General features: G+C 50.1%; 27 protein-coding genes across 27 annotated transcripts; 14 read left to right on the forward strand and 13 right to left on the reverse strand.

The window, feature by feature from the left end:
* Positions 1–6,476: 6,476 nt before the first annotated feature.
* Positions 6,477–9,008, forward strand: NEUTE1DRAFT_71397 (uncharacterized protein; the record flags this gene model as incomplete). The annotated part of the gene is made up of 3 exons (XM_009857466.1): positions 6,477–6,684; positions 6,750–8,491; positions 8,572–9,008. 3 exons carry the CDS (start codon positions 6,477–6,479, stop codon positions 8,743–8,745), a joined length of 2,124 nt encoding a protein of 707 aa, XP_009855768.1.
* Positions 9,009–9,055: 47 nt separating this feature from the next.
* Positions 9,056–12,008, reverse strand: NEUTE1DRAFT_71398 (uncharacterized protein; the record flags this gene model as incomplete). The annotated part of the gene is made up of 2 exons (XM_009857467.1): positions 9,056–11,848; positions 11,908–12,008. The coding sequence occupies 2 exons, from the start codon at positions 12,006–12,008 to the stop codon at positions 9,313–9,315; spliced, it is 2,637 nt and encodes an 878-aa protein (XP_009855769.1).
* Positions 12,009–19,418: 7,410 nt separating this feature from the next.
* On the forward strand, positions 19,419–21,224 carry NEUTE1DRAFT_132866 (uncharacterized protein; the record flags this gene model as incomplete). The annotated part of the gene is made up of 2 exons (XM_009857468.1): positions 19,419–19,686; positions 19,742–21,224. The coding sequence occupies 2 exons, from the start codon at positions 19,542–19,544 to the stop codon at positions 20,995–20,997; spliced, it is 1,401 nt and encodes a 466-aa protein (XP_009855770.1).
* Positions 21,225–22,883: 1,659 nt separating this feature from the next.
* On the reverse strand, positions 22,884–24,134 carry NEUTE1DRAFT_132867 (uncharacterized protein; the record flags this gene model as incomplete). The annotated part of the gene is made up of 3 exons (XM_009857469.1): positions 22,884–23,424; positions 23,488–23,956; positions 24,013–24,134. 3 exons carry the CDS (start codon positions 24,132–24,134, stop codon positions 22,933–22,935), a joined length of 1,083 nt encoding a protein of 360 aa, XP_009855771.1.
* A 3,007-nt stretch (positions 24,135–27,141) lies between these two features.
* NEUTE1DRAFT_149727 (uncharacterized protein) lies at positions 27,142–29,261 on the forward strand (the record flags this gene model as incomplete). The annotated part of the gene is made up of 2 exons (XM_009857470.1): positions 27,142–27,186; positions 27,415–29,261. 2 exons carry the CDS (start codon positions 27,142–27,144, stop codon positions 29,116–29,118), a joined length of 1,749 nt encoding a protein of 582 aa, XP_009855772.1.
* Positions 29,262–36,299: 7,038 nt separating this feature from the next.
* NEUTE1DRAFT_71412 (zinc finger protein white collar 2) lies at positions 36,300–38,201 on the forward strand (the record flags this gene model as incomplete). The annotated part of the gene is made up of 3 exons (XM_009857471.1): positions 36,300–36,419; positions 36,585–37,854; positions 37,941–38,201. The coding sequence occupies 3 exons, from the start codon at positions 36,300–36,302 to the stop codon at positions 38,117–38,119; spliced, it is 1,569 nt and encodes a 522-aa protein (XP_009855773.1).
* Positions 38,202–41,197: 2,996 nt separating this feature from the next.
* Positions 41,198–43,988, reverse strand: NEUTE1DRAFT_125674 (uncharacterized protein; the record flags this gene model as incomplete). The annotated part of the gene is made up of 3 exons (XM_009857472.1): positions 41,198–42,113; positions 42,218–43,668; positions 43,745–43,988. 3 exons carry the CDS (start codon positions 43,986–43,988, stop codon positions 42,021–42,023), a joined length of 1,788 nt encoding a protein of 595 aa, XP_009855774.1.
* Positions 43,989–44,940: 952 nt separating this feature from the next.
* On the reverse strand, positions 44,941–47,144 carry NEUTE1DRAFT_71418 (uncharacterized protein; the record flags this gene model as incomplete). The annotated part of the gene is made up of 5 exons (XM_009857473.1): positions 44,941–45,920; positions 45,998–46,135; positions 46,219–46,741; positions 46,824–46,926; positions 47,014–47,144. 5 exons carry the CDS (start codon positions 47,142–47,144, stop codon positions 44,974–44,976), a joined length of 1,842 nt encoding a protein of 613 aa, XP_009855775.1.
* Positions 47,145–48,918: 1,774 nt separating this feature from the next.
* On the reverse strand, positions 48,919–50,454 carry NEUTE1DRAFT_142047 (uncharacterized protein; the record flags this gene model as incomplete). Its single annotated transcript, XM_009857474.1, has 1 exon — positions 48,919–50,454. The coding sequence occupies one exon, from the start codon at positions 50,452–50,454 to the stop codon at positions 48,919–48,921; it is 1,536 nt and encodes a 511-aa protein (XP_009855776.1).
* A 2,400-nt stretch (positions 50,455–52,854) lies between these two features.
* NEUTE1DRAFT_142048 (uncharacterized protein) lies at positions 52,855–53,252 on the forward strand (the record flags this gene model as incomplete). Its single annotated transcript, XM_009857475.1, has 2 exons — positions 52,855–53,151; positions 53,205–53,252. 2 exons carry the CDS (start codon positions 52,855–52,857, stop codon positions 53,250–53,252), a joined length of 345 nt encoding a protein of 114 aa, XP_009855777.1.
* A 16,864-nt stretch (positions 53,253–70,116) lies between these two features.
* NEUTE1DRAFT_142050 (uncharacterized protein) lies at positions 70,117–70,422 on the reverse strand (the record flags this gene model as incomplete). The annotated part of the gene is made up of 1 exon (XM_009857476.1): positions 70,117–70,422. One exon carries the CDS (start codon positions 70,420–70,422, stop codon positions 70,117–70,119), a length of 306 nt encoding a protein of 101 aa, XP_009855778.1.
* A 1,946-nt stretch (positions 70,423–72,368) lies between these two features.
* On the forward strand, positions 72,369–75,612 carry NEUTE1DRAFT_118645 (uncharacterized protein; the record flags this gene model as incomplete). Its single annotated transcript, XM_009857477.1, has 4 exons — positions 72,369–73,054; positions 73,126–74,001; positions 74,194–74,488; positions 74,554–75,612. 4 exons carry the CDS (start codon positions 72,969–72,971, stop codon positions 74,827–74,829), a joined length of 1,533 nt encoding a protein of 510 aa, XP_009855779.1.
* A 13,150-nt stretch (positions 75,613–88,762) lies between these two features.
* On the reverse strand, positions 88,763–90,054 carry NEUTE1DRAFT_90117 (uncharacterized protein; the record flags this gene model as incomplete). The annotated part of the gene is made up of 2 exons (XM_009857478.1): positions 88,763–89,074; positions 89,127–90,054. The coding sequence occupies 2 exons, from the start codon at positions 90,052–90,054 to the stop codon at positions 88,875–88,877; spliced, it is 1,128 nt and encodes a 375-aa protein (XP_009855780.1).
* A 1,158-nt stretch (positions 90,055–91,212) lies between these two features.
* NEUTE1DRAFT_125678 (uncharacterized protein) lies at positions 91,213–93,093 on the forward strand (the record flags this gene model as incomplete). Its single annotated transcript, XM_009857479.1, has 2 exons — positions 91,213–91,326; positions 91,432–93,093. The coding sequence occupies 2 exons, from the start codon at positions 91,213–91,215 to the stop codon at positions 92,830–92,832; spliced, it is 1,515 nt and encodes a 504-aa protein (XP_009855781.1).
* A 4,936-nt stretch (positions 93,094–98,029) lies between these two features.
* On the forward strand, positions 98,030–101,652 carry NEUTE1DRAFT_19404 (uncharacterized protein; the record flags this gene model as incomplete). The annotated part of the gene is made up of 3 exons (XM_009856615.2): positions 98,030–99,025; positions 99,091–99,684; positions 99,736–101,652. The coding sequence occupies 3 exons, from the start codon at positions 98,030–98,032 to the stop codon at positions 101,650–101,652; spliced, it is 3,507 nt and encodes a 1,168-aa protein (XP_009854917.1).
* A 1,516-nt stretch (positions 101,653–103,168) lies between these two features.
* NEUTE1DRAFT_90126 (uncharacterized protein) lies at positions 103,169–105,422 on the forward strand (the record flags this gene model as incomplete). Its single annotated transcript, XM_009857480.1, has 4 exons — positions 103,169–103,668; positions 103,754–104,468; positions 104,533–104,732; positions 104,810–105,422. 4 exons carry the CDS (start codon positions 103,277–103,279, stop codon positions 105,285–105,287), a joined length of 1,785 nt encoding a protein of 594 aa, XP_009855782.1.
* A 1,731-nt stretch (positions 105,423–107,153) lies between these two features.
* Positions 107,154–110,377, forward strand: NEUTE1DRAFT_71433 (uncharacterized protein; the record flags this gene model as incomplete). The annotated part of the gene is made up of 6 exons (XM_009857481.1): positions 107,154–107,878; positions 108,052–108,070; positions 108,131–108,238; positions 108,307–108,357; positions 108,434–108,511; positions 108,603–110,377. The coding sequence occupies 6 exons, from the start codon at positions 107,220–107,222 to the stop codon at positions 110,013–110,015; spliced, it is 2,328 nt and encodes a 775-aa protein (XP_009855783.1).
* A 637-nt stretch (positions 110,378–111,014) lies between these two features.
* Positions 111,015–113,882, forward strand: NEUTE1DRAFT_90130 (uncharacterized protein; the record flags this gene model as incomplete). The annotated part of the gene is made up of 2 exons (XM_009857482.1): positions 111,015–111,130; positions 111,312–113,882. 2 exons carry the CDS (start codon positions 111,015–111,017, stop codon positions 113,692–113,694), a joined length of 2,499 nt encoding a protein of 832 aa, XP_009855784.1.
* A 581-nt stretch (positions 113,883–114,463) lies between these two features.
* On the forward strand, positions 114,464–116,211 carry NEUTE1DRAFT_71437 (uncharacterized protein; the record flags this gene model as incomplete). The annotated part of the gene is made up of 2 exons (XM_009857483.1): positions 114,464–114,567; positions 114,673–116,211. The coding sequence occupies 2 exons, from the start codon at positions 114,464–114,466 to the stop codon at positions 116,105–116,107; spliced, it is 1,539 nt and encodes a 512-aa protein (XP_009855785.1).
* Positions 116,212–116,309: 98 nt separating this feature from the next.
* On the reverse strand, positions 116,310–118,793 carry NEUTE1DRAFT_71440 (uncharacterized protein; the record flags this gene model as incomplete). The annotated part of the gene is made up of 3 exons (XM_009857484.1): positions 116,310–117,116; positions 117,297–117,653; positions 117,735–118,793. 3 exons carry the CDS (start codon positions 118,791–118,793, stop codon positions 116,439–116,441), a joined length of 2,094 nt encoding a protein of 697 aa, XP_009855786.1.
* A 284-nt stretch (positions 118,794–119,077) lies between these two features.
* NEUTE1DRAFT_125685 (uncharacterized protein) lies at positions 119,078–122,297 on the reverse strand (the record flags this gene model as incomplete). The annotated part of the gene is made up of 3 exons (XM_009857485.1): positions 119,078–121,912; positions 121,986–122,188; positions 122,248–122,297. 3 exons carry the CDS (start codon positions 122,295–122,297, stop codon positions 119,277–119,279), a joined length of 2,889 nt encoding a protein of 962 aa, XP_009855787.1.
* Positions 122,298–122,557: 260 nt separating this feature from the next.
* NEUTE1DRAFT_132883 (uncharacterized protein) lies at positions 122,558–123,707 on the forward strand (the record flags this gene model as incomplete). Its single annotated transcript, XM_009857486.1, has 2 exons — positions 122,558–122,884; positions 122,986–123,707. 2 exons carry the CDS (start codon positions 122,647–122,649, stop codon positions 123,705–123,707), a joined length of 960 nt encoding a protein of 319 aa, XP_009855788.1.
* A 1,122-nt stretch (positions 123,708–124,829) lies between these two features.
* Positions 124,830–125,092, reverse strand: NEUTE1DRAFT_118650 (uncharacterized protein; the record flags this gene model as incomplete). Its single annotated transcript, XM_009857487.1, has 1 exon — positions 124,830–125,092. One exon carries the CDS (start codon positions 125,020–125,022, stop codon positions 124,855–124,857), a length of 168 nt encoding a protein of 55 aa, XP_009855789.1.
* A 6,576-nt stretch (positions 125,093–131,668) lies between these two features.
* On the reverse strand, positions 131,669–132,057 carry NEUTE1DRAFT_142063 (uncharacterized protein; the record flags this gene model as incomplete). The annotated part of the gene is made up of 2 exons (XM_009857488.1): positions 131,669–131,762; positions 131,930–132,057. 2 exons carry the CDS (start codon positions 132,055–132,057, stop codon positions 131,669–131,671), a joined length of 222 nt encoding a protein of 73 aa, XP_009855790.1.
* Positions 132,058–135,588: 3,531 nt separating this feature from the next.
* Positions 135,589–136,675, reverse strand: NEUTE1DRAFT_105147 (uncharacterized protein; the record flags this gene model as incomplete). Its single annotated transcript, XM_009857489.1, has 4 exons — positions 135,589–135,827; positions 135,986–135,990; positions 136,063–136,144; positions 136,651–136,675. The coding sequence occupies 4 exons, from the start codon at positions 136,673–136,675 to the stop codon at positions 135,589–135,591; spliced, it is 351 nt and encodes a 116-aa protein (XP_009855791.1).
* Positions 136,676–136,902: 227 nt separating this feature from the next.
* NEUTE1DRAFT_125688 (uncharacterized protein) lies at positions 136,903–137,925 on the reverse strand (the record flags this gene model as incomplete). Its single annotated transcript, XM_009857490.1, has 4 exons — positions 136,903–137,067; positions 137,111–137,299; positions 137,361–137,536; positions 137,571–137,925. 4 exons carry the CDS (start codon positions 137,654–137,656, stop codon positions 137,048–137,050), a joined length of 471 nt encoding a protein of 156 aa, XP_009855792.1.
* On the forward strand, positions 137,917–138,108 carry NEUTE1DRAFT_96569 (uncharacterized protein; the record flags this gene model as incomplete). Its single annotated transcript, XM_009857491.1, has 1 exon — positions 137,917–138,108. A coding segment is annotated over one exon (192 nt), but the record flags the coding sequence as incomplete, so codon positions are not given.
* Positions 138,109–139,437: the final 1,329 nt, after the last annotated feature.

The following is a 139,437-nucleotide window of genomic DNA, read 5'->3' on the forward strand; positions in this document are numbered from 1 at the left end:
TACAATAAAGGATATTGTAATATTAGGTTTAATATAATTAGTATTAATATTATACGAAGGATGTTGTAATATTAGGTTTAATATAATTAGTATTAATATTATACGAAGAACGTTATAATATTAAGTTTAATATAATTAATATTAATAAATTTATTGTTAATTAATTAGATTTAATTGTCGAGTATAATAAAATTGAGAAGAAAGTAGTAGGGAGAAATATAAAAATATTATAGTATATAACCTATTATTTAAATTTTATAGGGGGAAAGCTATAGGAAGCCTATTTAAATATTTAAATAAATTTAATATATTTATAAATACTATTAACCGTATAATTAATACGAATATAGTAAATAATAATAGCCTTACTTTCTATATACTTTAAATAAAAATGGGAAATTATATTATAAAAATAGAAATATTTCTTTTAACCTTCAATTTACAAGAATAGTTATTAAATAAGGCTATTCCGGGCGTTTTATTATTTAGCCCGATCTCCCTACGTTTAAATAATTTATTATGACTTATTATTTAGAATTAATTATAATAGACTATTCCCCTTATAAATTCCTTAAAACTTTGGACGGAAATAGTAAATTATATTAAAAAGACGCTTATAATTCCTATCGATTTTGTTATTGGAGTTGGGAAGTCCGGATAATATTAAGAATTTTATTATAAGTCCGATAGGGCTAAAAAGCTGACGAATATAAATTATAATATTAATAACCCTATTAATACTAGCCTAATCCAATTCCCTATCCCCCCCTTAAAAGGAGGCTCTAGCGTTATAGTATCCGTCCTAGCCTACCTTTACTCTTTTACCCCCCTATAGGTTCTATAATTTTTAGTAGAGGCTTCCGTTCTAAGTAACTTTCTACGCTTTAAAACTCCTTCTATTTAATTTAGAATCTAAATCCGACTTAAATAATAGCTTTTTTATTAGTTAGTATAGTTACTAACAATAATATTAATAACCCTACTAATACTAGCTTAGTCTAACCCCCTTTAGAAGAAGGTTTTAGCGTTATAATATCTGTCCTAGCCCGCCTCTATTCTCTTACCCCCCTATAGGTTCTATAACTTCTAATAGAGGCTTCCGTCTTAAATAACTTTCTATACTTTAAAACTCCTTCTATTTAATTTAAAATTTAAATTTAATTTAAATAATAGCCTTTTTATTAATTAGTATAGCTATTAACAATAATACTAATAACCCTACTAATACTAGTTTAATTTAACCCTCCTTAAAAGAAAGCTTTAATATTATAATATTTATCCTAATTTACTTCTATTCTCTTACCCCTCTATAGGTTCTATAATTTCTAGTAGAGGTTTCTGCCCTAAGTAATTTTCTACGCTTTAAAACTCCTTTTATTTAATTTAGAATCCGAATCCGATTTAGATAATAGCCTCTTTATTAATTAATATAGTTACTAACAATAATACTAAACTACTAATATTAGCCTAGTCTAACCTCCTTTAGAAGGAGGCTTTAGCGTTATAATATTTGTCTTAGCCTACTTCTATTCTTTTACTCCCTTATAGGTTCTACAACTTTTAGTAAAGGTTTTTGTCCTAAATAATTTTTTATGTTTTAAAACTCCTTCTATTTAATTTAGAATTTAAATCTAACTTAGATAATAGCCTCTTTATTAATTAGCATAACTATTAATAATAATACTAATAACTTTACTAATACTAGCCTAATTTAATCTCCCTTAGAAGGAAGCCCTAACGTTATAGTATTTGTTCTAACCTATTTTTATTTTTTTACCCCTCTATAGATTCTATAATTTTTAATAGAAGTTTCCGTCCTAAATAATTTTCTATACTTTAAAATTCCTTTTATCTAATTTAAAATTTAAATCCGATTTAAATAATAATTTTTTTATTAATTAGTATAATTACTAATAATAATACTAAATAACCCTACTAATATTAGCTGAGTTTAACCTACCCTCCCTTTAGAAGGAGGCCTTAGCGTTATAATATCCGTTCTAACCCGCCTCTATTCTTTTACCCCCCTATAGGTTCTATAACTTTTAGTAGAGGTTTCTCCGTCCTAAATAACTTTCTACGCTTCGAAATTCCGTTTTTAAAATTTATTTCTAGGAATAATTCGATATTTAAAGGATTCTAAAATTTAGCTTTCTTATTTAATATTTAACTAGCGTCGTTAGTAGCGAGATATTTACCTCCTAATAATATATCTACTTTAGAATCTGCGAGTACTATAGCTTCATTAAAAAGGGGGTTTATATTTTTATTTATATTAAAGTTGCTTTTAAGGTTTAGGTCGTTAGTAATTGAGAGAGGACAATAATTATAGTAATAGTAGTTATAGTAATAGTAGTAATAGTAATTTATTTAAAAGTAGAAGTAGGGAGTTAATAACGATTAATAAGGATAATAATAAGAATAGGGATTAAAATATAAAGGTTCAGGATAGTAGGTATAAAGGGGCGGATAATAGTAATATTAAAATAATAAATTTAGTTTAGGCCTAACTCTATTCTAATAAAGTATTAGAAAATAGAATTCTAATAAGGGAGATAGGTATATTAGTATTTACGTAAATCCGATAGGGGGAGAATTAATTAACCCCCCCCTATTAGATTTAAATATATTAAATTAGTACGAATAGAATTCCAATAAGGGATATAAGTATATTATTTATATAAATCTAATAGGGGGAGAGTTAATTAACTCCCCCTATTAAGTTTAAATATATTAAATTAATATATTCTACTAACTATAAATATATTAATACTCCTATATAAAACCCTATATAAATTTTACTATATTATATAATTTTAGAATCGGTTCTATAAAAACGCGAAAATTATATAGGACTAATAGGTAGATAGAGTGCCCTAAACTAATTCGGCTCTAATTTATATAAATATTTAATATTTTATTAAAAATATACTACGCTATTTTATTATTAGATTTAACCTTATTACTAAGGTATACCCATTCGCCTTTGTTACTACTAATAATTATTTCTCCTATATCCCTCTCTATTTACTTAATACTCCTTTTAAAGTTCCGGATTATAATTTATTTATTTACCTATAATAGTCGGACCTCTTTTATATTAAATATATTAAATTTTAATTCTAGTAATATAGTAAAACTAAATTATAAGATATTAGGGGTATTAAATCCCGAGTAATTAGGTAGTCGAAAAGTCGTATATCCCTAATATACTTACCTATTCTAATAAATTGTATAAATATAATTAATAACGTTTATATTAATAGATAATTTTATATATTTATTTACCTAATATATTTATATATTATTTTTAATAATTTTACGAATAATTGTAGTATAAAGGCTAATAGTAGAAAGGCGGACGAATAAAATCCTCGTATTGTAAGTCGAATTCTTATTCCATTTAATATCGAAGATAAAAAAAGTATTAATATATTCAAAAATTATATTAATTACCTTCTACTAAATACTAGGTATAGAATATTATATTATATTAGAATATAGGATAATATTAACGAGCGGTTCGTTTATAATTTCGGAATGAAATAATTATATTAAATATAGTATTTTAAGCCTATAATTATTTAATTTACTATTGTAAAATAGGATGGGAAGAAGATTTATTATTTGTTAGAGGATATTATAATTTCCTAAGGAGATAATTTTATTAAATATAAGAAAAATACAAACAATCTAAAAATAACAATAAATACTATAATAGTCTATATTTATTATACCTAAAGATATTTTATACTTAAATTAAGTAAATAGAGAAAAGACTTCGTTATAAATAGAAAAAAGTTCCCGATTAATAAATTTTTCTCTAATATTCAATATAGTTCGGCGTATAAATATTTTAGTAAGGTTGGATTCTAAAATAGAATTATAATTTACGAACTTAGTAATAAGAAAGGTTAGAATTCTAGAGGCGAATATATTTTTTAATAAAGACTAACCGTTATAGAATATAGTATTATACTATTTTACCCTTTTGCTTCTTCTAAGGCCCTAAATATTTTATATTACGAAAGGCTAGAAAACCCGAAATATTATATTAATGTAATTTATAAGGATATAAAAGAATATAAGTATAGTAAAGATCTATTATTTATAATTATATACGTAGTTTACTTCGAATTAATTGAGAATAATATAGTAAATAAAAGATATTATTTCTTAATCATTGTAAATAAGGATCAATTAATTCTTAAAATTATTTATATTAAGTTCAAAAATATTAAAGAAGAGTTTATTATAAAATTAATAAATACCGGAGATTTTACCCTTATTTTTTATAATAGTAGGAGTTTATAGGATATAGCTTTTAGCGGTTTTTAATCGTTTAATAACTAGAAAGTAAAGAATAGACTATTATAATTTTTATCCAACTATAGAGGCTAATCGACTTTTAGTAAAATAGTAGGCCGTATTATTGAAGGATAGTAGTATAATATTTAGGTAAGTAAAAAGCTATTCTAATTAGAATTTAATATAGAGGCGCTACTAGAATAGTTTAAACGGCCTATTAATATTAGGATTATTAATAAGGAGATAAGTAGTAAGGTTCTATATAATATCCTTCTAATTAATTTTAAAATTTTATATACGGTTAATAAAATTAAAATTATTATAAATAATAATTATATTTGGGTTATAGTTAATTAGTTTAAAATTTGCTTATAATTATATAAATATATAAAATAATAACAAAAGTATAAATATTTAAATCTTATAAGGGGATAGGGAGTTTCCCCTTATAGGATTTAAATATTAGGTTATATATTATAAAAATATTAATAAGGCGGTTAATAATTTATAAAGTAATTTTATAAGAAGAAATTATATTGAATTAAGCTAGAATATTATATACGTGCAATTGTATAGAGCTATTTTTAAGGTAGATATTAAGTAGCTTTAGGATAAATATATTATTTTGAAGTATATATAGATTTATAATAATAAACGCTATTATAATTACGTAATTACGGATCTTTCTTTTTTTCCGGTTATTATCTTTCAATTTGTATAAATTTTAATAAGTATATTATTATATATATAGTATAGTAAGTAATTCTATTAATTTTAGTATAATTTTAAATATAGTATTATAGGTAGAACAGAGGTAAGAATAGATTTATAAAATATTAAATATATCCTTAATAATAGTAGGATAGGTTGTATTATTAATTCTAACGAATTTATTAGTAGGAAAGGTATTAAATACTAATTTATTTAAGAGAGATTTGAATTTTGTACGGAGGGTTTTATTAAAGTATATTTAAAGTATATATTTAATTAGGGGTTCGGTTAGGTATTTGTCTAATTTAGGTTCGGTTTTTTCCCCTTCTAATTAATATTTTGTTTTATCTTTTTTAAAGTATATATAAACGTTGGTACTTATAAGGACTTTACGTACTTTAAAGTATTGAAGTATATTAATAAACGTTTTTAAATATTTATTATATTATTAGGAAATATTTGTCCTCCGGTAAATATATAAATAAATAAGGTAATATAATAAATTCGTCTGATAATTAATTTTAATATATTAGTAAATATTATTAAGTAGATGCTAAATATTTTTAATTTCCGTATTAATATTAATATTTACTATAAATATATTTATAATAAATATATCTTTAGAATAAAATTTATTTATAAGTTAATTAAAGAATTTTAATAAATACTAAGAAGGAGTTTTATTAAATAATTTATTATATAGTTCCTCCGGATAATAGGAACTTTATAATTAGAATAAAGGTAGAGGAGACGAAAGAATAGATATTAGCTAGGTTATTAAATATAGTTAGTAGGATATAAGTATATTATTAAAATTAGGGAATATAGGAGAAGATAGTATTAATAAGTGTATTAGTGTTGGATATAATTTAGCGTACGTATTATTCATTTTGGTAGTATAATATTTAGGGAAATTTGGGGAAATTTGGGGGTTTGCATATAATGAACTATTTCGTTTATATTAGGCTTAGACCGGAGTATAGCCGCGTCGTTTTAGACCTATAGGGCCAAATGGTGTAATGTCCGGATTGGTGGGTAGGTGAGGGTGGTGGGGCCCGGATATTACAACTATTTGGCCTTGTAGGTTCGAAGAGACGTATAGGCCATCGGAGGTGGCTGAGCGACTGAGACTATTGGGGTCTATGTGGATGTCCAGGTCAAATTCCATCTACACGTCAACGCATCCGGGGAAGGCGCAGTGAGATTACCGCCCGCTAACAGACCCGCTACAAGGACCGGCAACAGGAGGCAAAACTTCCAGAGTTCAGGGCCCTGTAGGTCCATGTCCAGATCGGGACACTGTATCGAAACAACATAATTTCGGTCCATTTCATGACGAGGCCATCCCCAAGTCTGTTGCTGTCCCTTTTCATCCGACCCTCAAGAACGTCGTCCAAGTGCTTCCCGTCGAGTCAGCTTCTACGTTATCTGCAGACAACACACATTGCCTCATCATCATGACGCTCCCCTTCCGGGACATCAACGTCCAGGCCGCCTCGGACTCTTACATCTTCACCTCGCCCTCCAGTCCCAATGCGCCGGCCTTGACAATCGACCGCCCCACTGGCGATATCCGTCTGAGCGATGCCTCCCTACTCGCCGGCAAGCGCGTTGCCCGCGTATCCAGCATCGCCGGTATCCTGGGTGTTGTCAGGTTGCGCCTAGGTGAGGACGACAATAAACCCCTGCATCGTCATGTAACTCCTTTCCGTAAAACTTACACTTCGCAGATAAGTACATCATCGTCATCACCAAAGCGCAACCAGTCGGCCGCCTCAGGGGCCATATGGTGTACAAGGTTGTCGCGACCGAGTTCCTCCCCCTCCGCGAACGACAGATTCACGACCACGATGAGGACAAGTTCTTGAACTTGCTCAAGGGCTTCATCAAGTCCGGGCCCATGTACTTTTCCTACTCGCTTGACGTCACAAACACCAGCCAGAGACAAGCCCAACATGACCTCTCCACGCCTTTGTGGCAGCGTGCCGACGACCGCTTCTTCTGGAACCGATTCCTCCAGTCCGACCTCATCAACTTCCGAACCAAGGGAGGGAGGGGCTCTCCTGCTCCTCAGCCCGGCATCGACCCCTACATTCTTCCCGTCATCTTCGGCATGTTCGAGATTCACCCGACCACCTTTAAGGGTACCCCCATAACCATTGCCTTGATCACCCGCCGATCACGACACCGCGCTGGTACCCGTTACTTCTCTCGAGGCATCGATGCCGAGGGCCATGCCTCCAATTACAATGAGACGGAGCAGATCGTGGTCTTGAACGACCGTGGTAGCGGCTTGGGAGGTTTCACTGGTAGCGGCGACATGCAGAGTGGGAAGCTTGGTGGAAGTGACGGCAAGGAGATGCAGGTCCTGTCCTATGTGCAAACACGTGGAAGTGTCCCAGTCTACTGGGCCGAAGTGAACAACCTCAAGTATACCCCTACGATTCAGCTCAAGAGCACCGAGGCCGCCTTCCCCGCAGCGAAGGCGCATTTTGACGAGCAGATCCGTCTCTATGGCGACAACTATCTGGTGAACCTGGTCAACCAGAAGGGCCGCGAGACCCGCGTCAAGCTAGCTTACGAGCAGATGGTCGACCGCCTCGTATCGTCGCCCAAGGAACGTGTCCAGTCCGACGCATTAACCGATGAAAAGTTCCACACCATCGAAACCAGCACTAAACCCCAGACCTCCTTCGACCGCCTTCACTACATTTACTTCGACTTCCACGCCGAGACCAAGGGACTTCAGATGCACCGTGCCCAGCTCCTCATCGACAGGATGCACGAGGCCCTGATTGCCCAGCAATACTTCCGCGCCGTCGACTCTCCCGCCAGCCAGGTCAACGGTGGCCGTCTTGAAGTTCGCAACCTCCAGACGAGCGTAGTGCGCACCAACTGCATGGACTGCCTCGATCGCACCAACGTTGTGCAGTCCATGCTCGCGCGCTGGACGCTTGACAGGATGTTCATCGACCTCGGCCTCATGGCGCGCGGCTCCCAGTTCAAGGACGAGGACCCGGCCTTCGAGTTCATGTTCCGCAACATGTGGGCCGACAACGCCGACATTGTGTCCAACAGCTACGCCGGCACCGGCGCCATGAAGACGGACCTGACCCGGACGGGCAAGCGTACCAAGGCCGGCGCGCTCGCCGACGCCAACATTGCTGTGACGAGGTACTGCAAGAACAACTTCTTCGACGGTCCAAGGCAGGACGCCTTTGACCTATTCCTGGGCGTCTACCAGCCCGGCGCAGCGAACATCGGTTCTCAGCTGGTCTTTGTCGACCGCAGGCCGGTGTTGATCCAGGCGATCCCCTACCTGGCCGCCTTTAGTCTGTTCTTTGTCTTTGTGGGCATGTGGACGCCCAGGCTACCCGATAGTGCCGTGTGGCCGATGAGGCTGTTCATCATCTTCTGGACGGCTGTCGCGGCGTGGTCGCTGACATTTATCATTTCGAACGGCATGCTCTATGTGAGTTCATTCTTTCGCTTTAATTTTCTCTTTTTTTCCCCCTTTCTTTCTTAGGAGTTTTACTAACATGACAAAAACAGGTAAACTGGCCAAAGCTGGTTCCTCGCCCCTGGGCCGTGGAAGGTTATCATGAGACCATCACCAAGGTTGTGCGCAAGGACAAGATCCTTGGGCCATTGGTGGCCAAGCATGAGCGCGGCCTTAGCACGGCGCGGTACATCAACGCCGAGGAAGGTAAGAAGAGGATTGAGTAAAGTCTTGTTGACGCGTGGAAAAGTCTGGTTCGGTGGAACGATCACAATGGTGGCATATAGAATAGACACATATTTTACAGGTTTAGGGTGACTGGCGACCGGTTGGGAACGAAGACCATGGGCTTCTCAGCTCTATTCTTTTCTCTTTTTCTTTTGTTGTATCAGTTTGACTAGTGTTTAGTTTTCTTTCCATACTTTGGAACCTTTTAGAGGTCTTCTTTGTTTAAACCTGGTAATTGGTAATACCATTGGATTGCACCAGCACTTTATTGTTCAAGATGGAGAGTAGTGTGATGGGAACTAATGTGATAAAAATAATTATTTGTATTAACTCTGCCTAATGGCAATCTGTCTATAGTCACCCTATATGCTCGAAGTGTGTCCCAACGCCGCACGATGCAGATTGCCTAATGCCAAAACAAGAGAAGGAAATAACCACAGAACAAACTCCTAATATCACTCAACGTACTCCCACTAGCACTGTGGATTAAGCGCCCTCTCAGCTTCGGTCCCCCAAGAGCACCATCATGCCTTCCCCGAACGAAGTATATCAGGCCCTTCACCTCCTCACTCCCTCTTGTCACCCTCCTCCCCCATCTTCATCGAAGTGACTCCCTGCGTAATATTCGGTCCTGTGCCAATGCCCGTCAACGTCCTCATGAACCAATGAAACCACGTCTCCGTCTCCAGTACGTTCTTCAACTCCTCCGCCCGTCTCTCCACGTCTGCCACCTGCGCCTCAAATCTCTCTACCCCATCCTCCACATCCTGTACCTTGTCCACGAGCGCGCCAATCTCGTACTCCAGCTTGGCTACCAAAACCTCCACGTCTTTCACGGCCTCGTTCAGCCTATGGCGCTCTTCGCCCACAATCTCCTCCCCGGAATGTCGGATGCGCTGGTACGCGTCGCTGACGTGCAGGTAGAGCGACTGTAATTCGTGCTGCTGCCGAGTAAATGTCTCGTCTAGGCTTTCGACTGACGACAGCTTGGAGGAGACCCAGGGCGAGAGGTCGGATTGGAGGGCAGAGAGGTGCGCATACAGGGAGCGGGCGAGCTCGGCTTGGGTTTTGAAGAGGGTACCGTCGGAGAGGTGCTGCTGCTGGATGGCGGCTGATGTTGTAGCGGGCCCTTCAAGGGATGAGATAAGGTTGCTGATGTCGTAGACTTCGTCCCACCCTAGCACAGCATCCTCGGCTGCGCTGAAGGAGAGGCGGCGAGGATATTTGGCTTCCTTGGAAGGCTGGTTAAGGATGAGCCTGGGACTAAAGCCGTGGATGCTGTGGCGGCGATGGAGTAAGGATATGGGGAGATCTATGGTTCGCTCGAGGGTTTGGATGGGTCCTAGAAGGTCGTTGGGATCTGGGACTGAGTTGATGATGGGAGCATCGAGACTTTTGGCCTTCTCTGCGACCCCGGGCTCTGATCTTGTGATACCAGCTTCTCTGCGATGTGAGCCTGATGACTGTCTGATAGTCGAAGGAGCTCCGGCTGTGGTGCTGGCAATCGATAGTGCTGGTGTAGATTCGTTGGGGTCCCTTTCCTTGATCTCTCTCAAGTACTCCTCTGGTCTCGAACGCCATGTGAATACCTGTCCAACCGCCACTGGACTTGTCAGAGCAGTAGATGTCTGCGCCAAGCTTGCTATACTTGGGGCTAGACTCATTGCTGCCACCGCATTGGGAGTATCGTCTCTGGATGGGCGGTTGACGTGGCTTCGTAAACCCGTACCGACAGCATCTCTGATACGGCCCAGTCCTGAGCGGGCATCGCTCACCTTTCCAGCCACACTCTTGAAGACCGTTTTGCGTAAAGCGTCTTTATCGGCAGGAATATCCGTGGTACTAGCTGCTGAGGCTGTCGGTGCTGAGTATGAACCCATCAACTCCTCTGTCGCTTTTTTGACTTCCTGTTCCTCGTCTATGAGCATCGACTGGGTCCTTCGACTTCCTGCTTGTGATAACACATCATCTTTAACATCTTTCCCGCCAAATGGAGGTAGCATATGTTCGTAATCGTTGAGCGTCCTCCTCGGTTTGCCATGCCATAGCCACTTCGGTCGCTCGCCTGTTGTCAAGTTGATAAACTTGTCCAGATCCAGGGTTTCGATATCTCCAATGTTCCCTTTGTCTTTTCCTCCCACCATACCTATCACCAGCTCACCTCTCTTGCCTCCTATTTCTGCAACAGTGGACTTTACGGCCTTTTGTACACCCCAACCCTCTCCTGCGGCGGCCTTGGCGGTTAACTGATGAAGCTTGAGAAGGGTTTGCCGGTCGAGACGTCGTGTCCTTTCAAGTTTCTGCGATTTTTGGAACGCTCCGATACCCCTTTTTGTGCAGTCAACATCAAAGACATCCTTGGAAACTGGAGCATTGCAATAGCTGAGTCGGTTCCTGGCGCCTATCAGGGTTCCCAACAGAGCAGCAACCGTAGTTGGCCCCAAGATTCCATCTGTCGGTTCAACGTTAAAGTACTCGGATCCGATATCTGTCCACCAATTGTTGATGGCTGCTTCCGTGACGTCACAAAGGAGCCCGTCAATGTACACTTGGTCGAGCAGCCCAAAGATGAATAATGCCACCTGGCATAGCTTGACCAATTCGACCACGGCGTCCTGAAAGGAGATTTTCTCGGAGATCTTGTACAGCTGAGTGAACTTGGCCTGGGTGGCGGGCGTGGGGTCTGATAAGGTGAGACCTGAGCGTCCCGAGCATCCCAAGCGCTTCAGGTTCTCGTTGACAATGAAGACGCGCAGATTGTGGCGCAAGTCACCGTCGGGAACGGGTATAACAGTTAAGGCGGACGGGAAACTGCTGAGATTAGTGACCATGAGCTCACCCAACTCTGTCTCCTTTGGCCTAGCATGGTGCTGCTGTATTGCCTTAAAGTAGGCTTCCAGTCGTTGGGACCAGCCCTTGTCTTCCTTTGTTACTTCCAGGACGCCGACGACTATCGAGTGTTTCGGATCACCTGTATAGGTAACGATAGCCAAAGCGGGTGATAGCCGGGAGCAGGCCCATTGTTCGACCAGGTATAACTCGTAGCCATAGAGGACACAGCTAGTCGCGACAACTGTGACGGCAGGATCCTCTCCAAGATATCTGAGCCTTGTTAGAAGCGCGTTGATGGTTCAGGGGCATGTATGTATTGGGGTACGTACTTGAGCGCAACGGGATCCGGGAGCACTACCCGACGGCGTTCCGGAGGCGAAGACGCAGACGGCGACGGATCTTTGGTAACGGGGGCAGCAGTCGGGGCCATGGAGGAAGACACAATCGTGTCGAACACAGCTGGTTGGGACGGTAAGATGGCATTTCGATGAGAGTTTGTCCTGGCCAAGCCAAGTTCTTCTTGTCGAGCATCAAGGGCAGCTTCGGGAAAAGGCATCGGTAGTGACATGGCCGCGTAGGCGATCGCTGGGGTCTCGATCCGGGTCGTGGGATTCCCCCTGGGTTACAGCCTAGCTCCCGGCCTGGGTCCAACTCTGGGTCCTTGGGGGATGTCCAACTCTGCGTGTCAACACGGGCGGTGGACCATGTGTACAGTACGGTGGCCCAAGTGTGACTTGGGTCGTTTATCCAAAAGTTCAGAAAATAAAAGTCAGTACCAGCTGCAGGCATTAGGCTCGCACTGGGGGGTAACCTTCTTAACCTAACTTAATGCTTACCTTAAGCTCCGGGCTATCTCCCACGAAGTCAACTCCCACCAACTCCTATTAATTCCCATTAACTCCTATCAATTCTCATCAATTTCCATCGACTCCTATCGACTCTCATTAATTCTCATTGACTCTTATTAACTCTCATTGACTCTCATTGACTCTCATTGACTCTCATTGACTCCCATTAACTCCCATTGCTTCATTGCTTCATTACCTTCGTACGAGACTAAACTTTGCTAAGACGTCAGGTAGCAGTGCAAATAGGCCCTGGCTTGCCTGTCCTCGCTAATGAACCCGCCCTGCACTTGGTTCTTCTCCAAATTTTTGAGTTGGGGTAAGGTAGCAATGCAACTGGATCCCGCTCTTTCTCTCCTCCCCCCCCCGGCCGGGGCCAAAAAGAAGGAAGAAAAAAAAAAGAAGAAAAAGAAGAGAAGAAAAAGAAGAAAAAGAAGAGAAGAAAAAGAAGAAAAAGAAGAGAGAGAAAAGAAGAAGACTAGCGAAAAAGGGAAAGAGAAAAAAAAGGAAGTGAAAAAAGGAAGAAGAGAAAGAAGAAAGAAGAGAAAGAAGGAAGAGAAGCAAGAAAGAAGAGAGGAAAGAAGCTAGAAAGGTTGAAGTCAAAGTTCAAGGCCTGGGCGTGAGTGTTGAATTTTGTAAGTGTAGTAAAGGCGTTGATATAAAATAGCCGACACTTGGCTGCAGCTGGGAGCTTGCTTTTCAACGGCACAGCTGATGATGGTAGCCACTCGTGGATGGTGATTCAGATACAACTTTGTTGGAGGTACGTAGGTGTGTTTTAACAAGCAGTTGGTGCACACACTACAAGTAAAGGTGGTATGTGATGGGATCACGGCATTGGTAAATCCAAACAGGAGACATGGTTGTGAGTAAAGGGATCCATGCCATCCAGACGTGCCTGCCTGACAGTGCAAAGGGCGAAGAAGCTTCCATCAGATGTTCCCTGAATTCCAGGGCTCTTCTTCCCCTTCAGAGCTGTAAGTCCCGAGCGTCACCAACCTTACCTACTGCTCTGCAATCCCTAGTAACTCACCTCCAACCTAAAGACACCCTGCCAAGAGCCGGGCTTCCATCCGTCTTTAAGTTTCCATCTTTCCTTTGTTAGGTAGGAGTTGCATGCTTTCGTGTTGCAAGTTCCTCAACACTCGACTTCAGATGTCGAGGTACTATCGCAGATAGGTAGGTAGGTACCTCTAGCCATATACACATAACCTAGAGGTAGTGTAGTTCTAGAGCTACCTAGCCACTGTCCTTGCCCACTACAGCGGGACCTCTTCCCTTCCCTTATACTATGTAGGTACCTAGTGTAGAGGTACCTATCGGGCTACCTCTAGTATGGTGGGGTAATGCTACCTCTACAGGTAGGCACCTACCTAACCAACCTACGCCCGGTTAACGAAACGTCACTGGCTGTGGGGCACGGCACTTGCACTATTGTAAGTGACACTGTATATACCTACCTACCTGCTGATGACCAAAACTCAGTGAGTGAGGCGCGTGCCTTACAATCCAAGTACGGCTATCGACGACAATCTTCCAATCCTCTACACCTTCTCCCGAATTATTTTTTCTAAGATTGGCTTCGGCCAATTAGAGGACGTTATTCGAGAGTAAACCAATTAGGACTAGGTACCCTAAACCGTCGCTAAAATACTAAGACAATTATTACAACTTTTCCTACCCTCTAAGACGGGCTTAACGCCTATCTCTCCCTTACAATAATTATAATAGCGCCCTTTTAAAACGATATTATAACTACCTTACGCAAAGCGAACGAAGAATTTATTAAGAGCCTTTAGGCGCGCTTCTAAATCGCCGAAAAATTTATCGAAATTATTATTAAAATATATAATTCCCTCAATTCTCCCGCCTAGAAAAGGGCGGCTACCCCCCTTCGTATTTAATTTTACAACTTCCTACGCTCTTTCTTTTATATAGAAAACCTTATAATAATTTACTACCTTCTTCCTTCGATATTTCCTCCCTTTTCTCTTTAAACTATTTCCCCCCCTATATTTCCCTTAATAAAAATTACTAATAAGGCTAGGCTTATCTAATTATAAATAGCCCTACCCCCGGCCCTATTTAATTAAATAGTAATTTAAACGCCCGTTAAGGACGCGAATATAATATAGTAAAAGATTATTAATAAAAAAAATAGGACTAAAATAATTAGCCTATTTACTTCTATTAATAATATTAATTATAAGCCCCCCCTTCCCTTTAATACTATTATTATTTATAAAGAGAATTATAAAGCTTTCCTCAAATTCGCCCCAAATATAGAACTTCGGAAAATAATACCCAAAGGAGTTATTTCCTATATTACTAAAGAAATTAAATTCCCTTACTAATATATTAAGAAAGTTTATTTAATATAATCCGGTTTTTATATTGAAATTATTACCTCTAACTAATAGTTAACCCTTATCGAACTTAATAAGAAAATCCTATACTATTAAATCGACTTTAAAATTAAATTAATATTATATTACTTTATAAACGTCCCTTTTAAATTCTTCGCCTATAATAACGCTTATAATACAGAATTATATATTAAATAGGAAGTCTTTACTACTATTAAACAATAAATTAAAATTATTAAGGCTAAGACCCTCGGTAATTATATTATTATCCTTTTAAAGAAAATATAATTATTCTAAATCTTTAATTCTAAATCGGCTTATATAATAGAATAGAACCTATAAATTAATATTTACGAATACTATTTTAATCCGTACTATACCGCTAAATATATTTCTATTTTAATTTATAAGGAATATAATACCCCTTTTACTATTTATAAAAATATATATAAATTAATCCCCTAGTACCCTAATTATTTAGGCCCCTTCTAATTTAATTATTTTAATTACTTAATTTTCCCTAAGGTTAAGGACGGCTATATTATTAAATTTATACTAAATTAGTATTCTAACGTTCGTAAAATAAGTAAAGCGGCTTATAAAGTAGCTACTTACGAATTTAAAAAAGCGAAGGAAGTAGACGCGGACGCTATAATTTAGGAGGTTATTATAATTAATAAAAATAGCGATACCTCCCTTAAAAATTTACCCTTTACCGATATTTCTAAACCTAGCCTAACCTTACTTATAATTACTATACTATCCTAATTAGAACTAATCTAACCGGCCCCCCGCCTTAATACCCCTCCCCTATTTATAATTATATTTATATAAGCCCCGTCCCTCAATCCGAAGATAATATACTTTAAAATAATAATATAAAAAGAGACTAATAAATAATATTTTAATTTATTAGGTATAAAGGGCTATAGCGCTTCCTTTTCCTTTAATTAACCCTCTTCTACTCCTTATATTAAAATACTATTTATAAATAAAGGTTCTTCTAATAATAGTAAAACCCCGGCCGAAATTTAAAGCAACTTCCTTAAAAACTGTTTCTTAATAGTTACTAACCGCTCTTAAACCTCCTCTCAATTACCCTAGCCCTATATAGATAATAAAAATATTAAAGAATAATTTACGTTCCCCCCTATTTCTACCCTATAATAGAGGAATTTAAAATTATATTTATTAACATTTAAAAATCCCTAACGAATATTAATAGTATACTTAAATAGGCAATTAATAATTAAATCCCAGTAATTTATATTTAAAAGCCTCTAATTATCTAAAGCCGACTTTATAAATACCCTAGCTTTTATATTATTAGACTTAATAATTATAATATACGTATAGTAATATATATTATAAAAATATATAAATTTATTATTACTATTACCTTCTAAATATATACTACTACTACCTTAGTTTTAAATATTAATATTACTAATATATATTAGTATTTATAAAATAAGTAAATAGAATTTACTAAAATATATTTACCGGAAGTTTTAATATTCTATTTACTTATTATTAGAGATTTTAATACGTACTACTATATATAGGACCCCCGTTTTTACAATTCTCACTATAGTACCAAAATTAATAACCTTATAATTACTTTCGGCCTCTACCTCCTTAATACCCTAGGCGTACTTATTTATAAGTATATTTAAAGTAAATTTATTATAAATTTAGCGTTCGGCGTAGGTAAATTATATATAAGGGTCGGAGTATAGGTATTAAATTATAAGAAATTTATTATTACTATTCCTATTATTAAAATTACCCTACCCCCCCGGAAATACCTTTTACCCCCGGAATAAATAAATAATACTATTTTAGTACTTATTAAATAGCTCTTATAATAACCTTTAATCCCTTCTATAGTAGTAAAACTCAATAAATTAGTATAAATACTTATAAATACCTTTAAAAGTATAATTAGGGAATATTCTATCCCAATTGGGGGACAGCCTAAGAATATACTATAATAGAACCCTTCCTTAACCGAAATAAGAGAGACCGATTTAATAGTATACTATAAAATTTATAAGGAAACTTATAAATCCTTTTATAATAAGAGGATTAATAATACTAAATCCCTTAAGGACTTAAATAGTATTTTAAGATAGAGGAATAATTTATTAAACGATTAGCCTATATTAATTAATATACTAAAATAAAAATTCACTTACTTAAAAGAAATTATAATATATTTAATATATATAACCTTCCGCCCTTTAAGTAAAAATACCCTTTCCCTATATAATTATAAGGGTAATACCCTCCCCCTAAATATTATTACTTAGGCCCTAGAACCGCTATCGGATAAGGAATTCCGGAAAGCCTTCTTAGACTATAGGTCTAATATTCTAAACCTAAATAGAATTACCTTTAATACTCTAAAAGTTATATAGGACGCAATCCTCCCTTACCTTAAAGTAATTATATAAATTTCCTTCTATTTAAATAAATTCCTAGCCCTATTTAAAAAAGCAAAGGTTATTACCCTCTTTAAACCTGGTTAGAACTTATATAATTATAAAGGTTAATAACCTATAACCCTCCTCTCTACTATTAATAAAAGTATTAAGAAATTTATAGTCCGTAGGATAATAGTAATAGCCTTTAATATAGATTTTATTCCGAGGGATTCTATAGGGGCCTTTTTAATATAATTAGCTATAGACCTAATTACTACGCTCGTTTATAATATAGAAGAGGTTAACTGCCTTAATTAATATAATATAATCCTTACTTTCAATATCGATTCTACTTTCCTATTTACTAGGGTAAATAAATTAATTAAAGTCCTTATAGGCTAAAAATAGCCCCTAACCTTTACTAACCTTATCCAGAATTTCTATATAAATAGAAACTTCACTTTTTAATAAATAAATAGTAGGTTCTATATTAATAATAGCTTCCTATAAGGATTACTATAATTACCTATCCTTTTTCTCCTCTTTACTACGTCCCTCCCTAAGAGAATATAAGGATTTACTTTCTTTTATACGAATAATATTACCTACCTTACAATCGGTAGAGATATAATATAAATCTTTTATATAACGACCCGCCGGGCTACTGACCTATACGAATATATAATAGCCTTAAGTTTTAAAATTAATTATAAAAAAACGGAAGTACTCTACTTTCTACCTAAAAGTAAAAACGTAAAAAAAATTTAGTATAACTCCGCTTATATAATTATTAATACTCTAGTAAAATAAGTCCGCCTATAAAAAGAAATAAAATAATTTAATATCTATTTAAATATAAAATTATCTTTAATTATTTAAATCCGCAATAGAGTCCCTAAAGCAATAATAATTACCGGCCTCGCGGTCCGAATTAATTAAATCTCTTATATTTTTATTATATACCTCCTTCCTACTCTTATATATAATATAATTATACTCTTCCTAAACTTCTATAAATTGGGAATTAAGGGGATACTAATATTTACTAATATTTTATTTATATTCTACGAATTAAAAATAGTAATTTCTAAAGCCCTCTATAGAATAATATTTATTTAATATACTATTTTTAAATAAATCCCCTTCTAACTATCCGGTATTATACTAATAAGAATCCTAAAACGAAAGGTAATTAAAGTTACAACCCGCCTATATACCCTATTAAATAATTATCCTTTTATATAATAATTAAAGTATAACCCCCTCCGAGGATAATTATACTTATATTCTTTCGTAAATTTATAAATACCCCCCAAAGAACCCCCTAACGAATTCTACCTCCCCTACCTCCCCGCCCTATAATAATAATTCGTATTAAAAATAACCTTTCTACTTAAAATAAAAGGGAAATAAATTCTACTATTAAAAACTAACTTAGAATTTTATTAAATTACTAATAAATTAAAATACTTTATAGACCCCCCCTAATATAAATATAACCCCTATTTTATATTCTCCCGGCTATACTTCACCTAATAAATTAAAGAAAGAATAGAATATTAGGACTTTTACTTATATTATAAACAGTTCTATTACCCTTAAAAGGCGTTTAAATACTATATTTATAATACTTTATAAAAAAAGGCTACTTTTTTACTTACTTAATCGTTACTTACCGTAACCTTAATATAACGGCGGATACCCTATAGGTATTTAGTATAAATTACGCTATATTTATTGTAAGAATGAAAGCCCTAAAAAATTAAGGATATATAAGGATTTAAATAATAGGAGGAGAATAAGGCTATAGAAGAATAAGGGTAATTAGAATTGAAATACCCGACCCGGACGACGTACTTATTCCTTTCGAAGAAGTATATATACTACTAGGGTTAGGGGGTTTAGAATAAATAGTCCAATTAGGATAGGATACATAAGGGTTTTTCTAGCGTACAAATAGGATAGGGTTCGACCGTCCTCCCTATAAGGCTTTTTCCCCGCTTTTTATACCTTTACTACACCATCGTCGTAAATACGACTTATTATCTCTCGGTAATAGAACGTAGTCGAAAAATACATTCATTCATTCATTCATTCCAATCCTCCACTTTACCTTTGAATCAAACACCAGACTACCTTCTATACTATACATTCATTATTCCCATCTTACCCACATCCTCTACCCATGCCACACAGTTCCGAACTTTGATCTCGCCACCTTCCGCGTAGATGATGCACATTTCCCCCTCACTTGGCCTAGATAACTCCGGTCTGACCAGCTTTCCTTTTCCATACCATCACAGCAACGCACACGAGTTTAGATAACATGACGGCACAAACAACAGCCATGGAGGCTCTTCAGAAGGAACTGGACCGGCTCAACCGGGCACCAGGTCTGTCCGCGACAGAAGACAGGGTCGACAAGATCATTGAAATGCTCACCTCGGTGAGGGACCAAATTGTTCAAAGTGGTACGTATGCTCAGCACTAGTCACTCATGGGAGAGTGACACTAACAGAGGCACAGGCATGGACACACACGTAGCCAGCATGTCCATCACGAAGATTCAGAACCCCATCAAATCAACGTTTGAAAAAATAAACGACGATCTCAAAGGCGTGACAGCAACTCAGAGGAAGCTGGGCAAGACGCTGGACAAGCACTTTCCTCTCAAGGACCTACCCTCAACACATGACGCCATGGCTGACCAGGAATCCTTGATAAATCGTGCCATTTCTATGCATTTGCTGCGTGAGGGACAGTTCTCGGTAGCCTCAACTTTCATAGAAGAAACGGGGGACGCGGCAACTCTTGAAAACGTCAACGCGGTAGCCGATGGTCAAGATCAGGTGAGCGCGAGCGATAACTATGATGACGAGCCAATGGATGAAGACAGGGATGATGATGATGATGACGAAGACGACGACGATGACGATGACGAAGACGAGTACATGAGCCCCCTCGAAGGCGCTGCAACAGGTTTGGGCTTCAGACAGCTCCAGAACCTCTCCTCCCTCCAATCCCACGAACTCGAAGCGAAATTCTCCCAGATGTACACCATCCTACAAGACATCAAGTCCCGGAACCTACTCTCCGCAATAGAATGGGCCCGGAGCAACTCGGGCGAGCTCGAAGCCCGCGGCAGCAACCTCGAGTTCGAACTGAGCAGGCTGCAATACGTCTGGCTCTTCAAGGGTCCCCGTGTCAACGGCCTGCCCGACAACGAGCTCAACGGTACAGCAGGAGCACTCTTGTACGCCCAACAAAACTTTTGGCGGTTCGGCAACCGCTACATCGGCGAGATCCAACAGCTCGCCAACGCGCAGATCTACGCTCGCAACCTTTCCGAGTCGCCCTACAGGCACATCTTCTCCACGGAAACCGCCTTTGCGGACGTGGCCTCGTCCTTTACGCGCGAGTTCTGCAGCCTCTTGGGCTTGTCAGCCGAATCCCCCTTATACGTGGCCGTAACAGCCGGCGCGCTGGCTCTTCCACTCCTGATTAAGTACCAACAAGCCACCCGAGCCAAGGGAACCGAGTGGACAACCACCAACGAGCTAGCCTTCGAGACCCCGCTCCCCGAACGCATGCTCTACCATTCCATCTTTGTCTGTCCGGTCTCCAAGGAGCAGACCACGGAACAAAACCCGCCCATGATGATACCTTGCGGACACGTGCTGGCCAAGGAGACGTTGCAGAGGCTGCTGAAGGGAACGCGCTTCAAGTGTCCGTATTGTCCGGCCGAGGGGTTGGAGAAGGATGCCAGACGCATCATGATTTAGGGAGGCCATTATGTCGATTTGTCTCAAACTCGGGAGCAGTGGACGGGGAGTAGTAGTACTAGTAGAAATAGTATTTTTGGGCTCGCCACGCCCACACTGGGTGGCATGAATTTGGATTTCCTCCAGAGAGCTCCACAACGACGACGACGACCCTTGTCTGACGGCCTCACGTTTGTTGGCAGGCAGGTCCGGTTGGGTGAGAATGGGAGGCCAAGGCTGGCCCAAAGTGCCTCCTCGCAAGCTCGTCATCGGCGGTTTCAACCTGTGCGTCCATCCCGATCCCATACAAGCTGAGGAGAGCTTCCCCAACACTTTGCATCCCGCTATTGCCATCATCGTGGTACGATGGTTGTAGTAAAGAGCTTTCTTTTCTTTCTTTTTCTTTTTTAGGAACTTGCTCAGGTTTTCTTCACATCTTGAACTTGAGAGTGTTTTTTCCTTTTCTTTTTGTTTTGTTTTTCACATGCAGCCCGGAACAGCGGAGGGGGGGTATGACAGTTTATTGCTATTGACGAGATGGATGGTTCTACTTAGACATAATCTCAACACGCACACGCACACGCACACGCACATACGCATTACTATCGTCACAGATTTGTTTACGTCGTGAAGGATGGCGGCGGTGCTGGATTTCCAGGATGCAATCAAGGCTGCGCTGGTATGGGATCAGTAGGGTACAGGTACTCTCTTATCGATACGTCCCGGATTTGGTGGCTTAGGAAAGCGAACTACGTATTATATATACCAAACAACTGAAACGAGCAAGCACATGATCCAATGAATCCAAGCAGACAGCTCTTTATGGTAGGTCGTAAGTAGTCTCCACTCGACCCTTATGCCACTCCTGTCGACCAAGTGTCGTGGGCTGGGCAGTGTTTTGCGTGAGGGTTGTGATGGTACAAACTTTAGCACCTGTCAGCTCCTTATGTTATCATATGGGAGGGGGAGGGGTTAGTTTTCATCCCATTTGTCATTAAACATATGAACATTTTCCCACCCACGTGCATTCTAGCTTCCTCTTTCTTCCCCATAATTACTGTCTCATTAGTTTCTCCCGAACCTTTTGACGCATCAGGTTCTGATTCTACGTGCTGTGCCAGCGGTTATGTCTCAAGGGTATGTCTCAAAATTGGGGTTGACATAGGAACAACATCTGAAACAACATATGGACAAAGCGGTATGCAACGAAGCATGGGAGCAAATGTAGCCCATATCAATGGATGGTAATAGGTATCTTATGCATATACACTAACTAGAAGCGATGCCATCGTCTTTCGATGACGTGGGAATCACCCTTGGCAAGGACCAAAATAGGATACCTCGTGACTTTTTGTGCAATCTGTAACCCAGAAATCATTTGCAAAGGGCGTAAACCGCCCTTTCCGCCCCCCCATTGGCCATTTACCCTCAATATGATGGAAGGTTTGCAACTGTAAAACGCCTCTGCTTCATTTTCCCTCGAAGCATTTGCAAACAGATCACGCACACCATTCTAGGCTCGTGTGAATAAGACATCGAAGAAAAGAACAGGTAACGAAAAGAAGGGGGGGAGGGGGGAAACATATAAAATATGAAAAAAAAAAGTTAGGATGTGCGTTATCCATCCCAGGTATCCGCCAAAACAATAATAAATCCTCTTGATATCAAAAACTCTCCAGAGACGCGCGCAAATGACCTTTGTTTCCCTCCCTCTCCAACTATGCGCATTCATATCATGCCATATGGTGTTCCTTCACACCTTCCCCTCCTTTGATTTGGTCGTAAATGTCATCAATTGGCAATGGTCATGTCAGATAATCCTGCTCTGACGGAAACTCTTTCGCCGCTCAAGAATCGCATCCAAAAGATGTTCAAAAAGTCCACAACCAACTTTTATGCTTCCTTTGTCGCATCTTGCTCGTCTCGTTCTTTATTCTCTATTTCCGCCTCCCCCACTCAGTCGATGGTCATCCGGGTCGTCAGTTTGGGTTTCTGATCCGTCATCTGGAATGAGTTTATGTCATCCTTTTCCGGGTCCCTACCCTGGGGCTTGACCAAGTGCGTCTTGAGTCCATTGCCAAAGTTGCTCGTGCAGATGAACGCGTTGGCGATGGTGATGAGAATCAGGAGGATGGTCATAACGGCGAACGCGGTAAGGGAGCGCTTAACGGGCGTGTAATGCCAGCCATGACTTTTCGAGTAGATGCGGACAAGCTTGAACAAAAAATAGGCAAGACCACCAAAGAAGAGCAGAATAACTGCGTACATTCCAACGCGGTTTTCGCGCTGCGTGAAGAAGGCGGCGCAAAGCAGGATGATAATGGTGACGGGAATCGCGGCAGCGGTAAGACCGAGTTCGATGCTTGTCTTGCCGGTTACAACAACCAGGAACTGGATAGTGAAGCCCAGGAAGAAGAAGAAATCAAACTTGAGCAATGCGATAAAAATCTGGCAATGGCTTGTTAACAACTGATGGACTCTTTTTCACGGCAGGGAAGATCTGGCACAAACCTGATAGTGAAGAAATCGCTTCTTCATGCGATAATCGGCACCAATCTGCTTCAAGATATCCCACGCAAACTCCTGATAAAGTTGCCAGGCGCACGCGCTCATAGCAACAGTGGCGACGCCAATGACAGGGGGAATGGTATAAAGAAAGGGCGCGCAGGCGTGCCATACCGCTTCATGGACTTCAAGAGGCCGAAAAATACCGGCCAATTGGAGCTTACTAATCGATCTATCAATCTGATCGATCTGAAGAATCGTATAGACAAACAGCGCGAGGTTGGCGATGCATAGCCCAATGATCTGAATGGTGTTCTTCCAGCGCAAGGCATCCCACGTGAGAAACAGGACGTAGAGGAAACCGAAGATGAACAAGGCCAAGAACGTCGGTATCGTCATGTACTGCGCATCGCGTTCCTCATTTTCGCCAGTCGTGTAGTCCTCAAGGCTGTCCTGAAATCTGCCGAAGATATATCTGTTGGCGGTTAGTTTCTAGTCAAGAGACGACCGAAGGAACCAAATGCCACTCACGATTCGAACGTTACACCAATAATAGCCTGTAGAGCGACAATGGCGAAGAAAAACTTTGCCCATCTAGACTCGAGAAAGTCAAAGACGCCCTTCTTGGGGCGTGAAGCGATGTTCTGAGCCATGAGGGTATCGCGGTATTGAGCTGCGTTATCCGAAGCGTCGAAACTAAGGATTGGGTGCGAACCGGCCAAATAGGACCGGCGGATCTCTAGGCGGCTAGCCAGGACGGGCGGTTCTGACGACTCCCCGTACAGGAGCCGGACGGCGTGGACCAGAAATCCGTGGAGGGGGGGTAAATTTGAAAGGTCGAGCAGATGCTGTTGTGCGTTGTTCACCAGAAAGTCGGCTTATGTCGAAAAGGGATAAAGTGTATCGTCGGGAACGGTTCAGCGGGGAAGACCAAACCTAAGTGGCTTCTTTGTCGTCGGTCGACGCGGGACAGGAAATGTTGCGGAGGCTCGGCGACGATGCGACAGGCGGGTGCGCCTCAACCGGTGTTGCTCAGGGCGAGACGATTTGACAAACGAATGAAAAGACGCAGATGTCGACAACGGAATGGGTTGCCGTCACTTTGTCAGGGGAATCGTGCTTCGCAGGTTGGAGGCCGTGGCCGTTCTGAAACACGAGGAGGAGTTGAGTTGTGTTCGAGGGTGACAGGGAGTTCGTTTCCAAGTTGCGCCTGAGATTCCTTCTAAAGGGCGGATTGTCCCGTAGGGGTGGTTTAAGGCCGAGCTATACCCAACCAGGCGACGTGCGAGGCCAACGTGGTAGGGGGTCTTGGGGAGGCAAGGGGGGGCATCAGCCGGGCCGGCGGATTGTTGAGTCGAGGCGTTGAGCTGGCGCGTCGGGTGAAAATCAGAATCTCCCGTCGAGCGCAAAGCGATGTTTGGGGACAGGCAGGACTGGAGTGCGCGGTCGAGTGGACAGTCTGTGGACGGGGAGGGGATCGCGTGACAAGGAAAGAAATGAAGAAACGAAGGACTATCGATCAAAGAGGAGAAACGAGTGACTAGGTGTAGGTGGGATGACGGATATTATTGTACACTACACACTGCGTGTAAGACTGCTTGCTGTTGGAGGTGGGTACACGTGTATAGCTAAGGAATCGCTCCATCACGGACTAGAAATCCGGGGTCTCGTTCTTTTTCGCCCGGCAGTGCATGCAGGAGCCAGCCCACAGGGTTTGTGGACACCTGCCAGGGCCACCAAGGATGTGCTCATATTGAGTAGCTCTGGGCTAGAAGTAGTGTCGGATATGGGAACAGTGTGTGGCAGACGGCGGCGGGATTGAGTGCCAGTGTCAGACAGGAAGGAACTAAGCTTGACCTCAAAGCCAGGAGAACCTCTCGTAGCGATGAAAGAGAGCCACCACTCAGCCAGGGGCTTCTTTTCTTCTCTTTGTCGTGCAATATGCAATGTGCACCGATCAGCCCTTCCTCGCACTAGCGGCCGCGGCGCATCCACATGTTGTACATACAAGTCCGAAGTCTGAATGCACATCAGCCTCTCGGGCTGTCACAACCATGCCCGCAAGAGGTACATTACAGAACAGGAGCACAATTCTCAAGAATGCCTCAGCTGCGCTCGGGGCAGTGCCTTGCCAAGCCGGGGTTAATCTCGTTAAGGGCTCGCTGAAAAGCTTGCTGAACGCGCTAACACGAGACATTGGGTTGGCACGGCAGGCTCGTCCCGTCTTGCCAAAAGGGTCAGATTGTGCTATATGTACAGGCAGATAGTTTCACGATTCTCAGTGGCCGACCTCAGCTCCAAGCCATGAAGCATACTGTTGTACATCTCCTTTTGAATGTTGTGGAGTGACGCGGTAGAGGTACGAAGCAGTCCGCTTAGCGAGCAAATCTGTCCAAGATCACGACTTCTCAAGATGCTTAGAACTAGGTAAGCTGGAGTCTCCAACGACACTTGGCCTGGGAATCATACACATACAAGGAAACCGACGAATGCAAGGAGGTGAACATTGATTGATAGGTACACAAGCTACCGAACATTCTATCCCGCCTAGGCTCTCTCTGTCTCGCAGAGCAACACCAAAATCCGAGCCCCCTAACAAAGGTCACCAAGGGCCCCACCGCATTCCTTCCCCTTTTTTGACTCGTGAGGAGGGCTGCTGAGCCACATTGTCCCACACCTTCATGCAGCCCGATGACGATGGAGTGCAGTAATTGAGCCGAGCCAGCCTTCTCCCGGCCCTAGTGTACAAGTTATACTGTCCGTCATTGCGTTGGCGGCTCCATCACGATGCTATTTTGGATGTTAATGTTGCTCTGGTCGACGATGGTGGTCATTGAATCCGGTAAATGATGGACGATCTATCAGGACGTTGGACGCACACATCCAACTCGTGTCTGATGAATTGAACGTATGCCCGATTCTGGACTGCAACCACCCCCGCCCTTCCATATGCAGTAAAGTAACAGACTTGAGTTTGAATTGGCAGCGAGAAGTGCCATCGACAGGTCCCCAGCCGCACTTGTGTCACTTCGGCGCCCATAATGTACCTATAACGTACCCAAGAGATGCCATAGCGGAGACGCCGAACCATGAGCCTCGGAGGCGTAGCAGCCATGCCGCCAAGGCTATGTCTTCATTACTACATAGGGCATTTTTGGGACGCATAAAGAGATCTGGAATCTAAAGATGTTCACATTCTGATTTTGACGAGACTCAGTGACCTTGTCATTCAACAGCGACTTGCAATGTCATTCGAACTGGCAAACAGCCAATGAAGCAGCTTGCACAGTGCCAACTTGAGACTGTATGGGCAAACTGAAGTTGAGACTAAGAACATGGGCACTCCCCGCTCGTTCTCTCTCAACTCAATGCTCATGGAACGTATTCATATGCTTGCTTAACAGCCGGTAACAAATCATTGTGCAGAATAAAACAGTCCAACCCAATACGTACCAGGAAGTTTTGTAAGGTGGTAGAGGGCCCGAGGAACTAAAGTCATGACAGTGGCACGATTGGTACAACCGCTGCATTGGTACCGGTTCCACTTACACGGTGCGGCCAAGCTCCACTGTAGTTCGCGTCGCCTGGCAACCGCAATTCCCTTGTCACCTTGACATTTCATCCACGACGGACCAAAACACGCCTCCGAAGAACGACATCATGTCCGAGATGGATGCTGAAGTCGCCGACGACATCCTGGCCAGGGTCGCCCAGGATGGCTCTATGGACTAGTATGTTACTATGCTGACTGAATCTCATGTGCATCCTTGTACTGACTGACGGCTTTGTTCAATCATCTCAGTTCGTGCTGGCCCAAGTTGTTGCCCATCGTAGTCTCGCGCATTGAGAAGGCAAGCAAAAGCCACAGCTTTCATTGTCCCCCCCGCGTCGTCGATGGCAGCCAGCTAACCTAGCCCGTTCCCCCATCTCTAGATCGCCCACACTGAATTCCCCATCCCCGACATTCCTTCGTCCCAACCGCCCGCCCGACCTTCGTCCTCGCGCTTCCTCACCCCGCTCCCCTCCTCGTCCGACCCGATCGATACGCCGCTCAGTTCGCAAGAGACCAACAACAAGGAGAACGATGCCCCAACTTCAGCGCCACGCCCACCTGCTGGCGACCATGTTGCTTCCTCGCCGCCCAAAGCGCCCTCGCCAAACCCCAATGCGACGACCGAGGTGTCCCAGGCACAACAGCCAGTCCTTCCTGTCCCCGTGGCCGAAATGTTGAACGGCGTTACATCCCACCTGACTGCCAACTTCCCCGACTACCCGCCGCATACCATTCAGCGCCTCGCCGAGCTGGTCCTCAAGCCGCGCCCTCAGTACAGGAGCGTAGTAGGCTACCTGAATGCGCTCGACCGCGTTGTCCACGTCACCAGTGGAGCAAACCTATACCCATTACCGCCCGCGATCCCAGACCTGAGCGGTATGATGTCCAACGGAGGTCCTGCTTTGGACAAGGGCGCTCCCAGCCTTTCCGCGGCGAACAATATCGGATCTGACGAGGCCCTGGGCGGCGCGCTGCTTACCCCCATCCCGTGGTTGACTCGAAGGGCAAACGGCGACGGCGGTGACGACGACGGAAGCATAAGTGACGCAGGCAGCTCGTCACCCTTATCAGCCAGCGGGGCGTCCGACCCCAACACGCAGCACGAACAGCAGCAGCGAGCTCTCGCGCAGCAGTACAGCCACATCACCTTCGCCCAGAGCTCCGTCAGTCCGCAGGTTCGTAAGGAGAGCACCGAGATGATTGAGGGCCCCAACGGCATGGGAAGCATAGAGACGGTATCCATCTCGGTCAACGGGATTCCCTCTATCGGAGCTGGCGGTGGCCTGCTGGGCCTCTCGCAGCAGCCACAGCGAGGCGTCACACAAGGAGAGTTGCTCAGGCAGGAACAGCGCGCGGGCGTTGTGCCCGTTAGTCAGGTTGCTGGCGGGAACAACGACAACAACACTGCTCAGGGCTACACAGCTGCTCAGACTACGCCCCTCAGCGCTGCCGCCCCTGGCGAAGGTCCTTCAGCTACTGCTACTACTACAGGTTCATCGGTGGACGAAGACATTGTGATGGGTGAGAACTCGGATCATGAGGAGGAGCCGGAAGAGGAGGTGCCCCATGCTCGCGGTCCGCAGGAGATTGGACCAGAGGATACCGGGCCCCAGAGCGCGAGGAGCAGCATTGTCTTGTCACATACGGGCGAAGTGGACATGAGTGCGCTTGACGTTGAGGCTGCTGTAGGTAGGAGGTTACAGTCACCATCAGCAACAGAAGCTACTAGGAGTGCGCAAGCAGATGGCACCACGACGACGACGATGACGGCCACCACCGCTTCAGAGAGCGGCAGCTGCGATGCGGAGAACTTGGTCCCACCGAGCCCTAAGCGAGAGGCGGAGGGTGATGATGATTCGGAGCTCGGCAGTACACACAAGAGACAGCGAACGGAGGATACGGCTGGCACAAACACGGCGGAGGCTAGCAGCTCGACAACTGAAGTCACAAAAGCTGATGGTTCGGAAGCAGCAAAAGAGGAGGAGGTGACTGCAGCAGGAGAGGAGGAGCAAGCGGAAGGAGGGGAGCCGTCAAATCAACAGCAAGCGGAAGCGAGAGAAGAAGAGCAACCAAAGTCTTCCTAGTATGAGAGAACGTTGACTCTGTTGGGTCCTCTCAACAGAGGGACATATCTCTTCCGAAGTCGTAGAAGATAATAGTCGAAAGTAATCAGGAAGGTAAGAGGTTGTTGGATGACACAAGCGACATGTCTGGTTTACTTGATTTGATAGTTTAGCTACTTGTATCAGCGGCATGGGACATTTCAGATATGATATATGGACTACCGAACACACCCACCAACACTCCGAGCCGTTCAGCGTGTTAACGGTATCCTTGTTACGATGAAACCTCTTGCAAATCCGTCTGGGGCCAGTACGTAACTCATGCTAATCAATTGGATCGGCCAAATTGATCGTGAAACAAACATGGGCATTGGAACCCACATACTTGAATATGCAGTCCGAGAGAAAGGCGCCTGCTCAGTGAACAAAAATCTAGACATCATAAGTATTCTACCTTTGCCACATGTACAGCCCAGCCCCCTGAGATGCCCTCAATATCAAACTTGGGCATTCCTACCATCGACCTCCCTTACTCCGAAATCCTCGTAATGCTCTCCCTCGTAATGACACTATTCTGATTCTCATCCCTCTTTACTCTAAAGAAACTATCGCAGAAATCGCTACACTGCATATGCTTCAAGAACTCCTCGTCATGCGTGATCACGATCAGCTGGAAATTATTCTGTGACCGTCTTGCCTTGATGATCGCATGCAAACTCTCCGCCAGACTGCGGATATTGTCACTATCCAAATTCGTCGTCGGCTCGTCGAGCGCGATCATCCCACAATTGGCGCCAAACGACTCGGCCAGGGCAAGGCGAATGATAATGCAGGCCAGCACCTTTTGACCCGCGCTGCACCGCCCACGCATGTCCATTTCCGTGTCGCCCTTGATCATGGACACGCGGTAATTGTAAACGCGGCGCGTGTTGGTGGCGCCCGAAGCCGTCGATTCCATGTCGGACCGAATCTGGATCGTGTCGATGTCGGTTCCTTGATACGTGCTCTGCCAGAGGTCGGCGATGGTCCGGTTGATCTCCTCCATCTTGAGCGAGTGGTACTGCATGATAGCGTGGTCGAGCGCCATGTTGCCCTGTGCGAGGTCCTCGATGGCCGCTTTCGTCGTCTCGACTTTGATGTGGCTCTCTTTGTACCGGGCGCGCGCGCCCTTGAGCTCAATCTCGTACTCCTCATCGAGCCGGCGGAACTGCTCGTCCTTGGTGGACATGGAGCCCATGAGCCGCTGGAGTTCGGCGTTGAGTTTGCCACGGTATAATTCGAGGGAGTGCGCTTCCTTGACGAGACGGTCGTAGTCCTCTTGTGCGTTGCGGGACTCGAGCTCTTCGATTTCTTCCTCGAGAGCATCGCGCTCGCGCAGGTTCTTGCGGTATGTGAGGTTGTCGGCGATGTTGCGCCTCTTGGCGTCGCTATTATCGATCTCCTTGTTCAGCTTGTTGATCTGAATGGTGACGTCTTTCATCTCTTTCTCGAGGGCAGCGATGGTGCTCTCCAGGCTGGCAATGGTCCGCTGGTTGGAGGCAAGGTTGGCAGGGCCTCCTCGGTCAAGATAATCCTGGATTTCGCGGTTGATCATCTTGAGCTCGCTCACCGTAGTGGCCAGTCCATCACGTTCCTCTGCGATCCTCTGCTCTCTAGCACGGCCCTGCTTCCGAGATTCCTCGAGCGCCGCTCTTGCGCTGGCGATTTCTGGGTCGATGCCCTCGACCTCTTTGTCAATGTCTTGCATGTTTTTGCGAAGTTCGCTCTGCTCGTCTCTGTGATTCTTAATCGTGTCCTGGAGACGCTTCTTGTGTTCTAATTTCTGGACGGCCTCCGTGACTTTGTGTCTCAACTCCAATTTCTCAACCTCGAGCTGAGCGGCCAGGTCCTTCAACCGTTGTCGTTCGGCGGTTGACTTGGTCAACTTGGCTTGGGCAATTCTTAAATGCTCTGCACAGGTTGTTTGGTCATCGTTAATCTCGTCAGCACTGCGCACCTGATTGCTCGAATTCTGCTGTGCTCTCTCGATGTGTCTCTCGGAATCCGCAATATCCTTGACGGTCTGCGCAATTTTCAGTACGCTCTTGCTCAGCACATCCGCCGCATTCCGCTTCTCTTCGGCAATTTTGAAAGCGCCATCCTGGTCTTCAAGCTGTCGAACCAGTCTTTCCTTCTGAAGCGTGAGCGAATTGATTTCTTCGACCATGGACGGCAGCTCCTTACACAACCGTCCATATGTCTCGTGCTTCGTCCGCACACTTCTCAGTGTTCCAAGATGACGTCCGTACAAGGCTTGATCCTCAAGCAGCTCGTCTCTATCTTTGTCATCAATCTTATCTTGAATCCTCTTCATCAATCGCTTCATGGTTTTCTCGTCGCCAAGCGATTGCTCACAGAGATAGCATTTGTGCTTTTCCTCTGCTTTGACCTTCGCTTTTAGGAAGTACTCTTTCAGATACATATTGAGTTCCAGGTCCGTGTCGGTTTCCTTCAACACTTTCTCAATTTCTTTGACAGCATCTGGATAATCATCTACCGACTCCGTCACCGGCTTATTTTGACGCGGCACCTTCTTCAGGGCTTCGAGAACGTCTTTCTTGCAGCTATCCCTTTCCTTTACGGACTTGATTTGTTGCTCACGAGCAGTGGTAAGCTTGTACTCAACCTGCTTCAGTTCTTGCTGCGTCGAATCCTTCGTCTTTCTAAGCTCAGATAGTCGGTCACTCAGCCGTCGAAGGGCTTTTTGAAAATCTGACTCGATGGTTTCCGGTGTCCAGTTTCTTCCGACAACATCGGTAAGCTGCTGATTGAATGTGTTCTTCAGAATGTCTAGTTCTCGCTTCCGTTCCGTGAGCTGCTTTTTACGAAGTTCGAGTTGTGCACGTTCGGATGCTAGGTTGGTGCATTCCACCAATTCCCGACTTAGCTGGGCACCCTGAGCTTCTAGAGTCAAGACCTCGTTGTTCAGCTTTGTGATCTGTGAATCAAGTTCTGACACTCTGTTGTCAGCTTTCGCTGCCTTGATCTTGGACTCCAGCCCCTCCATCTCGGTCCGTAGTCCTGCCTCCGCGCCTTCGTCAACATCAAGATTGTTCAGTTCCCCTTGAAGTTTGGTAATATCTCTCTGAAGTGTCGCAACCCGCTGTGAAGAGATCTTCCGGTCTCGGATGCGGGACGCCTTGTGGCTCTCTAGCTCCGTGATAGTGGCGGATTTTGCGTCCAGTTCGACGGCATTTTCGCGTTGTAGACGTTCCAGGTCTCGTTTTGTGTCTTGCAGCATTTTCTGGATGCGTTCGTAAAATGCATTGATCTCCTGGTCATCCAAGTCACCGTCGTAGCCACGAATCTCGTGTTTTTCAGCTGCTTCTTGGATCATCTGACGTTGCGAAACGAGTTGGCGGTCATATTTGTCCTTGTCAGACTGATGCTTTCCCTGCTCCTCCACCTTAGCGGTATGCTTGGCTCGGGCGGTCTTGAGCTCCGTCTGTAGGGTGCCAAATTGGGCCACCTTCTGATCTCGGTCGCTGTTCATTCGTTTAACAGTTTGTTCGTACTGGCTGAGAACGTCACGAAGATATTCATCAGACTCTGTGCTCTCCTCGATGCGTTCGCGCAACTCTGCGATGGCATCCTTTTTGTATTCGAGTTTCTCCTGTTTAGTCTGTAGCTCGTTGACGATCTTGAGGAAACTGTTGGCCTGCTCCCATTTTTGCTTAATTCGAACATCCTCATCCTCGATTTGTTTTCGCAGTTCGTCGCACTTGTTGCGATCCTCTTGTAGCTCGCGAATAAGCTTATTCAGCTCTCTGTCGACCTTGTCCGCCCTCTCCTTGTTCTCCTTATCTTGAGCCTCTTGCATCCTGAGTAGTCGAAGCTCTTCGCCCTTGGACTTTCGAAGAAGCTTGATATTATCGATGACTTTGGCGTACTTTTTGGCCTCAAAGATTTCATCGAACCTCCTTTTCAGGTCAGCCCCCGCGCTCATGGGCCAGAGGGACTCATCCTGATGGCAAAAGATAACCGCATCTAGGACAGCTGGTGAAACGCCCAGCTTCTCGGGAACGAGCTTGTTGAGATCCACTACTCTGGTAGACAATACTTGGCGATCGCCATTGGCGCGTAACAGAAGACTTCCTTCGAGGGTCTTTTGTTTACTTGAGGTCTTCGTGACGGCCAACTGCACGTTTCGAGTCACGACGAAGGATTCACCAACAATGGAGCGGAAGGAAAGCTTGATCTGAGCTTGTACATCTTTCTCGCCAACGAGCTACAACATGTCACCGCTTAGCCAGAGTCTTCCTACAGCCAGGGACAGTCGACATTGGCACTCACGTTAGGGTCGTGGATGAAAGCCCCGCTTTTGCTGTTGGGCGGAAGCTCGCCAGTAGTAGCGTATTTGAGACATTCGATAATGGTGGTCTTGCCCGAGCCATTGTAACCGACGATGAGGGTTAATGGGGTGTTGAAAGCGATGGCCTCTGGGTGACGTGGCCCAAAGGAGCGCACGCCCAAGATGGACATTTTCTCGAGCTTGGACATGTTGGGCAATTTTTCAACGGATGGGTCTGCTGGACAGGGCCGCTGTGAGGGAGCTCATGCGGCGTGCCTCGCCTTTTTCGATGGACGTCCTCCGAGTGAGGCTCGTGAGGTCCCTTCGACGATAAAAGTAGGTAGGGAATGAAGTCGCGAACTTGTCGATCTTGGACGCGTTGCAGTCGCGGGTTTGCGGCGTCTGATGGAGCATGGGACCAGGCAGCGATAACACGAACTGCACGTATTCACGGGATCGAGTCTGCCAAGTGTGTATCTGCCTGCCTCTGGCAACAACCTTCCTCGCAGCTGCCAGGCGAACCGATGTTGCTGCAAAAACATGCTCTGCCAAGCCGCCAAGCGATCGGTTGCCGAAAGCAGATGAAGCCGATGACTGCCGAGAGCTGCCAAGCCTTGGCATGTGCGCGTACAAGTGGAGCGGATGGCTCTAGCTCTACACTAATGTATCTGGAGAAGGGAATCCCCGCCGCTCTGCAAGGAGACGATGAGTGGCTCCACCAGTGACCGCCGCTGCGCGTGTTTTCCTTTTTTCCATTTACTTTTTTTGCCCAGTGAGAGGGTCGAAAAGGGCAAGTCAAACAAGGGTCCGGACCTTTTTGTCCGGCTGTGGATGCAAAACGGCACAGTGAAGCAGAAAAACTCCACTTAAATGGATGTTTTGGATGTCGGTTGTCCAGAAGCGTTTTGATATTCTGGACAATCGCTTCGGCATTTTGGCAGCGGTTTTCAAGAGTCCCTAACCATTGCAGACGGTGGCTCTCCCGACAACCACGAGCCAGGTATTCCCGAGCCGCCGAGCGTGCTCGCGAGGTGTTTGGTTTGGGCGCTATGCCCACCCACGATTAGCGATGGTCGGAGTTTACCAATTACCGTGACCGGTGACAAAGCCGAAGTAGGTGGCAGGGAAGCCCAGCCCAGAGAAGGGGGTCTTAAAGGGCCGAGGGGCCACGCAATGGGGAGAGCCGCATCCTTTTGGGTCAGAGTTGAGGAGACGCGACCAGCAGAGACCGTCGCATACTATGGTACTATGTACTCTGAGATTATGAGGTATGCGCGCAGGGCAACAAAATAAGATATATATAAAAAGGGAAAGGGGGATAGAGGTAGAGAGAGAATGCTAGGAACATGGAATGAGGCTGCGTGCGTACACGTGCACTGGCTCATAGATCTCGCTGACGGAAGCCGAGGTAGGTATCACAAAGAACGCCGCAACCCCTTCTTCCATCTGAAGTAGCTGAGGGACGAGTGACGAGTGACAACCAACGGTACCGTTCCCGGTTCCTTGGTATGGCTTTCTGGTTTCGAATCAGTCCCTGAGCTTTCCTTGATCGCGGTAACTTGAGCCGATTTGCGGTTAGTATCTTCCATATCGCTTCCCATCCAGCAGTAGCTGCTTCGGACCAATAAAGATTAAAGGATGTTGTTGTGTATGTGCATATGTACATAGTAGTAGTATACTGAGTGCTCAGCCCAAGCTCATCCCTCCCAACTGTACACTACACTACAACGTCTACAACGTGATTTATAGAAACAGGCCGCACGGTACCATTAGATCTGACCACTGATAGCAGGCGAACCAAGAGAAGACAGACGTGACAATATCTTGGTTGTCTGTCAGGCCTGGCCAGTCCAATGCCACCGCTTCTTCCAATACGTATCCATGTACCTCGTCCTACTAGCTCCTCACTGCGCACGCATCGAGACATCCATGGATGGAAGCTCGAACCACGGCCTACCATAGTCTACTACCTCTACGACACGGCACCGCAGAGCAGAGTGGCGGTTATGAGTTGGTAACAACCAAGTTTCCTGCTGTAACCACGACCCCTCGACCAGAGCCCTGCTCGACCTTCCACCACCACCACCGCTAGCACGGCACCAGCAAAGCAATACCTTGACGAGCTTGAGTCTGAAAGTGGGGACTTTTTGGCGGCTCCCTTCAAGATTCCCATCTGCCATCCCAGAAATCCCATCCTCGTTAAGGGCGGCATACCTCCAGGTCCCAGGTCATCACACGCCCACCCCCCCGCTCCCGTCCTTACTGGGCTTGTTCTCTTTGATCGACAATACCGTTTTCCCTCTTCCTCTTTTGTCGTTGCTGCGCCGCGGGTTCCAGACGTAACTGACGACGACTTGATTTCGCAGCACTTCACCTTTGCTCTCTGCTGCATTTCGGCCTGAAATGGTCCTGAATTCAATCCAGCAAAAGCACCGACCACACAAAGCCACAGTACAACGCCGCCCATCAAAAGGAACGTGATTGGAATATCGCCCCGTACTCCATCTTTCGAAAACGGCGGCAGTCAGATGCAGAAAACTATTACACAGCAATATCGCATGGGGGACTAACCTGACCAAAGCCAACGAATCGCGCGCTTGTGTTGCTGTTAGTAGCCCATTCAAAGCGGGCTCCTTCTTAAGCTCCTCCACCGCCGAAAAGGCAGGAAGCACCAGGAAGCAGCAGCAGCACGAGCAGCAGCGGCAACATTGAACAACAGCAGCCGTTAATACTTCAGTTCCCACCCCCCCTCCTCCATTCGAAAACGAAGGCCTTCTTCGATGCGCCGCCGCCGTCTACACCTGCACTTGTCAGCTTGCCGCAATCTCGCCGCCTCACCACTACGATCCGCACTACTACAACCGCCAGAACAATGTCTCACGGACAGCCTCCCCCTGGATCCAGCATGTATGGCTTTGGAGCCATGGGGATGGGATCCGGTATGGAAACTGGCATGGGAACCGGCATGGGAACCGGCATGTCAGCCTCGCAGGTGCGCAGCAGCAGCAAGCAGCAGCAAGCAGCATTTTCTTTTCCGTCAGATTTTTTTTTCTCTCCTTTTTTTCAAGAGAGAAAAAAAAAAAAATTGTTTCTCTTTGCTGGACGAAAATGGTGAGCAAGCTAACGATTCGCCGATTGATTGGCTTTCAAGCTGTAGATGACTTCCGACCCACAGGACATGATGTCGCTTCTGGATACTTCAGTGTTTCCTGGGTTTGACGGAATGTCGATGAGTCTCGATGTTGGCGATTCCATGTCAAACCCCTTCACCCCGGTCTCGGTCCCGCCACCCCTCCCTGCAGGTAATGCAGGGCCCAGTCATGTTGGGGTGTGCGGCGGTCACGGGGCACCCGACCAGCTATTTTCCCCCGACGACCTTATTGCGACCAGCATGTCCAGCGCCGGACCGATGATCGCCACGCCTACCACCACCACCTCCGGACCTTCGGGCGGCCCTTCGTCGGGCGGCGGGAGCACCCTGACCGAATTTACCAAGCGCCGCAATTGGCCCGCCAAGGTTGTCGAAGAGCTCCAGGACTGGGAACACATTCTGGATGCCAACGGACGGATCAAGCATGTTTCGCCCAGCGTAGAGCCCTTGACCGGCTATAAGCCGCCCGAAATCATTGACTTGTTCCTCAGAGACCTGATCCACCCGGATGACGTCGGGGTCTTCACCGCGGAGTTGAACGAAGCCATTGCGACGGGATCCCAATTGCGACTGTTCTACCGGTTCCGGAAAAAGGATGGAAACTGGACCATTTTCGAGACTGTTGGTCATGCGCACATCGCCGCCGCCAAGTTTGCACCCAATCCACAGAACCAGTCGCCTTTCTGCCAGGCCGTTTTCATGATGGCTCGACCCTACCCGACCAAGAACGCGGGTCTGTTGGATTCCTTTCTGGAACACAAGATTGAGAACGAGAGACTGAAGCGCAGGATTGCCGAGCTGCGCAGAGAGGAGCAGGAGGAGCAGGAAGAGTCGCAGAGGACATGGCGAATGAGCCAGGAGGGACGATCTGATGTTACGCCGTCCGACGATACCGCGACCCAGATGGGAATGACGCCCTTCTACATTCCCATGAATGCCCAAGCTGACGTTATGATGCCACCACCCAGCCAGCCGGCGTCGTCGCTCAACATTGCGCTGACGCGGGAGAACCTGGAAGGCATTGCCGGAAGCCGGCCGGATTCTATACGCGAAAAGATGTTGCGTTACGAGGGCAACCATGCAGACACGATTGAAATGCTTACGGGGCTCAAGTACCAGGAGGGTGAAAGAAGTCATGGTATCACAACGGGTAATGCCAGCCCGACGCTCATTAAGGGTGATGCGGGAATCGCGATTCCCCTAGACCGAGATCCCCGGACGGGAGAGAAGAAGAAGAAGATCAAGGTTGCAGAGGAATACGTGTGCACCGACTGCGGTAATTACCCCTTCTCCATATTATATAACCCGCTCCCAAAATAGCTTCTTGATGACTACCAGTTGCTGACAAGGATGCTGAAACAGGTACGCTCGATTCCCCCGAATGGCGAAAAGGCCCTAGTGGACCCAAGACACTATGTAATGCCTGCGGTCTTCGCTGGGCAAAGAAAGAGAAAAAGAAGAACGCCAACAACAACAATAACGGCGGAGGTATAGGCGGTCACAACGACATCCATACACCCATGGGCGATCATATGGGATAGAAGATAAAGATGCGCAATGAACAACGGATTCCAGCAGCTATATTTAGGCAACAGAATTCGACCGCTCTCAACACAATCTCGACGTTTATCAAGATCCGCAGCACAAGCTCGGCGCATTGGCCTATATACAGATTGAGAAAAAGAACAATGACCAGTTTATAGAAAAAGGAAACGCAGCCACGAAGTGGGAGTAGACACTGATCTTACATTCCTTGCTTTGGGTTGATGAAGAGGGACTACCTAGACATGGAAAAGGGCGCGAGTGCATGAGGAAGGGATGGACCATAGAAACAGAACTGCATCGATTCCGTGCTGCCTGGTTCGTAGAGTGGTCTTGACGTGTGCAGCTTACCTAGCTTTGTGGACCGTTCCGAGAACGTGCCTTGGAGAGCCGGTAGTGCTGCGGTGCACGGTAGGATGAGATGGCAGGAAACGCAACCCCGGCATCGTTACGATACACATTTTTCTTTATGCGATGGACATATGACTGGAAACCGGTTGGGTTTGGCGAGGGTATGGAGAGGAGTTTGTTACGCCGCGTCGCCCTTGCTGGCGGGTGTGTTCATCAAGCGATGAACGGAAGGAAGGGCGCACATGCAAGAAAGGGGCTACTATACCACCATGTCAACGTATGCATTTGATCGATGATGAGCTACCGCCGCCTGCTGGTACTAGGCTTTTTGGTTATCACAAGGACTGCTAATGGCAATGCCAACGGTATAATGTTGCAGTGATGGTGAATGATCGCGCCGGCCTTTCGAGCGCTGTTGTTCAGCAACTCGGCCTACTGGGTTCTTTTGGGCCCTTGGCGGCTACGCTGCATTTGACGTCTGACCTATCTGGAGGAAGAGATTCCTCAAATAGGCAGACGATGGGATCTCATCAATGGCAGGGACACTGGGGATCACGAGAAAGATCATGATCCTAGGAGGAATCTCCACTTCCCATAATTAAGCTGACCGTCAAGGGAGAGCAGGTTTATCAGAAACTGAACACATCACGATGTTAGAGCAAAAGACCTGAGTGTGCAGACGGAAGAGACGGGTAGAGAGCGGGCTAGAAATCCAACGTGGATCAATACGTCCGAGATCCACAGAACGCCTTTACCCAGACTTTATCGAACCCTGCCACTGGGTACCTCTACTCTGGCACTCATCTCTTTCCTGCTCCCGTGCGAAGGGATGCAAAGCGCCAAATGGAGCTTGATTCAACGGGTTGATGCCCGTTGGTGTTCTACAAGGGACACCGTTCCAACGTCACCCGTATCACGGTGGCTTGACTTGTGTCAGAGTCATCAAAAAGATGGGGATGGGATCTATGGGATGGTTGGTCCCTCGATACCTCTAGGTCACAGTAGAGACCCCTGGTACTGCAAGTACTTAGTCCGGGCATTCATCGATCTTTCTTGCACTTGGAGGGGATCTTGCAGTACCTACCTAGCTCTACGCTAGGAACTTTGAAGCTGCTGTCCACGGTGTGATCGCGAGGTGCACATGTTCTCTTCTAACAAAACGAAGGACCTTGTAACTGCAAATCCGGTTCACATACTTTGCTAACTCATCGCAGTTTCCGGTTCCAGTCTATGAAAATAGGTAATTCAGGTTCGGCACGAACTTTTCTTTGCACTTGCAAATGAGGCCGGATTTGCAGAAAGGAGGGGCTGCACTAGCAGGGATTTCTACACTACTGTAATCGCTGGAGGGCAACTTCGAAGGAGGGGGCCGGTTTCAGACGGGTCCAGCTTTCCTCCAGCGGCCCAGCGTCCAGACTCGCCGAACCAGGGGCATCCGCAGCGTACCGGACCGCCCACCACCTTACGACGAACGACTCTCCTCCTATCGATAGGCGCGATAAGGGGCACTGCCCACGCTTGCTACCCCGCAGAAACGTCATGCCCAGGGCCCGTTGTGTTAGAGTTCCCGTCAAGTCAGATAAGTACCTTCTGATTACTACGGCGACCCAAAGCCCGAGGGGTAAAAACCAAAGGGAAAGGAGGTGACCGGATAAGAACCCAGCTACCTACCTAGCTAGCCTTTCGGGCTGGTGTTGTGTGAGGGGGAGATCAGGAGAGCGACAAGAGGCATGACGGGAAATGTTACATGCTGAGTGTACAGCCTGAAGCCGCTCAAACAGCCCAGTTGGGTTGACATGGTTGATCTCATCTTGCGTTGATACCTTACCTTGCCGCTTGCTGCGATGCAAGCTGTTACATACCTGACACTAGCCCTCTTACAGCCAGAGAAGCAGGTCCCCTTACTTCTGTAGCTCTTCTCCACCTTTTCCCAACCTACCTACCTACTCGTACATCTTGTCTTGCATTTCCTGTCAGGCACACCACACACACCATACACCATACACTTCTGCATCAACCGACCGACCAACACCCGAAATACAGACACAATGGATAGATTCATCGGCAAGGTCGTTGACAAGGTCATTGGTGACGATGATGATGACGCCAAGAAGCAGCAGAGCCAGGGTAAGTCCTCAGTTCAGCTCTCCTGGAGAGCTTCGTTGACCGCTCGTCCTGGTCCTCCTCCTTGGGAACCTGACCTGCGGCGCGACGACATGATGCTAACTTGCGCTTTCCTTTGTCAACAGGCGGACACCAACAGCAACAGCAGTACTCTGGCGGACAATTCCCGTCTGGCGGCGGTGACTGTACGTAATGTACCATACCATACCTATTACCTCTACCCAGAATGTTTTATTCCCACATAATCGGAATCTCGCGCTTTTCTAACTCACGCATTCTTCTTCACATAGTCGCACACGGCGGCGCCTATCCTGCTGGCGGCGGCTATGCCTACGAACAGGATGATGACTTCCGTGGCGCGGCCAACCACGCGGCCAACCACGCCGAGGAGGACGAGAGCTTCTTCTCTAGCATCTTGAACAGCCTCAGTTCCAAGAAGCAGCAGGTTGCTCAGGAGGATATCGATGAGGATGGTTAGTACATGTTTTGTCCAGACCTGCCTCCTGTGCGCGCGTGCGCACACACCTGCCCTGTTCTACCCCAGATTAATCCACCATCCGTCTCATTACTAACCACGTACAACCCTTCCCACCAAAAAACAGAAGCCGTCCGCGCCCACAAAACCTTCTACTCCTCCTCCGCCTTCTCCCCCAGCTCCGAGACGCCCGAGGCTACGTCAAGCGGCATGGGCAGCGCCGCGGCCCTGCAGGCGCTCAAGCTGTTCACCAGCGGCTCCTTCTCGTCTTCGCAGTCCCAGTCGCAGAGCGCATTCATTGGCCTGGCCATGTCGCAGGCCTCCAAGCTGTTCGACCAGCAGGCGTCGGCCGGTAAAGTGTCGGATAGCACAGACAAGCAGAGTGTGGTGATGAAGGCGGGCGAGATGGCGCTCAAGATGTACCTCAAGAGCCAGGGCGCCGGTTCCCAGCAAACGTCATCGCACACGCAGACGCAGGAGAGTTCGAGCGGGTTGGGCGGTCTCTTGAGCATTGCTGACAAGTATTTGAACAAGTGAGCGAGCGACTTTGGCATGTGTCTCTGGAGGTGATAAATAGGGTTGAGTGGTATATGAGCGAGGGAGCTAAGGCGTACGGAAATGATCCAGTGAGGAATATGAAGAGATGATGAAGTGAAAATACGACTATTTACAGTCATGGAATTTGGAAAAACTCCCCAATGTTTGCGTTTGCGTTTAGTGAGGCCTAGTAGGTACGTGTTATAGGTACGTGAAGTGTAGTATCTATTTAGGAGTAGGTACTGAATGAATAATACAAAGTTCTAGGAGAAGGGAGGAATACGAATATCAGGGTATAAACAGGAAACTGGTTTAAACCATACAGGTGAGGACGTTCAACTCACAAGCCACCTTTTCGTCAATATCACGCTTTTTTTACACTTGCCACAGTCGAGCAGTGTTATCCTAAAGTCTTACCACTCCTGAACCTCGCCAGGCGCAGGTTTCTGCATGCGAACGACCTTGTCGCAGTTGAGAATGCACTTGGGGTCCAGTGCCTGCTTAATCTGGCCGTAGAAAAGGGGGCGTTAGCACTCCTCCACTCTTGGCTGACTTGGTTTGAAATGGAGACTAGTTTATGGTGAGTAGTGGGAGATGTTATTAAGCTCACCTTTCTCATAGTGTCAACGGTGCTCTCACCCAACTCGTGGGGGAGATAATCACGCTTGACAAGACCGACACCGTGCTCACCAGTAACAGTACCCTCCATTTCCACAGCACGCTTCACCATGCGGTGGACGCAGTCCTCTGCCAGCTTCCTCTCGGCGTCGCTGTAAAGGAGAAGGATGTGGAAATTGCCATCGCCGACGTGGCCGACAATGGAGCTCTTAAGTCCACTCTTCTTGAGGTCGTCCTTGGTCAGATCGATAATGTCAGGGAGCCTGCTCATGGGAACGGCGACATCGCCAGTCCAGAGGTGGTCACCGGGCTTCTTGATGCTGAAGGTGCTCCACAGAGCCTCCTTGCGCGCGCTCCAGAGCTCGGCCTGCTCGTCGTTATTCCTGGCAAACTCGAACGACTGGCCGCCCGTCTGCTTGGAGAGACCCTGCACGATGGCGACCTGCTCCTTGACGCCGCTGGGGGTGCCGCTGAACTTGAAGAAGATGGTGGGGGCCTCCTTCCAACGGCGGGTGGTGACGCCGGCCTGGTTGATGATGCGCATCTGGTCGTCGTCCAGGATCTCGACAGCGGCGACGGGGACACCATTGGCGACGACGGAGGCGACGCAAGAGGCGGCCTCGCGGATGGATTTGAAGCTGGCAACGGCGACGGACTCGGAGGCGGGCTTGACGGTGAGCTTAAGGGTGGCTTCGGTGACGAGACCGAGGGTGCCCTCGGACCCGATGAAGAGCTTGGTCAAGTCGTAGCCGGCGGACGACTTGCGGGGGCGCTGGCGGGTCTTGATGACGGTGCCGTCGGCAAGGACAACGGTCAGGGACAAGACCCACTCGCGCATGGTGCCGTAGCGGTAGGCGTTGGTGCCGCTGCAGCCGGTGCCGATCATGCCGCCAATCTGGGCGCCCGGGCCCGGGTCGGGAGGGAAGAAGAGGTTATCCTTGGCCAGGTCCTCGTTTAGATCCTGCCAGCCGACGGCAGGCTGGACAACCACGTCGAGGTCCTCCTTGTGCAGAGCCAGAACCTTGTTCATGCGGCGGAAGTCGACGCAGATACCGCCGCGGGTCGGGGAGAAGTGGCCCTCGAGCGAAGTACCGCCGCTGTAGCCAACGACAGGGATGGCGCGGGAATGGCACACCTTCATGATCTCGGACACCTCCTCGGTGGAGGAGGGGTAGACGATGCAGAAGGGCTTGGTCGAGGCATCGGGCTGGTGGGAAGACCAGTCCGAGTTAGAGTGCTCCTCAAGGTCGTAGTCGGCAGTGCTGACGTTCTCTTGGCCGACAATCTTGACAAAGTCGGCCCAGGCAGCCTCGAGGTTGGCCTTGCCGGTATCGTGTCTTGGGGGAGTGGTCTTGGCGAGGGGGAGGGTAGAATCGGGGGAGATCTCGCCCCTGGGATACTGGGTGCCCACGAGCCAGCCGAGACCGGCCGTGAAGATGAGGACTGCCGCATTTGTTAGCCTGAATCCAGCATACTGGATGGAGCATCAAAGAAAGCAGCGTTGACAAGGACTTCATACGGCCAGTAAGGGAAAAGTTGTTCCAGCCGGCACGTGAGTCTCGGTAGGCGGCCATGCGAATGCGCTCAGCCTGCTCACGCTCCAGGCGCTGCGTGACACTCTCGGTCAACTGCCCCTTGAAGCTGCCCTTGGCATTGCTGGAGTATGGCCGAGCAGACCGGCTGCCGCCGCGAAGAAGGGAGACATTGGACCTAACAGCGACCCGGCCGAGGCCGTTGGAAGCCCTGCTCGCGAGCTGCGACATTGTTGAAGAAAAGTTGTAACTATGGCTGCAGTTGAGAGTCGGAGAACTCTGCGGTCTTTACAAGCTATGTAAGGTAGGCTGAAGAATGATGCGAAGGGGTTGTGTAATGATGTGATAGCTGCCCATGTATAAGTACATACGGCCCGCGGGTATTACCTTGGCGACGGCTTTAACTGGCTTGGCGCCGGGGGAGTCGGCCGGGGCAGATGAGCAGAAAATGGGGCGGGAAACGGGACGGACTGGTGGGGAATTGGTGAGGAGAGCGGGAAGAACGGAGTTTTTGTGGGTCAAAAAGCTCACTCCCCCGCAGTCGCCCACACCGGGTCCGCATCGGAGCACAGCGGCAGGTCTTCCCCACCGAGAGCTCTCTGACAAGACGGTTACTTTAACCGTGAGTTATCCTCGCGTCTTATTCACCTGCATCCGCGGTGTTGGCTCGTAACTGCCGACCGGCCATTAGCGTTCGTATCGTCATACGTCCATCCGGGTCATCCGGATGGTCATCAGTTGACTTTGTTCTAGCCATCGAGCACGATGTGACATACATACGCTCCAGAGCCCCCGGCAGACGTCTCCAAACATCTTTCAGCTCAATCCACTCATACATCCTCCATGGAACACTTGGTCAAGGAAAAAGAGAGGGTTCGAAGGCCGGAAAGAGCTCCGATGCCGGCGCAGGCCCCGAGTGACGACTGACGACGACCTTCGAACGATTCATTCCGCTTCAGAATTACCCGGCTAGTGCGTCCTCGTCGCCGACGGGTTGATAACAGATAACATAGTTGAAGACAAGGGGAACCGCTCAAGCAGAGAACTTTCGCGCAGACGCGGGACGTGATCATGTCAAAGGCAAAGTAACCAGTTTCGATCCGGGTCAAGCCGTATACACAAATATTAGTTTATTAGCATATCCGTCACACCTCCAAGCTCTTCTTCGCAAGACCATCATGGACGCCTGCGCGCCCAAATCGCTGCTAAACCGAGCCTAATAAACCTTCACCTGACCCTTCGCGACCCCCAAAACATCCACCCACTCCTTCGGCCTCTGCCTCCCCCCCTCATACGCCTCAGCAAGATACCTCTCCATCTCCCTCGCGAACCCCAACAGCCTCTCCTCCTCTCCCCACTCCGCCATCGCCATCACGCCCACCGGCAGTTTGCCCTCCCCCTGCTGCGCCTCGACATACCCTCCGGGGCACGTCACCGCCGGACACCCACTCGTATTAGCATACCACACATACGTCATATTTCTGATGCTCCTATTCCCATCACTGCACCCATACGCATTGTCACCCGGCATAATCGGCCACCCAGCCATGGGCGTAGTCGGCGTCACGATCAGCAGACCGGGGTACTGCTCGTACAGGTGCGCGAGGTGTTGCATAATAACATGGCGCATCTGGTTGTAGCGGAGGTAGTCGGCAGCGGGGGTCTGCGCGCCCATCGACACCATGATGCGGTTCGGGTAGTTGAGGGGCTTGAGGTAGTCGTCCGGGTTGGCGACGCGGTTGCGGGCGTCGGCCGCCGCCTCGGTCAGGCAGGTCGCGGCGTGGGCGAGCTGGCCCTCGCGCAGGTAGGGCAGCTTGATGGTTACGAGCTCGTAGCCGCCCAAGGAAGAGCTGCTGCAGAGCGTCTCAATGGCGCGGTTGAAGGTGGTGCGCACGTCCGCATCGGCAAGGGCGATCCATTCGGGGCAGAGGCCGAGGTATTTCTTGGCCGTGGGCGAGGGGGGGATGGACGGGGCGAGAGAGGATTGCGCTGGGTCCGACGGGTTGGGTTGAGCCATGATCCGGTAGGCGATGGTCAGGTCGGATGGGTTAGGGCACATGGGGCCGACGACGCACATGGATGAGTTGCGGCTGACGACCCGGTTGTGGGTGGGCTTGAGGCCGTAGACGCCGCAGAAGGCTGGCGGGATGCGCATGCTGCCGCCTGTGTTTGGGTTGAGTTGGTGAGTTCGGGTGCTTTTTGATGTAATGGAGCCAAGGCAGTAGAAATGGCCAACTTACCGGCATCAGTACCAATAGCGATGGGCACAAGACCGGCGCTCAGGGCAGATCCAGCACCAGATGACGAGCCTCCAGGAAAGTACTGGGTGTTGTACCAGTTCGTAGCCGTTCCCGTAGCAGGGTTGCAACCCGTCGTGTCTGCGTCGTTGTTATCAGTACTTCTAACCCTTCTTTCTCTCCCGCTCTTCACTTCAAACAAGCAAGTCCACTGATGCACTCACCCATTCCAATCTCATGCTGATTCATCTTCCCCACCATGATCGCCCCGGCCTCTCTCAACTTCTTCGCCGGCCACACCGTCTCCGTCGCTGGCTTCTTGAAATACTCAAACCTCTCATCAACCTTCATGCCCATGGTCGACACATATCCCTCCACCTCGGTATCATCTTTCACGCCAAACGGCACGCCATCCAAGATGCCCAACGGCCTGCCCGCTTGCCAACGCTCCGTCGAGGCCTTGGCCTCGGCCAACACCTCGTCCACTTTGGACTGAATGAAGGCCACGGCGTACTTGGACTGCTGCTGCTTGGGCTTGATGTCGCGCCGGATCAAAGGGAGGAGCGCGTCGATGACCTGTAGCGGCGTGAGCTGCCCAGAGGCGTAGGCGGCGTGGTAGTCGGCTATGGAGGTGAAGCGGCCCGGGACGGTGGGGGGTTGAGGGGTGGTTAGGGAGGGGTCGAAGGGTAGGATTGACTGGGTAGAGATTGAGGAAGAAGAAGAAGGAGATATGGGGATGACGTTGGGCTATGTGACTGTGTTAGCCTTGATAGTTGAGACCCAGGAGTGACGAGGAAGATTAAGAAAGGTGAAGCGGTCAGAAACTCACTTGCGCCCTCCATTGTTCACCATTCAGTTCGAGCATATACTTGGCCTGGCCGAATTTGGCATTGCTCCACATGAACTTTTGAAGCCATTGCGAGTTGGAAATGCTGGGGAATGAGTTAATGTGTTAGTGAGCACATGCTTGGGCTATTGATTCTCTGTCGTCCGAGACCATCCACGAAAGAAGTACTGACAGCATCGAGGCAGCTACCAACGGCAGTCCGCGCATGGGAGGGTTGTGGTCCGCCTCCGGCTGGAACTCCAAGACATGAGCCGGAGCCTCCTTGGCTCCCGGGTGGTTAAGGAATTTCTTAGTTGAAGCCATCGTGAGATTCGAGATGGTCACTATGATTGGCGCTGCTTGGAGTTTGGAAGGGCGCTGGTGGGTGGTCGTGTCTGCACGGGGCAACGATACTGAACCAGGAACTGAGATGGGATGAACCTGTCTCGTTCACGTCGTCATCGATCAACGAGTCCAGGTGTCTGTGAATTAATCGAGATAGGGGTAAAAGATTTATGTTCACCTTCCCCAACCCAGGAAAAAAAAAAACAGATGGCTTGGTCACAAACTCTTACAAGTACCGTTGTCAGCTTTGTCGTTACTACATTACGAACGGCGGGCCCATATCTTCGTCCATTGAGGGAGGCTTCGCGACACGATTGGTTTGTACACAATTCAAATTTGCTGAGGTGCAGCTACCAGATGCTAACAGTGGAGAGGTCGCGATAAACATAAATTCACCTGCGTATGGTGGAGATAACGCTGCTCCAAAGTCCAAAGTTCCAGAATACTTGGCACCTGTTAGGAGATAATTTGACATACCATTGAGTGAGGTGGTAGCTTCCACTTGTGAACAACGAACGCTGCTGCCGCATTGGGGCGATGCCGAGGCTATAAAATCCAAGCAGGTAATAGGCCCGCGGCTCGCTTTGAGGTTGTATCTGTTATTAGTGGTTAGATGGACGCGAAGCATTCGATTCGGACCGACCAAGGAGACAGAATGCTATTCAAAGTAACTTCGATATTGACGACATATTCCAACGGGTTTCGATACTTCGGTCTTGATATCTGTGCCTATCTCCTCTGTATAACCATAATAGGCCGTCTAATGGTCGTAGCTTCTTGTTTTCGACTCGGTTTAAGACTAAATTCAATGGCGCGAGGTAGGTACCAGGAAGCAAGTGAACATTGATCCTGTATCGTAGGAGAGGCTCCCAAATTGAGTGGTGGTATCCCGCCGTAAGATCAATCAATGTAACGGACTGCGCAGCCGTTACAACTTACAAGCAATCGATAGCGCTTGACCGCAAAGCAATGCAACCCTCCATCCGTACTTCATCCACTTACAACCCCAAACCAGAACCAAGGAATGGGTTTCGGTCATCCTCCCAGCCCCCAATTCTGGACGATATCTTGATCATACACACCGAGATTACCGTTGGCAAGAAACAATAGTATGTATGTCTAACTTTTACTGTATTGTTTGAGTGTGTCTGTCCTTTGACTGAGTGCCAGTCGATACTTGAAAAGTATCCAGCTCTGAGAGCTGAGGATCTAGACTATGTGAGGAGCAGCTGATGCTCAATATCCTATCGCAATGCTCTAACTAAATATGCGTTGAAATCAAACTCTGAGACGTCCTGCTGTGCAGTACGATCCAGTTCATAATCGCCGTCCAATGCAAGATCCGTTCTATGCCCTATCCAGTGTCATAACAGGCGCTCCATCGAGGGCCTTCATCATAATGAGTGTAAGAAAAGTAAAAAAAAAAAACCGCCACCGGATGCAAAATAAAACTCCAGTGCATGTGTAAAAAAGATTACCAAAACGCCTGTCGCTGCTCACTTCCCTGTCCAAGCGGGAAGGGCTAGGGCACTAAGACCCGTTGATGCATGCTGATGAAAACAAATAACGCCCGCTACGCCTTCTTGTGCAGGAAATAAAGTTGCCAGCCCAGTGTATGTTGACGAACGAAAAAAAGATCGCTTGATGTGATGCTGAGTGTTGATGATTTTCGTGACTCGTGCACGACTGATGGCGCCGTTCAAATCGATGTTTGTGAATAGGTTGTGTTGTTGGAATGGTAGAAGGTCCTTATTTAGCGACCGCTCAATCGAAGAATCTTGGTCCTCAACCAAAGGATAAACTCTTGCCAGTAGTTCTGGGTCTTCCTTTTGGGTCCGCTAGACCGGCGGCGAGTCTGCTCGAACTTGACATGATCCACGGGGTTGGCGATGAAAGCCGGGGGAGCAGCCTGGTCAGCCGGTACGCTTTCGTACTTGCGGCTGGCGAAGCCAAGACCATGCTTCTCAGACATTTCGGGTTGCGAATTGTCGCCGCTCGTAGGGTTGGTAGCCGGGCCGATAGTGGAAGACCGATCCCAGAACGAGGAAGCAGTGACATCGCCCTTGGAGCGACTCGTCTTGGAAGAACCGCCACTGCCGTGCTTGGTGAAGCTGAATCCCGAAGCGGTTCTGGTAGGGCCGGTAATCGTTGCGATACTAGTTGCGGTGGCCTTGCGGGTCATGGAGGGCCTGGGAAGATCGCTAAGGCTGCTCTTTCTCGCAGACTCCTTTTCGATGCGGCTCGCTTCCTTGGTGTCCTTGCGCTCGCGCTTCTTGATCAGTTCACGATCATACTTTTCCTGGTTGGCCCTCTCCTTCTCCTCGAACTTGCGGCGCGCATTGCGAATCTTCTCAAGACGGGCAGCAGAGTCGATGTCAGTGGAACGGCTGCGCAGACGAGGGAAGCCCGAGGTGAGATCGAGCGAGGTGCGCAGGGGAGACATTGGGGTGCCAGTCGAGGATGTCGGGGACACAACCGTGGACTGCTGCTGGGTGGAGGAAGCAGCACCGCCCACAGTGCCAGTAGGGGAGTCGTTCTGGCCAAGCTGGTCGTCTGAGCGGCTGGTAGTAACAACGCCATGTGCGTCAGGGTGGGAGGAGATGGCCGTGGGGGTTGATCGGCCAGTGTTGATGCGGAGGGTCTTTGAGGCAGAGTTGGCGTCCGAATAGGAATTGGCGCGAGAGCTGGCGATGGATGGCCTTTGGCGCAGACAGTTGGTGGTGTTGGACCTGACGGGAGGAGGAGGGGGAGGCGACTGCATAGGGTGACTTGTTGGTTGCGGCTGCGCTTGCTGTGAATCAGTGGCCGTCTCGTCTTCTGTCTCTGCAATGGTAGGCGAGTAACGACCGTTATCGAAAGAGGCGAGTGAAGGGGCATACGACAGCGGCGGGGTAGCTGTACGCGGCGTCTGCTGGAAAGGATGGCAGAAAGCTCGGGAGCCACTGCCAGACGATGTTTGCGAAGCAGAGCGAGCGTGCTGGTACTTGACACGAACGCTGTTTCCAGTAGCACCCAGGTCGGCAACACTGTCCTCGTCTGCCTTTGCGGCTACAACACCTCCGGCGTACCCAAAGCCGACATCCTTTGCGGACCTGTAGTTGACGCTATTCCTGTTGTTTCCGTTGTCGATGTCGAGTTGATCCACCGGCTGCTCATCCCATCCACGGTTCAAATCCAGCGAGTTCTTTGGCGAAGACGACAGCTTTTTCAGAATTGGCTTGACCACCTTTGCGCCTCGGGTCTTTGTGAGTTTGTTGGGGGCGGCGCCCGTGAGGGAGAAGGACGTCATGGTTACAGAGTGGGATAACCTGGAAGATTCCAAGTTGAGGGATCCTGAGGGGGGACTAGCCGCGGAAGCCGGCGCGGGGCAGGGTGGGTATTATAAAAGTTGGGATGATATTGAAAGAAACTTGAGATCGAAGGAACCTTTGATGAAGGGTAGGAGGGGAAGATAAGATCGCAACCGGCCACCGAAGTTCCTGTCCAACCACCGTAGCTTCCGACGACGATGGCGTCTTGGAGGGGGGGGGACCGGCGGCGATGGAAATATAAACGAGAAATTGGCCCTTGTTTGGGACCACTTGCAATTTGGGACCCAGTGAACGTCCCCAGCGGTGCGGTGGACGCGGTGGACAAGACCTAGTCCGCTTTGGAAGTCCGCTCTGGAAGCACCACCCCCTTCGACAAGTGCCCTTCCCTTGTCTGGTGCAAAAAACCAGAGTCCCTGTCGGGTTTGTTCTCCCCGGGCCCTGTCTGGTGGAAAGAGAGTGAAAGCGGAAAGGTTCGAAGCGCAAGTTATTGCCCGCCGCCCTGGTCCCTTGTCAGGCGCGCGTCAGGGGAGCCGCGAGCGGGGTGAGCGTCTGATAAATTCCAGTTAAGCAAAGCCCGCAGTAAACAGTCCTAGTCCTTAACCAGGCACTAGCATTCACGACGGGGCGGGAGACGAGACCGCCAGTTTGGATGCATCGGGACTCCGCAGACGCAGCAGTAGCGAGTGGTTAGCGAGAAAGGAACAGACGAGGAAGACTGCTTCCGCCTTTTCGAAGGTGGTATCTGTGGTATGAGATGCAGCACCAGACGCTCGATGGAAAAGGCGGAGGAGGGGTAACTCTTCGACCAATTCCACTTTGGATGGCGAGGAGGGGGGATCGGTGACCAGGATAGGGCTGCTCAGACTTTGTGTCGTGTGTAGTGTACAGTATCACGGCACGAGAAAGATCAGATGGTCGATACCGTCAAGATGTACTCTGTGTGTGGGCAGAGTGGTAGTAGCGGGCGGATCGGAGAGGTGCTTGAATAAGTAAAATGAAGAGTTTATGCAAGCCACAGCCCGCCCCAGTTCCAATGGCAATGCCCAGAGAAAACCCAGTTTTCTGTCGGTCTCGCTCTGCAATTTCATTTCGCCTGCGCAACTGAACTTGTGCACTGCAGTGGCTTCGACTCTCGCCGCACGGGCTACCTACTATGTAGGTGAAAGGTCAAAGGAGATCTGCGCGCTCAAGTGACGAGATTGCCTCCTGCTGTTCCTCTTTCCATCATCTATTCTGGGCTCCTTTTCCAATTGAGCCCAAGGTGGAATCTCACCATGGTGTATGCCGCACATCTCCATGTACATAACTTAGCTAGCTAGCAGTACGTACACCACACTAGAGCTAACGATGAACTGCAGCGCGCAACTCGCAGCCCATGCAGGACATCCGACTAGAAAGTGGACGGGCTTGGACGGCGCCGCTCAATGGGGTCGCCCACTGACCAAGGCCGGCTTCTGATTGATTGATTCAGCCTCATTCCTCATTTCCAAAGCCCTTCTGTGGTGCTGCCAGTAATGAAGCTGCAGCGTCGTGATGCCAGTCACCGCACCAAAGCACCCGTCAACCCACCAGTCTGCGTGCGTGGTTCTCGCTCTGAGGCAGGCGGCTGTGGGGCGGGGAGAGGAGAGGAGAGGAGAGATGGACCCTCTTCCCCAAGCTGCATTAGGTTGGGAAGGGTGGAGACGACCGCTCAAGTGTTAGCCGTGGGCGGGCCGCACAAGCCAAACTCTTAACAAAACACCTTGACCGCCTTCAGACCGCCTTCAAGCTCGCTGCTGCACCAGCTGCACACTGCGTGCAGACCGTAGAAAACTCTGCGAGTCTGGTCGAACCACCGGCCAATCAATACTACATGATCTTGACGGCGGTCCGGCCGCTTGTTGGTTCTGGCTTCCGGGCCGTCGCCGCCCGGACGGAATGCGGGTCTACGGTTTGGAGAAGAGACACCGACTCGAAAACCCCGAGGCCTGGAACCTGAGAGCTCACATATCGCACATATCCATCAGAACACTGCTCAGACCACGCTATCTGGCCTGACCAACGGGCAACCATCATATCATCCCTATCCATGTCCCCTTTTGCAGGACGAGGCCATGGATCGCAGTGGGAGTTGCACCCGGCATCACCGTCGTCCATGTAGGCCCAGGTGTGCAGGCATTGGTTATAGTGTTTCAGTATTCCTTATCACGTTTCACCCAACATACATTCTCACGGCAAAAATAAAAGAAAGACATCATAAACAACAAACAATCATGGCAACCATGACAGCGATCTATGGTGGGGATTCAGGACGCACAGAGCACATGTTGGTTTGTGATCACTGGTCCCCTTTCCCTCTTCAGCCAGAGTCCCCTCTTTTAATGGCTCGGCCGGCGAACATGCTTCAGCCATATTGGATTGGTTCCTCCAAACCACTCAAGCTCTCACATAACTTTCAACCCAAAGACAAAAGCACCAGCAACCCGGACCATACTACCGGGCTTTCTGCTGGTCCGTGGTTCCATTCCGTGGCCCAGACGCTCAGTAGCGTCCATGATAGCGCGCAACCACCGCTGCGAGAAGTGGGAACTGAACTCACCTACACTGGAGCAGACCGGCAAGTCCTCAGCAACCCCGTTGGTGCTCTTCTAACCGAATCCCGCCCGGTACTGTTCCGCGGCGCCGAGGGGCAAAAAGTGAGCATGGGATGCTTGAGGAGCGGTGACCAGCACCACCAAAAACAATACAGAAACCCGTGGATCGTAAACGGCCGGAGAAACTCGAGAGCGATCTATAAGTGGCGGACTTCCAGCTTGAAATGTAAAAGACTGCATCGACGATGCAACTCCCAGCTGCTACTTGGTAGGCTTTGAACTCGAAACTACGGTATGTATAGTGGCAAGTGACTTGCATAGGGTTCTCTTCCTCACATGTTCTGAGAGAGGACGGCAGCAAAACAAGCGGTCCGCAAGCAAGAGGAGCTACCGGAGTCCGCAATTCAGATGCCCCTCTCCCCTTTGATTGATCAACTTGTTGCTTCACAGCCTCAATGGGTTATATGAAGTGAATCGTTTCCCTGGTATCCGGGAGCTCGGGTCTCTCTATTTCCGCCTTGCTCTTATCTGAGTCGGGACAAGTCAAAATCTCGTGATAGGGGATCTGTCGACCGAGCGGCGACCGCGAACTGCCAGGGCTACAGAAGATGGATTCACCAACGGATATTCAGGAACGGGCAGAGTGGGAGAGCTTCCAGAAACAGGGGTTCATCGCTCCACCAACTCAAATGAGTTTGGGTCCTTGAACTCCGGAACCTACCAGCCGCCTACGAACCTCTTCCCAGACGAAAGTCAGAGTCGGTCGAATGCTTCGCACATCCAGCAAACACCACACGGTCTCAACAGCATGCGCAGCACACCAAGGAACCACAGAGCCAACCTCCAAAGCCACAGCACCTTCCCAAACCGGCTCAAGGCGCCCTCGCTCACCAACCACAAGTCTTGATTATCTATCTCCACTGTCAGGCTTCAACCAGTCCAGTTGAACCACTCAGAGGGTGGCTTGCCAGGGGGGGTCCTCGAGGGGGTCATCCACTCACCGACCTGTTGACATGCAGTTCATATGGCCTGCAGTGTCGCTCTCCCAGTTGCTACACTACACTGCAACTGCGCAAATCCCGCGTCGTTGTCGGTCGGGGAGGAGGTCGGGGTCGGTTAGTCGGCCGGGTTACAGTCCCCGGGGCTCTTTCTGCGGATCTGCGCACAGAACGCTCTGCGGTTCGTGTCGTTTGGGTCAGTCCTCTGATTCGCCCGGCCCTTCCCTTCTCTTTTGCTTCTTTTCCTTCCAAGGCCCACACTTTCCTCCACAGGTCAAGGGTCAGACCGACTTCTGGGAGTCGTGCACGGGTTCGCTTCCCGTTAGCTTTGGTTGGTGGCTCTCAAGGTTCTCGGTTCGGCCGAGTTCGCTCTGCTGAGAAGCTGCTGACTGAGAAATCACCGCTTTTGATGGCGATGAGCAACGAGAAACACTACACGTGCATTGCACACAAGGTACGCAAACCTCCACAAAGGTCTACCGAGTTAACCAGGGATAAGGAGGATCTGTTACCAAAAGTCACTCTTTGAGGGATTCTAGCTCTAGTGTAGTGCTTGAAAAATGCCTCGTTGTGTTTTGTGACTATTCACGGCTCGCTTGAAGCACAAGCGAAAGCGAACCCGTGGGTTGTTTATGAGGACGGGCGGAGCAACTGGTGGATGCAGTAATTAAACGCAACCCGGGCAACCTGATGCGGTGTGGATCCACATCCGTCAACTCTCCCCAGGGAGGCACCTCAGCTACAGTACCTAGCGTAGCTCTCTTGTTGTCGCAAATCATGGTGTACTTGTCAGTATGTCGGTAGCGGTGCACGGTCGCGCCACCACGCGATGAACATGAATTCCACAGCTCAAGAATTTCATTCGCAGAGGGGTCCTGGAAAATTGTTAGAGGCTGGAAAAGCGACAACGAAAAAGGCTTGATTCTGGAGTTGTCTAACGAAAGAGGGAAAACGGAAACCAGGGCAGCCTAAATACCCAGGAAGGGAGTGCCAGTGAATGGGCAAGGCCAGTGAATGGACGGCCCAGGACACGGACTTCCAACAAAAATGCTCAAAACTCATTTCATTTACCAAGCTGAAAATCCTATCCCATGGACTTGGCAGCTCGGGTATGGATTATCAAGCTGTTGTTGCCATGTGCCTTTTGTCCCCAGATTCGATGCTCTGTGTTGTACATACGTTTGGTTGTGTTGTGAGCATGTGCCGTGTCTGCCGCTCTGATCAGGTCACGGGATCGAGATTCAGTGGATTTTGGCCAAGCGCTCCGAGCTGCCGGGACTTCAAATCATTCTGTTAGTAAGCCGGTGTCTTGTCCAAGCTTGGGATGGCAGGTGATACTGAGAGACAGGCAAAATCGGCGTAGCCTTAACCAATGTCTAACAGCAGCTGGATATAACTACCTTTGACCTAACACCAACACTATGGTACACTCTAATTGGGATCAACCTCCTCCTCCTCCTCTATACGTCAGAGGCGCTCTATTTACACTTCACGTTCCAAGTTGATGTTTTGGCGTCAACAAGAACCGAACAAGTTCTTGGGATTTCAAGCCAGTCGCGCAAACGTTCATGTCACCGTTTGACACCAGGGCACTACTTCCCGTCAGGTAACAGCTCTGTAGGTGACCGAGTTGGTCAACGGCCCGCATCAACTTGAAGCCAATCCCGCATGTTTGACATTACCTAACTCGGCTGCACAGAGGAGAACACAGGAGGTAGTTGAGAACAGTAGGTAAGCAAACACTGACAAGAACGTACCAGCAGTACCCATTGATCCCGTACATCTTAGTAAGTTAGTTTGTCTGAAACCGATGGCTACGTGCCTAATCCGAAGCCAATGAAGAAATGCTCGCTGATGATGTTTGCTGAGGTTGTACTACACAACATGAAGCAGCAACTCATGACAATCAGCCCTTTCACTTGATACTTGATCAGATTCAAACCTGATGTGGTTATCGGAAGCAAGTTGATGTTTGTCGCAACTAGCTAACCCTTTTCGCTTCCTTTCGTTCTTCTTTGCTTATTCTGTCCAGGTGTACCTACGCATTCAACGGAGCCATTCCCCCATTCAGACGAGTGTTATCACAATTCGCGTCTCGATTAGGCTTTGGTCAACGGACACATATGGCAACTTAGGCTTTGGTCAACGGACACATATGGCAACGTCTGGACAAAGTTTGATCAAAACCCGAATCGCATCCGACCCGGTGAATGTATCTGATGTGGTCAGGGCTGACGGCAACTGAATCTAACGGCTGTAGATCAACAGCGTCAACGTTCGCGAGTGTCTAAAAGCCAATGCGAGAGCTAGCAACATCTCAAAACGAATGCTTTTCTGTTACTCTTCAACCGTTGGATTGCAGTAAACAGGGCGGTCGTTGACTGCCTGTACCTAGATTCTGGCGGTGATCGTACAGCACCGTGTAGTACGTGGTTTGTTGTTTTGTGTTGGTGTCCATTGGATTGAAAAGCCCAGAGGCGTGAGGCGACAGGGTGGTTGACTGAATAAGAAGGGACGTGATACAAGCAACATATCTCGTTAGACTCCCGTCGCTGGTAGTGAGTGATCTTGCATAGAAGCAGCCAGGGAGGACCTGTCAGCTACCTCTACAGAGCGCAAAGTAACTGATTACCACTTTCCATACCACGGAAGAAGTCTTGTTGTCGAGGTACAGTGTGGGAAAGGCTCATGATAAGTTGATATCATTCCATTACGCACATCTTATAGTTCTTTTTGTAAGCAACCAGAGGTTCAACCGGCCAGAAAGACTACGAGACACAAGATTCCCATTGGACTACAAAAGAAGAAAAAAAAAGAAAAAAGAAAAAAAAAAGGCTTCTGCGTAGTTCGTATGCCGGTCTTCACTATATTAGACTACCTGTGCCATCAACTGAAGGAAAACAGACCTATTTTTATACGCCTAAGAACATTTGTGCACATAACACATGTAGTGGCCGGCTCTGGTAGCACTCACTATTTCACTCGCTCCGTTGATCTGACTTTTGATCACCTCTAGGTACATGGATGGACTTAGACTATTCCGTCCTTCATCCTCCGTTGCTTCATTTCTCGAACCAGCAGGATTAGATCCAATCCCCAATTGGGGGTTAGGAAAAACCATTCCAATATAATAAGTACTCTGGGATCTCTCTCCTGTTAGCATTTCGAATAGAGAAATGTCCCTCAACTGCCTTCCATCAACTGTGTTCCTACCAATGTCCATCATCAAATGAGGAAATATCGATCAAGATGGGTTTCTTATTTGTTTCATTTCTTTTATTTTCCCCAGGATCCTGTGCAACGATCAGACGATCTCTGGATATGGACTCTTTTAGTGCGGATCAAGGAGATGAATCAAGATATTGCCCAGCCACACAGTCCACCGATATATCCAAACAAGACGCATAAACAACATTTAGGACTGAGTAATGACTTCTCGAAGCACTGTAAAGACAGAGCCGTATTGATCATTGTATCGTCATGCTCCCAAGTACAGGGCATGATGCCTTTGAACTTATTAGTCGGGGAGGATATAACAACCAACACCTTCTGACAGGTCTTGAAGGTAGTCACGTCTCCGACCTTCAAAGGACACTGTCTAAGTACTCTCCTAAATTTCATCTATAGCTGTCTGAGTTTAAGTGCTGACTGTTCTCGCACCGTCAGTTTCAGAGCTGTGTTTCATAACTGGAAACGACCTATCCCTATAGTAGTTTTTTTTTCGGATTTTAGTCCAGGTCTATCAGAGTGTCATTCCTGTGATCCACATTGACTGATTTAAACAAACTAGATTTCAAGTGAGTATCTGAAACAACTGGTATGTGAGTAGTAACCGACCGTATCGCTTCATTATCTTCTAATATATGGCATCTCCGTCACAATCAGCCACACCTTCCATCAGGCACCTACTTCTCCCGATGTTAAGCTAGAGGACAACAAGCACCATCGGACTAATTCTGGACCTCCAGCCCTCGTCCCGTCTGCTCTTGATAAGCAATCAACCCAGGCAGTTGGCAGAACCTTCTTTAGCCCAACTGGTCTCATTGAGGGTACTGCACTGCAGCTTCAGCGACAGAGACACTCTTCTTTTGAAGATTAGTCAACACTCGTAGGAAGACGATGGACCTTTGGGTACAGTGTACCATATCAGCGTTTCTCTCACCAGGTAATACTCGACCACTAGGCCCCTCTTCTTGGAGCTTTCATATTTTCAATTTCATACTTGGTCACCACCTGCCGCCATCCCAGGAACAGGGATTGATTCATGCAGTTCAGTGAGGTAAAGTGCTTGTGGCTACTTGGATACCTAGAGGTACCTACAGGCCACAATATTTTCTCTACTACGTAGATCAACCCTACGTAGGTAATAATGCAGTGCTCCGAATAACGGCGTGATACGTGCGAAGTCAACTTACCTCTATCAAGAGACCTCGGCCTGCTTCAACATTCATTTCTTCGTAACGTCATCCCAGTTTCACTGGTCAGTTCTTTACTTGCAACACTCGCGTTTTGCAATGGAATGCGAACTTCAGTGGTTTGACAGTACTAGTTTCGTCGTTCTTGCAATGCAGTGCACCCATTGTCCCGCCAGCGCTGTTCACTTACCTGCTTCTGATCGAGTTGTCTCCTCAGCTGGATTGACTCGAATGGAACTTGGGACTCATGGAAAGGAACTGTCTTCTCGTTCTGTGAATCAACAACAAATTCATCTGGCCGGAGAAAAGAATCTACCTGGAGGCCCGAGCTGAAAAGATCCGTGGTTGTCTACCTACCTACCTAGAGGTACCTAGTGACCTCTACACTACACCAGTTCATCATGTCCAGAGACCGATAGTATGCAAGCATGAAGGATGTCTCTCAACTGAGCGTGCCTTCCCAAACTCGTTTCTTTTTTCTACGTACGGCCAGGCAGGTAAGAACGACTTTCGTACGTGAGATGTTCCCTTGCTCAAACTGAACTACGTAGAGGTAGTAAGGGAAGTAAGTGTAGGGGTAAGTATTACTGTATTGGGCAGTTGCTCGTGAGCTGCCACTTCCGTGAGTGGTGGTAACGCGGCGGTGATCGGAGCGACCACCACGCAACTGCCTTTTTGCCGGCGTGCAAGTTCTTCTCGATTGTCTCCCGCCCAAGTTGCTCGGTTGTCGCTGCAGTCAACGAAGATTGCAGTGCTGAGAGGCAGTGGCGTAATGACAAGTACCTTACGACGCTGGGTGGCTGGATGTCAAGACCTCTGTTAGTGAGTGTCATCCTTAACTACTATGGTAGATTTGATCGCTCTACTACCCCGGGCCCTTCTAACACTCAATATTAGAAAGACTGAAACAACATCTTAATATTAGTAACCGACTGTTATGGGCTTTCGGTTTTGGTTGATCAACTAGGTAATCAACTGAATGCGGTTGAGCCACTGCACACTAATGATAAAATTTTAACCCAAACAGTCGGGGACAGAATATGAATATAAGTGGTCTGGAGGTAGACATCGTCTCCAATATGACGATTCCGAAACTACCTACTTACTGATACTTGGCATTCACACATCGGTGCAGAGGCATTCGCGAAGCACAAGATGCAGCGGGAGTAGTACCATCCATGTCAATTACTGTATTGTCGACGTGACTTACAACCCACTCCGCCGTGAGAAGATTGTCATGTCCCTCCCCGGGTCAAGGAATTTACTCACTCTTGAAAGCAACAAGGTCGAAAGATAGGTAGGAAGAACGTACAGTGAGCAAGAGAATCACTCCGTACATCCAAGAATCAGGCTGAGCTTAGCAGTATGATATAGCTCTAGGCACACGTGTAGGGCTGATCTATGTGTCGCCGCACATGCTATTATCCATCCTTACCTTACAATTGTGAGCTCTCCATTTAGCAATGTACCTTATCCAGTGCTCCCTGCCATTTTATATTCAACGCTCTACGGCGGATGGATAGGATATGCGTTAAAGTGTTAGAGTCACCAAACACTCCAAGTACAGTACAAAGAACATGAAGTTTGAGCTACTACTGTAATTGACATCAATGGCTGGGTGACTTGGCTCTACTCTGAAATCAATGTTTCTTCACGCACTGCATCTTCAAGTAGGCTCCAGTCACTAAGTCCTCAGTAGTACACTACTGCACGGGCAGTAAGCAGTGCGTAGCTACCTACTCACATTAACATGACTTACCGATAAGTCAGAGGATCAACACAACACTTTACATCGCACATCGCTACCCAAAAGAAACCCGAAAGGGGTTAATCGGTCTCCCGGCTCCCTGTGGAGAGACTCTGTAAAATTCCGTTCATGAACAGCAAGGGAATCGACTACTGTGTCAATGTCAGCATCGATGGTAAAGAAGACCACGAAACAGTGTCGTACGAGAGAGAGGAATGAGGCCAACTCCAAAAAAGTCACAAGCCAGCCACACTGTCACTGTGAAGTGTGCAAGCCTAATGCTCGGGCTCGGACCAGTCTAGACTCCTGGCGTAGCTTCCTCCGCGCGCCGATCTGTTTCCATTCACAGGACGACGTCGGGGGAGGGGGGTGTTGTTATACCAGCCTACCATACTACCTCTTTGTATGAAGACAGACTAGTAGCAAAGCGTTTGAGAGATCCGTTTTGAGGAGGGGCTTCTAAGTATAGTGTACTGTGGCGTACTAAAACCAACGTTATCTCTCTTACTCGGCTCCGGTGATCAACGTTTCCCCCCTTCCCCCCCACGCTGTTTCACTCCATCTTGACCCAGACAGAGCCTTCGGCAACCAGAGCCGCACGGGTGGACGACCCGGTTTGGTGCTGACCATCCGTCCTTGCCATGGCCAAAGTGCCGAGTCACTGGGTGATCATTGGAATGCAAAGCGCACTTCGCACCGTTGGCAATGCCTTCCACTTTGGTCGGAACCAAAAGAACAAGGTTGTAGTTGTATCAACAGTGTAGTGCTAGTACTAGGTTAGTCTTGTGATTGCCGTCTGGTAAACCTTTGGGCATCAATCACTAGACTACCACCTAGTCCATCCCGTGTGGTTGGTTCTCAAAATCTCGCGACAAACATGCACGCCTGCGAACGTTGGCCAGGGCAGATTATTTTCCGTCATTAGATGTGGCCATTCTTCAAGTCAACCACTTACTGCCTGTTCTTCTTCTTCTCTTCTGTCCATTTATGATACCTTTGTCTATTTCATTAGTGTATGTTGGTGGCTCGTTTCCCGCTGTAGTAATATTAGTAGAAGCCCCTTCACTAGGCTAGGATGGACACGGAAGTTGAGCCATTGCCCAAACAAAAGCATGTGGACGCGCTCTACCTTTGCCCTCGAGACAAGCATCTCTAAACACTCGGTCCGTTCCGCAACCTACCTATCTGGTTGGCGAAGGGGTCTGGGTCAACCCCTTTATCCGTTCCACCGAATGGAAAGGCAGCAGGGGCTGCTGCTTGGTTGACGAGTCAGCATCGTGGATGTTACTCGCCATCGGGCCCAGGTGAGAGATATCCCAATCACCCCGCGATCCTACACTCTACATGCCATGATTTTCCAGTCCCTGTCAAGCCAAACCTGTAACAGACCGACTACCAGCGAGGACAGCTCGTCAATGGCCCCAGCTTGGGGGAAAGTCGGCACGCAGTGACTACTGTCCTGGCGCGGGGTGGACTATCCATCAAGCCATAGAAACCCCGCATATCCAACCAGCCAGCCAGTCCTTGACGCGGAATGCCTTCCTTCTCACGCCCATGTGCCTCTCTTTTTAGCTGGGCCGTGACCCTTCAAGCGGCCCGAACTAGGCTCAAGCGATATGTTATTGTCACCTAACTACCTCCCTCCCTCAACACGGAATGATCCCGTTGCTCGAAGGTGGGCTAGACCATTGCGGCGGTGGGGTCTCGACACATCTTGGGGCTCCGGCATGCGAAAATCCGAAACATAAGGAGGGGATAGTTGAGGGGTTGGGCTTTACTGAGGGTGGCGATACTTTGCTTGTCGTATGGTTTTTTATAAGCTCGACAGGGTTCAACGATGGGACGAGGATTAGGAGGGGAAGAAAAAAAGAGAAGAATGGAGGTAAGAACATCACTTGTAAATCCACTCTTGAGCCGGATCAACTCGACAGGGGGGAGGGGTTGCTCCTAGGACCAAGAGGGAACTGCTGACTTCGAGAGGTATCCCCATCGGGCTAACCAATGGAGAGAAGCTCGCAGTTTTTGATGGTCAGTCCAAGATGACACGGGATGGAAGCAGGTCATTTTGCATCAGTGTTCAAACGAGGTCCATGTGATGACTGGAAACCTTTGAAGAGCAAGAGTTTGAACCTTGGAATGCCCCGGAATTCTTCGAGTGTCCTTGGGTCAATGTAGAATGGCGGGAGTGTTCTTTTCAATGGCAGGCAAACAAGTAACAGCATTTTCAAGACAATCTTGGAGGGCGAGGAACTAAATGGATGGCCAAGCTGGTAATGGAAGGATAGCGGCACATAGCCACTAGAATGGACTGATGGTATCATCGCCTTGCCACAGGAGGCCACCCATAGCTGAGAGCTGCAGTCCAGAGAGGAAAAGCCCTTTGGAGGGTACCTGTATCCGATCATATGTGAGTCTGATGCTTACACTAAATATGGAGAAACAGGAGACCAGGTTTGCGTAAGAGAGGGAACAAGGTTAAATTCGTCACTTGAGCCTCGCTGAATAGGGATCTCGCCTCTCTCTGTAGAAACCTCGTGCTATTTGACGAGGACCAGCTGCTGGCGTGAATGGATTCCCAGCGGGGACAGGTCATCCTGCATTGGCGATTCGAGAAGAGCCCACCTCAGTACCTGGACAGTTCGAAACCATTCTATTCGATGAGTTGGCCAAGTGGTCCGCCAGAGGGCCTGTTGAAACGGCATGGCGAGTTGATGATTCGGGTATGGTTCGTTGACCGCCAGTCGTAGGATCCAATCAAAGGAGGATCTCGAGTACAGCTCCTGGCCAGCCTTTCAGCCGACGAGGCCAGACTAGAGGAGTTGCTGTGGGCTTGGAGGTTTCAAGGCTCTGCAGTGTTCCAGGCAGGACACAGAGCAATAAATTCCGACGGATCTGCTTAGATGCTGTTCCCATCAAAGGTGCAGACGAACATAGAATCTGACAACACCGACGCTGGACCACTGCGGCCTCTCTCAGCACTGAGTTCGAAACTGGACAAGTCATGAAACAAAATTTGAATACCTAGGCACGCGTTTGCGGTCCACACACAAGATAGTATGCAGTCGATGCTGTTCTTGCAGTGGGATGGAAGGACGTTTCAAGTCGTTTTAGCGTGTCATTGTTTTGGGAGGAACTTGGGGCGCTACGTCGGATAGTATTCACCGTCTTTCTCCCTTTTGTGGATGGAGCGTTGTGCTGTTTCTCGGTCTCAGCTACTCCAAGGAAGAGCGGACGATGCCGATTCTCATGCCGAGTGCATCGAAACAGCATCGAGGCCCTGAATGCGCATCATACAGATCGTCCGGGAGCGCGATAATGGTTCCGCGAGCCATGTCTTCCCGTCGACCTTTTCTTAGCAATCTCGCGGTTGCGCGCGTGGTGGATTGGATTCTTGATTGCCAACTGAAGGCTGCCAAGTATGCCAAATACTCAGGCACGGGTAGTGCATCCATCCAATACTATCGTCTGCGGTCGAGTGCCTTAGGTAATGCTGATGAAGGTGGAAGTCACCCCCTGGCTACGTCCTCAACACGCATCCTAAAAAGGAACCACGCCAGTGCAAAACAGGCGATAGTGCAGGTCCATTACCCCTGACCTCCCGCGCCCAGCAGGGGCAACTGGTGGAAAGCTATGACCGCAGTGGAGCTTCCATTGCGTTGGCAGCAACTAGGGCATGTTGCGTGCATTCAAAGTAAGCATCGTTGTCTCCAAACTTCTTGAGCTTCACCGCGGTAGGGTTTGCGAAAGTGTCCATTTGCGTACACTATATCCATTCCACACTTCCGGAATATCTATTCCCATCATCCGATGTAAGCCCGGGCGCATGTTTGTTAGTGTGAAGCTTGGAGACCACTGGAACAAGTGACCACTGACGGGATTGACGGCCACGTACAACAGAAGAATGTTCCTGCATGAAAGAATGAGCATCAGTTCCCTTGATTGTTCGTATCACATGTCTTGAAAGCGACATGTTGATGTTGCAGTCACAACGCCAAGAAAGGGAGATGACCATGGAGATCGGTTCCTAGTAGTGGTTTATCAAGCAACGGTTCGTCGTCTCGCAAGAATGCTTCCAAATGGCACCACATCCCAGTGCTTTCTTTCTTAGGGTAGCAGGGCCCGCCGCTCTTGATTCGGGGAGTTCTTAACTAATACTGGTCATGGTGTGAGTGGTGGATGGTGCGTTGAGCATATATGTAGGGCCCTATTCAGGTCTTGCCGGCTAACCCTCATGGATCGGCTTATGGTGAGAGCCATGAATCAACGTCGACCATTTTCACAGGCCAAGAGAAAGTTGGAGAAAAACAACCTATCAGCCCGCAACAGATGGGTAGTTTTCCCCCTGGGAAGGGTGTGATGTGTGAGCAGGGAACAGCCACGTGCCAATTAGATCTAAGACATCGATGGTCGCGCCAGACCTTCTTTCACATATGATGGATTGCGAATGCGAATGCCGTTGACCATTCTGGAGCGCGTTAGGCAAATACGATTTCGATCCGGAAACTTGAGGTTTGAGGACAACCGGATGTTCGTCCCATTTCGGCATTTGACGATCCGGGCAGCTTTATGGTTTTGCTAATCGTATGTATCACAGGGCAATCTGGAACTGCGTATTCAACAATAATTAGTACAGGCATCAGAAAACAGTTGTTGTCGTTAAGTCCCAATCAGACCCGTGCTTATCTCGATAACCGAATGTTTAACCCCGGTAATGGGTTATTGATAGAAGGCACCATGGTCACCGCGAAGCCACTTTGGATCGTCTGCTTCTATTCGTATCAATCGACACAACGATGGTAGAGTAATTTTAGTTCAGTTTGCCGATTTAGGCTAAATTTTTGTTTGCAACTCAATTACTGAAGGAGCTTGAACATGGAAAGGGACAGTATATGGCTTATCTTTGGTGACCAGTGTCCAGTGCATTGTTGGATCGGGGTGCGTGTATCGGGGTAAACGCTGCACAAGCTTCTCTTCGCTGACCGAATGTTGCCGGTGCATACCATACCTTCATTGGGTGCGTGTCGTTTGTGAGCGAGCTCCATCCGAAGCTCTTTGACTTGTCCATCTTGTCTGCAACGGTGTCTTCATCCGGATCTGAAACAGCAGCTCGACGACGTTCGCCATGCTGGCGAAACACAGCTTCGTTCTGTAACCTGCCAAGCGTCCGCGTCGACGAATATCATGATGTTTTGCGTTTTCGGTGACAAGAGTGACATTCCATTCCCGATCCAGATCGGACGGACCGGCTCGGCGCGGTACGGCCACCGCCACAGGGCTGCAGAGACGACAATAAGGGTCCCTGAGCTGACGGATATCGGAGAGTTGCCGGCCTAGTCTTGGCAAATGGATTGCTCCACTGTCTGTCTCCGGGCATCGCTTATTATTCGCGAGAAAGTCGACAATGTCCCGTTCCGATTTGACCAGCCGGCCGAGGCGCGGTTACGGAGCGCCGAAGGCAGATATTTTTCGGGCCTCTGCATCTTGTTCCAATAATTCGAAAGAAGTGAATAAACAACCTCAAGATCTGATCATCTGCAGTCGGTATGTTTCGGGACAAGCCGAGACGGACACTCAGACATCTCCATCCAAATACATTTCCGGTCGATACACATGCTGGATTGGATAGTATTCGTCATCGTGACAATTGGCAAGAAGGCCCAAATCCTCCTGATACAGACCCGCGTCGTAGCGATAGATGCTTTCTGTGCAGCAGTCGACATTGCTCCTAACCATCTGTAGGCCGTGAAAGGGGAGGGAAACCGCCGCGCTGCCAACCCTGACCCGCCTCAGACGACGGCAGCCATTTCTCTTTTCTTTTTTTTTCTTTTTTTTTCTCGTTTGGGAAGATGGTGCCATGTAGCCTGCGGCGCGGCGGCAGGTGTGCGCATCGCACGTCAGCACGCCGGCAGCATGCTAAGTGAGCTGGTACCAATGCCGAGAGATCAAATTGACCAGCCGGATGTCGACAAACAGCCTGTTCGTCGGTGTCATACAGAATGCCCCATCCCGTTGCTGCAAGCACACGACACTCCGGAATCTATGACCGTCGGAGAATCGGCGAGTGGTTGGTAATTTGTACCTTGCTGCTATGCTAGCATGGCATCGGCCTCCTCCCGGTTCTCGCCAGCTACGTGGAGCCCGATATGCATGAGACACGGAAATAGTATCGGCGGGCACAACCGGCCGCTTCACCATCATCACCGACGCGTGTCCCTTGAACAAAAAGGGTTGGATTATAGCGAATCCCTGAACTCAACAGGGGGTCTTTGGGCCTTCTGTTAATCACCTTTTGTTCGAAGGTTGCAGAGTTACAGGTCAACTTTCAGTTCCGGAAGGAAGCCGGATGTACTGCGTGGCGTGGATGTCTATTTTCAGACATTCAAAACCTGGTTAGGCGTTTGTAACTGGCGCCCCTTTCATCGATGATATCCAGAAGGCCAGATATCGAGAAATTTGAAGTTTCGGCCGCTTTCCATGTTCGAAGAACCCGGACTATAAGTTGGCGTTGAGGGCTGTCAATTGTCAGACTTCGAGAGCTTCACAAGTCCGACAACTTGGGCTCCGGTCCGAACATCCTTGGTTCCGTTGGTTGGCGAAAAACGGTGTTGTGTTCCGTACGGGAGGAAAGTGTTTTGTTGGTCCCCAGCCTGAGCGGGGATTACGAGTGCCATAGAAGTACTTCCATAGTATATGCTGTAATGAAACTGTCAAACGTTAGGCCTGTTTGGTGCGTGTCTTCCTACTGCCCGCAGACAGAGTATTTGTGGTACCATACAATTGATGATACAATCTCGGAAAGTGATCTGTGCCATTGAGAATCTTTCGTTGGCGGCCAGATTGCCCCAGCATTGGTTACTGAGGGCCGTAAAGTGAGCTCGAGTTGTGCTGCACGGTGTGCCCTATCCCCATCCTCCACAATGTTTGTACCAGTAGATGGCCGCCAAGAGGGACGTGCCAGCGTCTGATAACGCTGTTCACGCTGCTTGTCATGTATGCAATCTCGATCGAAGGCCAAGTCGTGTCGTTATCGATCTTTCTTCTTCTTCGTAGAGATCGTAATACTAGTGACAGTTGGTCGAGCTGGTGCCAGCCACTAATAATTCGATTGAAACCTCAGCGTTAATCCTGTCCATCCCAAACTGGATCATGGTAGCCCGGGAGGGGGGCACAGCTAGGTAGTCTGAAAAACGCAGTGTGCTCGTGGTTGGCGCGGGCGGGCAGACTGGACTCCTCCTGCCTTTGGCGTCATGAATTGAGGTTGCCTCCTATCATTACTGATATCTGACTCGACCACTTCGTCCATAGTTAGCCACGAGACTACAGCATGCCTTGAATAAACGAAGAGCAGGCATACCTCAACGGTTCGTAAATGCCTTTACAGCTCGATGTTGTGACTCGGCCAGCTTCTCCGTACCCAAACCGGCAGTCGAGCCAGGGTCGGGACCTTGCATCAAGAATCCTCCTAGCCATCATATGCCCCATAGGCATTGGACCAAAGTATTGACCATACCTTGTTTTCCCTTCCCTCTTGCGCTTCATACTACATGACCCTTTCGCTTTGGCAGGCGCAGGACGGGAGGTTTCACCGAGTTCAACATGCAAAGGAAGTGCCACTCAGGGACGTAACACCCTATCCCGTCTGTTTGTTCTTGGCGCAACCTAATGGGCAGGGAAAGTGGTTAGCATGCATGCAACATCGCTGAACGACCTAGCAATGTGCTGCGAATGCAAGATAGGCGACTTTGCGGTTAGTTTTGCGGATTGTGTCATGCTCGAACAAGATGTACCTGCATGGGCCGGCAACATTCATCGCTCCCATCTGGCTTTTGACTTGCTTTGCAATATGGAGGAACATTTGTGTCGTTAGAGGGATAAGGAAGCAGACGGTAAAAACCGGCACCGCGTTGAAATTTTAGGCACCATCGCTTCGTTCGTCTTGCTCTCCAACATACCGTCCGTGCGCAAGACTTTGGACAGAGGTTGGGCAAGCTGGTTGACGGTTGGTTGTGTCTCGGTGTGCGGTTGTAGTGTACCTGGGTACCACTCCACGATAGTCTTGGGACACTGGGGAAACCGTTATAAACAGGATCCTTGGAAGGTCGAGGCTTATGTCCGCCCGAGTTACCCTGGCTCGCCTAGCTGATGAGCCCGCACTTCTCGAAGGATAATCCTGAAACCGTGACATCGTCAGGACAAGCCACCTCGTTCTATTGCCGGGACCCTTTCTTTTGGGGTCTCCAGGATCCATGAACGCTGCAATACGCACCATGTTCCACGGAACGTTGGTGCAACCGTCAATTCCACCTGGGTTGGCTCGCCGGTTTCCGTCGTTCCAGTATGCGTTGGGATTCATGGTCCTATTCATCAAGCCGAAGCCGAAAGCTTTGTTGGAAGTTAGCATGATAGGTATTCTTTCATCTTGTTCTCGCTCCTCATCTTGAGGCTCGACCCGATCCGCCGTTCAGGGTCGATCTATTAGCGGTTTGGCGTAGTTCTTACGTAGCTAGTGGTTACAACCCCCGGCATAGCACGGAGCTACCCCGTCCTAATCAGCACGAGCCATGCGCGCCGAGAACGCTGTTTTACTGGGACACTGGCAATTACCGGCACACCCTGCGCTCTGGATCCACATTGCCGAAGCACCCTCAGGCTGTCCTTTTGCAGGCTCACTTTGATGTATATCACGGGCGAAATGCTGACGAAACGAGCATATCGAAGTGTACACCATGACCGTCAAACAAAGCTCGTCGAAAATGAAAGAGAGGTTATGTCTGCGAAGAAGTTGCCGCAAAGAAACAAGTGACGAGCTTTGAGGGCACCGTTCGGGTCGCGAGAAAATCGGTTGAGCATCGAGAACAGGTACACTGTGTGCGAAGCTAGATGGTGTGGAGAGTATCGGAGCGAATCGATCGTCGATGGAAGCCCATGATGGACCAATGCTTGGTCGGATGTGAGCCAAAATAGTATCTTGAGCACATCCAAGGTCGGAATGGATGGTTTCCGGATCTCCGCCGTCATCTGGGTTCTTTCACACACGGTTTCGTGAGCAACGGACGGTTGCAGAATGTTGGACTGACGAATTTTCAGGCTGAGCCCTGTCGGTGAACAGTAAATCAGGAGTGTGTCGAGCTCGGTATGGCCCGAGCCGTGTTGCCGTGACACTTGTTCCGGAATCGGCTGAAGGGTCACCGCCAGGATTGGTATGTACACCGCAGTCAGGGGAGCACCTGGGTGGAGGGCCTACGTGTAGCAGCCTTACCCTGTGAATGCTGTGCTATCACAATCCAGTGTCGTCCATATTTTCTTGTACGGCTAAGTAGTAATCAGGTATTTGCCTGCTCGCTGACAGTGGTAGTGGACCACGAACACGACTCCGCATGTCCGCTCAAGCTATTTTTCGCCGTTGTTTCGTATAGGCACCGGACAAAACAGCTGGGCTGTCAATGGCTCGTCACCAATTACATATGCTGCAGCTGGCCTTGCTGCTGGCCTCGTAAGGAATTCGCAGCTGTATTGTATAACGAGGACCACGTCCACTGTCTATTCAAAGTCAGGTACCTACATGTTCACGGCAGGCTAGGGTGGCCTGGGGGTGGCCCCTGAACAGCAAACTGGACGCTGTCTGTGTCAAAGTCCACTCACCTCGCTTGCTGTAGGGCCTACCTTGTTAGGTCTTGCTCGACCGTAAGCCCTATTGCAAGGACCTCCATGTCTCTATGCCTGGGGGGAAAATATGATTTCAGGCAGCATCATGAGAGCTGATTCGCGGACTGCAAGACGCGCACAGTACAGCGCTATCGCGGAGGACACTGGGGCCTGGGCTTAAGCCATTACGTTCTCGCTGTTGCCGAACAGCAGCTTGTGGTGCGAATGTTGAGATGGAATAGACTAGTATAGATAGCAAAGATCAAAGATTGGGAAGAATAGGGGATATATCATTGGCCCAGATGAGAGGACGTGCTCCAGCCATATCCGGCAAGACAGACACTCCAGACCGCAGAGTCCAGTCCAAGGAGGGGGGCCTTTGGAGAGCGGACGAAGGCCCAAGACTGGACTGCTCCTGATATGCGGATGGCGGGAGACGTTGTTGACATTTAGATTGAGGTGGTATTTGGTGGTAGTTGGTGTGAGCGGCAGCCAATTCCACGCCTGGGGCGGGGATTGAGTTCTGACCTGACTTGCCACCAGGCTCGGCGCCTTCATCTTGCAGCATCGCCGCCCGTTGCCGTTGGGGTCCTGGACGGGAACTTAAGCGTGGGTGGGTGTGTGGCCGTCCGTATCTCGATGGTTGCCGTCCATGACCGCGCAACCTGGAACCGCTGTCTGTGATGTCTGCATGTGAATGTCCAAGATGTCTTGCGACTGGCCGAATGGCAGATAAATGTCGTAGGAGGTACTACCTAATGAACGCTTTCGGTGATGCAGAGAGGTGCAGTGCTAGGTAGAGTGGCAGAACCGCGAAAATGGAAGTGGTGAGGGTTGTGCGAATGAGACCATTGCGCTTGCACAATCTACAATCTCTGAAGGCAGGCAGTGTGCGGTGGGTTCCGTTTCTCTTGTAGGTTAGTTCGTTGTGGTCAGTTTCAATCCAAGCCCAGTTTGAGTACTTACTTCTACTGGACTAAGTAGGTACCTCTATCTAGTACTACAGTTGACCTGCACTTCAAAGTTTGAGTACTACACGCACGCCCCTCCTCCTACCGTTTTGAAATAGCCCGTGCCACCCCGACCTTGGCACTTACTCGAGATAGAGTGGCACAAAAAAATCGGGGGAGAAAATGAGTGAGAGGACGCATTAATGAGCTCTCTAAACTCTCTTTCCCCGGGTCAAAGCATGGACAAGGCTACCTTTCCTTCTCTGGACCAGGCCGCTTGAATTTGAAATTCGACGATCAATCACAGTGTCACGCTATGTACACAAAGGGCTTACCTGATATGTAACGGAGCGCCTGGAGCTCTGCAATGAATACTTCATGACTGCGTGTTGTCCCGGCTCGCAGGTTTGCAGTTTGTTACGCCGTCGACAACTCGCCGTTCTGGCCGCAGATTCGTTCGAGTCCACCCATGCTAGTCCAGAACGGGAGACTGGCTGGGGAAGGAGTTAGGTAACGACTCCACCAAACCAAAAGTTTTAGACTTTGAAGACCGAAGCAGCAGCGATGAGCAGAAACAGACAGATCAAAATGCTGGTCCTTCGAAGGAAGGTCCAGGTGCCCTTTTTGTTGCACGCACGGAGTCATCTGTCAATGCAGCGTTCACTGTTGCAACCGACTGAGAGAAATTCCACTCTGGGTCGCCATTTTTGCAGCGTACTAACCCTCCCTCCCACTCACATTGAACCATGGATGGATGGATGCGTCCAATCTGTGCCGCCGCAATTCGCACACTCACTCTCGACACAACGCAAGCCAGTGTGTACTTGGTCGAGCTACTGCTCTGCACTGCAGGTACCTACAACACTAGGTCCAGTACAGCAAAGAGTATCCATCTTCCTACCTCTAGGTATTCCACTCTCTTTCCCTGGCCCTGTCCACCCGTGGGGCTTTTTGGCTCTTGCCCTGTCAGTTTTCCTCCGACTCGGCTACTACTACCTTCCGATTCTTCTCTCTTTCCACTTTCCCTCAATATGCAAATTCATTGTCGAAAGAACTTCCTTGTCTCTCTGGCTGGTTATTCCCACCTATTTTGCGCTGGCACCATGGTCGTATCGGCCACTTGCAGTGCCCCCTCATCATTCGTCCATCATGCCCCAACTTATCCATTGCCTATTTCCACTCTTGTCTTCCTCCCCCATGCCGCGGTTCTGGGGGTCCGTCCAGGACCAGCCAGAGTCTAGACTAAAGTCACATCCAATTCATCCCATCCACCCCATGTTCGTGCTGTGCATGATGGAACCGTCGACCTCTCAAAGCATGTAGATGGAGTCGAGAGCTGCATCCCCTCTGGGTCTGCTCGAGACCGAAGTCTCCAACGCGCGTCGTTGATTCCCCTCTAGCTCCCGTCTCCCGTCTCCCGTTGTGGGATGTGTCCTATCTTGTCTCCTTTCGTCTTCTGCAGCTTCGTTGTTTGTCTCTTCTTATATATCTCTGGTCCCCGTCCCCCCCTCCTCCGCGTCTGGACCCCGACCTTCTGAACTTCTCTTACAGTTCTAGTCTACTTCTTTCTTCTCATTGTCTTGGACAGACCAATTGGTTTCGTCAATGACCTTGCTGCTTTAGCCTCTTCCATCTTCCCATCATCAAACGCTTAGTTTAGGGGTCCTCCTGGAAGTCAAGCATTGAGTTGTCTGTCTTAACGAGCTATCCCCCCTTCTCAACGTTTGTTGTCGTTCGCTATCCCACCCACCCTTCGCTCGAGAACGGCAAACCTCTATCCCCCGGTGGTGACGAGTTCGCCCTATCCAAACTCCGACAAGTTCGACCTGTTGACCTTTCGACCGGGAAACCAAGCTTGCCGGCAACCTGTCCCGGAGGACTGGAAAGAATCAGAGAAACCTCCTAGCTCCAACCTACATTTTCGCCCCATCGTCCCCTTTTCCAATTCAGCAACTCCCGCCTTCGGTCTTGCTTTTTCTTCGGATCCTTCATTCTAGTCTCATATTTCGGACGTCAACAACAGATTGTTCACTTGTCTGCTCCCATCTGTTCTGGACATCTCTTCCCGATTACACAGGCTGTGCTATCTTCGGGCTGGGTTCCTTGAGTAGAGCAGATCCAGTGCGCGTTTGGTTTATCCCTGATCGGGCATTGATTTTTCAGCATGGCTGAGTTAATGGGTTTTATAATACCAAACTTGGACTTTATATGGTCCGCCAAATTCTGGTTCTATTTCCATATTGTTATATGGTATGCTTGACTTGTGCAATTCCGATCCCACCCAAATCTACGCCTTCGCGCGTGCTAACCGCTTCACTCAGGCTTCATCGCTATGTGCGTCTTCTAGTCCACTGTGTCAGCCACTGGACCTACAAGTCCGTGCAGCCGAAAAAAGACCCCAAGTTCACCTCGGCAGATGTCACTGTCGTTATTCCCACAATCCACAATCAATTCGAGGAACTGCGGACCTCGCTTGAAAGCATCCTAGCATGCAAGCCCGCCAAGCTCATACTCGTAACCACGTGGAACAAGTATGAAGCGCTCACAGCAATGGCGGCCACGCTGAGGAAGCCGGCGTGCGACCACCCCATAAAAATCGAAGTCCTCCATGTGGACAAGGCAAACAAAAGACTGCAGGTGTGCAAGGCGTTGGAGGATAACCATGTCGAAACCGAAATCACGGTCATGGCTGACGATGATGTCGAGTGGCCATCGACACTGATGCCGTGGCTCCTTGCCCCATTTGAGGACGATCAAATCGGCGGAGTCGGTACCTGCCAGCGGGTGAAGCGCATCGATGGCGACCTCACAACCCGCATCTTCAACTGGCTTGGGGCGGCGTATATTGAGCGCCGCAACTTTGAGATATCAGCCACCCACAACATCGACGGCGGTACTTCTTGCATGTCTGGCCGTACCGGTGCCTATCGCTCGAGGATTCTCAAGGGCTATCCGTTCCTTAGTGGCTTCAAGAGCGAGAAATGGGGCAAGTACATCCTCAACGCTGATGACGACAACTATGTTACTCGCTGGTTGGTCGCGCACCAGTGGAAGACCTGGATCCAGTATGAGCCCGAGTGTGAGATCGAGACGACGTTGGAAACCAGCGTCAAGTTCCTGTATCAGTGTTCCCGCTGGGCGAGAAGCAACTGGAGAAGCAACTGGACCAGTCTTGTGCACGAGAGACACGTGCTTACGTGAGTTGAGCCGCTCCCAACCGAACCCTAGCAATACCCTTTTAGGTCACTGTGCACGGCACGACTTGTGTTGTGCGCACCACCACTTTTATTACCCCTGCCCCCATTCTCGACCTTGTTCCCCACCTGCAATAGGCGCCCGTATCCACCCATAATCCCTGTTCCTCCTCGTTAACACTCTTCAATAAACAGTCAACAACCATGGTGCACTTACGCTCTCCACATCGCAACTTTTACGTCCTTGGCCTTTGTTGTCGACCCGCTCCTGCTCTGTTCATGCTGGTGGGCCACCGAGGGCTGGGATGTCAACGACCGGTACACTCTTTTGGCGGCCGAGATCGTCTTCATGTTTGGCTTCACCAAGGTCGTCAAGCTGGTTGGACTCTTCCGCAAGAACCCACGAGACCTTATCTATTTGCCTGTTTCGATTCTCTTTGGATATTTTCATGGCCTCATCAAATTATACGCTCTTTTTACACTCAAACATGTAAGTTATTCCGAAATGTCGGCATACATTAGCGATAGACAAAACTAACTGAAGACGCCTCACAGACTTCATGGGGAAGCCGCGCCGATGGTGATGAGCACAATACGTTCCGTCTGCAAGAGAAGCCTCCTCGCAGTCAGACCATGTTGACACCATCCGGACCAGGCTTGGATGACTTATCTGAGAAGCCTTTAAGAGGTTCTCGAAAGACCGGCGGTGTCACGCAGAGTCGACGCCTGACTACCACCGGCACCGCAGTCTCACACAACACCTGTGAGCACACCGACGGCGGAACTGCGGCTGTACCCACGGACCTTTCACCCCCATCTTTGCAAGGTTAACGGTACTGGCTTGCTGCTGCTTCCAATGCTGTACCTGTGCGTATGGCTAAGAGCAACAGCAGCCGCCGATTCAGGCGGTAGACCATTGGGGGGCCTTGGTCCGGGCAGCAATTGAGTCGCCTGGCAGATTTATGCAGAATACGAATTCAATGATGAATGACGAGAATGAATATCGTGTTTTCTCTGTGAAGCCGTCGGGGGAGGGGCAGGGTGGAAGTTGTGGAGGGCAATGCTTCTGGCAGAACAAGATGCATTGGTCAGCCCCTGTCCAGCGGTTTCAGAGTTGGTTGCTGGCGCTTTTTAAAACCTGGAATACGGTTATACACAAAAGCATTTGGGTTTGCTGGGAGCTTTTGACTCCCTTCTCGGTTTCTGTTTGGCAGGCATGCGGAGGCGGGGACTGATTGGGAATATGAGCGACCAGAACTCACAGCATTGGGTGAGACGGTTCTGGGAATGAGTGTGCATGTTATTTTGGCTTTCTTGTTTTTCCCATTTCATCTCTTTACGTTCATTATGGGATATAGACGGACACCCTGGGAGGGGTCGCTTGTTTTTGGTTCATCTCGTCTACGCCTCGACACAAGGAGGTTAGACGAGGAAGTGTGTTTTGCAGGATTCATAATAATTTTCTGAGCTCTCGAGAGTTGAGCGGCAGAGGCATGAGGAGATTGGGGTGTAGAACAGACTCCACGATTAGATTTGGATAGAACGACGGGGAAGCTCCCACAACAGCGATATCTGATTTTATACACAACCCGAGACATCACCTCGATGGAAGCTATCTCCCCATCCATGCCACCGTACTTTATCCAGGTGAGGCGTCACAAAGCTGTGCCGATCACGAGCTGGGAGAAGTCGATTTGATGGCCAATCAAATGCTAGAAAGCTTCCTAATCGGGACATGAGATGAAATGCACGAGGTACCAGATACGGATACAAGGCCCAACCGACCACCACGTAGTAAGATACATGTCGTGTCGGTAGAAGACCGTTTGGCCTGGGCTCGGAACCTGCTGGCCAGGGCTGGGCCTCATCATGTCACACAACAGGTCTACTGCAAGCCATCATGCTTCAAAACAAAAGGAATAGGGGGCGCTCAACCAACGGGGTGTGTTACATGGCATGGTTGACAGGGCTGCAAGGGGAAATGTCAACAAGCAGAGTGTCGAGATCACGCTCCATGAAAGCCATTCCCTTTTTGGCTGATGTTTTAGTCAAGCTTTGATTTTGATCAGTCGATTCCGAGCCTGATAAAGCGACTGTGTGCGATTCCAAACGGTCCATGTGGAGTCATATCCCATGGCTTGGCTCTCATAGCCCCGGCCAAGACCTCCAAGCTTGGCATCAAACCACCACTGAAGTCCTCACCAAATGTTATCCTCTTGAACCACGATAACGAGAGTCCAGAACCACCTTTTTCGAAGCGCTCATTTCACTTTTATACCCGATGGCCTCTCACCGGCCCCGTGTACCCCCGGAACTAGTGTACATAATCTAACACCTTACCCTAACCACTAACTGGGTTGCCAGAGGTGACATGGACCTTGGCTCCACACAGGCCGTTTGGAATCGTACACAGTCGCTTTATCCGGCTCGGTCGATTCAGGTGACGTGATGGTCGTGTAAGTAGGCTGGGGTATCCTAGCCACGTATCCGTTTCCAGGGATGGTCGTCAATGGTGCAAAACCCCTCATTATTAGTCTGCCTGCTGTGATGTTATGGCATAATCGAGTAGATATGATTGGTGGTGTAAACAGCATATGAATACTAGAATAAAGTGTTGGGTGTTGGAAATCAGCAATTGGGTCCAAGCTGGGATGGACCATCAATCCGAATCTCAAAATTTGGAGAAATTACCCAGGAAGAACGGCAAGCCAGACGGGCACACGATTTATACACTGCATGCGGACGTCCCCATCTTATCTGCTCTATGTAATCGCCCCGCTGGACCCGGAGTTCATCCAAGATCGTCCGGCTTTTGTTTAGTTCCCCTGCCCTGGCAAATCTTTTGCCTTTGGCCCTGGTCCCGTCCCCGTCCCCGGCCCTACCATCACTACATATCCGCAGCCCCCCTCACCCCCGAAGGGGGCCAGGACCTCTTTATGTTTGGTCGAATCAAGATTGCCGGCATGCTAGCCCAGCCCCTCCTCCTCCCCCCTCCCCCCCCTCTTTCTTTTTAGGTCCCTGTGTTTCCGGATGAAGTGACAAGAGTCCCTTGACTTGACATTTTTATGACTTGGACACCGGCATCTTGCAGTGACATCCATTGCAGCGCAGCTACAGGACATTTTAGTTACAACACCTACGAGCAGGTGGGCGGGATCGGCTGCCCCGCAAAGAAGCAGAATTTAATTATCACGAGAACGGCTTGACAATCGGCGTCAAGCAAGCCAGCCGAAAGCGGCTGGGCCATCTTGCGTTTATAGCCGCTGTGAAGCATGACGTGCATGTCCTTCCCGTCATGGGGCCTCGGCCGTAGCTTCGTTAATGGTGGCTTTCAGAAGAGTCTTCCAAACGAAGTCATGCCTACATAGTCACAAACATAACGCGGACACTGATATTGACCTCCCATCTCTTGTATGATTATATTTGAAAGCAGGTAACCTCACTGCACTGTTGAAGGATTTCAGTCAACAGACAAAAATGGAACTGAATGGACAGACGTTGCAGTCTGTTCGGGCCGAGCTGCAGGCACTGCCTGCCTCTGCTGTCTGCTGTCTTCTGCCTGTTTTGTTCTATCCAAAATACCACCGAAGATAGGTAGGTACCTACCTAATCTCCAAGGACTCGGATGATTGCAGCCGTAGCAGGTGAGTAGGTACGGTAGGTACCTGTCTACACTACAGAGACAGCGAGTCCATACAGCGAGGTACATACATCATGGCTACAGTACCTCAAAAGCTGAAGGCAAGTCCAGTCCGCGACCTCAAGTCTTGGCGTTGTTGACCTTGCAACTTTCCTTTTCTCACTCGTCCTTTCCACAATAGCATCGATCAATGAGACATGACCATTGCACGCTTTTTAACTAAGCTTAGATACCTTTCCACTCGCAAAAGTCTCTTGGAGATAGCAAGGATCGGATGGGCAGGTACAGCATGTACTAATATGCTCAGTGGCGGGTGAAACGTTTTGCCTTGGATGCCTTGCCTTCCACTTCTCTGATCACAACTTGCAATTCGAGTTGCTTCAATTTCAAGCCCACACAAGGCAACCCCCGCGGCACGACCTCGAGAAAAATCCTTTCCACCGAATCACCATGGCTGGTTCAAGCTTGCATCCGTACAGTGTTCCCCTTCTCCGTCCATATCTCGGCCATAGGGGTGTTGAAGATTGACCTCGCTAACCGTTTGCTCCTAGCAGGAACCTTCCTCCTTCCTATTCGGCTTTTTACCCCAACGCACTGTTTCGGCTGTTCGGTTACCGCTCCCAGATGTGAGCCTCCAGGCGACGTGTACACAGTAATCACAAAAACAAACTCGGCCCCCGCAGGGCGCCTCCCCACCCAACCCACGACAGCAACAAGCATCCGAGAAATGCGTCCACTACAGCTCGAGCCTATCTTTTCGACAGCAAATATCATGATACTCGATCCAGACAACGTTCCCTTTGCTGAGCACAATTACGTCGCTGAAGCTTGACCTTCGGTAAAGTTTGAAAATCGTTGTGCCTTGGCTTACCTGCCTGCCCAGTCAGGCTAAATGTGAGCGCTAGATCGCGTCAATAGGGCGTGGGGTGTTACATCGCCCCTAGAACAGCTAGATTATCCCGGCAAGTCCAGACACGGGGCATATCTTTCGCTAATGCGCTGTACATACAGCAACTGTTTCTAGGTGACATTGGGTGCCGGAAACTAATAACGTCTCTGGGTACCCTTCCATTTCGGGGCCTTTGCCAAAATGTAGCCCTTCTGCTGAGGATATTGGCTTCTCTAGGCCTCTTACGGACTTCAACGACGAACGAAGCCACTCAATTGCAAAGCTCGAGCGCTCAGACCCCGGCCCCACCTACCTCTTCATCCACAAGACGCTTAACCCTTTTCTCTTGGACCTGCGTCTCCCAACAGCGACTTCGTACAAGTAGTGGTGATGGTTGGCGGGGTGGTTTGCAGGGTTCGGAAGTCGCATTCGGCGCACACAAAAACGGACCCCTAGGCGTGCCTCCATGTTGAGGAGCATTTACGGTGGGGCTCATTTCACATTCGACAACGAAGTTCCCGGATGTCGTTTCCAGGGCCTGGACCACAGCATTCCGGTTTCGATCAACGCCGCAACCCAACAATCTGACAAGCCGGGTCTGTCAAACTTGGCGCTGTCGAGCGGCGCTTAGAAAAAAAAGAAAAAGAAAAAAAAAAGACTAACGTCTCGGGAAGGCCACATGAGATCGAGGTCAGCACCCAAGAATCCCCAGCCACTCATGGCGCGTCTAGGTTTGGGCCTCAAGTCTCAACTCTTCGGAGCAGTGTGATGAAAGTGGTGCACCAGCGGGGAACTGGGGCAGGAATGACAAGAAAAAAGTGAGGGCATGCGACAAAAAAAAAGCTGTGGAGAAGATGCCAGACAAGATTACTACACTAGTACTATCGTACCTAGGTGAGTTCAAAGTTGAAGGACAAACTCGAGTTCTGCTGTTTTTTCCTCTCCGTTTTAGGTGGAGATCGACTCCGTCTGCTGCTCTCGGGATCCATCGAAACCAAGCTTTCCCAGAATGCGGCGCCACCACCATTGTGATTTGTTTTGAAGATTCGTTCGCCATCCTCGCGCCACGCACAGCATCAACTAGTTCATGTCTTACATGTATGTATGTATGGGCATCACCAAAACAGGGACTATGCGACGTCGAATCCATCGTGGGTTTCATTCGAGATGGCGCCTCGCATATGGAGCTTTAGGAGAGCAACGTTCCGGCGAAGCTGTCCATGACGGTGCTGTCGCGAGCGCTGTGTGCGGTTGTACCTGCGACTACAAACATTACATTCTATTTGTTACAGCTTCATCATCGGAAGGCTTTACAACGGCAGCTCCATGTTATGTGAGGGTCCGTTAGGGCGCCGCATACATTTATATCGAAAGCTGACAGGGGAGACGTTGCTTGACGTTGCCTGACGACAGTTGCTGCTTGTCAATAACAAAAACCATATTAACCTTGACTAATCGTTTATGGCAGTGTACGAAAATGAGGGGAAATGCCCCAACGCAAAAGAAAACAAACCGGAAGCGAGAAGAAGCGGTTACCATCGTTTACGACATTTGGGCATGTTGTGCGGAGAGCCAGATGCGAAATCGGCATTGAGACTTAACCGCATGGGTATATCGACCAGATTGCTAGACATGTGTGATGCTACAGCGTCGCAAAATGTTAAGGCGATGCATTAGTATACCATACCATTCTTATCACACCAAAGCCTTGAGAGATGGCTGTGTTTGATAAGGATACAACAATCTTGGTACTATCCGCTGTTGCGCAAGACCAGGCCCCTCACACCATCATCATCAAAGGGTTGGTAGCATTGCCTGAGGTGGTGAGAAGGTCAACTTCGATTTGCCTGCAACAAGCTCGACCGGCTGATGACAGAGCGCAATCGTAGATGATTACGCCGGTACCTATGATGAGGCGCCCCCCGTGAAGGGCCCATAATGTCAACAGCGCCAGTGACATGAAGTACGACAAGATCGACCGGGCCAAGATGTGAGGGCAAGCGAGCCGCAATTCTCATCTGCAGAGCCTGACTGCTGTACGAAAGGATGATCTCGATATACTCTGCTGACGAAGTGGTGGTGATGGAACACTTAAATAAGCGATGGTGGGCGATTCGACATCTACATAGTGCAAGTTCGGCGATCTGGTTTTGGGTTGCAGTTCACTTCGGAGCTACGTTCGCTGCACTAGGGAGCCCGAACCGACGACCGTTGCGCCGCCGTCTATCGCAATGTCGATCAGATGTTCTACCCACGTATCAAACTGATCAGGTGCTAAGACACTAAGCCAACCTCCTTGGTGCTCCCTCGGCGGCACGCCTGACACAGCAAAAACAGAGCATTAATCTCGACGAGATCTTGCGCCGGAGATCAAAGATACGGGAAGTGATGTCTAATCGGATCGCAAGCTGGAAAAAAAAATGTACACGGCTCGTTACTGAGTACCTACTTGGGTTCTGATCTCTGACAAAAAAAAAAAAAAGGGAGGGGGCGAGTTCGGGGGGAAGCGAAGCCGACATAACCGGACCCTACTCGCAGATTCGTTTGCCTGTAAAGGGCGTGTGTGAGGAGAGAGTCAATTCAAATGCGGACAAGCTGATGAGACTAGGCCTCGCGGAGGCGGTCCCTCGTCGGCCGGCTGCGGGGTTGTACCGGGAAGATGCCGGCATCGTGAAGTGGGAAATGGGGGGACAGCAAGCACGGCAGTTTGTTGTTGAGATTGTGAAGTTGGGAGTGAGACCAGGTCACCACAGTGGAGGAAGAGATTGTGAAGCTCTTGGAAGATTGGGCAGGAGAGCCGACAGCGTGCATGCTGTAGCAAATTGCACCGTTGCTCCGAAGTGAAAGTGGATGGGGTTCGTCCGTCGTTATTGCCAAAAGCCCGCAAACAAGAGATGGAGAGAGACAGACGAAGGCCAGGGAATCCCCTCCATGAGCCGAACTTTTTTTGCGGAGAGTCCGCAATCCCGCAATCCGGTGATCCACAATATACCGCAAGTGGGTTCCGTAATCTGGATCCGCAATCGGGGCAGCGCTCCGTTGTCCGGAAGAGGTTGGGGCCGTAATCGTGGGAGAAGACACGGCGACGAGAGGAGGACCACCATTGACGAGCCTGTAACGAACGGGGGATGGGAGCCCGATGATTGAGAAAAATGTGACAAGGAAGCCCCAGGATCCGCACCGGATGAAGTAGCACCGACCTCAACGTCCATCATAGTCAGGAAAGAAAAAGAGGCCGGCCTCTCGGTTTGTTTCTCTACGATTCCTGGTTGAAGGACGGAGATGAAGCTGGGGCAAGTGGAGATGTTGGAATTGTGAGAAACAGCTTTGACAACGGAGGCTGGGGAGGGGTGCCGAACAGAAATCTCTCTCTCTCAGCTGCTAAAATATGATGCGGGGTGAGATTATCAACGAAACAGTTGAAGACCTCGTTTCAGGCCTGGCCCAGGTGGGCACATTTCAGTTCTCTCCTCCTCCGTCTTGTTCAGTTTTTCCCCTCAACCGTTTCCTCTTGCACTTCTCTCGCCAACGGCACAAACGGGTAGAGCCTAAGCACGTGCGTCATCACATCGCTAGGTCGCAAGCTGAGGACCCGAAGAGGGTACAAAGTGATGAGTTATTGCGCCAGTAATGTTGTTCATTGGCTTCGGAGGAAGCATGCAAAAAGTACCATGTAGGTGCGCTGGTGAAGTCACCTGCAGAACCCCCACTGGTCTCACTGCACGGGATACGGTGTTTTACTTTATTTTTATCTCTCCTCTTTTCTTTTGTAAGGTTTCCTCTCACGTATCTCAAAAAAAAAAAAGAACCTTGAGGGCTACGATGACTGTGTAGCTTAGACAGCTTAGAAAGAGAGGCGGGACGGCCACGGGGTGGCTTGAAACGGTGCGAATGGCTTTATTCTATTGGCTTTACGTCTTTTATTTCTTTTGGTTTTGTTTTTGATTTTCCCCTTTTTTTTCTTTTTGCTTCTCGAATTCTTTGCTTCAGCGCCATTCTTTGACACCATCATACATGTCAATGTACCATGCCATTGCACAGTACAACAAACTCAAGGCGTCCAGATTGACCGGCAAGAAGGAAGACAATCAGACCCTAGGGTAGTAACACTGCCGACAACGGTAACATTGTGATATTGGCATACATACTGCACAATGCTACACAGTGAGGTAGGTAACCATTATCAAAGTGTGCAGGAAGCTCAATCTACTTTTAAAAAGTAACCTGACCTCACCTGATGCTTATGAGGCAGACTGGCCCGGGGATACTCCTTGCTTTGCTGCTTTCGAACTCAATCTCCTTGAGCGGCAACGGCAACGTTCGAGGCAGACAACGACAACAGGACAACATAGCACGCCTAACGTATTCAACAACCAAGTTGGTCCATAAGTCGAAGCGTGCCAGATATTCTGTTACTGCTGACTTCTTGTTACCCAGAGGAACCTTGAAATGGTACCGTACCTCCATTAACGTATGTCTACAGGACATTGAGAAATCACACTTTCAACGTCCACCTTCTGTTCCACCCCTCCTGTTCCCCTCTCAGCAATGCATTTGGACCAAGGTGCCTTAGTGTCCTCCGCCCTTCCACTCACATCACCTCTCGCACTCTCTCTTTCAGTCAAACTCAAGACTGGTTCAGATGGGGTATCTCAAGTCCTGGAAGCCACTCATATCACTCCTTCTCTCTGTCTTCTTCCGTTGTACCCAGATATCAGAAAAAAAATGGCGATAGATCCCTTGGAAGGCCTCTTAGAAAGGGACCGAAGATGGGGGAAGGGGAGGGGGACATATGCAGGCAAAAAGGGGTCCGCATGTAAGGGGGAGGAGAAAGGACCCAGATCCCGGGGAACAACAAGCAACACTTGGCCGACGCTCGTCACGACACGTATAAGGTACATATGTACGATGCGTATAGCGTACCTGTTAGTTTGCCCCCCTTCTGAGACGCAGGTCCGCCGCGGGTTCGCAGGAAAGGCCCCCGAGGTACATACCTAGGCAGGCTAGGCTAGAGGAAGCACCGAGAGGGAGGCGGGCCATATGTGTGTGCTCTTGTGGCTCTATCTATCTATGTCTGTGTGTGGGTTACGCCGAATCTATCCGTAGGTAGTCTCGTCAGGAACATGCGAGACACACTCGGATTCATACGAGAGGATTGGATCACGTTAGGGGGGAAGTTGTTAAGGCGAGGACGGTTACATAGCGTACGCGCCGCCCTATCTATAGGTGCCTGGGGTTATTGGTAGTGAGATCTATGAGACGAAACGGATCGGATATAGTTGAGGCATACATAGATGAGGACTATCTGCGGTAGGTATCTGCTCTGTGTACAATCTCTCACCTTCGACGAATACACAGATCCATTCGTTGTTTCGTTCGGTCGTTCTTGGAAATGGGTTCACCTAACTTCACTCACTCAGACCGCTACAGTCGGCCTTCCACTCCGGTGTTTTGGGCCCAAAGAGATACTATGGGGCGCAGAAAACTCGGATGGGCATCTAACTGGACCGTCGAAAACAAGTGACATGGATGATGGATGTAAGCATATTGATAATTGGGAGTGCGAACAAAGAAGGGAAAAACTCTGCTACAACTTGGAGCAACTTGGAGCAACTTGGGGGGGATTTCCATTGAGTGGGGAAGCAAAGAAAGGTTGTGAGTGTGCTAAAAACATTTGTTCTCATGAGATTATATCTGCACATGTAGGCATCAGTGGGCTTCGGGTCTGCTACTTGTGTATTTACGGGCAAAGTATCTAGTCAGCTCCAGCTTTGTCCGTGAACTAACCCACTATCTTGGGAAAATTCGTGAAAGCGAGAAGCGTGAAAGGCATATCTGCATACTCTGATCAACCGGAGTATGGATAGACAGGTGCCCAAAGAGGTGGTATATAACAACTGAACAGAATAAACAAAAATAAAAGAGCATGCCGTAATCACAATGCTCAAGAACAGTAGGTAACGAACCGGCAGCAATCAACACATCCCTGGATGCCAGGATGTTTTGATGTTCTCAGGCCATAAATCGTTCTTTCCTCTTCTGGGTTGAGATTCATCCCACCACCTCACGCTTTTAATGTCCGAGAGACATCGTATATACCCTGAATATTCGGCTTCGCCAACCTTTCCGGGATAAAGCGGATACCTAGGGCTGGGTAACGATCATTTCCCGGCACCTGTTCCTAGTATCTATTCTATCTCCAGCTTTTAATTCCGGAGCAGGTCCAGATGTCTCTCGAGATACAGCTGTGCAAAACACACATGGTAGCTAAGAGGTAGTCATAGCTACTAAGGCATGTACGTACCTACATCTGGCCATCTTTTTGTCTGAGCTGTACCTGCTTCCTCCATCGTGCTCGGTACTGCTGAATGGTTGGAAACAAAAATTGGCAAAGTCTTCGTTCGGGCTTTCTACATACGTTGAAACACAAGCTTGCATTCCATTCCAGCTTCGGCAACTGACCTGGACTCCATGATCATGAAGTTTTCCAATACATGATATCTGTTTAAAGCATGCTTTACGTAAGGTCGACATGTCAACACACAGTCCTGCGTTGTGTCCATTCAACATGCCACTTGTGAGACTTGTGTAGCAGTTTGGCAAGGATGGCCTAAGTTAGGTCCCGGTGTTATGGGAAAACTGTGGCGCTCGCAGTAGAGGTAGTAACGCGTGAGGAAAGGAGGTAACGATCCTCGATTCCCTCTCCCTCGAAAAAGGGCCGCCTAGTTCTGGTGCGTCCAACAGATCGAAGGTCTGTTTTCTTCGAGTCTCTTTTCTTTGCACCTTGTGGGTTAATATAGGTACTTCGCGGGTGATTGTGTACAACAGACGTCGAGAAAACGGCAAGAAACGAAAACTGGAAGCAAGATGGACCACTCGTTCTGCGGTTCTGCAGACGGAAAACGGAGAACCATGAAAGTGTACAACGCTAAAGTTCCGTACTAGGTGCACTATCCAGGTTCAGGGAACCACGTCAAAAGGGCTGAAGGGGGAAGACCCTTGAAACACATCCCTCCCCGATAGTTTCTCAGCAGGACAGGCCTGGACCTTGTTGATGTGGGATGGCGTGTGTCGGTAAGTAGCCTGTTAGGGAAGTGGCCTGGTGGTTTTCTGTGGATGTCTTTGTGTGTGTGGGGAGAGAGACTGTTGTTGTCATACTATGTCTCCGGTGACGTTTTTTTTTAAGTCCGAAACTGATCGGAGGGCCGATACAGAAAGGACTCTCAGTTGTCGAGCAGCATGTATTTATTCCAAAGCCTTCGTTCGCTTGAGGAAAGACTTTCCTCCACTTGACATCTTTGCGGTCCTCGAGCCTGCATCTAGCTCTCGGCTGTCTACACTACTACGTACTACGTGAGCAGAGACTCGCCAAAATCAACTACACACTACGTAGCAAAGGCAACTCCTCAGTCCATCCGGATATCCTGATCTGAGTTCGATGCAGGCCCCGGCGGTACTCCATCCGCCCGGAAATTAGCATGCGCTGTAGTGAGACTTACGTAGACTTATGCGCTGCCCCTGACCTTGCGTTGCCGTCGATAGTGTTGATTCTGGGTCATCAATTCACAAGATCTTTAGTGTAGAAACTGTGTGGATTGTAAGCTGTGGAGAGTGGGTTTATCCATGGTCTTGGCTTTGTCGTTGAGTTCGACAAGAAAACGGGCTCCATCAACGGAGTGGAAACACGTTCTTGTACACTGTGCAGTTTTTTGCTTTCAGAAAGAGCAAATTGAAGAACACTCACGGATACTGTGTGGGAAAATCTCGTCTCGAAGGATCGAGATAGGATAAAGATTAGCGATTTGAGGCTTCCGGGGCCTGGCCTGAAGATCGAGGTGCTGGGGTTTGAGGGAGGATCTTGGTGAAGGGAGCCATAACCATAACTTGCAGCTCGATGGTTCACAGCGAGCTAATCAAGGTGAGAGCGATTTCTTGGAAGGCCTCATGAGACAATGTCCACGACGATCACTCATATTTTTTTTCGTGTTTTTGCGTCAAGGTCGCATCCAAACCTCTATGAAAAGCACAATCTCGATGAGATTAGTGTCGGCGTGGTCATGCAGGTGGTGGTGTCTTAGCAGACCGTGCTTGTGAACGTGGTTGTACGTCACGGGAGATTGATCGAGATGCTGAACCACGGTATGCGGTAAGGAGCGACAGACAAAAACCTTGGAGATCGGTGCCAGTCAAGCGATTGATCATGCTGGTCTCGGTGAGCGGACAGAAGATGGGAGATAGGAAGGTGTACTGTCAAAGGTAAAACTGGGTGGATGTACCGCGACAGGTACAGAAGTGACGACTGTCCCGAGATAGTAAAAAGATGCAGCAGATTGGAGAAGATGAAGTCCAAACGAGACTGAAATATGGAGGATGCACGTTGATGTTCGTTGCCCTCATAGAGGTAAAGACGGACATGGCAATCGTGCCTCCCACGCTTGGGCTGGCCTGACACGGGGTTTCCCATGAGGGAACTACGAGACCCGTTGAAGGAAGCAGTACCCGTTGAGGGAAGCAGCTACCCCTGAGCATGAGCCGTATATAAGGCTCGTCAACGGAGCCTTCAGCTCCCTGAATAAGTTAGAAGACAACAATCAAGACATTCATCATCCATCGAGGTTACGCTGATTCCACGCATCATGACCAGTCGTTGACACAAGGCGTGCCTCGATCTTTATTTAAAGAGAAGTCCAGTAATGCTGTCAGTCCTTAGATAAGTAGAGGTAGTGAGTAAAGATATGGCTATTGAATGCGTATACGCGGTCTTAGACTTGGCATCAGTAACCTGCCGTGACGCAAGAATGTGCCTGTTCGAATAAACTGGAAAGCAGGGCCCTTGAAGAGTTCAGTGATACGACCCTGAAAGAGTTATAGACAGGTCATGTAAATGGGAACTGAGAGCAAATTTAAGGTACCTATTAACATTTGTAATTTCGCATTGAGGGCCTCGGGTTGCCCTACTCCGTTAGGTCAATCATGAACAGTGTACGGAAGACACAAAAGATTGAAAATTTTGATATTGAGAAGATAATCGCGTTGGTGTGATTGATGAATATAGCCCGTTGCATTGGGCCAACAAGGAGGGATCAGAAACCATGTCCCATCACAGTTGTCTTACAGTCAGTAGACAACAAAAGTACCTCTAGGGCTCTGGACGAAGAGACACGAGAACCCAGCCTCTAGAATCAGTCCCGGATGTAGGCCAGGAAAACACAGGCCATAAACTACACAGAGAATTGTTATCAACGACATGAAAGGTAGTATGACGAAGATGGTAGACAATGACCACGACTTGAGTCTTCAGAGGACAACTCTTTCTTTGACATGTTCTGTGAGTTGGCTGAAAGGTAGGTCTGGATGTCATGTGCTTGGGTGTATGTAGACCGAACATTCATCGGGGTCATCTAGCCAGATGAACACCTTCACTGCACAAAAGGCTGGCTACATGTTGGGTTATCTCACAAACTAATTGTGTGCCAAAAGCGGGCAACGTGAATGATCCTGAGAAGACAAGCACCACGGAGCCAGTTCAGAATAGAAAGGGGCGGTTATATGAATGACTTTGGGGCATTGTAGCTGCGAAACACAGTGAGATAGGACACCAACTGGGTAGGCCTGATTTTTGACTGTCCTAGAAGAGTATAGGAATATCCTGTAGATATCTCTTTCGGCTGTATCTCCTCAACCGTTGGTTCTGATACTGGTTCACAGCTCGTATGAGAGTAGCCGAGGCTTTCTATCAGTCATCAGTGTACATGGGCGAGGCAGTCCTCAAAGACATGTTGCCATTTATTCGCCGCCACAAGACTATTCGTGTATATTGGAGGGCAACCCCGGTTGGTACAGGTCCAGCACTCGTCAAACCTTGATGGTTTGGAGATAAAACCAAGTGCACGTGTAAGGCGGCCGCAACAAGCGGGCGATGGCTTTCTCCTCCAGTGCTTCAGGAGCTTGCCATTTGGAAAATGTATGTGAATCAAAAGGCAGGGGCAGATACCAGCTTGGTTGAGATATCACCAACGTACCCTGACAAAGGGTTCAGTAGCCTCTGTAGGTGTCCCCGAGTGCAGTTGGTGGTTGAGCGGGATAGTGATAATCGGCGAGATACTGTTGGTCGTGGTTCGCTTATCTGCTCGTGGAAGCGGATTCTGGAAGGCAAAGGATGAGGTTCACAAACAAAGACGCACAAGGATAAAAGCCACAAAGGTGGTAGAGGAGTTCCCGTCCGGGATCATATGACATTGATGCTTCGACTGTAAGCCGCTTTCCTTTTGTCCTAGACTATTTCACGGCCCAACACTCGTTAGACAGCTATTTCTGGTATGCACAATGAGACAGTTCCCTCTCCATTCACACTCTCCCTCCCAAGTGTTTGATGTTCTCCCTGATGGCATCCGTTAACTCTCCCTGCTCAGTACAAGCGTAGCGGAAGGTTTGATACCACGCCTTCGGGTGAGGCATCGGCAGTTCCAAGATGTCCTCAGGTTCGACATTCCCACTCTGCAGATATACAGCAACAAGCGGGAAGAAATATCGTGCTAGATGATAGTCTATGACGAGATTAGTAACATCCTGATGGAGGGCACGAATGAAGGTACTTACGAATTGGTAGTGTCATTTCGCTCCACGGGTCTGCTGATTGCATCGGGGCGGACGATCGACGATGTTCCTTATCCAAACGGCGCTTCTGAGAGGTACTTAGAGAAGCTCTCCTCGGACTTGGGTGATCTGTTGCATGCCTGGGTACGACCAATGGCTCCGGGGCGTCTTTTGGTATGGCCTTTCTCAGTTCTGCCTGGGAAAAGTACTTGATAAAATGACGACCTTCAGGTTTTCCAGGTGACCATGCTCTCGCAGCATATCTGAGTTTCTGACCCATATCATCCATCACCACCTCTTGGGGAGCTGTATTATCGCCACTTGCTGAGCTCTCGCTAAATTTCCGGAGATCGACTGCTTTCACAAAACATCCTTGAAAGATATGCCTTCCATGAAGCTCCTGAGCCTTCTGTCGGCCTATGCCAAGTTGCTGATGCACGACCCGTACGGGTGATGGTAAGGCTGCCGAAGGTATCGATGTGGGTAACGCTGATGGCACACCCGTGGGCATCGACTGGCGGCGCCCTATACCCGCATGAGTGCTAGTAGGTGAAAGGTGGGAATCGGAAAGTCCGTACAGGAGGTGATTGCGAGTCCGAGCTGCCAAGGTAGGAGGAGGTGAGTAGGCATCATACGGGCGTTCTCGTGATGGTGGACTTTGCTCGGGAATTGGGGGCAGCAAGTGAGCAGAGTCTTTACGAGCCTGAGAAGGTCGCCGCTGATCGAGACTGTCCAGCATTGCTCGCTCGTGCCGCCTCATTCCTTGGTCCAGCCCTGGCGTGCTCGAATGGAGAGGACTTGGGAGACAATGGGACCTCAGTGCTGGCTCGAAAATAGAGGGACGACGACGTGGCGAGCCAGGCGATCCATGGTGCAATAGTTTAGTTTGCACTGGCTCTAGTGTTGGCCGTGCTCTTGTCCGTGTCTCCATAGTGATTAGCTGGCTTTGTTGTTTTGAGTCCTGACAACCTCAACGAGACACAGATGAACTGGTTGACGGGTAGTGGTTCGAGGTCCAGTTAGTAGTATATGTTTGGTGCAGATCGGCCAAGAGGTTGTTGCTGGTTGCTTGGTGAGAGCATGGTAACGATAACGGACGCGTCCATCTTTTTGTCTTTTGTCGGCCTGCGTCTGTGTCGTCTTCCTTGACGGGTGACGGAGTCAAAGAAAGGAGCTGCTTTGAAAGGAACCAACTCCTCGAGCCGTGGAGTCAGATTCAGTCCTGCATGACAAAGCTCCTCGGTGATATATGGAGGATATTGAACAAAGACAAAACGATGTGTGTAGAGTCTGAGCTGTGAAATATCTGATGCAACAGGCCGAGCTATCTCTTCAGCTTACCGCTGCAATGGGACACGGCCGAACAAAGAAAGACGAAGAGGCGCCGTCAGAATGTGGAACCGAGGGGAATATGTTGAGAACCGAGGTTGGGCGTTGATTCCATTCTTGCCATTCGGCAGACTAACCGAACTGTGAGACATAGGCGCTGGAATTGCAAACGCTGGAAGCTGGGTAGGTAGAGCATGTGAAGTTGAAAGTTGATCAAGTCGGAGACATCATGTTTTGAGTTGGTTGCCCGGTGCATGTTGACATGATGAAGTGCCAGGATGGACAGGCACCAGCTAGGCCCCCTGTAAGCCTCAAATGCACAGTGGTCTGTGCTGCTGGACAGGATCGCTCCTGCGGCTCTATAAGGTGACCCCAAGGCCGTTGGGATTGGTCTTGGCACCTTCAAGCTTCAGGCAGGTCCCCTCCACGATTGGTCGACGTCGCCGCGTCGTTGAACAGCAGCTCAGTCGCTTCCTTCCACGCATGACAAACTGGAAGGCTGAGACCAGCTGGGAAACTTGGTTCCAACTTCCACTTGTCATCGCGACCATTTTTTCTCATTCTGACAACTCTCGTTTTCCGCCATCCGTTCCAAACGAGGAAAACAAAAAAAGGCCAATCACTTCCCGCCCGGAGCAATGTGTCGTTAGCCGTCGAGCTTCACCCTTCCCATCTCCCACGGCCGCCCATCAAGTCCCGTCATTCTCGAACGTTGGCGCCTTGTTTAGCACGTCGAACGGCTGCTCGACCCTCGCCCTCCATGGCCATCGACTCGACAACAACCCAGAGCTATAAGCAGCTCAAAGAGGACTTTGTCTCAAACCTGTCAGGAGGATCCGTCTCGGAAATCGCACAAGTCTGCGCCGTAGCACCTGTATGAAACAACACCCCCCCCGGGAGGATCGGAATAGGATGCTGCTGTCCGTAGGAATCATGTCACAAGTCGAATGACCGGAGCTAACCGCTGTCTTTCTCCTAGGTCGTTTCGCTCGTCTGGTCCGTCCTCCAAGCTCGACAATCCTTTTTCAGGCCCTACACACCACTAGGCTATGCCATCGACTTTCTCCTCAACGTCGGCGCTCTCCTGCTCTCAGTGACGCTATACTCCTCGGCGCCCCTGCTCCTTAACCTGCTTCTCCTCACAGTCGCCGCCTTTGTCTATCTCGTTCCCGCTCATACCCGAAAGAAGAAGCCCCAGCTTCCTCCCAATGCCCAGTCCAAGAAGAGCTCCTCGGAGCAACCGCTTGGGGTCCTCTCCACCAAGCCCTTCCTGACCAACTACCGCGGCAACATGCTTATCGTCACCTGTATCTGCATCCTTGCCGTTGACTTTCGTCTGTTCCCCCGCCGCTTCGCCAAGGTCGAGACATGGGGCACTTCGCTGATGGACATGGGCGTGGGCTCCTTCGTATTTTCGGCCGGCGTTGTCGCTTCACGGCCGGTCCTCAAGGAGCGCGCCGAGGGCAAGGCCGCACCCCTGAGCACCCGCCTCAAGACATCGCTGCGCCACTCTCTGCCGCTCCTCATGCTGGGCTTCATCCGCCTGCTGAGCGTCAAGGGGCTGGACTACGCTGAGCATGTGACAGAGTACGGCGTGCACTGGAACTTCTTCTTTACCCTGGGCTTCCTACCGCCTTTCGTCGCGTTGTTCCAGTCCGCGCTCAAGGTTCTTCCCTCGTACGCTGGCCTGGCCCTCCTGTTGGGCGTGGTGTATCAGGTGCTTTTGGAGACCACTTCGCTAAAGGCCTACATCCTGACCGGACCGCGAAATGATCTCTTGTCTATGAACAGGGAAGGCGTCTTCAGCTTCTTTGGTTATCTAGCCATCTTTCTTGCCGGCCAAGACACTGGTATGCTCGTTCTTCCGCGGAGCTTGAGCCGCAGCATCAGCGGCAGCAACAACAAGACTAGCGGCACCGTTCAACGTAGGTCTCTCCTGCTCAATATGACCGGTTGGTCCCTCGTCTGGATAGCTCTCTACTTCTTCGCGACCGACTACAAGTACGGCTTTGGCCTGTCCGTGTCCCGCCGCATGGCCAACCTGCCGTACATGCTCTGGGTGGCCGCCTCCAACGCCGTCCTGCTTCTCGCCTTTTACCTTGTGGATGCGCTGCTTTTCCCTTCCTTCTACAGCGCTCAAGATGTCAAGACCGAAAAGGAGCTATATGACATGGCAACGAGCAAGGTGCTGAGGGCGTATAACCGGAATGGGTTAGCCATCTTCTTGCTAGCAAACCTGTTCACGGGACTGGTCAATATGACGGTGCCAACGCTTGATGTCGGCCGGGTGGCGACGGTAGGGATATTGGTCGCATACATGGGTGCTTTGACGGCGGTGGCGGTTGGGTTGGATGAGTACAATTTTACTATCAAGCTGTGAAAATAGTGTGAGGTGATTGTCCGTGAGGTTGATCACATTTTGCGATGCACTCAAAAATGAGGAATCATACTCAATTGGACAACCCAGTAGACGAAACTAGACCATCAGCGTGGCCTCTGTATATGTCATTTTGTGAGAGCGATTGCTGGCATGATCTTTGTTAGGCTATGAAAGAATTCATGTTGGTTACTGTCGTGTAAATTGGGTAATCAACACTGCAAACGGAAGAAGCAGCTGAAAGCAGAGTTTACATAGATCCAGCTCTGGTTCGCTCGTTAATCTGGTACCAGACATCTATAGCTTTACTGAATATTGGAAAGCGTTTGGCTCTCTATCGGGTAGACGCTGTCAGAGTAATACCTATCTCCTGATATTGAAGGCTTTGGAGGAGACGGAGAGAAACACAACAGGACACCTATTAGAGACTTCTGTAGCGTTATGAGCCCTTACTATTTTACTTCTACTATATTATTTACTTTGAACGGAGGATAGTTCCTTCTGAAAAGACCAATAAACCCTCCAAGAGTTCCTTATCCATCTCATGATCGAATAACCAAACTGATCAGAAAACCAGCAGTATCGTATTGTACGTACCGGCCAAACGTAGTCTCTAGTATATATGACAGATGTGGTCCGCATCTGTCAGCCTCTGATGGACCGCTCCGCCGCCACACGTGGCGCAGTCGCTCGGCGCGCGGTCCAAATGGGTGGGTGAGAGTTTGAAAGAAACTTGTACTGTTAACCCTGCACATAACGATCAGCTATATAACGATAATCTGACTATAACGCTCAAGAACACGGTAACGGTGCAGATTAGTATGGGAGTAACGATCAACCTTCGCATTACGATTTCGATCAGATTTCAAAGGCGAGCCGCACCAAAATCGTTATACTTAGGGGGTTCAGTTCAGTTCTGAGACGTCCAGTAACAGGCCGTTACAGCTCATGACGACCCAGAGTGGGTCCTTTGAGCTGTCACCAGTCTTATTATTGGTCCAAAAGCCCAAACTAGCCTGTCTGAGAGTAACGATAATCTGGGTATTACGATCAAGACCTCGGTAACGGACTTGATCGTTATGTGCAGGGTTAACAGTACTACCTAACGCAAGGCAAGGACCATGCAACGAAGTACACGGCAGTCGGTAACGAACTGAGCGAATGAGACCAGGCCGACCGATAAAAGCTGAATGAACTGCGAATCTGAACACACACTGACATAAACAATTCTTCAAAGTTGATGTCCAGGTTGAGAAGGAGGAAGGGGAAAAAAAAAAAAAAAGGAAACGTCACCTGCAAGGCATCGCGTTAACCACTCCGCCAAGGTGACCAACCCGTTATTGGCTGTTTATGGTAGATGGTGCAGTATTTGGACAAGGCGCAACTAAGTATGACTGCCCTGAACATCGCCGCCTCGACGCTTCCAGGTCGATTTCAAACTAGCCACAACGCAACATAGAGCTGCAATCTATCTACTAGTATAACATGTTATGATGAAAGATGCTTGTAGAAGAATTGTAGTATAGACGCCACCGTTCTACTCTTTCTTACATTTTGGAAATTTTCAGGGTGCTACTAGCTCAAGCTTTGCAGTGGATCCGTCATCTGTCGCAGGAGACCTCCTGGAGTTTGAAGAGCCGCCATGCGTAAAAATAAAGTCCGTCAGGGTACCTATCTGTTCATGCATGTTGTTGTTCAGCACATACTAAAATTAATTCCTGACTTGACCGTTCTCCAAGTCCGACTTACCTATGTATGTAAATATGTAAGTACCTAGCTGGGTACGAACCACTCACATGTCCATTACATACGTAATGTGGTATTCCCAGATCTTAAATTGGACATGGAGGGTTGTCACACTTGACCTGCAAGCACTCACTCTGCCCCTTACAGTAGCGTCGTCGTGTCTTGTTTTGTTCTGTAGGTACATTTTCTTTCTCAGTAGTAGCCCTTTGGTCTTTCTCCGCCCTGAACTCCAAACTTTTGGGGGGGGTTCAGGTGTTCGCAGGTTTACGGTGGAATATTGATGTTGATGTACGAGTCGTGTGTAAATCCGGGGTCGGCAGCCGGTTGGGTGTTGGTTGGCTGCGGCCACTTGCCCCATTTTTGGCTTCATTGAGATCTCTCGAGATCGTATACATCATACATACATACCTCTGCAGTATGCGTGTCAGCGAAAGAATTCCCCGGCTGGTTGGGCGCCAGACAAAGAAGGTTCGGCTGGAGTCGCAATCTACAAATCGTCGCTGGAAGGATCAAATAGGGCAATGCAGTGGTGAAACGATCTGACGTTCACTTGGACCCGGTAAACCGTGGTGACATCTGAAAAATAGACGCCATGCGACGGTGAATCAATTGGCCCGTGAACGATCGATACCTCCCTTTTTTTGGCACAAGTTTCCTTTTGGCATCCGGTCTGATATCTGTCCATATGGGTAAAACCCAGGCCTGGTTGTTCTCCTGCTGTCATACAACGTCATTACAGATGTTTCATGAGTGAAAAGGGCGGCAGCCACACCATTCCCCTTGCAAGGATGCGGACCATGCTGGGCGTTCGCATTTTTCCAATGTTGACCTAGACAAAGAAGTTTGGCCGGTTCCATGGAAGACCAAGATCCCTGGAATATGGATCGATTGGCGATCAGTATGGTCCGGGAGGTCAATGCTTTCCAATGCTCCCTGATTCTCCTATGGAACGGGATGGAAAGGGGATTCCTGCGTACGGGATTTTAATCTGGCGGTAAACATGGTCAACACGGCCATACCTCGCGGCGAGAGGCGCAGAAGGCGTTTTAACGAGAGCAGCCCCTTTTGTCGCAGTCTCGGGGTTCTGGTTGCCAATCAACTCCCCCTCGCCAGATGGACTTTTGATATGTTTGAGTGATTAAAATTGCGAATGTAGGCTGTTTGTGAGCCGATTAACCTCGACGCCGGTTTTGAACAGATGTGTGTTCGCTGCACATTTATGCAAGCACTCGCTGCAAGCTGCGAACCTAACCCTTGCGCTTCCCTGATGAGCGATGCGTAAAAGTCTATCCCGAACCGGACAAGCGCGAGGGCTTGCTTCCGGCTACCTTGCTGGTACCCAAAGCCGCCAAACCACAGCCAAACGAAGGTCGACAGTGACGGAGTTACTCGACTTCAAAAGTTGACTTGTAGTAGTGTGGTGAAGCCGTGGAGAGCATTCGGATACGGCAGGGCCGGCCAGGAAATGCGTAGATCATTGGCTCAGATTTCGAAGGTCGGTGGTACATAGCGTGGTTTGTCTGGAGACCGTTGAAATTAGAAAGAGCGGAGCTGGTGAGAGAGAGTCATCTCCTATTCTGCTTAAGCCCAAGTCGACGTCCAGGGTTGAGGACCGGGCTGTGTTGAGCAGCGGGGGGTACGAAGATTTCTTGCATTTGGTCCGTCTTTTTCAAGGTCGGTTGGAGTTGATGTGGTAAGTGGATGAAGTGGGTGAGCGAGTGGGTTTTACGGACTGGAATCGAGATGACGGCAATGCGCGGCCGGTGCATGGCCCAAACAAATCCATTCTGGAAGCTGACAAGGCCTTTGTCTGTCCCAAAGTAGGTGGTCACAGACTGAAACTCGCCAGATTCATGAGATGGATTCCTTTGGAATGAACGATTCCATGTCAAGGGCTGCTGTATTGAAACCTTCACCATGCTGTCGACCATGCGAAGGTAGCATTAGTGGGTCATCCCAAGGTGCTGCACAGACAAGCATTGAGCTGCAGGACCCTAAAGGTAACATAAGGGAAAAACGAGATCAACCGCCGAGTCTTGCGCCCTTATTCATCGGTCTAGTTGGGCGTGGAAACGGAACTGTTGCCCGCCAGTACACTTGCCATTGATGAGAAAGGGCCGAGATATACGCTACAACTGTGATGGATGACATGAGGTCGTGTTTTATTGATTGCTGTAAGATTGGGTGTCATCCCGTTACCTAGGTAGGTACGGCTGTGTAGTGTAAAAGCAGTGGAGAAGGTACCTACTGTACCTTTCTCGACGCCTGGCGCGTCGGTGGGCACATGTACCCGATAGTGCCCCTGGTAACAACCTAGTTTAACAGCAAATGCCCTCGGCTGTCCGCCTGAGTGCACTGCGGGAATGGTGCGCCGAATTGATGACGGCAGCTTGCACTTCCTCATCTAGTTTTTCTTGCCTTACGATTCAAACTAAAGTCAAAAACGCGACTCCTTTGCTACACCACACGATCGAACATTTTCCCTTCCGGTTGCATGCCGGCCTCGACAGAGCGGGAAGGACGGTCATCGTACAGCAAAGTGTCAGGAACACCCTCGGATCCGCCCGTCGCAGTCTCTCAAGAGCCGACTCGGATTCGCCCAACTCCATCGGACCGCTTGTTCTGTGACTGAGAAGAGCCCAAAGCAAACAAGGACTCCCCGGGCCCTGACTGCTGGGTTATCTTCCACTACCACGCGTTGCCGACATTGCATTTGCACCACTTTGACATCCGACGACAGGAGGCACTCAAACCTCAACACCGGTTTGCAATACCCCTCAGAAAGGAACTGCGAAACTCAAGGACCAAGATACCTTAGTAGTGACCGCCGGCCATACGTACAGGTAAGATTTGGTCTAGCCTGTTGGTGAAAACAGCTACAATAAAGGTACTGCATTACTACCGCTAGTGAGGTCGGCTACCTAGTAAGCGGTTGCTTAGTTCTACGGTTGGCTCCCGTCTGTACGCAAACAGCCTGAGGCATTCGGCTCGAAAAAACTTCTTTTTTTTATTTGGTCGTACTGTGTTCCAAAGTGGTAGCCCGTCCCGGACGTGTCAAGCACCATCGTCGCCTTTTTTTTTTCTTTTTTTTTTTTCTTTAATCTCTCCTGTCGCTTTCATTCTTCCTTCCCACCGTCATCCCCAGCTCTGGCTTCTCGGGCTTGCTACTTAGTAGAGGTACCGGACCAAGTTGAGCAAGCCCAGAACAAGCAGACCCCCCCCCCGGGAGACCCAACTGGGACTGGGCAATCCATCGCAGCGTTGCCCACCTGCGTTGGGCCAGAGTAGCAGCCGAGAGCCAGCTCCTTGCCCACACAACATCAAAACATTTGCCCAGTGTCTCCTCTACCTAGAACTAGTCGGTCCGCCGCTTCGCTTCGCACCTCGCTGTCTTCACCGGCGGCCATTTTCACCCCCCGTCTCTCTCTCTCCTCTGCGCATCAGAGGGCGGAAAATGTCTACTGCTTTCCAAACGACGCCAAACCAGTCCATATCAGTATCCGCTACCACGTCGCCGTCCAATCGCCAATATTCGTCGTTCCACCCCGGCCCGACAACGCGAGAAGGCCCCGGCTCCGGCTACTATGCAAACCAGCACAACGCCGGACAATCATCGCCGCACACATCATCGCAACAACACTCCCGAAGACCTAGCGCCTACGACCAACCGACCGGCTTCGAGCCTCACATGAGCGCCCGCACCGCCTTTGCCCAGTCCATCCCGGCTCCCGTGACCTCCATTGCTTCGGACCAACCACCGTCGTCTTCGGACAGAAGGCGAAATAATATGCCTACCGCCGTACCTCCTCGAACATCGTCTCGCCATGACCCAAACACCAGCTCTCGACGCGCCCAACAGGCGGCCGACCGGGCCGCTGCATCTCGACAATCTAATACGAATGGCACCATGGACCCAGCCGTCGTAGACGAGGCTGCCGCTCGGAGCCGTCGACAACATCAAATGACACAGGATGCGCATCAAAGAACGACCAGTTCGCGAGGGAATCCCACGCCAACATCACTACCCGTCCGCTCTCAGCCCAATGCCACCAGCTCGAGACAGCAGTCGTCCAGAGAAGCGAGCGAGATCCTCAACAACATACTAATACAACAACCCGAAATAGATGTAGAGCGGGAGCGGGAGCGATTGGCTCAAGCACAAGCACAAGCTCATGCGCAAGCACAAGCGCAGGCACAAGCGCAGGCACAGGCACAGGCACAGCAGGCGAGTAACTACAACCACCACCACCGTCAAGAGACCGCGTCGCAGGCTGTGGCGGCTCCTGGAGGCGACCACGGAGAGGAAAGTCGGCGTGGTCATAGAAGCCGACACGATCATTCCAAGCGAGAAAAGCACACCAAATTTGGCGACTATATTCTCGGCAATACGATTGGAGAGGGTGAATTCGGCAAGGTCAAGCTTGGGTGGAAGCAGGAAGGCGGCGTCCAGGTACGTAGGACGAATAATGTCTTGCCGCCCATAAATATGCTGTTTACTGATTTACCCATGACCAGGTCGCCATCAAACTCATCAAAAAGGACACAGTAGGCAACAACCCATCTCGCATGGCAAAGATTATGCGGGAGGTTGCGATTCTGAAGCAACTGACCCATCCAAACATTGTTCGGTTACATAAGATGGAGGAGTCTGACAGGCATTATGGTATTGTGCTCGAGTATGCATCGGGAGGCGAGCTGTTTGACTACATCCTCAATCACCGGTATTTGAAGGACAATGCCGCCCGGCGATTATTTGCCCAGCTCGTGTCTGGCGTAGGGTATCTGCATAAGAAGGGTATCGTGCATCGTGATCTGAAGCTGGAGAATTTGCTTCTAGATCGAAACCGCAACATCATCATCACAGATTTTGGGTTTGCCAATACCTTCGATCCCAATCAGGAGCTTTCCGAGGAGGAAGAGCTCAACCTTTCGGATCGCGAGTTTGTCAAGCGCATGGGCCTCGATAAGGTCAATGACGCTGGCTGGCGAAAAGGAGATCTTATGCAGACTAGCTGTGGCAGTCCATGCTACGCAGCTCCAGAATTGGTAGTTAGTGACTCCCTCTACACCGGAAGGAAAGTAGACGTCTGGAGCTGCGGCGTCATCCTGGTGAGTTAGCCCCCCGTCCTGCCGCCTGAACCATAGCTGACGTTAGTTCAGTACGCCATGCTTGCTGGCTATCTCCCTTTCGACGACGATCCGGCGAATCCCGAAGGCGATAACATCAACTTGTTATACAAGTACATCGTCAACACGCCTCTCACGTTTCCCGAATATGTCACGCCACATGCTAGGGATTTATTGCGGAGGATATTGGTACCTAATCCGCGAAAGCGAGCGGATCTCTTTGAGGTAGCCCGTCACAGCTGGTTGAGCGAATATTCGCACGTTGTCGAGTTCATCACGTCCTCCACTACCACACCTAGCGAGATCCAAAACACGACAGTACCTGCCGAGGACGAGGGAGAGCCTCCTCACCTTGCTCGTAGCGCTTCGGTACGCGAGGCGCCGAAGAAGTCAACCGCCTCGCCGGCCATCGGTGGCTTGGTTAGCAAGCAAGGCACTGTGGACCCCGAGGCAGAGGCTGCTTACGCTAAACAGCAGCGCGATAACAAGCGTCGGACAGTACAGGTCGAATATGTTGCTCCGAATACCACAACTCAAAGAGGTGATATTGCGGGACAACAGCAGCCCTCCAGTAACGCCAACAGAAACCGTAACGAGAGTCAGGCACCAGTGGAATCCTCAGACAGTCGCCCAACCACATCGGCCAAGGATAAGCAGCTCTCCCAGGGCCCCTCCGCCCCCAAAGACGCCTACAACAACAAACCCCCGGTTTCCTTGAGAAGACCGCCAAGTTCTCAGCAGAATGGTGGAAATGCTCCCACTACGGGTAACGCAGTGGCTCCTCCTAGGCCGAGCCGTGACGGCCGTCCCACCGCCGACAACCAGTATCTGTCAGGGGCAGCAGGTGCACCAACCCAAAGGCCTACTACTGGCGGGTCCATGCAGTCAGGAAGACCTTCGTACGCCCAACCAGCACCACCTGAAGTCGCTGACGCTAACGTACACGGCAGAATCCAGCAGCCTTCCAAAGGATCCGGCAGCAGTCACTTTGGCGTACCTACAACCACCCCCGCCGAGCAGCAACCGAGCGAAAGCGCCGAATATGGCAGGCCCAGCATCAGCACGGGCTCTAGGTTTGACAAGGTACGGGAAGATGGCGCTGTCAAGGGCCACAAAAGGTCCAGCACTATGGGCGAAATCGGCGGCAAGCTCTTTGGCCGGAGCGGCTCGTTGTTTGGAGGTAGGAAATCCAAGCGACAGCAGGAGCTTCAACAGGCTGGAGAGAAGACCAAGAGGTATCCCCCTGTTAGCATGAACAACTCTATGCCAGGCGGTGAGAATGGCTCTCGGCCGTCCTTGGATTCTAAGCGATCTCGCCGGTCCTTCTCGATGGGAATGGGGAAGAAGTCTTCTGGAGGCAGTATCACTGGTTCCAATGGCTCTCAGGAGAAGTCTAATAAGCGGTTCTCTTTCATCCCCCCTTCGCTATCAAGGGCCTTCGGCTACAACAAAGAGGATGAGCCTCCAGCTCTCGATTCACAACAGGACCTGCCCATCCAGGAGCCCTCATCCGTTGACCAATTTCTGGGCCGGGAACAAAATGTGAGCGCGACCACTGTTGACGGGATGTACACTCAGCTTCAGGACTCGCAACAGGGCTCACCAGCGGTCAACACTCAATACCAATACGGACGACCATCCGCTAGCCAAGGCTTCATGCCCGGGACCATGCCTAACGCTGGATCGGACCCGTCTGTCAACAGCATGCCTCAGGCACCTGGGTCGACTCCTCAACTGCAGGCCATGATACAGCAGGACGGATTATACGATGCCCGCAAGGGTAACAACCGGGCGAATCGAGGTGTTCTGCAAAAGAACAAACGTTTTGTGGACTATGAAGGAGATGGCTTTGCGCGACCTCACGATCACTCCGGCAGCAGCGGTCCTGCAAGAAAGGTTATGGACTTCTTCAGGAGACGCGGCAAGGCTCGGGGTGGTGAAAATAACTGAAGTGATGGCGAAACGGATATACCATCGATATATGAGCTTTTCGCTCGCAGCCGATCAATGAAATAGGGCTGGACATTCGCTTCGTTTTTATTTTCGGCGGCCCTGTGGTGGCTTGCGCGGGACCTGACGGTCGGCTATCTCGACGGCTGGGTTTTGGGTCACGCAGCTTACTTGCGAACGGGAGTTCGTCAATATGCCTTTGTAATCATTCGAGATCGAGCAACGAACAGATCTTAAAAGCCATTTCCCTGATCTCAATTGGCGGCTGAGCGATAGGTCTATATCGAGTCATCTCACTGTTGTATCAGAAATCAGTGGCAACCTCGGATGCGGATATACCCATAGCTACGAATGTTGCTTATATCTACTCATTGCGACGGCTAAAGAAGGGAGACCGAGTGTGTGTGGCGGGGAGAAAGACGGATGTTCCCTCCATGGGCAGGTTGCCATAACGGGGGCTAGGACGGGGCTGCGAAACAAGAAGACATCTTTTGTGCCACTTTTGTAATAAGTTGTTTTTTGTTATTTTTTTTTCTTCTGCATTCTTCTGTCTGTCTTCGTATCTCTCTACTCCTTGTTGGCAAAGGGAGTTACAATCGAATGTGGGATGCCCTCTACTATTGTTTAGCTGGAGTTGTTTTGGTGTTAAAGGTTCCAGAGACTTTCTTTTTCCAGCTTATAGGGCAAGCGGGGGATATGTATGGTAGTGAGTGGTTTTGTCATTGATTATCTATCACCTAGTTTGGCATGCATGAAGGGGCGTACGATATCCTTTCCTCTGCGAACAGTATCAACCTCTATGTACCTGTTGAGATGTCACGGATCATATGGTTATGATTTCTTTTAGCGAAGCCTGTTTACACTTTTGCCGTATTTAACTTGTCATCTTCACATCTTCATGAGCACGCGGAGTAGAAGATAGGTTTGATGTCGAGGAACTGGTGTCTGATGATTCACAAGGAGGAGATGTCGATAAGGGTGTGCATCGAGTGGGCATTCTCTTATGTTGCTCGTGGCGGGCGAAGTTGAGCGATGGCATGCTGCCGACGGCGGGGACCCATGTGCACAAGGTGGCGATTGAGTGGTATGACCATTGTAGGTAAACACTATACTGTGGCGATGAAGTCGTGGAAGTGAGGCTCTTGGAGTTGAATGATGTACCTCTACTGCAAAGTGGAACGGAGTTTGTACATACCCAACCTGCAACGCACTGATTGACGGACCACTGAGCGTGCACGGCCTGTGAGCCCTGGCGTGCCTGGTCCAAAGTCCAAACACGATACCATGAATGGGGAGACCTTGATGGCTAGACCAGACCGTTCACAGCCCCTGAATCCAATGGCTAGACCTACCTGACCTCCAAGGTAAACAAAATCGCGAAATGGTACGTACTGGCAGCCGTTCGCCACTGCCAATTGTTGACTCACAACTGTCAGGCCACCTGCTGAGTCCGGTCCTTATCAGGGTCACCGTACCCCGCCGCCGGGCATTGGATTCCCTTCCGACGGAAGCTTGGAACTGCCCCGCCAAAATTCACCTTTCCGCGTCCGCGAATTCCACTATCAGGTCTCCGCGCCCAATTCACTTTACTACACCACGCTAGTATCGAATTCAACAAAGCAACATGGCCGACAGCGCTGCTACCACTCCCGCACCCCCCGCCGAACAGCAGCCTCCCGCCGCTGCTCCCGCTGCCGCCCCCGCTGCCGAAGGCGCTGAGGGCGAGGGCGAGGGTCCATCCAAGAAGGCGCAAAAGAAGGCTGAGGCCAAGGCCAAGAAGGAGGCCGAGAAGGCTCGCCGCGCTGCTGAGCGTGAGGCCGCTGCTAAGGCTGCCGGCAAAACCACCGGACCGACCGAGGATCTCGCCAAGGACAACTATGGTGTCGTCAAGGAGAGGAAGGGACAATTCGAGCTGTCGGCTGATGTCGAGGATGTCAACTTGAAGAACATTGGCGAGGAGCACGTCGGCAAGGCTGTCATTGTTAGGGCCTGGGTCCAAAATGCCAGAATCCAAGGGTAGGTTTGCTTCTCCGGACCTGTTGTCTGTTCTACAGCCACCAACGCAGCAAGATGGGCTGACCGGCTTCTTACACTGTTACAGCGCCAAGATGGCATTCGTCGAGCTGCGCGAAGAGGGCGCGTGGACCATCCAGGGTGTTTTGGTCGCCAGCAACGAAGGCACGCCTGTGAGCAAGCCCATGGTCAAGTTCGCGGCCGGTATCAACCCCGAGAGTTTCGTCGTCGTCGAGGGTACCGTCCAGAAGCCCCTCGAGCCCGTCAAGAGCTGCAAGGTTTCCAACTACGAGCTGCACATCCGCAAGATCTTCGTTCTCGCCGCTGCCCCCCAGATGCTCGGCATGACTCTGGCTGCCGCCAACCGTCCCATCACCAACTTCAGCGACGAGGAGCCCGCCCCGGAGAAGGCTGCCGAGGATGGTGTCGATAAGCTTTCCATCGCCGCCGAGTCCTCCATCCCCGCCGCCACCATGCTCACCCATCTCGACAACATTATCATGCACAAGCGCGCCCCTGTTCAGCAGGCTATTGCCGATATCCGTATGGAAGTCAAGGATTTGTTCAGGTCCTACCTCAAGAGCCACGGCTTCAAGGAGTTTGAGCCTCCCTGCTTGATCGGTGCTGCCTCTGAGGGTGGTGCCAACGTTTTCCGCATGCCCTACTTCGACAAGGAGGCTTTCCTCGCCCAGTCTCCTCAGTTCTACAAGCAGTTTGAGATTGCTGGCGGCAGGAAGCGCGTATTCAGCATTGGTCCCGTATTCAGAGCCGAGAACTCCAACACCCCAAGACACATGACTGAGGTAAGCTAGGCGAAGGATGTTGGAAATGTAAGGGCAGTTTTGGGGCTGACATGTGTCCTCCTAGTTCACTGGTCTCGATTTGGAAATGGAGACCAAGAAAGACTACAGAGAGGTTCTCCTCATGCTCGAGGGCGTCTTGCTTCACATCTTCCGCGGCATTAAAGAACGCTGCGCGGCCGAGATCGAGCTCGTTCGCTCCGTTTATCCCGCGGAGGAGTTCCTTCTCCCCGAGCCTGGCAAGGAGGTCAGGTTGACCTTTGCTGAGTATGTATTTCCCTAGCAAACCCCACCTGCCCCTGAAAATCGCCATCACCGTGATAGCTGACGCGGCTGAATTCTAGGGGTCAGAAGCTTCTGCGCGAGGAGGGTCCCGAGGAGTTCCGTAACGTGACCGACGATGAAGACATGAGCACCCCTCAGGAGAAGGCCCTTGGCGCCATTGTCCGCAAGAAGTTCAACACGGACTTCTACGTGCTCGACAAGTTTCCCGAGGGTGCGAGACCCTTTTACGCCAAGCTCGACGATGCCAACCCCAAAGTCACCAACGCCTTCGACTTCTTCCTCCGCGGCCAGGAGATCTTGTCGGGTGGTCAGCGTATCAATGACCCCGAGGAGCTCGAGGCCCGCATCATCCAGAAGGGTGTTGACCCCAAGAGCGCCGGAATTAAGGACTACGTCGACGTGTTCAGACAAGCCGGTGTGCCTGCCCACGGTGGTGGTGGCATCGGTCTTGACCGCGTGGTTGCGTGGTTCCTTAACCTGCCTAGTGTCCACCTTGCGGCGTACTACCCCAGGACGCCCAAGAGGTTGCTTCCTTAAATGACTTAATCATCGGTGGGGGAATCGGAAGATGTGCGATTTGTGTTGTGAAGCCACGAAGCGTGTTGGTTTTACTAGATTTTTCACGACATAGAGCTGATGCCAAACAAACAAAAAGTTACTATGATTCTTTGACGATGATACATCTTGCGAGACTTGACGCACGGGTTAGGCTTGACGGACGACGCCTGTCATACGACCACAATGAAGCTAGCTTGAATTCTGCGTTTTTGGTGAGTCGCTCGGGTTATTCGGCCATGAAGACTACCTACTGTAAGGCCTTTGTTACGACTTGGGTATTGCACCACGACAACGGATGGCTGAGGTCTTTGTCAAGGGGAACGGACGTAAGCTGCACCGGCGACCGCAGCTAGGTACCTGCAGCGCATGGGCTTTGCAACCACATGAAGCGATGCCTCGCGCTGCAGTGGGTGGTGTCGTTATCAATGAAAGGTGCACTTAGCTCCGCCATTCCTCTTCATCGAACCAGGCCGTCAATCACAGTAGTATCTTCCTTGCCATCAAAAAGTTACCTTGGTCTCAGTATCAGCGTCTGGTTTCACACTAGGGGGTCGGAGGCTGGGTTACGTGCTGCAATGGCAGGAAGGTGTACATAGGTAGTAAATGGGCCTTGCACTACCTAAAGGTGAAGGTAAGCTAAAGCGTGCCATTTATGCGAAGCAGCCATGGCAGCCACCCTGCAAATGTTGCTTTGCCGACTTCTTGCTTGGACCCAGCCAAACTGCCACATTTGGCTTGTGCAGCTGTCGCATTGACCGCCGCTTTACTTGTATACACATAGATATGCATCACCTCGTCAGCGGCATTGCCAAAGAATTTGGAAGGTTCCATCTCGTCCATCTTTCTGCTGATCGCACGAGTTTGCGGATTGCGACTATTGGATACCAGAACCATAGCTAATCTGCTCACCGTCCGATATGAGCATTGTGTTGCGGACCTGTGAGCTTCATTGGTGGTGCTATAACAACATTGAATGATCAATGCGACCGGTCAAATGACTGCTGAAAAAGGAAAACCGGGGGAAGCTTGGTCGTCCCAATCGATGGGTCATTGCGTGTTCCCACTTCTTCCATGTGTTCCTCTTGTCCACTACACCTCAGTAGTGTAGTGTAAAATAAATTCAAGGGACCTCTTCCACATCATAACAAGCGATACACTTATCCAGCCATACGCCACGTTACGGCAACCACTCAACGCATCTGGATCTGAATCGTGAATCTAGAAAAGACGGAAAGTAGATAGAAGGCTTAAGGGAACGCTCACGTGCCCCAAAGTATAAACTAGGTTGGGTGACATTGGATACCACCCAGGAGCGACTCACGGCAAGCCCTGTTTCCATTCAGCCCTCACCGCCGCGGAGAATACCTATCAACAAACTCCGCCGCATTGGAGTCCGGGATGAGGTCAGCGGGTGGCACGCTTGAACCCTTTCACACCTATTTGAAGTGACGAATTCGGCCTAGCGTGCCGATTGGTGAAGCGAGCCAGCCTCCCGTCTCGCAGCGGCCTCCCAGGGCACTAGGTACCTATACCCAGCCAGTTGGCCCCACCAGGCAACGACAGTCAACGCCAAGCCTGTTGTCGATCCCCCGGTCTTTGCCCCTTCCACCCACGTCCCACCTTAAGTTGTTCACCTCTTCCCTTTCTTGGCACGGCCTTATAAACCCCGGTGCCTATCTGCTACCTGCCCAACGTTGTCTCTACATCTGTCCGACTTCCCGGCCCAAGCAACCAACCTAGTAGTGATAATCCCCAAGCCACTTGGCATCAACAACTTCGTTTCGGACTTACAACATCCCCCCCGCATCTGCATTTTCGAGCCTTCAGTTATCTTTCTTTTCCGTCGGTTGCAGAGCAGTGCGGTTGAACAAGTACACGCCCTCCCTCGAACGAGTTGACCGGTCCATTTCGATGAAGGAACCTTTGAATAATTCCTCGTACACAAATCGCATTCGCTCCTGGGTAAACCCCAAGACGCATGGAGCTCCAGGCCCCGTCAGCTTGCTTCCCATAAGCAATTCTCCTCCCATCACCACCACTACCACAACCGACACCACTCCCACAGTCGGCCAGAATGCCACGCTCAACGACAGCAGCCGCGGCGGGAATGTGCCCTCCGCGCACGAACAGCCCCAGACCTCCACAGACTCTTCATCAACCGGCGGCCATCACAAGGAGGATAGCAGTAATGGCGCCAAATCCCCGACGGCTGCATCACACCAAGCTGCGGGGCAGGGGCCTGAGTTAGAAACTACCGTCTCTGCTGCCGCTCAGGAACAAGAGCAGAAGCAGAAGCCGAACGTCGCAGTTAGATTTGGGAAGGTCCTCAAGCAGGTCTTGTTTCACAACAAGCTCGTGAACTTGATGTTGGTCTTTGTCCCTGTTGGCATTGTTGTCAGCCAGCTACCAGGCTCTTCGCCCGGTCTCATCTTCGCCATGAATGCCCTTGCCATCGTTCCTCTTGCCGGCCTCCTCAGTTATGCCACCGAAAGCGTGGCCCGTAAGCTTGGAGACTCGCTCGGCGCCTTGTTGAATGTCACGTTCGGCAACGCTGTAGAGCTGATCATTTTGTAAGCCCAAAAATGAAGAAGAAAAAAAAAAAAGTCCCCTAACTTTTTGGGACTGCTGTGCTAACACACCTATCTTCGATAGCATGTACGTTTTCTGCCCTGCCAGTCCAGGTGCGCCATTCCCTGTCCAAATTTGTCCATGTGCTTACAAAGTCCGTTTCGTTCAACGTTTACAGCATCGCCCTCGTCAAAGTAAGCTTTCCGAGTTCTAATCGCACACCACGGGGTTAATGTTGCTAACAACGGTTTCAGGACGAGCTCAGCATCGTACAGGCTTCGCTCCTTGGCTCAATCTTGGCCAACCTGCTCCTCATCCTGGGCATGTCGTTCTTGCTTGGCGGTCTTCGTTTCCGTGAACAGGTTCGTTCAATCACCTGCTTGAAATGTGAACCCTTAATGGAGCCTTGTCATTGACTCAACTTGTGCAGATTTACAACAGCACCGTCACCCAAATGAGTGCTTGTCTTCTCAGTTTGAGTGTTATTAGCCTCGTCCTGCCTGTATGCTCATCCTCGTGCCATCTTATTTGATTATGACCTGCTGACGCTCTTACAGACTGCCTTTCATTATTCTTTTACGGACGTGAATGACGCCGACAAGAAGACTTTGAAGATCAGCCGCGGCACCAGTGTTGTAAGCTTTGACTTATTTCCGACGGCAAACTTCCAACGCTGACTTCTCACAGATTCTTCTGCTCGTATACGTCATCTATCTTCTCTTTCAGCTCTTGTCTCACTCTTACCTTTACGAATCCACCCCTCAGCATATTATTGATGAGGAGTCTACTCCGGGACCCGCCGCCGGCTGGCTCGATTCCTCAAGCTCTGGCAGCGACTCTTCGACAGATTCGGACTCGTCGGACTCGGACTATTCCCGCGAGACAGTCTCCAAGAGAATGAAACGTGTAATGCGTGGTGGTCACCGCAGGAGAAAGTCAAGCATCATTTCCAACCTTACGAGCGAGAGCGTCGTTGCAGGTCAAGAAAGGACCCCTTCGTTCGGCACCAGTGATGCTGTCCCTGGCTACGATGAAGCCACACAAGAGGCATCGTCATCGCGACCCGCACTGGCCGTTAATTTGCGTAGTCCTACAACTGAAGGAAACGAGGAGGCTGTTGAAGACGAGAAGCATCACCGCAGGCGGCACCGGTATAAGCGACACATGAAGAAGCATCGCAAGCACAAGCACAAGAAGCATCACCACAACGGATCTCAGGAGTGCATGAATGGACAAACCATCGATGAAAACGCCGAGATTCAGCCGGATGTTGCGCCAACACTGTTATCGCCTGGCGAGCCCCGTTGTGTCGACTTTGCCGTGGAACCTGCTAGCTCTGCCGATAACGCTCAGGCTGAGACGTCAGCTGGCCGCCGCCCTTTCCCCGGTCTTCGCGGCATGTCCCTTCGTCCTGTTGCCAGGAACTTGGCGCCGGCTGTGTTTGTCACTGGCCCTGATTCCGTCAACTCTCCACCGGCCTCTTCCGGCCCTGTTCCGCGCGTCCGTTACGGCATTCGCAGGACGAACTCGCTGCCGGACCGCCTCAGCCAATCACTGTACCGTCCTCAGGGTGCCTTGATGCCTTCGCAGATTCCAATGTCCGCTGTTGTTGACGGCGCTATCCCCGATAAAGACGGCGATCATCCCGACGACTTGTCCCGCGTCAGCGCTATCATCCTCTTGCTCGTATCTACCGTCTTGGTAGCCGTCTGCGCCGAGTTCATGGTTGACTCGATTCACGACCTGGTCGAGACTGCCAAGGTTCCAGAGCTCTTCATTGGCTTGATTATCCTTCCCATCGTCGGCAACGCCGCTGAACATGTCACGGCTATTACCGTTGCCATGAAGAATAAGATGGATCTGGCGATCGGCGTCGCTGTGGGTAGTTCTATCCAAATCGCCCTCTTCATCACGCCGCTTGTCGTCATTATTGGTTGGTGCATGGACAAAGACATGACGCTCTACTTCACGCTGTTCGAGACGGTCTGTCTGTTCGTCTCAGCTTTTATCGTCAATTTCTTGGTGTTGGATGGCAGGAGTAACTACTTGGAGGGAGCGCTGTTGTGTGCGACATACGTCATCATAGCCTTGGTGTCATTTTACTCCCCTAACCCGACCGAGCCGGGCCAGAGTGCTTAGAGAGACGCCACAGGGACGGTCAATGTCACAGAGGACGAAGGATATGGTTGATTCATAAGGAATATGCGGAAGCTATGAGGGAGGACATTTTATACCTTTTCTTTCTACATGCCAGCACACCGGATCACGGGATGTAGCTGAGCTGTTTATGTACTTGCTGCTTCAATGTGCATCAGTTACTGGGCTGGCACGGTTGGTTGGATTCTGGTCTGTGGCAGCAGTTTGGGGAACGATTACCGGTACGGGTACGGCTCTGACGAAATGGGACTGGCCCGATGTTAATGATGGCTGCTGGACACCAAGCGGTAGAATATCATGCGATAATGGAATCACGAATTGACCTGGGAGCGAATTGTGCTGCATATGAACCAGTCTAATGTAATGTTGACATCTGATATTCACTAGTATCAATGTGGTTACCTCTTATCTTTGATGCCCGGCTCCTAGTGAACAGCGAGAACGTTGAAAGGGGCAACCCGGCCGTAGTTATTAACAGTGCGCAGCTAGAGTGTGTTACCTTGACACTACAGTAATACGGTACGGCAACAGTTCAGTCAGTCGTTCAGTCGGTGCCGGCCTCACTGCAGCTGCAGCAGAACGCGGCGCTCCCCTGCAAAGATCATGCTTGTCCCCCGTAAAAATGCCGATCCACCAAAACCACTACCATATTCATAACAAGATAAAACAACGAAATCAAGGGCTAAATACACAAGTTCAACTGCAATCGAATGCCCTATTACCATAGAGGTAGTTCTTCTTTTGATTCCACGCTTCGCTGTATGATTGATCGTTGCTAAGGAAGCGTTACGAGCGGTCCCGTCTGCCTTTGTTTTGGTGGATCAGTTTTGGAAGGGGTGGGGAGCGAGAGATGGAACCTTTCGTGGCTTCGCGTGGATCGACCCGCGCACTCAATTTCACAATTGTCGGACCCTCGACCGCCGTAGCAAATCGTCGCCAACTCCGCGTCCACAACCACGACTGTAAAGGGAATTTCGCACCATGACTTACGACTGGGATCCCTATAAAGACATATGCCATCGTCTCTACGTTGACGAAAGGCGAAGCTTTGCCCAAGTTGCCCGGTATATGGCAGAAAACCATGGATTTACCCCCAGGTACGTGAACAACACTCTTCGTCCATCTCCCTCGCCGTACACAGTACAACGAATGGGAGTCTTGGGCGGTGTATACAGCTCGCGCAGCAAAACTGCAGCTTTGGACAGCCTGTTCCTCAACACCAAACTTTCCACGTAGTTTACCTTGCTTGGCTTACTGACCATGACGCTTTATTTCCAGCCGGCGTACCTATTGGTACAAGTTCAGGGAATGGGGCTGGCCCATCAGGGTCAATAAAGCCTACAGCAACACCGAGTTGATTGCCAGAGTCAAGGAACTATGGGAACAGAACCTCAAAGCAACCGAGATGGTGCGCGTCCTCAATGAGGAAGGCTACGACATAAACGATCGCACGCTCAACAGGATCCGTCAAAAGTACAATTGGAAATTGCGCTTGAAGACTATCCAAGACTTACGAAAAGGCATCATCAGGCCGCCTGGGCAACCGGCTAACGGAACAGATGATGACGACAACAATGGCAGTGACGGTGACAGTGATTCCGCTGATGATAGCGACAATGACAGCGAAGAGGTAAGTAGCGAGGAGGACGAAGAAGATGATGATGAGGAGGAGGAAAACGCCGCCGAAGACAATGGACAAGGGTCGTCTAACACACATGGCCAACGCCAACATCAGCAACAGCAACACCAGAAATCAGCATCTGCAAGTTTGCCACTTGGCCCAGATGACGAACTGACCCCCGAACAACGTGCTCGCAGAGAAGAGAGGCGCCGGGTGCTCGAGCAAGAGTCGGCAGAACGTTGGGCTCTCAAGAAGCGACGACGGAGAACCAAGGGGTGGGCAGGCCTGCCTCCAGACCCGAGTGGTCTGCCTCCTCGCTTTCCATCCGAGACAACCCTAGACGAAGCCAAGGTCATCCTGCAGCTCGACGCTGCGGCCTACAAGACGCTGCGGGAGAACTTTGAAAAGATTTGCAGGGAGAACAACGTAATCAAGAAGACAATTGCCGGGCCCGAGAAGTGGGAAGCCATGAAGGAGCAGATGATCCGCGATAGCATGCATCTCCGCGCCATCATGTGGGATCAAGCCAACATGGAGCAGAAGAAGATCGCGATCGATGTTATCTGCTGCGACGTGACCAAGCGGATCAGGACGATGCAGTCACACATGACACTAGCACAGGCCCGCAACCTCCTCGGGCTGAATCCGGAGCAGGGTAGATACATTCGCGGCACGCTTTACCTGCTACTGGGTCAGGAGAAGTTTGGGTTCAAGCATGTCGAAGGTATCGACAAGTGGAATGAAATGGTACAGAAATGGTTCGACACCACGGAACTATTGCAGGAACTCTTTCCTCCAGGCTGTGAGCACTGGCCTAACGCCAAAGAGAGGAAGAGGGCTATCGAGCTGCTGGCCCGTGACGGAATGAGAAGATACAGAGGCGATCAAGCAAAGTTGGAGAAGGATGCTTTGAACCCACCGCCTCCCAAGGTTCCTAGAAAGCGTGCTCCTCCAAAACCGAAGCCGGTCCCGACGCCCGCTCAACTTGAGGCGGCTGCGAAGAGAGCCGAGAAGGCTGCTGAGAAGGCCGCGAAGGCCGCTCAACCCAAACGGGGCCGTGGCCGACCCCCGAAGAATAATACGGTGGGGCCATCAACGGCAACGGCAACGGCCACGGCAACGGTGCCGCATACAGCTGTGCGGCTCGCGCCACCGGAATCGTCAAGCTCGGAGGAGAGCGAAGCGGATCAGGATGCCCAAGATGCGGACAACGGCAACTTGGATCCGGATTATCTGCTGCAACAGTCAATTGAAGCCGACACTTCGTTTGGGAGTTATTCTGCCAACACTCATGTTGCCAGTGGAAGGGGCAGTGCTGGCGCCAACGTCGGTGCCAATACAATTACTGCCCAGTCCTCTTCACACACTCCGAATCTTGCTCAAACTCAAAGTCGGCCCCAAACCCATTCCCAAGCTACGCAGAATTACACAACCAACCGTAACCATATGCAGCAAAGTTATGCCCCTTCGAACCATGGCTTAACCCAGTCTCAGACCCAACCGCCACCCCTCGCCATGTATACACAGCAACAACAGCAGCAGCAGCGACAGCAACAGCAACAGCAACAGCAACAACGCATCCAGCAGGAAGCCATCCAGCGGCAAGCAAGAGCCCGACAGCAGCACTTCCAGCAAACCGCCTCCGTCCCCCCAGTCCAAGTCTCACAGCCAGTGGCAACTACCTCGTCAACCTCCACCACCTCGTCCTCCATGGCCATCTACTTCCGCCTTCACGCATCCTCGCCTCTCCAAGGCGTGGTCTCGCGCATTTGGATCGCCACCCTATCGGGCCGCTCCGTCCAGGAACTACGCAGCACCGCAGTGGCCAACTATCCGGGCGTGGTGTGCCTGGCAATCGAGGGAATCGTCAAGGATGGAAAAGGCGGAGAGTTGCCGTTACCGGTTAGCGACGACATGGAGATGGAGGCGTATTTGCAGCATATCCAGGGCATGGGGAGCGGAGCACCGACGTTTAGTGTTATGCTTGTGCCGGCGGCAACAGCGGCGACGGCAGCTGGAGGTGTGGGGGGGTCTTGGTGAGGGATTGGCATAGGAGTGGCTGTGGCAGGGGTGATGTATCTCGCTCTATGTATGATTCTATGGGAGTTTTTCGGGCATTTACCAATTTCTCGCCCCTTCCAGATTTTGATGGCTTTTAGGAGAGCCTCAGGCTGAAAGTAAGCAGAGCAGACGAGAACCGTTGTTGAGGATGGAACATGAGTGCCAGGCATACATGGAGCATAAATGACACTATGTGAACGACAGCGTGGGCTTGCGGAGTACGACGTCCAGTTCAACGTCCGGATGGCCCCAAATCTCGGAGTTTCCAAGTCGGACATCGGCCGGTAGTGCTCCGGCGTTTGCGGTGGATTTTTCCCTATTTTCCGGCGGAGGCCTCCACTTTCCCCGATCCGTACCCGAACGACGACGTCATGGGGTGCCAGGGGGCTTAGACTACTGCAGACGCTGCCCCTGCGCCTAGTGGGTTATTTGGGGGTGGAGAACCATGACACCCTGCCAGTTCAGGGCATATTCTGCGGGGTACAGCGGCCGACTGTACCAGGTAACGGGACTTCTCCTTCTTTTCTCATCGTCACTTGGAATTCGGTATGCTAAGAGACTCGACTGGTTCCAACTGGCACCTACTGACTTAAGCAAGTATCACCATGATGTAGTCGGGTATAATTTGGATGCGTGCATACTTATGTTGCAAGAGTGCTTGCTTGTCACCAAAGCGTCCGATAGTCCGATCGGACGGAAATGGACCAGCATTAGACAATGACCAACTGGCCAGATTCGTACTACAAACATGTCAATACAAAAGAGCAGCCAATTGAACCCCCCTGAACGGGTTAAAGATCGGAGCACTTCCACTTCGCCCGCACCTGCTGCGTACTCAAATTTTAGTGGTGTGTAAGACATCCCACCCAATCGGCAACCTCGACTACTTTACCTACATCACAAGAGACGGGAGTTAGCCCAGTCATCCATCACGCACTTTACCATGTGTTTCGGGAGCAAAGACAAGACCGACGATACGCCCGGTCCTCGACCAGCACAGCATCAACAGTCACCACAGGCTTCAGGAAAAGTCAACATGCCTTCACCGGCGCAGTCCCACTATCAGCAGCAGCCTCAATGGCAGCAGCAACAGCAACAGCAACAGCAACAGCCAGCTCATGGCGGCAGCAGTCAGAATGACTATGCCCCTCCTTCGGGACCACCTCCAAACTTTGGGCATAGCCAGCAACACTCCAGCACCGACTACGCTCCTCCATCCGGTCCTCCTCCGAGCTGGGGACATAACCAGTCCTCTACAAATGATGATTTTGCCCCGCCAGCTGGTCCTCCCCCTTCCCACGCCAGACCGAACCAAAGCAACCATGACTTTGCTCCTCCTCCTGGCCCTCCTCCCTCCCAACGTCAACACCATTATGACGATTACGCCCCTCCTCCTGGCCCTCCTCCCTCTCATCACCGACCGCCGATGAACGATGACTACACCCAGCCTCCTCCCGGCCCTCCACCTTCCCAGTTCCAGCCCGCCGCCGCCAACAAGCAACACGACTGGGAATCCTTCGTGCCGGACACGGCTCTCTTCCCCCCTCCTCCGGCCTTCTTCACCGGCTACGACCGCTCGCATACCACCAACGCCACGGAAGAAGAAGCCAATGCGGGCGAAGCCTGGTGCGTCCAAAATCCGCTGACGGCACCCATGGACCTGGACCCCGTGGCGCTCGACGCGCTCCGCACGCACAACATCCGGCTCATGGCATCCCCGCAGTTCCGCGGCAAGCTCGACTGGGTCAGCCCGGGCGTGTGGAAGGGCAAGACGGAGAAGGCGGCGGGTGATGCATGCATTATTAGTTACCCGCCATTGTATTGTGTCAAGTATGACTCGCCCTTGATCCCTTCGGTTGCCGCACAGAGGACGACAAAGTCTATTTACTACGAGGTATCAATTCCTTCTCGTTCGGCGGCGGCAGCATCTAATAACCCCTTTCTGGGCGGCGGTGGAGGAGGAGGAGGAGGCAACGACGACGAAATCACCCTAGCGCTAGGCTTCACAGCCCTTCCCTATCCGGCCTTCCGCATGCCAGGCTGGCATCGTGGGTCGCTGGCCGTGCATGGCGATGACGGGCACAAGTACGTCAACGATCGGTGGGGAGGCAAGGATTTTACGAGGCCGTTCAGAAGGGGGGAGACGTACGGTATCGGCATGACGTTTACTAACACCGGCGGAAGGCTGGATGTGAATGTCTTTTTCACGAGGGAAGGGAGGATCACGGAGCAGTGGGATTTGCATGAGGAAGGTGATGCGGAACAGGACTTGCCGGTCACAGGCTTGGAGGGGTTTCATGATTTGAGTTGTGCTATTGGAACGTATTCGGCTGTCGAATTTGAGGCTGTCTTTGAGCCGAGTAGGTGGAAGTTTAGGCCGCAGGGCTTGTGAGTGTCTTCGGGGAAAGTTTGACCTGAGAGATGCGAGTCGGAGAGAGAGAGAATGGGCAATGCGGTGATATGATGTTATGATACTCTAATGATCAGGGTTTTCTTATACTCCGTCGCTGTCTGTGTTTGTTTTCGCTCATGCTGGTATCACTCATAACCAAGATACGCGATGCTCATTCTTAAGACAAGTTGACCAAATGTGAACCAACAGCAAGCATTCTTTTTGTCTACCAGCATATACACGGTAAGGGTATCTATCCTTTAAATCATCCGCCCGTCAACACAATGACAATATTATCTGCATGAACGCCCCGACGGCTACGCCCAGCTTCTTAATCCAAGCCGGTCCACTCCTCTTCCGCCTTCTCAGGGGCAGCACCGCCCTCCTTCTGCGCCTTCTGCGCCTTCTGCGCCTCCCTCTTTCTCCTCTTGCTAGCCTCGATAGCCTCCCGCCTGTTATTCTCCCTCCTCCTCTCCCAACTGCTCTTAGTCGTGATCGTCGCCTTTCCGCCTGTCCGCCTGCTCTCCACTCCCCTGACCTTCAACTTCCTCTTGTCCTCCTTGGCCACCTTGGGCAGCGCATCCAGCAGCCACTTTTGCACGCTACCCTGGGCGGCCTTGACGGTATCTTTCTCGTCGATGTCCTTGCCTGCCTGCTTCTCGCTCATGGCGATCACGTTGGCGACCGACTTGACAAAGGGGATATCGTCCTTGGTGTAAAAGGTGACGGCCACACCGCCCTCGCGACCGGCGCGACCCGTGCGTCCGGCACGGTGCACGTAAGCCGCGGCGGATACGGGCACGTCGTAATTGACGACGCCGTTGACGCCAGCAAAGTCGACGCCGCGCGCCAGCACGTCCGTAGTGATCAGCACCCACACCTCGCCGCTGCGGAAGCGGGCCATGATCTTGGACCGGACCGAGTCCGGGAGCGACGAGTGCAGGACCGCCACGCGGGCCGAGCCGCCCGCCTCGAGCGGGATGTCGTACTTGAGCTCGTCGTGGAGCGCCTGGGCACGCTCGATGGTCTGGGTGAAGACGAGGAAGGGCGGGCGCAGCGGCGGGCCCGAGTCGGCCGAGGACACGGGGTGGAGGAGCTGGCGCAGGGCGAGCAGCTTGCCGGGCTCTGTGGCCGTGTAGATGAGCTTGTGCGTGATGTTGGGCACGGCCGTGTCTTTAAGACCAACGACGAGGCGGATCAGGGGCTTGGGGGTCTGTTCGGGGGTGCGCTTGGCGCGCTTGTCGATGTGTTTGGTGAGGAGGGCTTCAATGTTGGAGGCCATGGTGGCTGACCAGCACGTCATGCCGAGGTTGAGGTGGGTGCAGGCGCGCCAGATACCCATAGTTTGCTTGCGGAAGATGGGATCGAGGAGAACATCGGCCTCGTCAAGAATGAGGGATTGTACGGTGGGGAGCGTCTTCTTGATGATCCTGGGCTTGCCCTTCTCCTTTTCGCCTCCGCAGAGGAAGTTGAGGAGGATCTTGGGGGTTGTCACGAGAATGTCTACCCTGGTGATCGGCCTCTCCTTCTTGGACTTCTGATCACCCTTGGCCCTGCTCTCCGCTTTCTTCTCGGCGTCAGAATCGCTTTCCTCTTCTTCCTCTTCTTCTTCATCGATTTTCATAACCTCCTCAGGCTCGCTCTCTGCTTCGCTGTCGCTATCACTGTCGTTAACCTCTTCCTTGGCCTCCTGCTCCGTCTCCTCCTGCGTATTTGACTCTGCCACTAACCGCAGCGTCCTCTTCATGAGAACCACGCGCACGCCGGTTCCGATAGCCAACTTCCTTCCTTCATTGACAATTTGACTTGCCAGCTCTCTCGTAGGCGCAACCACGATGGCCTGCAGAATATGCTCGTCTGTTTCAGGGGTGTAATCCTCGGCCCTCCCTTTGATAATGGCATCGATAGCGGGAATCAAGAAGCTGATAGTCTTGCCACTGCCTGTCGGCGCAACACCGAGGAAGTCGATTCCCTTTTCAACCTTGACGTCTTCCACACCTGTAGCCTTCTCCAACGCCATCTCTGGTCGCAGCTGCAGTGGCAAGCTGCCCATCTGCACCTCAGTCGGCACCCGGAATCCCTGCCGCGTGATGTTGTCCGCCAACACGGGGTGAATGCCGTAAGTGTACTTGAGCTCGCCAAACGAGTTGAGCGGCTGCGAGTAGATTTGCTTTTTGTCTTCGTCCTTCTTCTTTTTCTTCTTTTCCTCCTCTTCCTGCTTCTTCTTGTCCTCCTTCTGCTTCTTCTGCTTCTTGGGCGGCTTCTCCTCTGTAGCCTCCTCGGCTTGTGGCACGCGACCGGCTAGGACTGTGAACTTTAACCGATGGGACTTGAGTATCTGTCGGCATTCGTTTTCTTCCAAAAGCTTGGGCTTTTGCTTCTTGGGCTCGTCCGCCTTCAATTCGGCATCCTTCTTGGCGGCAAGCTCCTCGGGAGTGGGCTTGGGCGCAAAGTAATCGACGTCGCTGGCATCGTCGTCTTCGTCTCCGCTCTCGGTCGCGTTGTTGGCCTGAGTCCCCTTCCTCTTTCTCTTCTTGCCTCTTTTGGCGTTGGCGCCGCCGACATTGTCGTGGAAGAATTGGGGATTGACTTTTGCTCCGGCGGAGGGAAGGAGCTGCGGTGCGCCTGGCTGGTTTTTCTTGGGCTGGGCTTTGATGCCTCGCGAGAGGACTTTGAAGATATCCATGCTGGAAGATTTGTTTTCGTAGGATGTGGTGTCGGGGCTGAGTTAGATAATTGACAGAGAATACGAGCTGTACGAAGCTTTGTGGTGGTGGGTGAAATCAGGTAAATCTGGATATGGGAGACAGAATGAACTGCTTGACTTTACAAAACAAAAGAATTCTTGTCCTTCCAATCGCCAGAACTGATCCATGAAAAATTTCCGCCCCGCAGCGGGCGCCAGTGCTTATCTTAGCGGCCTGGGTGGGGCTCCGCACCGCTGTACCCCAACTTTGGGCCGTCGAGGTTCCTTTTCACTGTGCGTTTACAACGCAGCTTGGGATGCAAATGCTCCCCTAGGCTGAACAATGTGAACATTGCCCGCCCACGCTGGAGATGTGAAGAACAGGACCCGATGTCATGAAGGGGGGAGGGGTATCCATTTTGTGTACGGGCTCGTCTACTCTAGTCTATCTTATCTGTCCTTGGTCGAACCTTTTAATTTCTTTCATTGTACACCCTCGCCAACAACATCCTCGCACCGGACGCACAAGGAGTCCTCAGCAGGAGCAACGAATCGCCAGCACCTGGGGCATTTATGGTCTTTGGGAGGCAGAACCCACGCCTGGCAACCATGACCACCCATCTCAAAGTCCTGGACGTACTTCCAGGCAGGCTCTCCCTCTATGGCACCGCCGAGGTCTACAGAGGATACAACAAACATGGCATCTAGCTCGTCCTTGTACTTTTGCAGGACAGAGAGTGCCTTGCTGTCCTTGGGAGCCTTGATAACAACAGAGCAACCAAGGGACGAGCCAAGAACCTTGCCCCTGCGTGCCAGCTCGGACGCGGCTTTGATGGCGGCGTGAGTCTCCATTAGGACCGGAATGTCCTTACGAAGCATGGCTTCATCGTAGCTCAGACGGCTGGAATCAATCAAGGGCGAGTTATAAAGCTGATGAAGAGGATGAAGAATGGATGGGTCTTCCTTCATCCAAGCAGGTCGATGCTCCCAAGCCTCCTCGACCAGCACAGGTGTGATAGGGGCCAGCATTCTGAGGAAGCCCATAAAGATAGGCTCTAGGACACCACCGCCATCGGCGCAGTACAACCTGTCCTTCAGGGCTTCGAGGTAAAAGGCAGACAGATCGTTGGCGATCCATCTGTTGAGACTGCTGAAAGCCTTGTTGAACTCGTAGTTTTGGTAGTGTCTCTCAATCTCCGCCATAGCATCCTTCAGCTGGACAAGAGCAATGTGGTCCAAGGCAGTCAGTGGAGCTGCTCTGGCTGACTGTTCCATCGAGCCCGTCAGCATCTTGATGATGGTGCGATACTTGGTTAATGACTGATGGATAGTCTTCAGCACAGGCTCGCCGAGGACAATGTCACTGGTGTAATCGCTACTCGCTACCCACAAGCGCAAGGCGTCGGGGCCGAGAGCATCCTTCGGGGGAGGCGCATTCGGATCCCTGTCCTTGTTCTTGACCTTCAGCGGAGGAAGTAAAGAACCATCCATGACCTGGTCCGCCGAAATGATGTTGCCTAGTGACTTGGACATCTTCTTGCCGGCTTTATCCAGCGTGAAGCCATGAGTGATGAGTGTCTTGAATGGTGACAGGCCAACCGCATTGGTCGTACCATCAGCTGTCGGGCCTTGAACCGCCATAGCTGCTACTCGAGTGAGCAAACTCGACTGAAACCAACCGCGATGTTGGTCAGAGCCTTCGAGATAGACATCCGCTTGCCTATCCGTCTGGGTCCAGCTGCTACCACTGTCAAACCAGACGTCCATGGTATCTCTACCACGGGTGAAGGGGCCCTTGCCCCGAAGAGATGCAGGAATCCAGACAGGGTCATGAGGGTCATCAGACCACCAAGCATCGGTGCCTCTCTCCTGAATGACCGAGATAATGTGCTCGATGGTCTTTTCAGTCATTACTGCATCGCCATTGGCATCGTATAGTGCAGGGATAGGTACACCCCATGCACGCTGTCGTGAGATGCACCACTCGCTCCGTCCCTTGACGAAGGCTTCGAGTCTGCTTCTCCCGCTTTCGGGGACGAATTTGACCTCCTCCAAAGCCTTCAATGCCAACTCTTTGATGTTGTCCACATCAGCAAACCACTGCGCCGTGGCCCTGATGATGATGGGCTTCTTGGTTCGCCAGTCGTAAGGGTACTTGTGCTTGTACTTGTGCACGTTCAGAACATTGTCCTTAAAAAGCTCAAGCACGGCAGCAGAACCGCCCTCAAGCACAGGAATGCCCTTGAGCCGGCTTGGGTCGTCGGGATAGGCTTCCTCGGTGAAGATACCATCGTTATCAACAGGTGCAGAAACAGGAATTCCCAAGTCTTTGCAGAGCAGGTAGTCATCGAAACCGTGGCCTGGGGCGCAGTGAACGAGACCGCTTCCCGAATCTGGCGTGACGAAGGGACCGTGGATGAATGGCTGAGGAGCAGCAGATTTACCCTGGAGAGGATTGACGTACTGCAGCTGGGTGAGCTGGCTACCGGGAACAGTGGCTAGAATCTCGGGAGTCCCCTCCTCTCCCATCAAGACCTTGGCAACGCGCTCGAGACCGCCGTCAGCAACAAGATAGGCGTCATCACCCACGCGGACCGCATGGTAGAGCAGATCATCGTGTACGGCGATGGCTCTGTTGGCGGGGAGGGTCCAGGGAGTGGTCGTCCAGATAACGGCATAAAGATTGCCGGTAAAGCCTTCCAGGCCAGGGATGCGAGCGGAATCCTTGGTGATGGGAAATCTGACGTATGCAGATTTGGAGATATGCGCCTCGTTGTACTCCAACTCGGCTTCCGCCAGGGCAGTTCCGGAGGACGGTGACCAGTACACAGGCTTGAACTTGCGGTAGATCAGGCCGCGACTGACCATTTTCTGGAAGAGACGCAGCTGGTTGATCTCGAAGGCCATGTCCATGGTTGTCCAGCGGTTCTCCCAGTCACTCATGACGGCATATGTCCGGAAGCTGTCCATCTGCTCCAACACCGTCTTGGCAGCCAGACTGCGCGCGGCCTGGCGGATGGCATGGGGTGTCATGGTCCTGCCTTCTTCGGTGCTGACGGCCTTGAGCTCGATCGGAAGTCCATGACAGTCCCATCCTGGAACGTAGGTGACACGCTGGCCTGGCGCAACACAGCTGATCAGTCAAAGATTCGGAGCGCTCGGAGAATCAGCTGCCTGGCATCGTTCGCGCACCTTGCTGGACCTTCGTACGGATGATGATGTCCTTGAGGATCTTGTTCAGGGCATGACCGGCGTGAAGGCTGCCGTTGGCGTAGGGAGGGCCATCGTGGAGGAGGAAGGTATCGTCAGCAGGGCGGTTGGCGGCCTGCCACTTGTAGAAGTCATCGGCGCATTTCTTGATGTATTCTTTGTGTTGGGTGGGCAGAGGGCGCGGCCTGTCTCGTCTGATGTCAGTATCCGCACAGATGTCTGGAGAGACAGTTCATGTTCTTACGGAAGAGTGGACTTGGGCAGTCTCAGCGTGGAAGACCAGTTCTTCGACATGTTTGACGCCTCATGTTGGGGTTGGATACAGTAAATGCTCGACAGAGATCGCAAACCTCCAAGGCGCTGTGAATTTTCGCGACGCGATATCGCACAGAGGGGCAGCGCAGCCCCCGTCAGGCTGCATGGCTCCTCGCTAGCTCCCGCTCTCCCCTGTAAACGTCGGCGCTGCAAGGCTGCCCGGTCCGCTGAGCTAAGGTGTACGACATGCCCTGGCAACCGCTAACCCCACCACTGCTTCCTTTGTCAACAAAGAATACATCATCGTCCCGCTCATCAACATCCGTCTCATCCTCACCACTTAACAAGACAGAGTGTATAACCCACGTGTACTAGATATTATTTATCCATGGCGCCGATAAGACGTTACCTTCGGATCACAAAGTATTCGGTGCTCGAATGTCGTATCTACCTCGACAACCCGGCCTTGGCACACTCATGGCTTCTAAACCCCAGGAATCCTATGCTTGCCAAGGTCATCGAGGCCGTACGTCCACTAGTACTGCCAAAGCTGCGTGAGGAGAGGGAACGCGCGCAAAGCAAGAAGAGCAACAAGAAACGGAGTATCAAGGACGTGGTCATCAAGGGTATGTCTGGTTATTGTTCGGCCCAACACCATAACAGCCTGCCTCCCTGATCCGTCGCGTTATGGCTGATGTGCACTACCTGTAAACTGACATCTTCATAGATGACTTTGAAGTGTCCGTCTTTCTTGCGGAAACAGACACTCGACACTCCCTGTTGCACAAGCAAAAGCACTTTCGAGACAAGGTCCAGACCAAACTAAAATCCAACTCGTCCAAGCTCACGGGAGAATCACGTGAAGCACCTATCGACGTTGACGTAGAGGCCGCTCTACTTCGGGAGGCAGCCGACGACGATGATGTGCCCGTTCTACGAGAGGATGATAGCGAAGATCAGGAGGTCAATCTAAACGATATCCCTACCGTTGATGAAACGGACGTCATATCCGACTCCGCCAATAGGAGAACAAAACGACGACGTCAACAATCATCGGGACCAAAGAATGAGGGTGGCACCGATGACGAGGCCCAAGCGGTTGCCTCGGACCTATCTGACGATGATGGCCTGTTCATCGGTGACAGCGACGATGCTGGAAGCGAAGGGCCTCCGGAAAGGAAGCGTCGCAAATCTAAGCAGCCCGCTGCTCAGGAGGAAGAACGTGATGACAAAAAGAAGCTCGCTATGGACATATCGTACGAGGGCTTTGCCATCTACGGCCGCGTACTCTGCCTTGTCGTGAAACGGCGGAACATTGAGAAGACCGTTACTGGGCCTTCGAGTGGCAAGGCTCTGACGGCCCAGCCTGGCGGCCAGGCGATGATGGAAAACTGGATCACGTCTACACAACTTCCCGAGGCTGCCGTAGGAGAGGACGACGCGGTTTGAGACGGCTGCCAAGCTGGCGGTTCGGCTGAAGTTGGTCCACCAAGACAGTCCTTCATGGCTATCACGATGCCACTTTACAAGGGATGGGAAAGCAGGAGGACCCAACCAAGCTTCTCTTCCCTCCACCGCCTTCCATCACACCGCCTGCTTTTGACGGTTCTTTCAGGCTCCCTGGATTTCATTGGGACTCGGAGTGACCTCTCCGCCGCTTATCACCAGGCACCGTGGTTAGGTTAGACAGGCCAGCTGATCATTCTGTCTTCTGATGTCATCAACGGCTTATTGCCCCACGGTCTTGAAACGAACAATTCAGCCTGGAATACGATCTACGGATGTTGTGCACCTGGCGTTTTCCCAGATGCTTGGTATGCCTGGTGTACCTGTTGTACCTGTTGTACCTGTCGTATCCGGAACCCTCAGCAAGGCAAGGTTCTTCTTGGCCTTCAAAACATTCCCATTTCGCTCAACCGATTGGTAGATTTCGCTTCCCATAGCACGAAAAGGGCATGGCGGATACCTTGGCAGAGATTGCCATGCTGCCAGGACGTGATGGGCAATCACACCACATAAGAAACTGTGATTGCAACTCCAAGGATGAATCATCCGTACGGAAATACCTTGGTCTGGGGTAGTTTTACCAACACGGTACGTACGTACCCTTACGTTACAGGCCTCATTCCAGATGATGCAATCGGCAGCCTTTTCAGTCCCTTTTTGGGGATCGACCACCAACCCAGGCACATGAAACACGCCTCCCCCTGACGAAATTAAACTCGTGTAATAAACACCGAACGACTCTTGATGCAGCCCACACCGGATCTGGGGCAAAAGGAGAATATCCAATTTCACGCTGAATTTCCATCAATAACAACACCGAAGTTCCAATCCATGGATGCCGATCAAGCCGATTGCATAGGATTTACAAAACCATCATGGGGGGGCCATAATGCATCTTGGACAGTGGCCAACCTTGGCGCTCCACTGGTCCCTGATGTTCAAGATCTCGATAACCGCACATTGTTGTCGCATCTTGGTGGACTGCCTATCACTCGGTTTTTCGTCAGCATTTCATTGGGTGGTGACAGTTTTCAAAACCTGTATCATATTACTGGAAGATCGCAGATGTACCAGTACGGTTGTCGGGGATTTATGGATGTATCTTCTTGATAGTGGAGGCAGGAGTGCCACATTCCCACATTTGTTGTCTTGAAGTTGCTGGAAATCCCCAAAGGATTAGGAACGGCGAATTTATGGTCTTGGCTTGGTCCGGTTCCGGTTTGAGGTTGTCGAATTGCTGGATCGCTGAGTCAGACATTCTTGGAGAGTCCCCCTGTGTTCTCTCCGATACTGTCAATGTTGCAATATCAAACAACTTTTTATGACCCAAGGACGCGGACTCAGCGTCGTAGTAGGTGTCGTCAGCTGAACAAACACGGAGTTTGGAGCTAGAAACGTCGGATCCAAGACGGGCTCAGAGCCCCGAAGATGGTGTGTTGATAATTTCCCTCCCTATGCACCACTGGCATACCTCTCACAGGGTAGCCGTAGCATATCTTTGAAACTTCCTTCAAGGTGTGCGAACTATAGACAAGAACATTGTAGGGGATGATGAGTTCCGCGGGAGCTATCAGCTGGTATTTTTGGTATAGGGGGGCTGACTAAGGTAGCGACGGCAAGATATCAGTTTACGCTGTGAAGCACCCCCACGCGGTACCGTAGGACTACGATGCTCATCATCTCCCCAGGTTTATCTAGGTTCATGTTTATGGATAAGGGGGAAAGGGGAAAATGCGGTATACCCTGGCATCTAGAGGGAAGGATATAAATGCTACGCTAGAGTAACTAGGCAGAGGATAAATTTAAGAACCTCTGACAAAAAAAGGGATGATATGTAATGTCGTTGGCTTGGGAATAGTGATAGGCTCATTCACACACTTGCAACGCATAAAAATGACACATCACTTTTTGGTGGCAGCATAGAATAGAATGCTCTCTGCCTGGACGAAGTAGTACGAACTGGCATTTGGTGACATGCCTAGATGACTCGCATCCACAGCAGATCAAGCACTGGCTTTTGGGAGGAAGAAACGATTTGTGACATATGAATAAGATGAAGATGGGAAAAGGGAAATGGGAAATGGAAAGTAGTACATGATGTAATCAAGTGTAATGGTTCTATTGATGCATGTGCTTGATAGTAGAGAGAATGTATCAAGGAAGTTGTGTGTCGTGGAGTCATGGGAGGATAAATCTAATGTTCCATATAGACAAGTTCTTTTGAGTAAAATCATAACAAAATCCAAGGCGCGATGACCGAGTGGCCTAAGGTGTTTGACTCGAACTACCCATTCGAGGCCTATCAAATCTCTTCGGAGGCGCAGGTTCAAATCCTGCTCGCGTCGATAGAACCTCATTTTTTGCATCTTTTTACGATGCTTTTTAGTGTTCTTTCACACCGTCCAAAGCGTTTCCAGATTTTTTGCTGCCCTTTTTTTCGGTTGTGAACACTTTCCACCTCCACGTTCGATGATGCTGTTTCTTGTATTTTTCTTATTTGTAGTTCTTTTTTTCCTTTCTTCTAACCGTCTTGTTTTGTTTCGTGTGATAGCAAGATGTGGAACTATGTGTGGTATGATGGTTGCTGTGCAACGGTGAAGGAATTACTCGAATGGGTTGTTAGTTAGGTGACCATGAAGATTTCATCGTAGAATATCGCACGATGCAGTAAAGTCGTTCGTTCGTCTCATCTACAGATCTCCCTAGCGTCATCACCAAGCCACTATATACGCAGTTGTCGGGGTCGCTGAAAAACCGAGAGCAACACAAAGCCAGACGACGTCTGTGCAGTAATCGTGAACTTGACTCTATCGCTGGCATCCGAGGCATACCCGTACTACGCCCCCACTTTTTTGGGACTTGCCAAACTCGCACCCCCTAAAGTGGGTGCTCACCACCAAAACAACCAACCCAGTGAAACAACCAAGTCAGGGTTAAAGGTGCAATTCTGGGCCAGATTCAGGCTAGAGAAACAGATGTTTCCCAACACTACGAAAAATACCATTATGAAAGTCTGGCCTAATAAAATGATAAGTCCTTTTTATATGTATGACTTTGCCTGTTTATAAATTCGTTGTTATAATATTTTGTAGCCTTTTATTTATCTAGGAGTTTTGTATATATCTACACCTCTAACCCTAGTGGTTGTTTTACTAGTTTAGTTGTTTTGGTGGTGAGCACCCACTTTAGGGGGTGCGAGTTTGGCGAGTCCCAAAAAAGTGGGGGCGTAGTACGGGTAGTGCAAGTACAACGCTGTAGTTCGAGGCTACGGTGACATGGCATGTAGAATGCTAGCTGGACTCACAAGGCCTGATATGGCCTCATGGTCTGGGCGTAATTAATGTCAGGCACTGCACTTGTGCCAAGAAGATAGCCGGATTAAACCGACCAATATCATACATATGGCGCCATCTCAACAAGCACAACACAACACAACTGCCAAACAGACAGAGGGAGGAACGGTAGAGAAAGAATCCTTCAAGGCGGAAGGAGGACGAACTGGTTGTGATGCAGGTTCGTTTATCACCTAGTTCCGGTGTACACAGTTACTGTGAACCAAAACCGGTCATATGTGCATCATCGCCTGATATCTGATATCCGTTTTCCGTTTGCGCAAGTGGTTGCAGAAGAGGCGGCCACCCTCACCGCAACCATCACGAACGTCATGGAAAACAGGCTGAAATGGGGCAAGAGCCAAGAGAAGATTGTACTATATGCAGTGTGTAGCAGTGGCTGGTGTATGCATGCCTCAATTGAATGGAGAGACATTGCCTACGTCCCAATGGAGGAATGATCGTTAACTTATTTGGTAAATGGCGTGTCGTACCCCGTTATTCCCCCATCAGGTACATTTATGTGAGTGTTTGTTGCACAGGCGAGATCTGGTACGCGGCGGATGTTACCAAACAAAACCTTGGACGTGCAACACCAACCCTTTTGGAACGCCGAAACAACCGACCGATACCCGGCTTGATGACAAAAACAAATAAAATCATCTACATTGCTCCAGGTTGCCAAGAACAGGACAAGGCTAGGAGTACTCATAATGTGTTGGTTGGGAAAGAAACTGTTTTCTCCTCCATCTCCGTGAAATTGTGGTACGTAGCAGCACCGTTGACGGGCACCTGGGGCAGCGAGAACCTCGGAGCTACCAGCGCAATGGAACCCACCGTATGTCCGTAGTGCCGCAGCATCGAACACTTGAATCACGAGAACACAGCCCTTGGCAACATTGACACAGGCACGAAATTTAGCAAAGTGGGAAGAGAGGGTTCATAGTCTGGCACTAGTGATTCCCCAGCGCTAGCCTGTCTTTTTTTTTCTTTCTTTTTCATTTAGCCTCATTGTCGTCGTCCTCGGGACTCGGTTCACTGCCCTCTCTAGAGGCATGGGTTGAGTTTAGCCAGATAATGGTACGTAAGTTTGTTGAGATGAAGCGTGAAATTTTCGCCCCAGAAACGAAGTCGGAACCAACCGAGTCGCGGTAACATTGAATACGTGGAAACGTCCACCCACACTTTTCAAAAGTTTCAATGATCGACACTCATCGCCGTCAGCTGTAGCGTCCTGTAGCGCCGTAAGCTTGACCGAAGTAGGTAGTCTCGCCGTAGTGGTGTCCATCCACATGGAGCCATGGTAAGACACCCCCAGATATCAGCAAATTTTAATTTGGTGTATGCGGGGCGAAGGGACGGCAAGCCAGGCAGACGTCCAAACAAAATTTGGTGACAACGTTGGACATGGTGGTCGTTATTGTTGGAGAAAGTACACTAAGACAAACCACATCATGACGATGAACCCCCGGAGATGATGACGGGAATATCTTGGTTCCAACATCTGACTCGGCTCTTGGCTGCGGCTCATGAGATAATGTGAGGAAACCGACCATGGCACCTCAACCACAAGATGTTTCGAGGCGGTAGCAGAACAAACAGGTTATTGAATGGCCTTCATCTCCATCATGAGAACATGTATCGACACAGCAGCACTTAGTGCTGGCGCTGATCATTAGGAACCACACTCGTCATGATGATGTTGCGCATCAATTTTGATCCCCTCCCCCAACGTGAAAGACGAGATCGGAGAAGAGGGACCCCGACAAAGTTCGGACCAAGCTACACCACAACACCAATCACAGATCGTTAGCGGCTCGTAGTCTTGTCCAGTCCAGCCAGGGGTGTTCATTCAGGTCCACGTTGTTCGCTCGATGCGGACGAGCAGCTCTTCCCACGTGGCAAGACAGGGGTCTAGATCGCTCTTCTGTCAGGTACGGCGTATGGCGCAAAATAGTGCATACACTACCCCTGAGCGGCTGTAAGTTTGCTGGAACGGGATGCCAACCACCCAGTGTCGCCAACTCCGAGAGGAAATTGTCCGTTTCGCCGTGGTGAACAGTGTCAACTCCAGAGAAGACTCCTCACAGGCTGTTCACTGAGCATGATAAGCCCTGCCGTATCATGTTGATGCGTTTCAAACCGAACGAAACACTTCGTTTCAGGATCAGTGTCCCTCGAGTTGGTGTTGGTGTAAAATACTGTAATGATCTTACGAGCGACTAGTCTCGCTACCATCAGTCTTTTCCATTTTCAACCAGCCTTTTCCTCTCTCGTCGCCCGTTTCCCCAATCTCCGATGGAGGTTCACGAGTTCGTCTGACTTTGGACCGGCGGATACAGACCGTGGGGCGCATCAATCGTGAAATTCTCGCTTGGCGTTGCTTTGGTTGAGAGATACAGGCGAGAAATTGGATATCTCGGCCGCCCTAGCTGATCAGGCTAGCTGGAAAACCCCGAGAATGGCCTGGAGATGGTGAGCTTTGGAAAATGGAGTGAGACCATGATCTTCCTCGGCTCGTTAACCTCCTTGATCTGTCCTTTGATTGGTGATAATCCGAGCCCTCATCCCTGACGGCCCAGCCGTGAAGCTATGTATCAAAGGGTCGATGTGTTTGGCGTGCCTAGTGCCGTACCTGGTCGCTTCGCTCGAAACACTCCGTAGCAGCTGACCGGGCTGGGCGAACGTCGCGCACCCAAAAGCACTCCGCATGACAACAAGGTGAGCAGAATAAAGGTTTGAGGCCGCAATTACCCAATCAGAAAGAAGCAGTACCTATCATCAATACGTACGATTGAGATGAACATTCAATTGTTCCTGACTTGGAGAGATTCGGGGTCGGCGTCTAACCCAAAGCAAGCACGCCTCCACGTGGCCCCAGGTGCGCGCCCGTATCGGTAATCCGCTGCTAACCGACACCTTACCCCAAGAAGACAACTCTATCACGTCATTGAAGCACATATCGTGCGGGGTCTCGTGATGAACTGGAGGGTGGCCTTGGGCCTTCGGGCTGAGTCGTTCCCCTGGAGGTTCTTAGTGCGCGGATACTTACGTGCCGACAACAAATAACCCATCCTAGGCCACCGCGTGATAGTGGTGAACCCCAGCCTTGAGGGTAATGCGGCTCTGGTAACACAAAGCGGCGCAGATCAGGCATCCGGTAGCCATAAGGAAGACGAGACAGATGGAGGGGAAGGGTAGAGGGATGGGTAGGACAAAGGTACGGATGCTACCTCTACCCAGATAATTTCAAGGGAGCAGTGCCATATCTTACCACTACTACGCTACTGATCCGAGCTAAAGTCGTGATGCTGTGCCCGTTGGTCTTGCACAGAGATGACGGCACAGATTGAAAGGTTTGTTACCGCGGGCCACATACCATTGGTGCGTGCCTGCTGGCTGTATACATAGTGCGGATCCTGGAGCTGCGCAGCTGGCGCCCTCGTTTTTTTCGGTGGATATGCTTAGCCATACCCACGGGCAAGCGCGCCTTGCTGGAAACAGGGCACATTCTGATAGCTTCCCTTCATCACAACCTTTGCTATTCCGAAAGAGCCGTAGGACTGTCGTGGTTGTGTCAAACCCCCGCCCGATATCCCACGGTTGAGGCCGGTGTGCCGGTGGTTCCGTGGGCCAGTGTTACCACTGCGGTGGTAAGAAGGCGGTGGAGGACTGCTTACGCCGTGCGACTCTTGCCGGCCAAATGATGTGATGGGAATCTTTCTCCATGCGCATGTGGCTGCTGTCTTTGAGTGCGGCAGTCATTTATGTCCGAGACGTGTCACATTCCTTCGTCGCAACACCCCGACTAGAGTGGGTGCCTTGTTATCGGTCAGCATATAGCCCCGTTGCCTGATACTCTCCGCTATCGCATCATGTCTAAGCCGCCTCGCGCCTCGCTGTTGGACGCAGCATGTTCATCCCTAGCCCATGGCGATCACGATGGAATTGTCGGAGGTCTGTCCCTGCTGCCATGTGAAAATTTGTTTAGATGCATGACCGTTTCCATGGTTCAGGGCCTCGGAGCGGGCCACCGACGACATTGCGCCGGCGGTGTGGTGGTCAAGGTGAACGGGAAAAAAAAATGAGTATCGGTGAACCTGGCAGAGTGAAGATAACTTGATCAAACGCTCCAAGAGATGGGATCCCGGCGACACGTTGCCGTTTCTTTTGCTCCGCAGCTTCCAGAAGGTTGGAAAATTTTGACAGCCAATCCCCAGAGCCCCAACCCAGCCGAGGTGAAAAGTCGTTGGTTCCGGTGCTCTGTAATCGGTGCCTGTATCTGGCCGTATACGACCGAGACAGGGAAGGAGGTTGTGAAAAGCTGGGCGAGTTGAGTCAGATGACTGCACTGTTATATATTCTTGCCGGGATAAACATGTAAGCCACATGAAAACCAACTCTCACAACATCATGGACAGGGGTACGACAGCTCTTGAGAAGGCGGCCGAAGTACTGTACAAGTGATACTTTGCAAAAATGAATTCGCCGGAACCATGATTATCACCAGCCATCTGGTTTCTCCCATGAAATTCTTGGCAACAGCACCGAGCGAGGGGTAAGCTGGCAGTGCTAGATATCGGGTGCCGACGATACGAAGCGGAGGTCGATTTGCCATGCTGACCCCGCACTAGAGATGATCTGGCATGTGAAGAAGCGGTTGAGACTGTTGGGTGTTCATGCGTCAGCATGGGTTGAACACGATTCACGGGAAGCGTAGCGGCGAGATGTCGTGATGTTGTGATGTTGTGATGTCGTTGATGTTTTTGTTGTTGTTGTTGCCCGTTTGGGAGCAATGCAATGCCCTGAGCGGCAAATTCGTACACTACCTACGCTAGAGGGCTGGAGAACCCAACGACTTGTGGGGCTTGGAGCTTTGTGCGGAGGGCAGGATCCACAAAAGAGGTCCCAGCCTGCCGGGTCAGCCGTCGCAGGACGACAACGACAACGAGCAACGGCATTAGAAACCTTTGTCAGCAGCAATTACCACCACCCAGTGATGCTTGTCATCATTCGCAATTCCACATGCAGAGACCCTGGACACAAGATCCCCAACAACGCTGACTCTCACGCTCGCCGTGATCGATAAACCTCAGCCCGGGTAGGGCTCCAGGGATAGCGAAGATACGAGGGTGACGCCCCGTGCTTTTGGTAATTTACCCCCTCTTCTCCCTTGCACAGTATTCTATTCTTGGTCACCACCAGGGTTCAGGTTCGGTATCGACAGTTCACCTTCATCCGAGGAACCGCATTTCGAAGTACTACATACTCCGCGAAGCAGGCCGCAAAGGGAAGTATGGCCCGCAAAGGGCGCAACCCACTGGAGAGGGAAAGGGTCGGAAAGGGACTCAGAGTCAGCGGTCAGCAAATCCACCTCGAGACACGGCTGGAGAGGGCTGGGTACGGTACTCAATCTGTGTCCGAATAGGACTGGGAAGGTTGAGTTACATTTCCCGGCTCTCGCATGTGTTTCGCTCCTCTTCGTTCCCGTTCTATTTCTGCCGTACACTTACACATCGCTTACCCTTTCGACCCATGCCACGCCAGGAGTCCGTTGTTGCGAGCCTCGCCACGGTATCCCGTTCAGCACCTTCGGCGGCTTTGCCTGGCTTCAATGCGCTTCCTCCTGCACTCCCGAGCGTGCTGTGTGTATGTGATAATGGTACCGAAAGGCGCGGTCACGGTCAAGAGGTTTTGATAGGCGCCAGTGACTCGAGTTCCCTCTCCAGCCGTTCGCGTAGAGCATAGTATACTACAGTATGATCATGAAGTCCCAAGTTGTCAATGCTATGGCCAAATAAGCGCTCGCTAAAGTCGGTTACGCCATAAAGCCTAAATATTAATGCTGATCAGGTACGAATGGTCTGAAACAGGCCCACATTGAACACACTCGATAGGACATGCAAGTTCGATCAGCCAGCGCACGCCCTTTGGGGGCAGAGTCTCACCTAAAGCACAGTGAGCCTTATGCAGGTTATTCGTGTTGACCATGTCTTGATATTTCGACTTGGAACGGAGAAGTTGCCAATATGGCGGGTTAGCGCTTAGATGAGTAAACTAGTGTACACGTACCTTGATAAGATCTTCCTTATCCCTGCCTGCCTGCCTTGTCTGTCTGCCTGCCTTACACTACATCTGACTTCCCCGGCTTTCTTTACATCACTGATCGCGACATATCATTGCAGTTGAAGCCCAGTAGTAGGTCATCATGGATAATTTGCCAAAAAAGTAGACTTGATAGTGGGGTTTCCTAATCACCGGATGCCATGATCGAAGAGGCTATCCAGCCCGAGCTGACCAATTCAACAAGCTCGTTCTTATCAACCTACCAGACTTCGGCTGACACAGGCTCACCCCCCAAGCTGGTGGAATATCCCCTTTGGGCGCAAACACTGTATAAGTTGTGATGCGGGGAAGTGGCCCTCGCCAACCAAAGTGCGTGGCGTTCTCCAAGGACGCAAATCCAGTCGAAGGTCGCACCGTCAGCCCAGTCCTGGCCCAGTTCCTGACGAGACGGTTCCTGACAAGAGGAATATTCTGAGGCATTCCCGTCATGCAATCGTCTGTCGAATGGGGCTACCTGCGCTGGCTATCTCTTGTTCTTGGGAACGAGCCAAGGAAGGCGATGCTCCCGTTCCGCTCCTCCATCCCATTCCAATTCCGTCCAACACTCCGCGCACGCAGCGAAAAACGAATAGCTGAGGACTGCAGTGCATTTCATTTCCGGGCCGCTCTGTCGGCTTCGCCGCCGGGCAAACGAACAACACAAGGACGGACGATTTTCTTTTTCGGCGGCGCGGTCTGGATCTCAGACGTCCACTTTAGTGCGTAAAGACCATCAGCCTCAACATCGTGGGGCTCCGATCCGGCGTCGGTCTCACCCCTAAAAGCAATTCCCAAGTGCGGAGGGGGAAGAAGCTGTCTCAAGGTGACTGGGTAATGACGTCAATGAGAAGGCAATGTGATCGAATCTCCTACACTGATGTACACACTTGCATCGCGCTGACCATGGCATGTCCTCTCATCGCCGACACAACTTCCAGTCTCGGTAGTTTTGTGAGCTATCAACTAGCCTACAGGGACAATGTACTGCGTAGGCATCCAGGTCAGCCACTTGCAACGGTGGCGTGTGGTTGGTTGTAACACAGGCATTGCGAGCACTATGTAAACGAGGTGACAACAAGGCGACCGCCATCATTGTTGATATGATAATGGCGTGAAGACAGCATAAGGTAATTTACGAGTGTTTGAAAAGGCAACCAAAAGGGGGCCAGCTGACGATCGGATATGCAGAACTTACTGCTAGCAGAAGCGGCACATGCTTTTGAAAGACACTCGGAGGGTGTACGTTTTCGAGAAAGCACCGTGACATGCAGCATTACAGATACGCTTGAACCTCTTTGAAAACCCAGACCCCAAGGTACTCTTTGTAATCGCTATTCGCTAGAACCGATGATTTCTACCGCCCACTGTGAGAATCCGAGAACGAAGGCCCCGAGTTTATACGGTATTATTACGTGTTGATCGGTGCTGTCTCAAGTCGAGCACACGGCTCCTGCAGCTCATTGAAACATTTCTTACATGTCTTAAGTTGGACACTGACCGACGGTCAGCCGGGAACCGGCTTTGGCTCGTTCGACCGCAGGACAGTTGTGCGATCACAGTCGCGTCCGAAGGGTAAACCACATCCCGTTGTTGAGCATGAGTTCGGCCGTTCGTTTGACAGATTCGCCGCTTTCTCGTGCCCGAGACTGAAACGTTTGTGGTCGGGCGGGCCGAAGATGGACGGTGGACAGTGCCCGGAGTTGTGGTATGTAATTGTCCCAGGAGGGTGCTCCATGGAGTCTCAAGAATTTTTAGGGCCTGTTTTGGCGGGTTTCGTGGAAATGAGAAGGTGGCAAAAATTCCTCAGCATTCTGAGCATAGTGTACTAAGGGGAAAAAACCCAACGGCATCGGCGACAGCGGCAGGGCAAATCAACCTGTTCCTGGTTCCTGGGGAGACCCCGAAAACAGAAACAACGCTGTGGTCTGGCGTGCCTGGGACTGCTGGGGGCAGGCTAGCAGCAAAAAGCCAAGTGGAATTTTCCCCTATGCAGCTTTGCACGGATTTTGTGCCAAATTTGCTCTACCTCTACACAGTACTGAGTCTAATGAAGCACCTGAGATTGCCAGTGGATACGCTCGAAAAAAAAAGGCAAGCAAAATTTGCATACTCCAAGTGGAAGATACCTCTCCGATAGGAATCGCCAACGCCAACGCCAACAACTTTCAGCTGCAACGTGCGCACCAATGTACGCTGCCCTTTTTGGACGCCCTTGAGTGTCAAAATGCCTGACCTGAATGCGGGTAATACGCGAATGAATGGTGGCAGATCATTGATCACTTCCCGTTTTCTCCCAGAAATGTAGAAGCAGGATGAAATCACGTCCCATCCAGTACAGCCGAGTAAACATGATGTCGATGACTCTTGTCAGTGGACGCAAGATTGTTTCAGAAGTTATCCCGCCTGCCGAATATGGATGTGAATGAGGTCTTGGCTAGGCCCGCTCTCAATGGCCGGCCGACCACGACGGCAACCGCATCTTCGTTCTCCAGCGCAATAACCGGCGGGTTGGCCTTGGCGGGCGAGCACTGGCAGAGTTCGGACGGACAGCGCGGGTCGCCGGAGGCCCGGTCGCATGGCCATGTTTTGCCATATGGCACCGGCACGCGAAAGAAGCCCAACACATCTTGTGACAGACAAGCAAACCCCAGGTGCGATGAGGACAACAATCACGACGTCTGATTGCAAAGGAGTTGCCGTCGTCATGGATGCCATGGGAAAGCAGGCCGACCGCTATTTCCAGAACACCAAGGACGTTCTTCTCTTGCAAACCGATTCCAGGACTTTGCCTGTTCTCCCATTATTCCCAATCCCACTCATTAGCCCATTATTACAGCGCGGGCCCCCGTACGATCCCGTACCGATTGTATTTTTGGAGTCCTGCGGGACCAGCGACAACGACAGCCAAAAATGGGTGAAAATGGAAATGAAAGGCTGTTTGGCCTGCTCCAGTCATCAGGTACTTGCGGCAGGTACTATACAAAGGGCACTTTTTCTCTTTCCCCAATCGCCTTTCTTGCAAGACAGGGGGGAAAGCGGTGTCATGCAGCAGGGCACCCCGGTCGGCCTGCTGTGTTTCATTTTTCTCGCAGCGCGAACTCACTCAAAGGTCATTCATTACCAGGATCGCGCTGGTAGCCTTCCAGGCACAATTCAGGAACCTTTCACTGCTTTGAGACGTTCAATTACGCCAAGCCATGGCTGCGTCACCGCAAGTTAGCGTCCTTCATGTCCTGGTACAAGGCTCGATACCCCTTGAGTGCGATGCGCAACTTTATTTTTGTAACGCGCGCAGCAATTCATCGCGCCAGCAGCGCTACATCGCTTGTACCTGAACCCCCGTTCAATGTACTACTCCACGGTCTCAGCTGCCAGGTCCCGCCCGTTCCTGATACCATGACGGTACGTACCAGGCATACAACCATGCGTACCATGCGTACCATGCTTACCATGCGTACCATTGTCGCCGGGCATTTTCCATTCACGCTGGGCTTTTCTCGTTCGAGGGCTGCGATCCACAGACCCTGGCACCAACTAACTGCCTGGCCGCAGCCCTGTCTGTGAATTCACAGAGCCTGCCACCCTGCCCATCTCCACGTTATCCGTAAAGGGCAATGTTGAGGTCGTTACTCGGCACATTTCCTACATATAAGCCTGAGCCCTCCCACCTTCCTCTCACCACCTTTGAATAGCCATCATCAGATCAAACAACACCAATCAGCTCACCATCAGGACACTCAAGACACTTCAAACAGTCTTCGGATCACACAAGCTTCTACCAACGACAGCTTATATCTACCACCGCCGCCAACCTCCAAAAAACTCAACTCGGCACTTGACTACATACTAGTCATCCACACGAATATCTATAACAACAACAACAACAACTATCACAACACCAAAACAAACCATCAAAATGCCTGCCGCCGCTCAGCGCCCTTCCCAGCTTCCTCCCTGCCCCGGCCCCCCTCCCAGCCGCCCTCTTCCTCCTCTTCCCAAGAGGGGTTAAGCAGCTCGCTTCAACATGGATGGAAAGCAACTCGATGACATCTTGGCATCTCTCATGTCTCCTTGTTCTCATCATTGTCTGTCTATGCTCTACATATCCTCTTTCTACAAGGGTTGCGGCCGGGCCGAGCTTTCTCAAGATTGGTTTCACTGGCCGCGGAGCACAAGGCTGCAGAGTGCCCACTGCAGAGCCCCAGCAGCTTTTTTAGTACTGAGTGGCTCCCCTTTGGCGCATCAATCATCACGAGCTGCACGCCATAGTGCGTTTGCATGCCCGCCTGCATATCAACGCAGCAGCCTCTCACCGTCGGTCTCGACATGCCATCACTAATATCAACCATTCCAACGGTTGGTCGATGACCGTACGCTTTTCCCCCGGTCGTTCTTCGGCCTTTGAATCAACCCAAGCGACAATCCTGCCGCATCACGATGGCTACCACCACTCATCCAGTCTTTTGGAACACAATGTACCAGCTGGGCCCGAGGGAACTTCAATCACAACCTCCGCGAGCTTGAGCTCCGGATCCAGCTGGCTGCATTTCGACATTGTACCACCACATAATACCGACCTTTTAATCAATGACTACTCTCGCTAATTCTTCCGATTTGGAATGACGATTCAACGAGCATTGCGAAAACCACCAATTTTCTCTAATTTTTTTTTGTTTTTGTTTTTGTATCTGGGAACTGTATCACTATCACTAGGGAGCATGGGCATCGGCGTCAGACATCACCATGGTCGCTGGTACGGGCATTGGCTGGGGGGTAATGGGGGGCATGGAAGGAATCGGAAGGGGGTTTTTGGGCGGGTCTGGGAACTCATTGGGAAGGTGTTTTTCTGTAGTCGGTCTTCCGACATTCACATGTACTACCGCAACTTGATACCACGAGCACTTTGAGTGCCTCACTCTCTGAACGGATCGGTTTTTAACCACCCGAATACCACAATCATTCAGTGATCTACCATTATGCGATTCTCTTTGGCTCCTCATCATGTGAATTCCAATGTATCTGGATGCGGGAAACAGGAATTTAATTGACATGTCCTTGTACTCCTGGGCCCACAATCCAGAGATCAGAATAATCTTTCGTGAAACACGAATTGAATTGTCCACCCTCCCATCAATCGCATATCGAAACCGAGATCGCTCTCTTACAATTCCATGAACTGGATGACCTGCATGCGTTGTTCATTCCTCCTCATCCCTTTCTTTTCTTTCACTGAAACTGAAGCCCGTCTGCCGTCAGAGAGTGGGGAGAACCAGGTCACACTCAGTTTCTGCATACAATGCAAAATAAAGCCAAGGGTCATCTCCACACTCATGTGCTACAATACGGTACTGGTCTCGGACGAGGGTCGAGACCCGGTCTCAGCTCGAATTACATCATTGCAATGGGGTCCAAGTAAAATATCTGCTGGCCCGGGTGACTTTGGAGAAGGGTAGGATGGAGAAGCATGGGGAGAACAGCCACCATCAACTTATCGGAAAGAATTTTTCTCTGGAAATTTTTTCAACACCAGCCTCGGAATTTCGCGATCAAAGAGATAAGGGCACGCGCGACAACGTAGCTACTAGGGTAAAGCGCGCAAAAGCAAGGAATTGCTGAATGCCGATGGGGCTTTTTTTTTTTTTTTTTTTTTTTTTTTGCTGTAGCTGGAGCTCGTGAGGTGGTAATGGGCAGATGCAAGATAGGGTATGTCGGCGAGTACGGAGACCGACTGAAGGACAGACTCAGATATGGTCGCCGATGAAAGGATGAGATCTGAGACTTGCATCCTTCAGAGATGGATATCGCCAGATTTTCGGTGTTTGTTACACCTCCGAGAAACAGAGCCGATTGTCTATTTTCTTCACACTAGCTTCATGTTCAATGAAGCACTACAGTCTTACGAGGTCATCAACACACCACAAGTTTTGTCAGTCTGATTCATTCTTACGTTCCTATGAACTCTACGTTACTTCACTTGTCGTCGACCATTGTTTTGACTTTTACAGATCACGAATCTCCGATGAAACTGCCGGATAATGCCTGCTCATTGTTTACTCTCGACCCATCCGCTCCGAGAATTCTGCCCTCTCTTCCCCCCCCCCCCCCCCTAACATGTACCCTACCTCTCCTGTAACTTCCCCAGAAAGGTGGAGGAGGAAGCGAGCGAGGCTTTGAGGTTTAAACATGACAAAACGTCAGTATTCGGCTACGAATACCACCTCGCGATGGCACGCAAA

Source organism: Neurospora tetrasperma, assembly GCF_000213175.1.
Source record: "Neurospora tetrasperma FGSC 2508 unplaced genomic scaffold NEUTE1scaffold_81, whole genome shotgun sequence".
Classification (NCBI taxonomy): domain Eukaryota; kingdom Fungi; phylum Ascomycota; class Sordariomycetes; order Sordariales; family Sordariaceae; genus Neurospora; species Neurospora tetrasperma.